The sequence below is a fragment of the Monodon monoceros genome, unplaced genomic scaffold (assembly GCF_005190385.1).
Source record: "Monodon monoceros isolate NGI ecotype Baffin Bay Population unplaced genomic scaffold, NGI_Narwhal_1 Super_Scaffold_21, whole genome shotgun sequence".
NCBI lineage: Eukaryota > Metazoa > Chordata > Mammalia > Artiodactyla > Monodontidae > Monodon > Monodon monoceros.
In genome coordinates this window covers 1,470,923-1,615,101 of record NW_021703778.1, presented here as the reverse complement: position 1 = coordinate 1,615,101, position 144,179 = coordinate 1,470,923, and positions in this window count along the sequence as shown.

Below are 144,179 nucleotides of genomic sequence, written 5' to 3'. Positions count from 1 at the left end.
AAGAAAAGAGCCTGCAATAGAAAGCATCTTTTGTCAGACCTATAAAGACAGTAAGAAATGCCCCAGCTTGGAAACACACATCACTTGTTTTATGGGAAGAAACTGTGAGATGCCTATCTTTATTTTCAAAGAAGTAAATATTTTAAAAAAATATACTGCTTGTGTATATTCCTCTGTCCCAGCTGGAAACGGTAGTTGCAAAACAGCCCGTGAGCAGCAAAAGGGGAATTGGGAGGAAATTTTTTCAAAAACCACATCTGTCTGCTGCTGCACCGTGCATTGCCGGGCTTTTTCCTTTCCAGTAGGACGAAATGAGAAGAAAAGATGCACTTGAGGGATTGAAGGTGGAGGTGTGTCATTCTTTGAAGCCTGGGGATGAGAAGTCATGGCTCCAAAGGCTGTCACCCTTTCCCTCGTCATCTCCCTCCGTCCCCGGGAGCGCCATCCCTCAGGTTCTCTGAGACCCCCAGACAGCCTCCCCATTCACACACACATCACCTCACCACTTCCAGTGAGAGTCTTCTTTGATTGTTTCCTCAATATCATTCAAGAGGAAAAGCTCTCCTGGGGTCCCGGGGGCTTCTCTGCCATCTCTAAGTGACCATACTGAGGAGAAGCTCAGCGACCCAGACAGGAACTGCTACCTTTCCTTCTCACCCATCCCTTGCTTCCAGGGTTGTCAGAGAAGGTGGGCTGGGGGCAGATGGGGCAGTGGGGCTGTTGGCCAGGGACACAGCCTCTCAAGGCTCATGGTGGAACGGTGCTGTGCTCTCCTGGTGGGGCTGGGGCCCCTCAGAGCTGTCCAACCCACCCTCCCAGCAGCACCTGCTGGGCATGCTTGTCAGGTTAGTGCCCTGGGAACAGAGCTCCCCCAGATGCCTGTGCCCAGAGGCCAGGCATGGTTCCCACTCTCTCCAGACCACTTGACCCTCACCAGCTGGGTATTTTCTGCCACTCCTGTGGCCAGTTTGTCAGCTTGTGTGAAGTCTGGGAGATTGCTTCTCAGACATCGGGTTCCAGGTCTAGCCTTCCAGCACGAAGGACTGTGGCTGGTGTAGGGTGGGTCCACAGGCTCTCCACCTGCCCCTCCCAAGGTCAGAGTCCAAGTCCTATTCCAAACAGATGGACACTGCATGCGGGCCCTTCATGCAGTCCCTTCCAGGCTCCAACACCCTTACATATGCTTATCCTCATGGCCTCTTGGTCAATGCAAGCACTCAGAATGAGGTGCAAATACATAAGCACACCTTGGTGCTATGGTCCCAAACACAGGTTGCAGAGAGGAATGTGCCAATTCTTCACGAGAGTGGGAGGTAAGGCAGAAATGTGGCGGAGTCGGTGTTAGGGTTCTTAATCGGACGTGTGTGTAAACTGAGGTATAAAGTGATTCAGTGACCCCTAAGTGTCAATTGATTAGAAGTGGAACCAAAGTTAGAACTCAGGGCTCAACTTTCATTCCTGATGCTTCCTGCTATGTTGCAATTTCTGCCTTCCTGGGTTAAGTAAATTTTTTACGTATATATTATGGCGAGAAGGAATAGAACTCTCTTTGCACCAGGAGTTCTGGAGCCCATGAAAATTTTCTGAGTTTGGTATGTGTACACAGACGTGAAGTTTTCTTGTGAGAGGATCTATAGCTTTCATGAGGTTCTCAAAGGGGTCAGTCTGACCAACAAAGTTAAGAACCCTGATGTGTACTCTTGCAATGGGACTTAGGTCAAGTTTAGGGTGACCTTTTTATAGATTGTAAATTGAGAGGGGCGAATCTTCCTGGTTGTCAACAGCCAAGACCTGGAGAAGACAGATGCGGGGGAGAAATAACCATCTCATTCCTCAGAGTCAGCTGCTTCACTTGGCAGTTGATGGAAGCAGTTAGAGCAGCTAGTTTCCAAAGAAGGTAAGGTGGTGAGACAGGCTGGGACCTGGGACCTGGGACCTGGGACCCTTTGATGCAGAGCTTGCACCTGGACACACGTCTCCTCAAGCAACAAAATACAAAGAAACTATAAGGGACTAAAAGCAACTGTGTGCATGCACAGTTGGGTCACATTCTGGACAAGAAGGTACAAAAAGACCAAAAACCCAACTGCTGCTTCTGAAGAGCAGGGAGCAAAAACAGGGTACCAGGAGCCAAAGCAGGGTACTGCCCATGCCCTATACACACACCACCACCAAAGGGGTGGGCAAGGCACCTAAGCCACGCCTCCAGCCCGACCCCTGGACCTGCCCCTGCCCTCTCCCCATATAAGGAAGCAGCTCACCCCCCTCGGGGAGCGAGCAAGGGAACCTGTTACTTGTTCTCTCTCGCCACTGCTGCAGCAGAGGTCCCAATAAAGCCTTGCCTGAGTTTCTTGTCTGGCCTCTTATCAATTTCTATTGACTGGGGGAGGCCAAGAAACCTGGTCGGGAACAGTGATACCCAGACTCAAAGCCCCACAAGTGCAGTCTCACAGAAGCTTAGAACCTTGGATCGAGGAGCATCCTTGAAGATCATCTAACCTGGACGTCCATGAAGGTAGCTACACACTAGAATCACCTGGGGAACTTTGACTGCATGCCGTGTCTGAAAGCAACCCTGGAGACTTCTATTGTAATTTTTCTAGAGTGGGACAGGTCAGGGAAGTGACAGGCATCAAGAACTTTTAAAGGTGATTCTCATGGACAACCAAGTTTGAGTCACGGTGTCAGAATTCAACCCAACAATTTTTGCTGCAAATTAAACCAAGCCAAAGAGAAGTAGCCCAAGGTCATAGAGCTACAGCAGAGCCAGGATTCGAACCCAGGAACAGGCTTGCCTCTCTCTTTGTTTAGAGGAGAAATATACTTTTCTAGATCTAATACCTCTGAGGATGCCTTGCTAGCCTGAAACCTAAGTGGTGCAGAGCTAATAATAACAGTTTTAGCACTTATGCCATTCTGGGAAGGGAAATTTGTGAGGGGCTAATTTTTATGAATGTGAAATGACAGAAGTTAAGAGGTACAGATATTTCAGTGTGAGCCTTCTCACCCTTTGTTCTGGGTCAGAACTGAAAACTCGCAGAGAACCCCCTTGCCTCCCTGCTTCTTGGAGTCCCACCTTGCCCACGGAATAGTGGGGCTCAATCTCCTGCCTCAAAGCTTGAAAGACCCAGATTCCAGTGTGAATTTGGGTTCTCCCTGTTCCCTTTCTCTGGGCCTGTGTGCCCTCTCCCATCTGCCTGTCCTAACAGGGAAGGAGAGAAAGCCAGAGGCTAGAGGCACTTCAGGACACTGTGTAAAAGAGAAGATGGAAATAGGATCTCTAGGGAAAATCACAGCTGGCCAAAGTACTGGAACACCAGCCCCAGGCTCAAGCATTGAATTGCTCTACGTTCTTATGGCTACGAGTGCGGAATCAGGGAGGAGATGTAGGGCAATGGGGCTAATCCTCAGGGGCTGAAGGAAACTTCTTACCTCTTTACTCTCCTCCATGTGATTTTGCCATCAGGACTCATTCAGCAAACATCCCTGGAAACGAAGATAAAGATGTGTAATGACACCTAACACATTTGCATTGAGCTCTGCAGTTGACAAAGCCCTTTCCACGTTTTCATTTTTATTTCATCCCCACATATACCCTGAGGCCCACATTGGCATACCTTTCAATGGGCAGGTTCAGGACACCCGTGGACACCAGAGGACAAGCAGAGAACTGGAACCCAGAACCAGTGCTTCGGACTCCAGACCCAGGGCAACTTTCACCTGAATATGACCTTGCCTTTGAAATCCAGTCTCCACCTTAGTCTGTTCAAGTCCAGTTGGATGGTACCTCTCAGTGCGGGGACAGTGGCGGGATGATGTATGGGAGGGAGATCTTAGGAGACCTGGCATCCAAATGGAGGCTGAGAGTCAGGCTATGGCATTTTTTCTTGCCTTTAAGAAAGTGTGACAAAGACAGATCTCATTTCAAGCGTCTGGTGTTTGATCTTTGATCCCTCAGTCAAACACTCTGGTTTTTCTTACAAGAGGACTTGTCATTGTGGAATCAATTTGAAACTCTACAGTTATATTCATTAGTTTGCAGCTTTTAGACCAACGTAAAAACACATTTTCACTGAAAGAAATGAAATAAAATTCTGTACCAGGATGTGATCAGGGGAACTTCCCAGGGCTTATATCAGCTGAATAAGAATGATAATTGCTTCTAATATCCAGTTCCTCTTCTCTTTTCTTTCTCTTTGGGACGGGATGCATGAAAACATTACATAATAGGTGAATGGCACACCCATTAAGGAATAGCCTTGTGTAGAGTCATTTTCTAAAGGTTGCTGTTTGCCTGGTCTTCCCCCTGGGGCACCAGAAGAGTGACAACAAATGTTGGGTGGGTTTACATGCTCCTTAGGATGCCCCAGCCCAAAAATGTTCTTTTGACTTGGGACTTTAGGAAAAATATTAAAAGATTCATTGAGCAGAGTTGCATGTACTCTTTGAAATAAATTGTACAGTGTACTAAACATATAAGATGCCACGGCAGGAGCTAAATCAGTTCTGGTAGAAACTACCAAGTCCCACTTTCCCTGTATTAGTGAATTCCTTCCGGGGATTACTTCCAGTGGCTCCTGTCTTGACCGGGTCCAAACACCCTTCCCTCATCTCCCTTGATCCCCAGCCCTCAACAGCCTCTGCTTCTTACCCTCCTACACGCCGGTGCCTGACTTACTCATCTCAGGCTTCTGAGTCTCATGGTCTGCAGAAGCATTCTGCCCAATGACACGCATCAACTCTTTTATCGCTGACGTTCTTCTGATTCTAATTGTATGATACAAATCTCTGCAAATGCTGGCAATTCTGAGGGTAAATTGTACCTACTTATGCCATTGGTCAGATGCTTGTGAAGGCTCTCTGTAAAAACTCCTGAAGGTGAATGGATAAAGAAGATGTGGCACATATATACAATGGAATATTACTCAGCCATAAAAAGAAACGAAATTGAGTTATTTGTAGTGAGGTGGATGGACCTAGAGTCTTTCATACAGAGTGAAGTAAGTCAGAAAGAGAAAAACAAATACCGTATGCTAACACATATATATGGAATCCAAAAAAAAAAAAAGTGGTACTGATGAACTTAGTTGCAGGGCAGGAATAAAGACGTAGATGTAGAGAACGGACTTGAGGACACGGGGAGGGGGGGAAGGGTAAGCTGGGACGAAGTGAGAGAGAGGCATGGACATATATACACTACCAAACGTAAAATAGATAGCCAGTGGGAAGCAGCTGCATAGCACAGGGAGATCATCTCAGTGCTTTGTGACCACCTAGAGGGGTGGGATAGGGAAGGTGGGAGGGAGACGCAAGAGGGAGGAGATATGGGGATATATGTATACGTATAGCTGATTCACTTTGTTATACAGCAGAAACTAACACGCCATTGTGAAGCAATTATACTCCAATAAAGATGTTAAATACAAAAACAAAAAACTCCTGGAGACATTGCAATGTCTCCTGCATCTCACTGAGCTCTTCAAATTTAAGCATGGGAAGGAATGTCTTCCTGTTGACTGTTGCCTGGAAGGACACACACATATTATGCAGAAATCATTCTCTTGGGAATTCCCTGGTGGTCTAGTGGTTAGGACTCCGTGCTTTCACTGCCAGGGCCCAGGTTTGATCCCTGGTCAGGGAATTAAGATCCTGTAAGTTGCAAGCCATGGCAAAAAAAAAAAAAAAAAAAAGAAGAAGAAGAAAAACTCATTCTCTTTATCCACCATCGTTCACACTGTCCCACTGTTGGGGCTCTCCTTTGATTACCGTGGATGCTGTTGAATCTGCCTGTGCTCGACTGAAGGCTCCATCGCTGGCATTATTCTGGCTCCTTTCTATTCACTTGTGAGCTAGTTTTTAGTTATTCTTATTTAGTTTGTATATATTAATTCTTTAATCTTATATTTAATAATTAAATATGAAATTATATAAACATTTACTTTACCTTTAAATCCCAGATTTTTGCCAGATACCCTTTACCTCATTTTAGAATAGAGAGTGGAGTAGGTTCTGTGATCTGTCACCCTGACCCTCCCCTCAGCTGCTGGGAGGGGCTGCCTCTGGCTCACAACCAGGTTCCTCGCAGGGAGTTACCCTCAGAATTAAAGGGCCGTGTTTTCCAAGGCATCTCCCCTTCTCCCCTTAGAGATGCCCAGTGGCAAAGGCAGTGAGGAAAGTGGGGAGGGGATTATAGAAGCTGCCCTTTTTGCCTGGCTTGTGACAACTCTGAAGGATGACCCCAGCTCTAGGGCTTCCTGTCTCTGTCACGACTGCAGTGGGGCCCCACGTCTCCCTTTGCCAAACTCTGCTTCCCTCAGTCTCTTACAGGTGTTGTTCCCTGATGCACTCCTTCAGGTAAACCATCTGCAGACATACCTCTGCTTCAGAAGCTGCTTCCAGGAAACCCAACATGTGACATAGCAGAAGTGCATCTTTCACTTGTGTGGCGCATTTATGTAATTATATCTCAACCTATTTATATGTCTCTACTTTGATTTAGCTTTTAGGCCACAAACCCACTTAAGTTATTTGATCGTGTCCCAGTTGGAGGTAAGGCCTCTCCGTTTTCAAACTGAGGCCTTTGGATTCCAAGTCAGAAACTCTTCCTTTGACTTCACAGATTGGCATATCCCAGAAGCAGAATGAGATGTAGAAAAGGAAATGCTCGTGGGTCACATTAATGTCCAACCACACGATGAGTAACACAGCCCAGCTGTCCAGGAGGCTGCCTTTCCTCTCAGCCTTGTTCCGAAACTCAGGACCCCAATCACCAAAGGGTCTAAGGGCTTGTGGGTGAAACATCTGTGCCTCTGTATCCTTGGACCTCAAAGGTGCTCCTAGAAAGGAGCTTTCTCTCTCTGTGACGGGATTTTGAATATTTTTCTATCTGGGTGACGTGAGCTAAGGTTTTGATCTCTACTACCCTTCTTAGAGAGCAGCTCCTTTTATAGGCTTAGTTGCTAAAGAAAAGAGCAGAGATACCTTTTTTAAATGTCAGGACAGAGGAGTCAAGGAGAGGGTACCTCGATTCATGTGTTCTCCGAGCCTGTTCACATTCCACAGTTTATGTGCTGAGACCAGGACATGTTCTGTGAAGAAAGTTATACTTGACTAAATTGTCCTCCTGACGTAAACCTATAATTTAAAAATTATATATATTTAGAGAACAAGTAAAAACAGGAAACACATTCCCAAAGAGGATAAAGATATTTATGTATTAAAATACCTACTACTACCATAGTAGACCTGGGTCCCTGCATTTAAATAGAAAAACTCTGAAACGTACGGAAGGAAAGAGCAAAGAAGTCAGCCTACACCCATGCTTCCGGAGGGGCCGTGGACTCTCCCTGGTGGACACATCTTTCTTCCTTGCTGTCCTCCTTGGGAGAGACCCTGGTGCCCATTTCCCCCCAATCCGGGGCTGTTGCAGGAGCAGAAACTGAGCTGAGGCAGAGCATGACAGAAAAGAAAGTATGTTTTCATGAAAAAAACAGGTTAAGGGACAGGAAAAATTAAACTAAAACTCAAAGAAAGCCGGAGCAGAAGGAAGGAACCCAAAGTTGGGCAAATGTGAACAAGATTATGCCCCTAGAAGCCCTTCAACCAAGGATCTTAAGTTGGTTGTTCCTAACCGGTTCTAGGTGTCAATTAAGCCCCTCTGAGAGAGGCATCTGTGTATAAATCATCTGTTGCACATATGCCACGTTAATCAAAGCTGTTTTGATGCAAGGAAGGGTAAGAAATGACTTCTGCTCTTAGAGACGAGTTGTCTAGTTGGGGGAACTAGAAGGACACATATAGAAGTCAAGGAAGAAGCCTAGACTTCAGTAACATCACTGCTTAGTGGCAGATTGAGCCCAGAGAGATCTTTGTCTTCATCCCATCGCACAGGAGCCACAGGAAAGAGTATTAAAAAGGACTGGTACCTTGTGTTTACCCCAAAAGAGTGTTGAGAACTTTATACAAGTCTCCCCTAAAAGTGGTTAAAGGCAGATCCCTTTCCCATTCTAGATCCTTTCCCAAAGTTTCAGCTGATGGAAGCGTGGCTAGGGATGTGGGGGTTGCATGTGCTCCTGCTCCACCCCTGCTTTCACACAGAGCTGGCCGTCTGTCCCTGGGTGATGCTTACATACCCACAGAGCAGACGACTTCTCTGTCAAAGGGTGCTCTGTGCCACCTGAATTGCTAACTCCTTTATCTTTGATATTTTCAAAGAACCCACACACACAAAGTGCCTTATAAATAACTGGTACACAGGAAATATTTCCTAATGAGTGAATGAATTTTTAAATGTGGTTTTGAATGCCTGAATCAAAGCTGTGCTACTTAAGGGAAAGGGTGAATTTTGAGAGACTCCCCCGATCTAGATGCATGCTTCCCTGTGATCCCACAGATCTATGGAAGCCAGCCTCCTTGTCTCTTACAGTCACGCCCTTGTATAACCCCTTCCCCTGCAGTGCGGCTGGACCCAGAAATTTGCTTCTAATGAATAGAACATGGCTAAAGTGATAAGATGTCACTTCTGAGATTGGGTTGTAAAGAGACAGCAGCTTCTGTCTCACAAGCCTGCTCTGAGGCTGTCATTTGCTCACCCAGATAAAAGCCAGCTACCACCCTGTGAGCTGCCCTATGCAGAGGCTCACGTGGCAGGGAACTGGGGGTGGCCCCACTGGGAAACAGCCAGCAAAGAACTAAGGGCCTCAGTCCAACAGCCTAGGAAGAACTGAATCAGGCCAACAACCACAGGAGTGAGCTCAGAAGTGGATTATCTCTCAGTTGAGCCTTTGGATAAAACAGCAGCCCCAGCCAAATCTTTATTGCAGTCTTTTGAGAGACTCTGAGGCAGAGGCACCCAAGCAAGCCATGTCTGGATTTCATAGAAATGGAGCCGCAGAAACAGTGGTGCAATAAATGCTTGTTTTAAGTCTCTAAGTTTGGGGGCAATTTGTTACACAGCAATAGATAACTACTACAAAGTCCATTATAAAAGTAAAAGATATTAAGCCGTTTTATAGCTGTTAAAACCAAGGTGTCAAAAGACTAGATGTGTTTTCCATGGCCACCCAAGGAAGCAGTAATAAAATAAGAAATGCAGTTTAGGTACCAGTTAAATCCAAGGCTTATTTTCCCTTAGGAAAAAAAAAAGACAATGACAATATTTTAAGAGAAATAATACTAGTGGAATCCATGAGGTTCATAGTCATGTGTCGCCTTTCTTACCTTCCTTGATTTCCATTTTTAATCTCTTTATGGAGTAACCATTTAAGCATTCAGTGCTGGGCCTTCTCTCATAGAATATTATTCCTTTAACAAGAGAGCTTTGTCTTTTCCAAAAGAAAGAGATTCTAGGTATTCAGCGTGCATTCTAACAAAATGAGATGTTGAAACACTGGAGAAAAAGGAACTTTCAAATAAGCACAAAACTATCAAGCGGCCCTCTCTCTACCTATCATGCTGGGAGCTGTCATAAATGTCTCATTCTTGAGAATTTTGTCCCCAAATTAACAATGCCTAAAGAAGTGCCTCTTAATTATACTTTCTTCTTATTTAACCAAGTGGCAGGAGAAACTACTATCAATGCAAGAGAAGTGTTTTCCCTTCTAGTGAAGTGTTTAGCCAGGATCCCCAGCCTTCTTCCCACAGGGAAGCAATACAGCTTTGAGTTATCACTCTTGTGATTACAGCACCTGGATATAAGAAAGCTTCACATCGACCAGGCCAATTTAAAGAATGTATTGAGGAAACCTAACATGCACTTAAAAAAAGGCATCTCACACTGTAAAATTCTAAACCTCTAGTCTATACGGATTAGGTGTTCCTTTATGACAATTCCTACGTATACCAAAAAGAAAAGCACTAGATTCTAATCGTAGTGGGGTCCTCATATTTGGTGATCGGCATTGGCAAGTTGACCTTGGACAATCTCCAAAACGTGGTGGTTCTACAACAAAGATGATTATACAAAAGTTTCATTGCTGAGGGGTCAGTAAGACAGGAACCAGTAAGTCTGGCATTGGAAGGAAAAGAACTTCATTTCTGGGGAGAAAGTGCCAACTCTAGGACAACACTGCCACTAATCTATTGCCCAAGGCCAGTGTGGTATTTGCAGCCCCTCAGTAGGCTCAGAGTTCTGGCCTAGAACCATGACAACCACTATATCGACAATGACACAGACACCATAAGCAAGATTCTTCAGATTAATAATCTCATTTATTCATCACAACAACCCTGCTATGTAAGTATTACTTTCTCCATTGTGGAGGTGGGAATTGGAGATGAGAAGCTGAGGCACTTGACTAAGACCATCTACCTAGTGAAGGGCTGAGGCAGGATTCAAACCTGGGACACTTTGACCCTAAAGTCTGGGTGCTCCTGACTATGCTACCTCGATTCTAAACCCCTGAATTCAGAGAGGATGAGCCTCAGGTCTTTAAGTCCAGAGCTTTGACCCAGGTTGGTGAAATACAACTGCCCTTGATAGAGTATACACCCAGCTGCAGTGTTGTCCCATGTGTAGAGAGGAATGTCTTTCTGGGGAGAATCACTACGAAAGTAAGCAGCAGAGGTGAAGTCTCCAAACAATGAAGACTTCCAGGAAGATCAAAGAGTTATTCTTGGGGATGTTGTCTCACAAGTATTTTTAAGAGAGAAGTCCAGCCCAATTTTCAGTATTCCCCTAAAGAACTCACACAAAGGTTTAGAATAACATAAAGGCCTTAAATTCATCCATTGTCTGTTCATTATTATTAAGAATGATGAACATTTTAATATTTTCTATCCTAATTGAAGAATAATGTGGCTTTCCCCCCCACATTGGGGGCACTTATTGTGATGTACCATAAGTGGTATCATAAAATCTGGTATTTTACATATCATTTTCCTAGTAAACAAAATAATCTGTCTTGCAACCCCAATCAATTATTAAGATATTCTTTTAGGGCAAATGCTAATGCTCCTTTGATATTTAGAGTCAAAGAAGAAAAAAAAAGTAATGTATGCTTGAACTAGTTTCCATTTTCTGCAGTGATTCTTGCTCCATTTGGTCATGCCTCCCAAGTGCTGTGTTCCCATTGGACAGAAAGTCAATCTACCTCCAGGTATTTACTTAATGCCTATTAAAAATCACATTATGCACATTATACCCTGTTAGTCTGTCCCATTTATAGTGAATTTCTCATATTTCCTGCCCTTCTCCTGGCGATTTTTTCTTTATAGCTTCTATTTTTTCCTCCATTAATCCTTCAAAACCCCTGGGAGGTAAGACTGTGCATATAATTTCCTCTGTATTCTAAAATACTGTTTAGAGTTTTGCTTTGAAATTGCTTTTAGGGCTGGATGTTTGGCTTTCTTAAGTGAACCTGTAATAAACACTGTTGAATTCTCTCCAAATTACCTCGCAGAATTACCTGCTTATCTGGAAGAACCATCGGTGTAATTCTAAGGGATTTTGCTTTTATTCAGTGGCTCTGGGTCTCTGAACTTCCCTGCCTCGGTGTTTCAGTCTTTTCACAGGAAGAACTCTGCTAAGAACAAGCACTTGGACTCATAAATGCAGAAGAGGGTGTTTTTGTTTCCACTTTGGTACTTGTGATTCTAGCTCCAAAGGAAGCAAGATTTCCAAGATTAGGACAGTTTAGTCTGGAAAGGAGACTAGTTAAAGGGGGTGTGATTAAAACCTGCTCAGGGAGTTGAGAATGCTTGTGAAAACTAAATGATCCGGTTTTTTTCAACCTTTCACAAACCTCAGCAAGAAAATGCTCCATGAACTAGAGGAATCATAGACTTAAGTCCAATGATAAATTCCTTACACAACTTTTAGATGTAGGTAACAACATGATCGCTATTTTGCAGAGACGGAAACTGAGATGCAGAAAAACTCTGACCTGCTTAGTTATAGCCACAGAGTAAGCAGTGGAGTAGGGATTGTGCACCTGCTTGCCCAGCCTTGTAATTATCGAGTTATATTTCTATGATGTGATCGTTGCCCTTGAAGCTACCATAAGGGAATAACTGCACCAAAAGAATTTAGGAATCCTTCCTGTTGATCCACACATTCACCTGGTTAGGCAGAGTCGAGGTGCTGCCCAGGCAAGAACTTGGCAGTGCACTCCGTCGGTCAGTACCATTTTCCTAGAGGTGGATTAGGGCAGGGAAGTAGGAGCACAAGCAAACGGGGTTCAAGTCTTGCCTCTTCTAGCTGCAGGGCCCTGGGGATATTATATAGTCTCTCTAAACCTCAGTTTCTTTACGTGTTAAATAAAGATAATAATAGTAACTATCTCAGACGATTCAACAGGGGATTAACCAAAGGATGACTACAGTGTTCTCAGATATTAGTTATTATCATTGCTTTCTCGGAGAGGGGATAAGAAAGAAGGGTGATGCTGGCAGAAGGTAGGGGAGACATTGTACTCATTCTTGTGAATAAGGAATAGGTGGGGAGAGGGCAAGGATTTTCACAGGTCCTTCCACATGATGGGTTGTCAAATAGTAGTGACCAAAGTCCTCATGCCACCTTTACAAGTTTTGCCTTAGATTGCTGGACAGTGGTTTAGATAAAAAGAAAAGATACATCAGATCTTCAAGTAGTGAATGCAAAATTAAGGTCAGGTGGTCAGAAAGGGATCGTCAGCCCAGGGCTCAGATTTCCACGGAGGCAGATGTAGCAAAGAGGCAGATGTAGCAAAGAGGCAGATGTAGTCAAGAACACAGATGAGAATAATATCTCATCACATCCGTGCAAGGAAAGCTCATTTCGGTTTCCTAAGTCAAGGTTCAGAGCACCAGTGGCCAGACCCAGAGGAAATAGAGATATTACAACGTGGAGCAGACTCACAGATCCTTGGGCATCCTTTGCATTCCTCGACCTATGTTTCTTTGTCTGTGCATGAGGATCAGATAGTATTGACTGCATAAGGGCCAGGGAATGTTATGCACAGTGTCTTGCTCATAGAAGGCACTCAAAAGATATGTCATGTGATGAAGACAGGGAAGGTGATAATGGTGGAATGTCAGAGCTGCTTTGGTCACCATTATATGCCACTGCCTGGCACAATCTAGGCACTCAATGAATATTTTTTGAACCAATGACTGACCTTTAAAGAAGTGGAAGAATGATTAAGATGGATATCTGGGGAGCCATGCAGGGGAAGAGGTATCACAAGGGGGACCCGTAAACTATGGAGGGTGACCTGTGGGAGAGGAAGGGGGTCAGCCAGCCTCATACCCTTCTCCCCAAATTCACCTTGACATGCCATTTGCAATCGCTGAGACTTGGCCCTTTGGAAAATACCAGAACCTCTTCTTTCCAATGGACTCTCTCTCTCAGAAACTGCTAGACCCTAGATCTAGGGACCACAAAATAACCATTCAAGTCAAGATCAGTGGACACCCACCTTTCTGCTTCTCCCCAGAGATCGGCAGTGGGTCACTTGCTGGCCTTTTGGAATTTGATTGCCTGTCTGGAGATCAGCTCACTCTGAATAAAATGGCATTTGCCACAGCGAACAACCGTCTAGATTGACCCCAGAGCGTGGGTCGAGTAATGAACTGTATGAGCCAAAACCATTACAAACTGTTACAAATGTGTATATTTTCCCAGTGAGAATAAGCTTTCCACTGATGAGTTTCTTCTTTAAAAAACAGTTTTGAGCTATCTTTTAAAATCAGGTGAAAATTTTAAATGCAAGTTATGTTTTGTATCTTTTATGTCGTTTGTTAAGAAACAAATCAGGGGGTATTTAAATTAAACTTTTAATTTGGAGATAGTTGTAGATTCACATGCAGTTGTAAGGAATAACGTGAAGACGCCCCGAGTACCCTTCTTCAGTTCGTCTGTCTAGTAACATCCTGCAAAACTGCAGCACAATGTCCCAACAGGGATATTGACGTTGATACAGTCAAGTATAGAACATCCCTGTCACTGAGTAGAGCCCTGGATCCCTGTGTTGACCTTTTATAGCCACACACCCTCCCCTCCCACCCACCCCTCCTTAATGCCTGGCAACTACCAATCTCATCTCCATTTCTATCATTTTGTCATTTCATGGATATTCTATAAATGGAACCTCCTTAATGCCTGGCAACTACCAATCTCATCTCCATTTCTATCATTTTGTCATTTCATGGATATTCTATAAATGGAACCATACTGAATGTAACCTTTTTGGGTTACCTTGTTTTCACTCAGCCTAGTTCTCTGCAGATTCATCCAGTTGTTATGTGTGTCAATAGTCCATACCTTTGTATTACTGACTAGTAATCTGTGGTTTGTTTAATTATTCACCCGTTGAAAGACAACTGGGTCCTTTCTCGTCTTTGGTCATTATGTATAAAGCTGCTATGAGTACTCACGTACAGGTTTTTATGTGCACATACGTCTTCACTTCTCTGGACTGTTACTTGAGTTGAAAAATAAACTTCTTCTCAAAGCCATTGAATATTTGGGTCTATTTGTTATAGCATATCTCTATATTCTGCCTACTTATCCCAAATAACACAAATGTCTCTTTTGTATTGACCACTGCCATGGTGATGATCATAACTATAAGTTCTAGAATGCTCACTGTGATGCAGGTACTGTATGTAACTACACTATAATGGTTAATAATGGTAATTGACGTTCACTGAGTACCGACAATGTACTAGGCACTGCTCTAAGTGCTACATACACTAATTCATATAATCCACAAAATCACCCTATAAGGCAGGTACTATTTCTCCCCCATTTTACAGATGAGAACACGGAGGCACAGTGACTTAACAATATGCCTGAGGACACATCCAGGAAGAGCTAAAATTGGTCTTAAAACTGGGGTAGTCTGGTACCAGAGCCTACCTTTTTAACCACTATGTTGTGTTGCCTCTCTGTTCTGTGTGGGATCTTCACAAGTCTCTATCAGATAGATTTTGGGGTTTCCAAGGAAACCACCAATAACCTGCATCCTGCATTCTACCAGAGTTTGTATATTTGTATAAAATAAAATAATAGTTTAAATAAGGAGTCTAAAATGCTTTTATTATTGATATCACTAAATTAGAGAAGGCCATTTTCTGTGATAGCCAACAGGTCTACTCACTGGACTCTAGAAATAGGCAGAATTATCCTCCCAATAAAGCAATGTTAAACTCATGTAGGGGGTCTTATCTCAGGAAGACCAAGACCTGAAGGAGCAAATGGAAACTCATGCTTTCTATGGACAGGCTTCTTCCCCAGAGGAAGGAAACTGAGCTATGTGTGCCCAGGCTTTTACCCCAAATTTGTCATGTAAGGTATTCCGTCTTTCCAGAAAGTAAAGGTCCAGAGAGAGGCTTGGAATTACACTAATTGAACACCCTTTCCAGGAAGCAAGTTCCTTTTCCTAATAAAAATGGAGATTTTTTAATTTTAAAATTAAGGACTAGGTTAGAATACTCCCATTTTACAGGAGTTAGATATGAGCAGAAATTATGTGGAAGAAAACTGGGGGTCAGGGAAGTTTAAAGATGTGTCTAAGATTGAAAAGTGAGTTTCCAGTGGAATCAGGGCTTACCTCCATGCTGTCACTCATCCCTATTAATTCTGAGTACTGACGGCTTTGCTCTCAGACAAAGGAAGAGCATTACACGTCGACAAATTGGCTACACACATAAGTAAATCTCAGAAAAGCTTTCAATAATAAAGCAAGGCAGCGATCAGATAAAATAATTCTTGGTTTTACCAGCAAGAACCTATTGTATAGCACAGGGAACTATACTCAATATTTTGTAATAACCTATAAGGGAAAATAATCTTTAAAAGTACATATATATGTGTTATGTATGTATGTATATGTGTATATGTATAAATGAATCGCTTTGCTGCACACCTGAAACTAATACTACATTGTAAATCAACTATACTTCAATTAAAAAAATAATTTTTGGTTTTGCTAAGTTAAACCATCATTGAAACAGACAAAAATATATCTATAGAAGATGTTATTTCCAAAACTTGCATTCATTATTATTAAAATGGAAATGTAGGTGACTCATCTTTAATCTTTCATGTCGGATAAGTGATGAAATTATGTCTATTCCTCTAAGATGCTAGTTAGATGAATCTGCAGCAAGTCTATTGATCAGCCCCATTCTTCTAACTGGGACACCTAATGTCACCTACTGGAACTACAGTCATCACTCCTAAGAGGAAAGTATGTCCTTTTGGATATATCTTATAACTTTAAATGTATGTCAGACATCAGAATGAACATCTAGAAAATATGATCCCCTCAGATTACTCCAACCTAGGATCTGAAAAATATCTGTAAGAGATGTTGCTGTGGGAACAGCAGTGTTAAAATTACTTCATCAGTAATGTCCAGGGCAGAGTAGGCGAGGTGGAGCTGGGGCCAAGAGACATGGGGAATAAGAGAGTCTCTGTACACCTCAGACTCTTCTTACATTGACCACTTCTGCTGAGATAACTGTCATTTCCTTTTGACATAGTTATGACCTGGATGTGTGTGAAGAGAATGTCCAGTCTCAGAGGAAGAAGGGAGAAGACTTCACAATGTCATTAAAAAGACCAAAGCTGGATATACACTTATTCTATTCTTGACTGTGTGCGTTCTGACTTTAATTATATTTTTGTTTAAATCGAAGTATAGTTGACTTACAATACTGTTATATTAGTTTCAGGTGTACAACACAGTGATTTGAACTTTTATAGATTACACATCATGTGATTATGTCTTCATGACATGTATCTTTACATGGATCAATCATTGCAGAACCAACTGCTTTAGACAAAGTGGACATAAGGTGGCCAGTTGAGGTTTATTCTTGCCTAAAGCAGACAAGTCAGTCAAACTGACTCAAATAGCAGCTGCAAGAGGAAATCCACTAGATTTCAAGAATTAGTGCACAGACTACCAGGCCATACTTTTGGTAAAGGGTATCTGGGAAAGGAAGGAGGTTGGGAATGAGGAATGAAAGAAAGAAAGAAGATGAGAAGGAAAGATACAAAAGAAAGAGGAAGGGAGGGAAACACAGAGGGGGGAAGGGAAGGGAGAAAAGGATAGAGAGGGAGGATGGGAGGAAGGAAGGAGAAAAGAAAAGGAAAGGAAGGAAGAAAGAAAACCATAGCTAATTACTGACATAGTTGAGTTCAGACCTACCATCTTGGTATTTGTTTTCTATTTATCCCAAGTGTTTCTTTTTCATTCCTCCAGCCCTACTTTTCTGTTTTCCTTGGATGAATAGTTTTCAGTATTCTATTTTAGCTCCTCTGCTGACTTTCAAACTATACCTCTTTGTGGTTGCTCTACAAATTACAATATGTATATTTAAGTTCACTATTTTTACATAATATTGTAGTGTTTCATAGACAGTATAGGAACCTTACAGGAACATAATTTAATCTCTTCCCAACCTATTCTCTTGTTGTCTTATATAGGCAGACCTCGGAGATATTGTGGGTTTTGTTCCAGACCACTGAAACAGAGTGAATATCACAATAAAGCAAGTCATACCAAATTTTTGGTTTCCCAGCGCATTGAAAACTTATGTTTAGGCTGTAACATAGTCTGTTAAGTACACTAATGTTATGTCTTTAAAAAACCAATGTTTATAGCTTAATTAAAAGATACTTTATTGCTAAAAAATGCTATCATCTGAGCCTTTGGAGAGTTGTAATCTTTTTGCAACAGTAACTTCAAAGATCACTGATCACAGATCACAATAAAAATAAAATAATTTAAAAGTTTGAAATATTGCAAGAATGACCAAAATGTGACAGAGGGACATGAAGTGAGCCAAGACTATTAGAAAAATGGTGCCGATAAGCTTGCTCAGCACAGGGTCGCCACAGACCTTCACTTTCTGGCAATATCTGCAAAGTGCAATAAAGAAAAGTGCAATAAAACAAAGTATGTGCCTGCATTATATTTTTATACATGTTATAAATAGAAAATAAATTACACACAGACGTACGTGTGCATCTGTGCCCCCCCCCCCACATGAACGTACTCAGTCTTTAATACTTACCATTTCTGTGGCCTCAATTCTTTCCACGAGATCCAGGATTTCATATGGTGTCTTTTTCCTTCAGCCTGAAGAACTTTGCTAGCATTTCTTGTACTGTGGGTCTGTTAAAGGTGAATTCTCTCAGCTTTTCTGGTGTGAAATCCTCTTTATCTGATCTTCCTTTCTTTGAATTAAAGATACTTTCAAACATTTAGAGAAGAGCAAACACCTATCCTTCTCAAACTCTTCCAAAATATAGCAGAGAGAGAAACACTTCCAAACTCATTCTACAAGGCCACCATCACCCTGATACCAAAACCAGACAAAGATGTCACAAAAAAAGAAAACTACTGGCCAATATCACTGATGAACATATATACAAAAATCCCCAACAAAATACTAGCAAACAGAATCCAACAGTACATTAAAATGATCATACACCATGATCAAGTGGGGTTTATCCCAGGAATGCAAGGATTCTTCAATATATGCAAATTAATCAATGTGATACACCATATTAACAAATTGAAGGATAAAAACCATATGATAATCTCAAAAGGTGCAGAAAAAGCTTTTGACAAAATTCAATACCCATTTATGATAAAAATCCTCCAGAAAGTAGGCATAGAGGGAAGTTATCTCAACATAATAAAGGCCATATATGACAAACCCACAGCCAACATCATTCTCAATGGTGAAAAACTGAAACCATTTCCTCTAAGATCAGGAACAAGACAAGGTTGCCCACTCTCACCACTATTATTCAACATAGTTTTGGAAGTTTTAGCCACAGCAATCAGAGAAGAAAAAGAAATAAAAAGGATCCAAATCGGAAAAGAAGAAGTAAAACTGTCACTCTTTGCAGATGACATGATTCTACACATAGAGAATGCTAAAGATGCTACCAGAAAGCTACTAGAGCTAATCACTGAATTTGGTAAAGTAGCAGGACACAAAATTAATGTACAGAAATCTCTTGCTTTCCTATACACTAATGATAAAAAATCTGAAAGAGAAAATAAGGAAACACTCCCATTTACCACTGCAACACAAAGAATAAAATACCTAGGAATAAACCTACGTAAGGAGACAAAAGACCTGTATGCAGAAAACTGTAAGACACTGATGAAAGAAATTAAAGATGATACAGAGGGAGAGATATACCATGTTCTTGGATTAGAAGAATCAACATTGTGAAAATGACTATATCACCCAAAGCAATCTACAGATTCAGTGCAATCCCTATCAAACTACCAATGTCATTTTTCACAGAACTAGAACAAAAAATTTCACAATTTGTATGGAAACACAAAAGACCCCGAATAGCCAAAGCAATCTTGAGAAAGAAAAACAGAGCTGGAGGAATCAGGCTCCCTGACTTCAGACAATACTACAAAGCTACAGTAATCAAGACAGTATGGTACTGGCACAAAAACAGAAATCTAGATCAATGGAACAGGATAGAAAGACCAGAGATAAACTCACGCACATACGGTCACCTTATCTTTGATAAAGGAGGCAAGAACATACAATGGAGAAAAGACAGCCTCTTCAATAAGTGGTGCTGGGAAAATGGAGAACTACGTGTAAAAGACTGAAATTAGACCATTTTCTAACACCATACAGAAAAATAAACTCAAAATGCATTAAAGACGTAAATGTAAGGCCAGACACTATAAAACGCTTAGAGGAAAACATAGGCAAAACACTCTATGACATAAATCACAGCAAGATCCTTTTTGACCGACCTCCTAGAGAAATGGAAACAAAAACAAAAATAAACTAACGGGACCTAATGAAACTTAAAAGCTTTTGCACAGCAAAGGAAACCATGAAAAATGTGAAAAGACAACCCTCAAAATGGGAGAAAATATTTGCAAATGAAGCAACTGACAAAGGATTAATTTCCAAAATATACAAGCAGCTCATGCAGCTCAATATCAAAAAAACAAACAAACAGCCCAATCCAAAAATGGGCAGAAGACCTAAATAGACATTTCTCCAAAGAAGATATACAGACTGCCAACAAAGACATGAAAGGATGCTCAATATCACTAATCATTAGAGAAATGCAAATCAAAACTACAATGAGGCATCACCTCACACGTCAGAATGGCCATCATCAAAAAATCTACAAACAAGAAATGCTGGAGAGGGTGTGGAGAAAAGGGAACCCTCTTGCACTGTTGGTGGGAATGTAAAATGATACAGCCACTATGGAGAACATTATGGATGTTCCTTAAAAAACTAAAATTAGAACTCCCATAAGACCCAGCAATCCCACTACTGGGCATATACCCTGAGAAAACCATAATTCAAAAAGAGTCATGTACCGCAATGTTCATTGCAGCACTATTTACAATAGCCAGGACATGGAAGCAACCTAAGTATACATCGACAGATGAATGGATAAAGAAGATCTGGCACATATATACAATGGAATATTACTCAGCCATAAAAAGAAACGAAATTGAGTTATTTGTAGTGAGGTGGATGGACCTAGAGTCTGTCATACAGAGTGAAGTAAGTCAGAAAGGGAAAAACAAATACCATATGCTAACACATATATATGGAATCTAAAAAAAAAAAAAAAAGGTCATGAAGAACCTAGGGGCAGGACAGGAATAAAGACTCAGACATAGAGAATGGACTTGAGGACACGGGGAGGGGGAATGGTAAGCTGGGACGAAGTGAGAGAGTGGCATGGACATATATACACTACTAAATGTAAAATAGATAGCTAGTGGGAAGCAGCCACATAGCACAGGGAGATCAGCTCGGTGCTTTGTGACTACCTAGAGGGGTGGGATAGGGAGAGTGGGAGGGAGATACAAGAGGGAGGAGATATGGGGATATATGTATACATACAGCTGATTCACTTTGTTATACAGCAGAAACTAACACAACATTGTAAAGCAATTATATTCCAATAAAGATGTTAGAAAAAAAAACCACAAGGCAATTAAAAAAAATCATTGTTTCCCATATTTTGTCCACTTGTTTTTTTGTTGTTTCATGCAGAATGGTAACTCTAATCATAGGTACTCCACTTTGGTCAGAAGTGGAATCTCATTAGCATTTATTTTTCTTACTTTTCATTGCACTCATCCCCCCGCTGAAATTCTTGTCTCTTTCTCCATGTTGTTTTCCTCTTCCACTATATCCTTTAGTATACTCATCACTGTTATTTCAAAATTCTGATTTGTACCATCTCCAGGTGTGCTTCTTTCATCCATTCCCTCTGTTGACCATGAGTCACCTGGGGTTTTTTTGTTTGTTTTTAACATCTTCAAATGTCTCATAATTTTTATTGTATAATGAATATTTTACAGAAAAGAGCACTAGAGAGACAAGTAGATGATACTTCTAGGAAATGTCATGCCCCTTCCCCTGTTCGTCTTCAAAATTGGAGGGCTGAGTCCATCTGATATGCAGTCAGCCTGGATCTGAGCTTTGCTGCAGTTTTAATTTGATTCAGTTTCCCACTGGCTTCAGGTGTTTGGTCAGTTCTCTGCCTTCAGCAGGTCTTAGAATCTGAGCATCTGAGAGGGTCCAGGTATTTCTCTATGCTTTACCGAAAGCTGCCAGTTTTCCAAACCATGGGTTATCTCACTTTGCCTTACAGCCTCACTGCCAGGCTCACTGGCGAACTGTCCATTCCTCTGATGTCTGAGGGCCTGGAGTTCCTGCCCTCCTGCTAACTGCCTCGGGTGGTGTTCTGTCACCCTTCCCCACTTTAGAGGGCAGCTGCCTTGCACTTGGGCGAGATCCCTCTTACCTCCTGGGAGACCTCTCTCAGCTCTCTGGTCCCAGCCTTTGACATATTGTCCATGAACTTGGTGAAGACCTGTATTAAGAAGTGTGATAGGTGGGTATAGATTGACTCTGTGACTGGAGCTCCTTGGCATTCTAATTTTTCACGTTGTGTCACACAGTCATTATAATTTTCTCACAAGTTTGGTGGGTTTCTCCCTACCATCTACGGTAGATCTCTCCTCTTCCTGTTGATTCATCTTGCTTTGGTTTTGGGGGCAAGAGTGACAGTCTTTTTACTTCCTATACCATAACCAGAAACAGAGGTCCCATAAATCTTTCTCTTAACACTGTGCTTTATAGAAAATGAAAAGTGCCTCTTTCTCACAGACGTTTAGTTTTCCTGTCATAGATGAGATTCCATCTCTCCTTGAGTTTGCCTGCCTTCCCTGAAGGTTGGGAGGGTGGAGTGACAGAGAACTGGGGATTTCTACACTTGGAAGGAAACGTAGGGGTTCCCTTGTTCCGTTTCCTGGCTGACACTGCTTTCTTGGGGACTCTCCCACCAAGCTGGTTGTGTGTCTCTGTGTGTTTTCAGTGCCTATGTGTTAATGTGTGGTAGTCTCTGACTGCCGTTGGCCCAACAAACCGCACTGCACGGTGGCTCATTTTTTTTCCTCTCTGAATTTTGACCATGAACCCAAAACGGCTTCCCGAAGATTTTCCATGTGCCCGACCAGCTTTGTCGGGTGTGGCTCACACGAGGGGTTGGAACTAATGGTGCTCCAGAACTAATCGATCCATATGAGCCCAGTATCTCTGGTCTTATGTGATTACTAAGTTGCTTAACTGGGGTTTGGGTTCTTTTGTTTGTTATGTTTTGGTTTTTGAACACTAATATCTATTCACTTTTGTTTTGTTTTGTTTTTTACTTGGTGGCCTGCTGTGACAATAAAAGTTTAGAGGAAGCCCAGCTCATGGTAACAGACAAACACTCTTTAATAATGACTTTTTATAGATTTAAAAACAGGACCTATAAATCCTAAGCAATTTGTCATTTTCTTGGCCGAGTGGAAGTGTGTTGTGGTTAATGTAGTTATACAGAATCATGTTGGCTCTTTCCTCACAGAGGCAGTGAGTACTAATAGGAAACTTGTGAGATCACTCATTTTTAAAGAACAAATTAGCACTTCCTGTGACCGCTGTGTAATTTGTCCCATGATAAGACAGTGATGATATTTCATCGCATAGCAAGAGCCTCTCCTCTGATCTTAGCAGATCTGTATCCTATCATCCATTTGGAGCTCTTTCTCAAAGCAATTTAAAAGAAAACAATTTACTAAAAGTTGGGATTACCTGGAAGCAGTAACAAAGCTACTACCATCTATTAAGCACCTATCATGTGTCAGGCACAGCACTAGGTCTTCTGCATGCAAATCCTCTTTTCAATCTCACTGCATCCTTGGCTATTAGCTTCCAAATTGCTAACCAATTTAACTGGTGAGGAAGCTGAGAACATCCTAAGGTGACAGAGCTGGTGAGGGAGGGTTCAGAGCCAGGTCTGCCTAAGCCCAGAGCCTGTGCTCTCCCTGAGACATGCTCCTTCCTACCCTGGGCACAGACGTTCCCATCCACGTTCCCTTCTCCTCTGCACGCTTCCTTCTTTAATCAAGCGAGATCTCTCTCCCATCCTGGTGAATCAAAATCCAGGTCCACTCCTGCCCAGGACAGACCAGTGGCTCTCCATCACCTTCTCCTCTCCTCCTATAGTCTCAGCGGTCCACTTCCCTACAGCCCTGCCCCATCCAGGGGTATTCCAGCAAACACAGGCCCAACAGGGAATGGAGAAAGTGCAGGTCCAGTTCTGTGATGAGAGGTGAATTCTCTACCAGTAGAGTCACTGCCACATAGACAAAGGATGTCAGGAACAGAAATCACAACAGGGACTGCCTCTGAGATGAGGGAGGGGGCTGGGAAGGATGCTTCTGCTCCGAATCTTGTTCCAGGTATTGTGTACATGGGTATATACATTTGTGAAAACTATAGAACTCTACACTTAAGATGTATCTATTTTATGGATAAAATTATAGCTCAATAAAAATTTTGAAATGGCATTTTTCTTTTAAAGAATGCAGGGGGTATGGTGTGCAGAGGTTACCTTTTAAATGGCATGGCTTTTGCCTTCCATGGTCCTCACCCCTGCACCCGCATGCTCCAGTTATGCCCTTGAAGTAGCTAGTTGACCAGGGGGCTTGGCAAGTTTTGGCTGGTGAAGGGGATCCGACTATACCAGCCCAACATACGTCACTATGGGATAAGCTGAAGTTGAGCTGAAGGCAACTGAGAAGAAGCAGACACAGGAAAAGCTCTCTGCCTTTCCACTATCCGCCTAAAACAGGGCATAAATGTCCCCCGTGAAGGTGTCCCTCACCTTCGTACCAGGGAGGGAAATAATGGTTTTCACTGGAGACGGATGTGGCACTGAGATGAGTTTTACAGACAAAACCTCACTATCTCACCCATGTCTTCCGTTAGCTTCCTCCACAGGTTTACCTTCACACAGTTTTCTCTAGAAGCCCAACCCCCATTTCCTTTGTCTTGTCACTTCTCCACAATTTATTGCCCCTTGTTAAAATGGTATATAAGCCCTTCAAGTTTAATCACTTCTTTGGGACTTCATTTCTTTTCTGTGAAGTTCTCTGTGCATGGAAACGTTAAAATATTAACATCAAAAAAGCGTGTATGCCTTTTCTCTTATGAATCTGTCTTTCGTCAGTTTAATTTGCAGGGTCCAGCTGAGGAACCTGAGAGGGTAGAGAGAAGTGTTTCCTCCCTACAGAAGCTGAGATTCAAGGACACCAGGTGAAGAAGGATCTGTGTGCCACAGCACTGAGGACCTAAACGGAGAGAGAGGCACAGTGCAGAGTCATGAACGTGGCAACAGACCAGGTCACCCTATTACAGAACAAAACTCGGGTCTGCTCGTCCACGCGCAGTAAAACCCATCTACGGACACCTGGTTGTGTTGAAGGGAAGTGCAGGGTTTATTGCAGGACACCAAGCAAAGAGCCCAGGGTAGCTAGTGCTCAGAACACCTGAATTCCCCAATGGGTTTCATGAAAGCATTTTTAAAGGCCAGGTGAGGCGGGGGCCTCCCAGGATAGATGATGAGCTCAGGCACAATTCTCTGGTTGATGGTGAGGTAACAGGGTGGTGTCACAGGGGTCAGCATCAGTGCTCAGGCTTCAGTAGGTCTGGGGGCTATGTGCACATGGTCATGAATTCGTTCATTTCTTCCATTTGTTGGTGGTTTTAGCATCTGTAAAACAACTCAGGAAATGTGCATCAGATACTATTATCTGGGTACTTCAGAGCGGAGCTCCAGCAGAGGGCGTGGGGGAGGGGTCTGTCCCAGGAAGGCCCCCTAGGGTCCTGCTCGGTTACAACCCTCTGTAAAAGGGGATCTGTTCCTAATTCTAATTCAAGAGCGAACAGACCAGCCGTGCTTATGTTCTGAAAAACTGTCACAGTCAGAGGCAAGGGCTGCGGACGGGCAGCTTTCCCCAGATCTGGCCACTGGTCTTCAGTGGAGGAAGTGAGCCCTGCGCTGCTCCTGTCTCCTTCCTTCCTCGTGAGGTGCTGGGTCTCCAAACTCCAAGGCTCCTGGCCCCTGGAAACAGTAGGTCAGTAGCATCCGGAGACTCTGGACAAATCCAAGCCCTGAACCCTGGCAAGGGTGGCCCCAGGCCAACCAGGGCCTCGGCTTCTAAAGAACTGATGGGCATCACGGTGCAACAGCAAGGCCAGCCCTGTCTGGAGCAGCAAAAGTCCTGGCGCCACCCTCCCTCTGCCCTGTCCCCCCTCCCTCCCTTCCCTTCTCCCATCTGGCTTTGCCTTTGAACTCAGTACAGAAAGCTCAGTCCCATCATAAACCTGTTTACACTCTAAAGACAAGAATACAGACAACAGTCATTAGAGGTGAACGCTCATTCAATGGCCTCACCTGACTCCCCAGCAGAACTGGGCAGGGCTGTGGGGATGAGTCAACCAGCCTGAGCAGGAGAGGTTTGCTTCAGACTGTCCAGCACGTGGCCCTGCTCCTCCCAAGGTCTTTTCTTCGTAGAAAATACCTCGGTGGCGACCACTTCAACAGAGCTATGAAATCTCCGCTTTGAACAACAATATCCAAGGACTCTCCAAAGCTCTCGCCCCTGTTTCAGGTGCTTGGTGAACCCAGGCTTCTTCTCCTTCCCTCTCTGATTCCAAGAACGAACTCTGATATCAGGCACGTACACCTCAGTGAGAATTTTCTCCTAACAATTTACTCAAGGCCTAGTGTGTGACAGCCACTCTGGAGGATCACTCCCAGTATAGCACCGAGGAGAAAGGCCGTACACACCAAAGCCACTGCAAACTGTCTCGCTGCGAAAGAGCTACAGAATTTATGTTCTGGAAAGTGCAAAGCATCGATTTCACTTACACACTAGGCCGGGTGTAATTGGTTTCTGCCTGCAGACACACCACTAACGTGTTCTAACAGGAAGGCTGCAGCCGTGTTTGAGTCCTTTGTACACAATAACCTGTTATTTTGTGATTGGTGTAATATTCTCCTAGGGCTCTGTGAGATTTTATGCTTAAACTGGAAAGAAATATTGAAAGCAAGGGTTTTTTTTCTTTCTTCTGTTTTTTTAAATAACCAAGTACAACACTACCAGCAATGATCCCAACCCGAGTCGCTTTCAGTTACCAGGAAAGAGATTTAAGTCGTCGGTACCAACTTTGCAGCTCTTTCCTCTGCAGCGTGAACCATGACCAAGGTCAAGCACACAGGCGGCATCTTTCATTACCGGGGGGCAAGCCTCCAGTCCAGCCATCAGAGGAGGGCCTTCTGGTCTCCCGCAAGCCATTATGTACTTAGGATTATCATTAATTTTCTCTCCCAGAACTGCTTCCGATGAATGCGAGGGCTGTGGGCTAAAGCCGGCTATGCATCCGCTGATAAAAGTTCTACGTTCAATTTTCTAAAAATGCCCTTAGAGAATCCCCAATTTCCTGCCGCTTCCTAAGAAGAAACTGAATTTGTGCTGCCTCCAAAAGGGGAGAACTGAGTCCTCTTACTGTAAAAGCTTCCTGAAGTTTGGAAGGAGACGCCGCTGGGACGTTTTGGAGACTGCTGGCTGTGGGGATAGAGGCGTTATTATTTATTCAGACTTAAGGGCCATACAAGCCAATGCCTGTGGCTTCTGTTTCTCCATCCCATTTTCTACCAGCGCAGCCTTGGCCTGCCTCCTGGGAATCCCACACAAGCTTCTAACAGTCCTGCTGAGTTTGGTGCATTAGGCCCACCTTCAGTTTTTTGTGATGGATCCGCAGTGCCCAAGGCTTCCCCGACTCAGCCCGTTCTCTCGGCCGCATCCTCCAGTGTCACAACTGATGCAGGACATCTGCTCCCTTAGATGCCTTGGCTTCGAAGCTAGTGCATTAAAGCGAGAACACACCCAGTGGTGAGGGAACCTTGTATCAGATGAGCGAGGGAAGGACACAGAGTTTCCAAGCAAAAGTGGCTTGGAGTACACAGCACGTTCACACGTAGAGCTCTGGAGCACCATCTCTTATTCAGCCATAGGGATTTGGGGGCGTTTGCTGTCAAGCTTTACATTGTTAATTAAGTTATCGTCATGAACTAGAAGGGCCTGTAGATGTGTCCGGGTGTGAAAACCGTGCCTTCCGGGTGGGGCCCTTGTGAAGGCACCCTAGGGCTTCAAGGACGTGACTCCCTGTATCCGGGCCCCTGGTGTGTCACAACCCGGCACCACGGTCTGGCCCACTCCTGCCAGTATCCAGAGTTTGTTGTGGTGTCTCAGCCTCTGCCATTAACGTTTGTCACAAGAGCCGCGCATCTCCTCCTGCAGTGCTAATGAACGCTAAGCACCGTGGGCCGGTAGTGCCCGGCATCTACCAGCTCTATGCCTGCGGGTAGCCCTGCAGGTGACCCACGGAGCTAAGTGGAAGAGCTCTGTCCACAGACAAGAAAGTTCCTGAATTTCCCCACGTTCTGCTATAGTTCAAATGCATTCGTCACACAACAGACGTAGCAAAGTCCTGTTTCACTTTGTTTCATCATCAGATGAATAGTTCCCGCTTGGGCACCAGAGTGTAACAGCTAGATGTCAGCTCGATAGTTTGGAGGTAAGCGACGGACGTCGGCTCCAGAGGTGAACTCTGCCCTCAGGCCTCGGGGTCCTCAGCAGTGTTCCCAGCCCCAGCTCTGAGAAAGGAGCTGCCGAGGAGCTAAAAGACGAGCAGCCCTGGGCTTGGGCAGAAGGGAGGTTTTTCTTCAAGACAGCTGGAAGTTAGTTATAAAGTCTCTACTAGGTGACAGGAAACAGAGGAGCCATTCACACTCTGAGCTCAAAAGCTCCCGGACCTTGGTAAAGCATTCTCTGAGTTGGAAGTTTGCGTGATTACATAGAGTCTTCTGGAGAGTTTTGGGGTTTTTTGGAAGAACCTTGGGGATGTAGGAATCAAGAGCGGCCACCTAATCCCTACTTCCCCCGGAGCATCTCCTGCCTGATTTCTCTTATAGATGGTGGCTGAAGAGGATTTGTTTTGTATAAAGATTTTTACTGCTTATAAAACACCACCTTAGAACCGCTTGAAAACTTCTGAATTAGACATTCTCAAAGGCCTTATCCCACTCTATCCTTCTAAAATTTAGGGACCCTAGATCTGTATTAGAGTATAAACCCCATAGCTCGAATTCTCCCTGAGGGACGGGTGAACCCATCCTGTGGTCGTGGCCTGCGCTGGCAGGGGCCCTGAGGAATGAGCCATCAAGCCAGCCACGTGTAGGAGCAGATAATAGTAGAGTTTAAAAGAGACCACGGTATTACTAAAGGAGTGAGGAGTTTCATTAAATCCCAGTGCCCTGCAGAAACTTTAATTCAAAGACGCAAAAAGATGAAGCGCTTTTGAAAGTACAGATGCGTCTTTTCAGAACGCCGGCCCCTAAGCTCGGTTACAGTAATTGTCTGGATATTCCAGTGGGTTTGGGACACTCAGCAGGAAATCTGTCGTGGTGCATGTTGGATAACAATCCTTGCTCTGCGTTCTCTGACAAGTTCAGATAATCTCTTACTCGCTCTTTTCATAACTAACATACCAGCCCTTTAAACTCCTCTCCCCCTACTAACAGGAACAAATCAATAGCTAGTCCATAACCACAGAACGTTAGCTCCTAACGGAGAGTTGGACATTGCAGTAGTAGTTACAATACAGACAGCCAGTCCATTTTATTTAGAAGATTAGTCAGTTTTAGGCAGGTCTTTTTCATATATGACATCAAACAGCTGATTCATTGGCTTGAAAAATTTTTTCAGTCAATTCCTTTGAAGTTAGGTAGACTCTTCCTATGTGTGGAAATAGCTACCAGAAATGCTGTGTCATTGAGGCATTGTGTTTTTGGTACTGGGTACCACATACAAAACTTTCAGACACAGTAGGAAATCTGATATGCTCTTTCAAAAAGGGACCTTTTTTTTTTTGTGGTACGCGGGCTTCTCACTGTTGTGGCCTCTCCCGTTGCGGAGCACAGGCTCCGGACGCACAGGCTTAGCGGCCATGGCTCAGGGGCCCAGCCACTCCGTGGCATGTGGGATCTTCCCGGACCGGGGCACGAACCCGTGTCCCCTGCATCGGCAGGCGGACTCCCAACCACTGCGCCACCAGGGAAACCCCAAAAAGGGACCTTTTTGAATCAAGCCTTTTATCTGCGTTTTGATGCGATTTAGTTATTTCTTCTGTACTATTGTCGATCCACTTATAAATGCTTTGTGAGATAACGAATACTTTTCTTTATTATAATTGTACTCAAAGTCAAGACTCAGGGCCAGAACCATGTGACATGAAGCTTGCTTTAAGACAGCCATCTTGCTGCCGTGGGGAAAAGCCTGAGTCAGATGAGATAGGTTCTGGCTCTGGATACGGCTGTGTTATCCTCAGAGAGAATTGCTCAACCTCTCCTGATTGAAAGCCTTGTTTAAGTGTAGTGAAGAGCACAAGCGTGGAATCAAACAAACCTGGGTTTTTATCCCTTAAAAGCTGAGTGACCTTGGGCGAGTTACTCAACCTCTCTGAGCCTCAGTTTTACACCCATACCCTGGGTGTGATGATTATACCTATCTCAAGAGGGAGTTGGGAAGCTTAAAGCAGATACAGTAAGTGTTCAGTCAATGTTCATTATTCTTATTATGGACCTTGATTCTCTACATAGTGATGGTTTTGCATAAGACTACCTCCAAGATTCTTTTCAATTTTAAAATTCTATGCTCTACAGGCTTGCCCAATCCAGGCTTCTTCCTCCAGAGTTTAACACATATAGCCAGTCCCAGGTGCCCTGTGGAGGATGGCCCTTATCTGTGTCTTGTTGCTGTGGTGACCAGGTCCTCATAAACCTGCCTTTGGGCATTCAGAATAGGTTGGCCCAAGAGACGGGCAGGGAGGCTGCAGACTGGATTGGAGAGTCTTCAGTGAGACACCGAAGGTGCCGAGTTGTAGGACTGGGCCATAGACCACAAATCAGTCAGGAGAGACTCAGCCCCAAATCCTGGCTAGTCAGGCAAGGAGGACACAGGGTCAGGGAGGCACAAGAAGTGGGGATTAACGTCAGGCACTCAGTCAAGGGTTCTGAGCTGGAGAGAAGCACGTGTAGGTGAGGATTGTGCAAGGAGGGGGTCGGGTACCTGCCACTCAAAGTGTGCGACCCAAGGACCAGCAGCAGTGGCATGACCCCAGACTTGGTTGGAAACTGAGACTCTCAGGCCCTGCCCAGGTCTACGGAACCTGTGCATCTTAACAGTACTACAAGCTGGAGGGTGGATGGATGAAGGGCAGCCTGGCTTTCCTCACTTCCTTTGAGGTAGAGGCACTTATATCGAGACTTTCTTTTTTTTAAGGCAAGTGGGAAACGTTTTCTAAAGAATGGGAAGCACTCAGCTGAGAAACTTAAATAGGAAAACCTGATCTGAGTTTTATTTTCCCAAAACACAAAATGTAAAAGTTGTCTTCTGAACATGTTTTTCCTATGCAGTGCCGTAAACCGCCACCCACTAGTGGCTATTGGAGAAAACAGCCACTAGCGAGTTGTCTGCGATCTGAAGCACTCCCGTCACCTGTCAAAGCAGTGGAGGCGCCCTGCAGAGAAAACCCAGATGGGAGTCTGTACAGTGATCCCATGACTGAGTCTCTGCTTTCTTACTAGTATATCAAAAGTCAGATTCTCCTCATGGGAAAACCATGAGAGGTTGGCAGGCTTTGATGCCAGGGAACCCTGATGGGGTCCATCGGGGGCTGGTCCCAGGCTAACCGGTGAGCCGTGCGGGTTCACCTTCTCATCTTGCCATCTCTCATCTCTTTTGCTCATGACACTCTCACTTGTTTTACGGCTAAGGAGGCTCAGGTTAGGTAGTTTGCCCAACACAGCAATGCCTGTGGCTCCCAGAACGAGAATCTGAATGGGGTCCTCTGTTTCCGAATGAATGGCCTTGGGGCTTGCCTCCCTGCTGTGTTGCATCTTACATCATGGGCCCATCAGGGGTTACGTGAGGTGGCTGTCCTCAAAAAGAGAAAAGCTCTTATCCTGATGGTTTTTCCAGTTTTAATAGAGTGGACATTTGTTGCAGCCCAGTTCAGCCTGATCCTGTAACCCACATGCAGAGACATGAAATAACCAAACCACAAAGCCCCAGAAAAGTCTTCCTCTGCTTCAGCTCAGAGACAGGGCGTTCCTTTGAGGTAGTGATGCCTCTATTAAAACAGAACATCCGTCAAACAGGAAATATTTTCTGGGTTATGGGAAAGCACTCAGACAAAACACTGAAAACCGTCAAGATCTAAAAAGACCCTCCCATCCAAAGAGCCCAGGGAGAGTTCATTTTCTTTCCGGGGGCATCAGTAATAAGAAGCACATCCTCCGGAAGGGTCTGCGTTGTATGCATTTGTGCTGCATCAATCTGGGGCATAGAGTCTCAGGATAAAGGACATTTTTAAGGGTTTGTTCTTCATCGCTAGCATCAGCCAGGAGCTCTTCAGAAATGCACAGTCTCAGGCCCCAGCCCTGGCCTCCTGAATCAGAATCTGCCTTTTAGCAAGCTCTTCAGGCCACTTGTATACACCTTCAAGTCCGAGAAGTTCTGTTGGAAGGTACTATTCACCGGGAGCACCTAAGGCTGTTTGACCTGCGTGAGGCTTTGGGATCATTCTCCCGGCCTCTGAGAAGCAGTATCCTTTGTGCTCTACTACCTGGATGGGGACTCTTCCTACTAAGAGGGTGAGCCTTCAGTGCAGGAGTAAAGAAAATAACCTGACAACTGTGTTCACTGTGTCGCATCTGATGCCAATTTTCGAAGACCCCAAACACAATCAGATGCCCTTACAAACGAAAATTACATTGACATTTGAATCTCTGATGGGCATAGGGGACTGACCTTGTAGGAGATCAAAGTCCCTTTAGGACCATCAGCTTTCTTCGTGGAGAGGATGTGAGACACGCCAACTAGTGGACCGTCCCTGCTGCTCGAACTGGGGGCTGGGGGCTGCTTGGTGCAGTGCTGGGAGGGCGTGGAGATGAGGGTGAGGGTCATACCTGGACAGTAAAAAGCTACAGCAAAGAAGGAGGGCATCCTTTACCCTGAAAGGGCTAGTTTCTCTGGTTAGGGGAGTCTGGATTCAGGGCACTAGGAGTTTAACATAACGAGGGCCAAGCCTCCGAGTGGGAATGTCTTTACAATTTAATTCTCCCTGCAGGCTGGGGCTGGGAATGGGACAGCCAAGGAGGGGGACTTTCCACCTTCCAAACCCTCTTAGTCTGGTCGGAATTCGGCCGAGAACCCTTGCTGTGGCCCCTTCTGCTGTTTTCCTCCCATTCCTCTGGACTTAAGAGGTTTGGAGACGCCTAGACTTTCCCAGCCTGCCCTGGCCCAGAACCCTGAGTGCAGCTTCCTTCTGCCCCGTGACCTGTGTTTGTACAGAAAGAATGTAAAACTGTAGATCCCGTGTTCAAATGACTCAGGATCGGCCCCTGCCTCTGCCTGTCAGCTGGGAAAGGACCCACCCTTTCTGTGCCTGGATTTTCCCAACTGTGAATGGAGCTGATCAGCCTGTGACTTTGAGAGGTGGCCCCAGAGAATCATTCTGAGGATGAATGAATTAATATATGTGTTAACAAGTGTTAACGTGTTGTTGGGTGGCACGTGCTCAGGACGCATGGTAACGCATAGTTACCGTTTTAGGACATCAGATTTGGAACCTACACCCAGGCGCTTTCTCCCCCTTAGGGGAAAAGGAAAAGTAGACTCCCACTAGCCACTAAGAAATTGGGGTCGCCGCCCTCTCTGCCTGGGTTTCAGGGCTCTAAGTGGCCCAAGAAGAGGTCGAGGCACTCTGGGTGAGGAGAGGCTGCAGCTGGGGGGCAACGCAGATGCTCTGAGTGTGTACCAGCACAGCTTGACCATCCCATGCCAGAAGTACGGGACTGCACCGTTGCCCTATTCATAAGCAATCAGAAAGTTCTCTGGGGAGCAGGCCATAGGTTTGTTTAGGTGGCTCCTGCTTGGCTGGGAAAGCTGTTTTTTGTAGCCACTGGGCTTAGTCCTCTGCAGCCTGGCAAAGTGGAGTTCAGCCCGAGGGCGAGCTGTGTTGAAGTTGGCCACAGGACATAATGTGAGATAACCCCAGGGCTTCCCTTGGAATTTGCTGCCGTCCTGCTCTCCAAACCTCAGCCGATGGATACACTGGCTTCCTTCAGGGCAGGAGGTCGGGGATTTCTGATGACACTTCCTGAGTCTACACAGAAGGGGGTGTCTGCTATTTTCTGGCTCACGCTAAGCCGCTTCTCTTGGCACCATCAGCAGACAGGAGACACGTTACCCCTTAGCAGGCTGCTTTTGTCTGTGTCGGGCTTGTTTCTTCAGTGAGACTACTGTTAGTATTTCTATTGCAAACCCAGAAAAACAAGGAAACCCAGAATTGTCTGTCTCAGCCAGCCCACGGAACTTCGCGTAATCATAGACAATAGTTACGAGAATCAGGCGGAATGCCGTCACTTAGAACCCAAGCCCAAACCGAAACAAAATCCCACGTTTATTTTCAGAATGGATTCTGACAAGGTAATACAGTAGTGAAGTCCTTTTACAATAGGAACAAAGGTCAGCAGATACTATTTTTTGATGCTTAGAAGAGAAAATTAAGGAAGGTCTAGCTTATACTTGAGGCCCTCACAAAAATAGCAGATAAGAAAGTGAAGTCTTGATGGGACATCCGAGCTGAATAATTCTGCTCCAGCAGACAATTCCGCAGTCAGCTCAACACAATGATTTCAGTGAAGGTTTGAAATAGGTGTGGAAGCCTGAGATGCCGAAAGTTTCTGGAGGGACCGAGGTAAGGAAAGAAAGAGGGGAAAGTCTTGCATAAGAATGAGGGAGGGAAAGACAATATAAAAATACATAGAAAAATTGTGTTAGACTATCATATCTTACCCCGGGTGTGTGTGTGTGTGTGTGTGTGTGTGTGTGTGTGTTTCTGCTTTTGTCATAACCAAGTTGGGAAAACCTTAAATGTCCTTGAATAATAAAATATGGGGGGAGGTCAATTCACAGGGAGTCTGAACTGATCCCGGTTAGGATCGCCAAAGGTCAAATAGAGATTCACTGAAATCCAATGCATCGACAAACTGCACTTTCTCATCCTACAAAAAAAAAAAAAAAAGAATTAGAAGCCAGATTTGAGGTTGTCTTCAACCTAGACAGTCAAGGCAGGATTCTAGGAAAACTCTTAAAGAAGAGGGTGACGAAGAGGAATCAGGTACAGTTCACGAAGGATGGGTCAAGTCCAACCACTTTAACTTCCACTTTGGTCAAGCTTATTAGACAGACGGTCAGGGGAGGAGGGAAGGGGTGAACACAGGGAACCTGACCTTCCCCAAGGCATGTGACAATGCGTACGTTTCCTGCTGTTCTCAGACTTGTGGACTGAAAGCTGTAAGGATCCGAAGAATCCTCATTCATGTCCTCTTGCACAGTAATTTCTTTAGAGGGATATTCTTAGTTCTCAGCCTGATCCTATTTAGCTCTGTTCCCAGTGATCTGAGTGAACATGTAGAAGGCATCTCATCACATTCGTAGGTAACGTGAAGCTTGGAAGGATGGGAAGGGTGCAGAAAGACAGACACAGAGTACACATCGTTGTTGGTTGTTTGTCCCCCTTTTTAAAAAATCCAACAGTTTCTTTAATAGTTCTAATCAAGGAGCAAGAGGCTTTCATGAAGAGTTACTTTCATATCTTATAATTTCATGGATAAATCTGCCTTAAAGCTGAGATTGCTCTGTTCTTCACTCACCTATATTTAGTCATTGATACCGAGGGGATGCTATAGTCTATATGAAATTTGACTATGAATATGCATATGAAAGCTCTTGCAAAACCTATATTTTAACTCTAGCCAAAGAAGCAAGATGAACTGGGTTAAGCTCTAGTTAGACAATATACTTTCAAGTTGTGTAAAACACATGAGTTCCAATTCCCTATTATTTTCGACCGAATGATTTAAAACTCTTTTAGATTAGTTGCTTGCATAACTGCCTACTAAAGAAAGAAAAATGTCTTCCATGTCTTAAGGAAACATTTTATGAGAAAGAACATGTTGTGATCTTTAAAGTGACTCCATTACTGCCTGAAATAATGGCTTAATGTTAATTAGGACACACTTAAAAGTATCGTTTTACTGTGTTCTCCAAATGCCATCTCTTCATCACTTTTGATTACCAAAGGTGTATTTTGCAGTCAAAGCACTCAGGCGAGCACAGCAGAGACCGTGATGCTTAGAGTCAGAGATTCCAAAGACCCGAGACCCACCTCCACCTCCATCACCCTACGGCTGGATGTGGCTGCAGCCTGGAGTTTCAGCTCCACTGCAAGTACCTACCCTCCCACCCCTATCCTTGGGTCTTCTTTGTCACATACTTATACTTTACATTTTCATTCTACCACTGATACATTTTCATAAGCCATATTTAATTTTTTCAAGGATTGGCTAAAAATAAAATAAATGACTGATAATATGTTTTGGGAAAAAAAGACCTCTCTGCCCAAACCTGAAATCTCTGAATGCATAGGGATGCAACTGAATATTTATACAAGTTCTGAAAATTATATAAAGCTGTTTCCTATGAAATGGTGCAGAAACCACTGTGTGAGATGGTACATAGTACCCCTGGGAAGAAAAACACGAGCTAAGCAACCCAACCCACCTAGCAGAATGCTAGGTGTAACCCAGCCCTTTCTCTGCTCGTGGACGTGACCCTGCATACAGAAAGCAGACATTCCACGCTGCCCCTGTGGATGTCTACAGGGACAGGTCCCTGCACACGTGAGGTTGATGGTGGACCAGCCTTGCCTACGACTGGTTAGATAAACCTCTCAGGTTTTGGGGTTCAGTACTAGGAACCCAGTTGTATACAGGTAAGAGCCACATTCTCCAATATGATATTTATCAGTAATAAAGATAATATTTTGGTCTTTCTGCTTCATTCTTGACTCCAGAATTCAACCATTTATTCAGGCCACATCATACCCATCAGAAACAGCTTTAAGGAATCCTCAACCACATTTATCATAAAACAGGATGGAATCAAAATACAATTCCCATTGAACCACCAGTCTCCATATAAAATTCTAATTTAAAAGTTCGTCTCGCAATTTGGTGTCAGGAAAATCTGTCTCATCCTAAGGAGCTGGTATCCTTTTTCCCTTCCAATAAAGAGAGTTATGAAACTCTGGAGTCTGGGATGCCAGCAAGTCCACAATCTAACTTGAAGCTCAATCACAATAACCCGATGGACCACCTCATTTAGAGGATTGGAATCTGCTCTTACCTTGACGTTGTTTTCCAGCTTCTCTGCAGTCATGTAGCTTTTTCTTTTTTGTTGTCAGCCACAGCCACCCCAAGTCCTATTTGGAAAAGGATAGGTAAGCCCACATTTTAAAGACATGAGATAATGTGAGTTGGCAACCAAAGAAAACAAGGGAGGTTTACTGAGTGATACCTAAGAGCTGTGCTAATGACTTTATACCCGTTACCTCATTTAATCCTCATGATAACACAGTGAGTTTAGTACCATTATTACTACTCCCGATGAAGGGAAGAAAAACCTGAGGTGTGGATGGGTCTGTTTGTCCAACCTGCCATTGCTCCATGGGACAGAATGAGGGCTGGAACGCATTCGACTCCAGAGTCTGAGCTCAGAACTGCTATTTCACACCATCGTGAGCTTGAAAGAAGATTCAGCTTTAATAAAACGTATTTTATTTTATGTATTTATTTTTCCAAGAATTAAAAAAAGAAGATTATTGAGGAGTTTTGAACAAAAGAGATTCAGCTTGCTATTGGATAAAAACTTAGATTTTTAAAATAATGATACTTATTTTAATAATGTCTAATTGTATCAAAAGCCACCATTATCTAATTCATTGTCTTGTGCTCACATCACCTTTATGACTTAAGGCAGATTAAGTTTGGGGCAGACACTTGGAAGATGAAAGCACAAAGTGTTAAGTTATTTAACTAGACTTTGTAATTTTTTAATTGTCAAAATAGCCTCTGAGAAAACGACACTCCCAAATTAGCAGAAGCTAAAATTCCATTTGCTACGAATGGAGCAAAAGATTAGAAAACAGACCCATCTCATGGGCTCCATCAAAGCAGAACTTGTGAGCTCTGGAGGTGTGAAGGGTCAGCCCGAGCTCTACATATTCTGCTACCCGGGACTGGGCATTACATTTGACATGCTAGGTCCTGCTTAGGTGTGGGAGACAGAGCAGCAGACGAGACAGAGACCCTGCCCCTGTATTCAAGTCGGGGGATGGGACGGTGGAGAGGAAGGTAACGGAGAAAGCGCAGAGCATAGGAGCTTCTAGCACATCAAATTCTGTTTATCCCTGGGCATCTGTGAACATACCCATCAAAGACCATTTGTAAATGTGTTGACCATGCTTATGGAGGCCAGGTGCCCACAGGTCCTGCTGCCCAAGCACCACTTCACGCTCATCCCTGTGAGCATACACACAGGCTACAAGCTCCGGAAACCCAGGACCGCAACGTTAAAAGCCATCGGTTCCCAGTAAAACCACACATCCTCAAAATCAGTGGAATGTGATGTTCAACCCAAACCATAAAGCTTGTGTTTATTAGCATTGTGTGCCTCTCTTTATAATAAAAGGAATTGCATTTTTGTCAGGCATTCCTCTTAGGTCTAACGACGAAGAGGATGTTTTGTGATTAACGTCACAGGGGGAAAAGGGCAGAAGAGACTAGTACAGAAAGAAGTGGCAGATTTAGCATTTGTTAGTACTTGATAAATGAATGCAAACTAGACCTGGTAATTCACTGTTCTTCCCAGCTCCTCTTTGTCTGGCTAGACAGGGCGTGGACGGGCAGAGGGACATGCAGTCAGATGAAATTCGTTTGGGGCACATAAAACAGCCACTGTCTCCTGGGGACAAGCTTTCCACCATTTTCCTAACAGGAAGGTCACAATAACAGCATGGCAGGCGGTGAAGTTCTTGTTATGCTGTTGATTTAGTATGATCAGAAAATGTAGTTGTGTTTGAAAATTACTTTGTTCAAGGATATATTGTACCACACGGGGAATATAGCCAATATTTTACAATAACTATGAATGGAGTATAACTTTAAAAATATTAGAAACAGTTTTTCACAGATGAATTCCATTTATATACTAATAGATTTGAATTTTTTTTTTTTTTTTTTTTGCATTACTCGGGCCTCTCACTGTTGTGGCCTCTCCCGTTGCGGAGCACAGGCTCCGGACGCACAGGCTCAGCGGCCATGGCTCATGGGCCCAGCCTCTCGCGGCACGTGGGATCTTCCCGGACCGGGGCACAAACCCGTGTCCCCTGCATCGGCAGGCAGACTCTCAACCACTGCACCACCAGGGAAGCCCAGATTTGATTTTTTAAGTAAATAAAAATCAGTTACATTAGAATATGGGTTTGCTTTTTAGGACCTAAAGGTACAAGTTTTGTCTAAAGCAATTGTTGAATATATTTAAAAAATACATATGTTTCTGGTTTTTCTTTTAACTCCTCTTCCTTATTCAGATTGGAATAAAGTGATATGTGTGGGTGAGAAAAAAAAGAAAATTACTTTGTTTACATATTTAAATATTCTTTACCATAGATCAGATGTTCTTAGTTTTTAAATATATATATTAGTATATATTTAGGCTCTGTAAAGGAAACTCAAACCTTGGACAAGTTACCTCTGAATTAATAAGCTTGCCATCAATTGAGAGAGGGCTGTTGGGAGTGGAAGCTGTGCATTTCAGTGGTTGTTTTAATTTGGTCTTTTGTGTCTCTTTTTATTTCACTCATATATTTATTGCCAGCACCCGTAGCCCCTGCCATCTGGGAGGCCCTGCTCCTTAATTTCCAGTTTGGATGGCAGTAAAAGATGACAGCTTTGGTGGAAAGCACTAATCGTAAAAGATAAGGCACTTGGGAAATTTCTCCCTTTCCCACTGCCGGCTGCGTCCCAGGGCAGGCAGATCCCTTCAGGGATTTCAAGGGTTGGAGGTTGTGTTCCCAGATAAGACCCAGCCATCAGCTCTAAGCAGTTACAGGAATGAGTGGAATTTAACCATTTTATTTATTACTGGGGGATTTCAAATAACTTTGCTCCAGGTTTACTAAATTTCCAAAATGTTCTCTAGGTCAGACCGAATGGGGACGTTTTATCTCAGGATTTCTGATTGGTTACCAATTCCACAAATTCCTATGTGACCTTCCTTAATTTTTCCCAGGCTCTTTGTTATAAAGAATGATTCACTGACTGCATATCTTTTTAAAGGGAGTGTTGGGCTACAGCATTAAACTCTAATCACAATTCATAAAGTCTTTAAAAAGCTATTATTGCTGCAAAATTACAAGGAGTTGAAGAACCCCACCAGTACAAGCCACTGATTGAAGAATGTGATTCGAGGTGGACAAACAGCTTTCACTTAACTGCTTCTGCAGATTCTTTTCCTCTTTCCCAGGCCTTTACCCATAATTGAAGCACAAATGTTTATTTTTAAAGCTTTAGAGCGATTTGGTTGGCTTTTTTAGACTGTATTTTTGCAGCCCTTTGGAATCTGTCATATCAGATATTAGAATACTAATGTCATTACCAGAAAGTCCGACTTGATGCTGTTTTATGCCTCCAGAGCCAGCGAGAACAAGTCTCTCTCTCTCTCTCTCTCTTTTTTTTTAAATTGAAGTATAGTTGCTTACAATGTTGTGTTAATTTATAGCACAAGCATCTCTTGATAAAGAGGCTTAAAGAAGCCCTATGCTAGTTTTTCAGACCCAGAACCACATGCATCTAGAGAAGTGTCTGCACAGGGTCCTAGTCTGAGGCGGGGAACCCTTCTGCTGTCACTTGGGATCAACTAGGAACAAAAACTGTGATTAGATAGGATGTTTTCTGCTCTCCATGCCCAGGGAACAAACTCAGTAGAGAATCAAATCAGAAGGTAGATTTTCATCAAGAAGTCAAATCCCAAATGGCCTTTCTACTTTTCTCAATTTGGTTTTTATTTTTTATACAGCAGGTTCTTCTTAATTATCTATTTTATACATATTAGTGTATACACATCAATCCCAATCTCCCAACTCATCCCACCACCACCCCACCACCCCCTGAGCCCTGCTTTCCCCCCTTGGTGTCCATACGTTTGTTCTCTACATCTGTGTCTCTATTTCTGCCCTGCAAACTGGTTCACCTGTACCATTTTTCTAGGTTCCACATACATGCGTTAATATACGATATTTGCTTTTCTCTTTCTGACTTACTTCACTCTGTATGACAGTCTCTAGGTCCATCCATGTCTCTACAAATGACCCAATTTCATTCCTTTTCATGGCTGAGTAATACTCCATTGTATATATGTACCACATCTTCTTTATCCATTCGTCTGTTGATGGGCATTTAGGTTGCTTCCATGTCCTGGCTATTGTAAATAGTGCTGCAGTAAACATTGGGGTGCAGGTGTCTTTTTGAATTATGGTTTTCTCTGGGTATATGCCCAGTAGTGGGATTGCTGGGTCGTATGGTAGTTCTATTTTTAGTTTTTTAAGGAACCTCTATACTGTTCTCCATAGTGGCTGTATCAGTTTACATTCCCACCCACAGTGCAAGAGGGCCCCCCCTTTTCTCCACATCCTCTTTAATTTGGTGTTCTTATGCACAAGTACACAGGGAACGCGTGGAGACCATTCTCCCAAGTGACTAATGATTCGTGATTGACCTGAGGATTTTCATCTAAAAGAACCCATCCATTCCCAAGGAATTAGAATTGTGTGTTTTTTTTTGAAAGAATAACTTCTATTTCCCCTTCTCCCAGAAAATATTTTAGGCAGGTTTCAATAAAATGTGCATTCACAATGAGGTGGTTAAAATAGAAAATCAGAACGTATATAAATGGAGAGATTTAAAATAGTTAATGTAACTGAACATTAAGTTTAGTTCTGGGCTTGCTGGCCGTTTATGGAAAGAGGAAACACCATGGATTACGTTGTTTTCAGATTCTGATGAAAGGGAGAATGTCACTGTTTCAGAAGATACTTGCTTTTCCCGTTACTAAATTTTAAGAGGGCTGTATCCAATGGGCCCTTATATGCTTTACAGAAAAGGCCAAAAAAAAAAAAAAAGCCTTTTTTCAACCCCAAACAACATTTGGGAGTGCAATACTGAAAATACACCCAAAGAAAGTAAAACACCGCCAGTGGTCTGTGTGTTCTTAAAATCATCTCAAGGCACCAGGCAGCATATTTTCTAGATTTAGATTTCCTACAAGATATAACATCCCTAATATCACTTTCTAAATGTATATGTGTTGGTTTTCATTTGCTATGAATAAAAGATGACAAAAATAATGGCATTCTTTCTGAATTAGTATATTTTAGAAACTCTTAGAAGACTAAGAATTCTAGGATAAAGGTATACAAATGTAATTATGACAGAATATCATAAAACAGGAGTCTCCCAGATGTTCGCTGAATATGGGAATAAGTTGTCTCTTGTATTATTATAGCTTGTCACTGGAACTATTTTTTGTTTGGTCTCCTTTGCTCTCAGGAATGTAATGAAAATCATTATCTGGGATTTGTTGACATAAGAAAGGGAAGTGCTAAATTTACGAGTGAGCAGAGGACTGTGGTGACCTCAGCAGGACTCCATGACATAGGAGAACCATCATTCCTGTTCATTCAGGGATGCACGCTATCTAGGGATCAAGATTGCTTCCAGTGGGGCTCAAGTCCTGGGGGCAAAAATGACTGGGCCCTCCAAAGTTAACTAAATTGGCACTGTGGGAAAACTTCTTTTCCACATACCAGTCCACACTGTGGACTTTGTGTAGACCGAGGTCTGTTATTAAGGGAGCTATAGACGGGGCGTGATTTTCCCGCCACAGTTTCCATGATCCCCCATCTTGTGTAGCAAAGTCCCTCGTAAAAGTGAGCACAGCAGCACTGCAGCAGGACTGAGCTCTAAGGAATACCCAGATTCGAGCTCTTAAAAAGGGGGCTGTGTTGGCTTTTAATTGGGTATATATTTCATTGATCCTGGTGTTTTCCTCCTTGGATGGTTCTATCTGCATTCAGAGCTGCCTTATTTTCATATTTCTTTGTCTAAATATTTCTTTGTCTGTTCCAAGAACAGTCATCCTTCTGGTTCTTTAGGTAATCTCTAGCTGCCTTATGACTTCCTGGCATTCAGAGCACTTTGCAAATTATTGAAAGCTTTATTAAAATATTTATTCTTCCAAGTTTCTATTAAATAAACCTAAAAACTATCCAACCAATACTAATTTCTGTAGACTTTGCTAGCTTTTCTTCCACCTCATCCTATAGCCATTCATTATTCTTCCCTGGTCTCCCTTGGCTGTGCTTGGTGTGCTCTACTGCAGTCTCATGTTTTCCCTTGTTGAATTTCACTCATTACTTTGCTAGCTTAGCTGTCAAACTATGAAACTAAGTACTGAGAATTTTTCTATCATTCAACATCATGGCTCCTCATTCATTAGTGTTCATTTATTCACTCTTCATGTACTTAATAAATATCTACTATGTGCAGAGAATATTTATTTGCTAAATGAATTTTAGATTTTAAAAATATTCATTTGACCTGAAACTAGACCCAAAGCATACCCATCACATGAGCACCATTGCCCTGGTGCCTTCATTGTGGCATCCATGCCTTAGCTCCAGTTTGCCAAAGCAGCAGGAGAGAGAAAGGATCAGGCTAGAGAGACTCAGATTGGCTTGTGTTTAATTGCAGTGCAGTAAGGAGAGGGGAAAACCCTGGTTTTTATAGAAGATAACAGTAGAATTATTAGGAAGAGAAGTGTCATGGTGACCTCTCTGGACGTGAAGGGAGACACCACCAGGTCAGGACACAGCTGCAGTGGCCAAGGGCAAAACAGAGGGGGGACCTAATTGCTATGCATAAAACCAGTTGTTGGGATATTCGTTTCCAGCAGCAGCCAGTGGGGGAGTGAGGTGAGTTTGGAGGACCATGGTGGGAGCCTGTAGTTCCTGGTGACAGCCAATTCCCAGGGACAGAAATGGTCTGGGAATTTTTAAAAACAGTATTGTCTAGTATTCACTGAAAAGCCCTTTCTCTGCCAAGTAGGATGTGAGCTCCCTGCTGCCCTCAAACTTTCAGAATAACTCAGGCACAGCCACAACCTCCTGCTATTAACAGGAGGTGGATGGACCCAGTGGAAGGTGGCTGGGATTCACATTTAGGGTGGGGTAGGATGAAAAGATGTGACCAGTAACCGGAGAGAAGCTCTGCCTGACCAAGAACACGGTGGAGACAGGAAATTAGAACAATGGAGAGATGTAGATCTTTGGATTCCTCTCCCACATGGAGTGTGAGGTAGGCTGGAGTTGTTTGCCTTTAAATCTTAAAAGAAGAATGACCCTGAAGGTTTGAAGAATTCTGAGGCACCAAGGATGTCGATATTTAGAAACCACTTTGGGTCTTTTCGAGTCTTGGCCTCCTCACCTGTAAAGTGGGCATAATGCATTAAGGTAAGTAAGAGGATTAAATGAACCATTATGGGAAAACATAACTGCTTTGGGCGTGGAGGGATACCAAAAAATATTCCTTTACTCCTTCCTGAAGATACATTCTAAGATCTTCATATGCAGGTATAAGTCCAAATAATCATTGGCTAATATTAATAATTATTGACAAGTTTGGATAAAGTCTGGGGGTGGGGGGGAACACTTCACTGTGTATCCTGTCATGTTGACATCAGAGATTCAACCACCATGAATGTATTTAGACAATTTTGAAATTAACTGTGGTGGATTAAAAATGGCCCCAAATTCTTTGGTACCCCTTCCATCAAGAAGTGGGCTCACTGTTCCCTCCCTTTGAATCAGGGTGAGCTCTGTGGCTGCTTTGACCAACAAAATATGGTAGAATATGTTAGAAATACAATAGGTACCCAGCCTCTGAGTGCAGGCCTTGAGAGACTGGCAGCTCTCACTTTCTATCTCTTGGAGCCCTTGGTCTTGATGCTCTGAGCTGCCATATTGTGGGGAAGCCCAAGCTTGCTATTTGGAGAACGTGTGTGTTTGTGTGTGTGTGTGTGTGTGTGTGTGTGAGAGAGAGAGAGAGAGAGAGAGTGCTTATTCAGCCTTTTGCTGTTTCACTTCTCCAACCATTCAGGTATTCCCAGCTGAGGTCCCAGACATCATGGAGCAGAAGCAAGCCAGCTGTGCTCTGCCTAAATTTCTGACCCACAGAATCATGATGATAATAATAACAGTTATTTTTAAGCCACTACACTTTAGGGTAATTTGCTGTGGAGCAATAGATCACCAAAGCATCAATGTTTCAAGTTTAATTCCTAACACTGTTTGTAGTTAGATTCAGGATTAGGTGATTCCTAAGTCTAATTGTAATATGTATTTCAATTTTTAGAAATTCACATAACATAACTCAATTTCAAGAATTTCAGGCAGCAATTCAGTTGAGGGAACATGAGTGAACTCTGGAAGCAGATCCACTTCCTGTTAGACTCCAGCTCAGCTAATTAATGATGTAAACTTGGACCCTGTGTAAAGTACCTGATATGGACCAGGTATTTCCCAGATGCCAATACCCATCCCCCTGCACCCCTGTTTTCTTCCCCTTCATAGGTCATTAGTGTTTTAGAGGCGGGAGATATGGATTCCTGTGGATTTTGGAGTCGAAGAGACATGGAATTCAAATCTATGCATTTTGTATGTGACCTCAGAAAAATCACTTAAAATCTGAGTCTCAATTTTCTCAATAGGAAAACTGAGACTATTCAATGAAATAATTTCTGTCAAGGGACCAGCACAGTTCCGGGCTCAATAAGTGCTCAATAAATAGAAGTTATGGTTGTCATCATTATTATATTATAATTCATGTCAAGCACAAATGTTAATAAGATTATGAGGTCAATCTTATGTTTAATCATGCTTTGTGGGAGCAAAAAAGGATATTTCAATCATTTCATATCTTTTCTACTTCTCTTCCTCCTGAAATAAAAAAGGGATTAGTGTATGTTCCAGTAGATTCGGTTAGATGGAAACTATTATCTCTTAGGAAGCAAAGTTCTACAATGTCTATAATATAAACATGGCTATGGGATTTATCTCCTGTGAGTCAATTGCTTAAAACAAACAAAAAAAAACGCATGTCCACTTTTATGAGCACTTTTATTCCTATTTTTATCTGATGTAACCACACTGTCTGTTCTCATCGCAACGTCTTAGCTCAATCGTGCAAACATGCTGTATTTGTTTGTTAATTGGGGTAATCCAGGGACTTTTAGGACACATATCTCTACAGAGAGCTACATTTCCTGAATTGGATGACTGAGTACAGACCAGGTAGGATTCCAGAATCTTTTGGGGGGTGGGTCAGAGCACCCACTTACTATCAGCCCTTTTGAATAGAGCCAACTGCTATGGGTTTTCTGTTTAATTAATTTATTTATTTTTGGCTGCGTTGGGTCTTCCTTGCTGCATGCGGGCTTTCTCTAGCTGCGGCGAGAGGGGGCTACTCTTCTTTGCGGTGAGCGGGCTTCTCATTGCGGTGGCTTCTCTTGTTGTGGAGCACGGGCTCTAGGCGCAGGGGCTTCAGTAGTTGTGGCTCATGGGCTCAGTAGTTGTGGTTCACAGGCTCTAGAGCGCAGGCTCAGTAGTTGTGGCATGCGGGCTTCAGTAGTTGTGGCGTATGGGCTTTTAGTTGCTCTGCGACATGTGGGATCCTCCCAGACCAGGGCTCGAACCTGTGTGCCCTGCCTTGGCGGGCAGACTCCCAACCACTGTGCCACCAGGGAAGCCCCAACTCCTATGTTTTTGAAAAGTTTTAGAAACTTTGTCATTGGCACAAATAATTCATTGAATAGAAAAATCTTCCTCCTTCTGCGTTTTCTAGATTTAATGTTGGTGCTGAACCAGGGCGCAGTTAAATCCCTTTGGGAAGAGTGTGGGGTCTATAAGAGACATCTTTTCCCCCATTTAATTCAAGGATTGACTGGATCCTTGCCTATTTCCTCACTTACCATTCCAAATGCATCCTTCTTAAAGCTGTGGGCATGTTGGAAAACAACAACCTCTTCCAGCGAAATTGGGGAACTTTCCTTTAGTCAAGATATGCACGTCCCTGGGATCCTTTGCTAGAGATTTCAAATAAGTTCCACAAAAGCTCTGCACGCACAAGCCAAAGGACAGCCTTGGAAAGTGGAACATGTAGAGGGAATGGCTCAGAGTGGGTCAGTTTCTTATAAATATTGGTCCTCTTCTCTACCTTCTACGAGCACCACCTCATACATCTTTTATCTCGTTTGGAATTCAGAGCAACAGGATGAGGACACTGGAGAAAGAAATCTGTGCCTGTGTCCCAGCTCTAGGAACACCATTAAGTACCAATTCTCCCATTGGAGAATAAGGATATTATAAAGGTGGAATAGAAGAATGCATGTCAAGTTCTTAGCACAATATCTGGCACATAGTAAGCACTCAATAAACATTAGCTAGAAGTTACAAGTTAAATATTATGACCTCCACTTGAAAAATGAGGAAATAGGTATTCCGAGGGTTCCAGTAACTCACCCAGCAACTCATCCAGGTCAGGCATCTAGCTGTGAATGGGGTGAGAGGGACAGAACTTTGATTCAAATCCAAGTCTTTATGGCTCCAAAACCCTATACTGAATCCAGGCTGTGTTTGGGGATCTGTTACTTCCTGACATAACAACAAAACCAAGCTGTCCCTCTATCTACCAGCTGGAGAGAAAAGGACTTCCTACAGTACGGCAAGAACCTGAGAATCAATATTTGTCTTTGCTTTATTTTTTTTTCACTCCCTTTCCTAAGTTGACTTGCTGGAAACTTCATTATTACTTCACTGCTTACTGATGGAATCCCAATTTGCCAGCTCAGAGGGAGAATGCTTCACCCTATGGTATGGGATAGTACCTTTCTTTCCTGCCTTTTTGGGAAACTTAACAAGACTATTAAGAAAAAAGTAAGCAAACATAAGACAGAAGTAGTCAGACTTCACATCAACCCATGTTGACTTTTGTGAGTCTAATTTACAGGAGTCCTTGATTGGATAAAGACAAAAAGCAAAAAGCTCACTCTGAATTTCCATCAAATTCCTTTTGAAAACAACAAGGGGATGGGCTTAAATATACATGAGTCAGAAACATCCGGATTACATTTCCAGGGAATTATCCAGGGATTTAAAAATTTAGAGGAAGAGGGGTTTGGAAACCAGCATTCTGGGGTTCTAAAAAGCTTTCCAACCAATTAGACCACGGGCCTTGCTTTGCCCTGAGACAGTCCATTAAACAGTGCCACCTAGACCCACGTCATGGGGTCATCATGGTTTAAAGTCACAACTGACTTTAAACCATGGGGGCTTCGTCCCTACTCTAGGTCAGCATGAGGAGATGGGAAGAGGATCGGGTTGGAGCTGCATTCCTCCCCTTTCTCAGGGAGGCAGCCCAGAGTCTCATTAGACTGGAGTGCAGGACCACCAGTTCCCTGAAGGCATCTTTTGTTGATCTTGCTGTTTAAAGCCAAAATTATCTCTGAACAAAACTTTTTCTATTTTTAGGTCCATTGTTGATTGTGAAACTGTAGTCTCCAGACAGTGCTCATTTCATAAACATACCAGGGACTAATGGACTGGAGTCCTGGCCGAGGGCAGCTGATGGTGACCTCAAAGGGATCTTGAAGCCCTAGACGTCTAAGGGGTTGGGGTCTGTGGGGGGACAGGGGGTGGGGTAGAACTAACCTGGGAACCTGTGGGCTCTTGGGTGTCCCTGTCCTTCATGTTCAGCCCTTCAGGAAAATGATGGGCTGCTGTCATGACGAGCCCTGAGCGCCTTCCCGATCTGGATAGAGAAAGCCAATCATCGGGCTCCGGGTCACAGTCCTCCTGTGCGCCCCCCCTCGTCCACACCCCCGGCTCCAGGTCGTCACTGCCCTTCCTGCCTCCGGACATCCTGGTAGAGGCCTAAGCCGCCAGGCCAGCCACCCTGGTCTCACTGGCGCAGGGAGAGGGACGGCGAGATGATACTTGAACTGAAAGAGAACGTGACAGACACAGTCAGTCCTCTGCAACTCTCTAATTCGTGTCTCTCTTAAAATTGTCTCTAATCCTCAGCTTCATTTATTCCATCCTGGCCCGGCCCGTTTGTTTCCATGATTCAGAAGAAGCGGCAAAGAGCCTGTGTGCCATCCAAGCACAGGCCGGGCTGCAGTGGCTCTGGGAGGGTCCCCAGTTCGCCCCCTGCTCTGTGGAGGCCCTGGCCCTGGGCCCAAGCCAGTCGTGGCCACTTTGTCCCCTTGCGAGTTCAGACTTTGCTGTAATTTGCGGGCAAAGCTCCGGCCTCCTGTCCACATCCTGAAGCTCACACTTGATCTCGCCCAAGTCCGTATGCCAGGGTAAGGGATCTGAGACCACAGAAAGACCCCAACCTGGAATACTCAGCCATCACCCAGGCACCTCCAACACCACGTGCAAGAGAAGAAGCGGAAACGCCCACTGATCCTGAAAACCTCTGTTTAGCCACCACCCCACGCGGCAGGAACAGGCTGTGCAGACGAGCGGGATCGTGTGTCGAGAACACAGCACCTTAACTATATATAAAGTAGAAAACCAACAGGGCCTGCTGTGTAGCACAGGGAACTCTGCTCAATATTCTGTAATAACCTATAAGGGGAAAGATATTTTCACGTTGCTGTACCCCTGCAACTAACACAACATTGTAAATTAACTGTACTTCAATTAAAAAGAAAAAAAGAACACAGTACTTTATGGAGGAAAATTCCAACCTGCTTCTGGATTCCCTGTTATACTCCCACAGCCAGTTGCCTTTTGAGATGAAACATGGAAGGTTTAAGGCAAATCTGCGAGTTGGAGCATGACTAAAACTTCGAATGAAACCTGAGACTCCAACTGTAATTATTAGGAGGATGCGTCACTTTTATATTCTATTCAACACAGTGCTTAAACCCAATTACCACAAACCGGCTTGCAATGCTTTCCTTCCAAGCTATTTCCACACGCTAACAATGGGCCGTCTTGTAAACCCATCAGAAGGAACTGTCTTGTGGCCTTCCTGCTGCTGCCTGAGCCTGGGTCCCAATCCCTGCAACCTGCTCAGACACCTGGGTGTCCCAGACCTGCTTGGTTACCTGGGTGTGTCCAATACTCTTTTCTAGAGCTCAACACCAGTAAAACCAGGAAGATGATGTCTTACAAAATCTGCTGATTACTTTCAAAAAGACCACGGTTCCTTGTGCACCTGGCCTGGAATAGTACTACTTAATAAGTGAACTCAGGCAGGGAAGGAGAAATAAAACAGCACCCACACACACATCCTGCCCCCTGTAACTAGTGTCTCCCTTCCTTCTTCTCTTACACGGCGGGGGAAGGGTGGTGACGGATGCAAGATTTGCTGAGGGCTGGGCAGTCGCGTTCTTAGCTACGTTTCTTTTTAGGGTAAGGAGTAGGCAAGGAATATCTGACTACAGCAGATAACGCTAAAAGGGACATCAGCTTTCCCATCTTCCCTCTACCGCATTTTGCTGCTGGTGATAAATAAGGCAGAGCAATCCTTTCTGTACACGCATCCCTACTGTGGAGCAATTGGTTGTAAAGTCAGGATGGAGACAGTATGCATTTTTTTTTCCTTTTAAAGAGATTTTGAACAACAATGAGATTAGAGGTATACTGAACGATTTCATATGATGAGCCTGATTAGTACCCCAAGAACATCCCAGTTTGGAGCGGGAGCAGGTCCTGCTTTTGCAGGGGCCCACGCTGGAGCTCTCCCTTGAGCAGGAGAGGTAATTTACTCAAATGGCCCCTAGTGGCCTGAAGGCGTTACTGCAGCGTCGTTAAAATTCACATGTATATTCATTATTGGTCTCTGAAGACGGTAGATTCTCCTTATGTGTTTAAGGATAATGAACCTGTTACATCACAAATAAAACAAATGTACCTGGAATTAGTGCTCTGCATTGGTTTAGCTGGATCACTAGGAGGAGCCCTTGCTTTTTAATAATAGTTACAAAGTCATCGGTTACTGAGCTCCAGGATACCTTTTAGGTTAAAAAAAAATGTAAAGATTGATTTTGAACAGACAATTATCAAAATAAGAAATTTAAATTCTTGCTTGTTCCAGAAAGATTTTTGGTCCATTATAGAAATAAGTGAATTACAGAAAGATGTATGAAGGAGATGTAGGGGGAAAAGGATATAAATTGGAGCTCTGAACGAGGTTAATAATTCTCTCTCTATATATATCTGTCTCTCTTTCTCTCTTTCTCTCTCTCCTTCCAAAGGGTAGTAGATAATATTCCCTCCTGTTTTAAAATTTTCCCTCTGGGCTTATACTTTTACTAACCCAGTGCATTTTTTGAGTGTCAAGAGATTTCTCTCAGAAATAGGGCACACAATTATGAATTATTTTCCACTACCCATTTATAATACTTACTGTATTAAATGCATATCAGTGATCTTAAGTTTCATAGTGTCCACAAAACTTTATGGTGTAACAAATTAAAAAATAAACAAGGTATAACAATAAAACCCAATATATCCCTAGTTTCTACTTTATATTACAAACACTTTAAGAGCTCCTAAGCTTATACTTAGTTGAAGTCAGGCTAAAGAGGAAATAAACACACTTTTTCACCTCTTCTTTCCAGAGATTCATGCAATGACCAAGTGTACTAGCCCATGTTTTTCTTTATTCAGAACTCACATACAGCAATACTCCAATGCAAAAGAACAAGACAGGAGAAATGAAAGTGAAATTACAGGGCTTAAGACTATGAGCCCAAATTCATAGGTTTGCCGCAATTTTCCTTTTAGACGGGCAAGGGCACCCCTACCAACTCTTTACTCTGACTGAGCCCAGGTTCTTTCCTTCAGGGTTATGTGCGGGCTTTCTGACTCCCGTGATTTTTGTTCTCTTAAAAACTTTGGTCATTCACAATGACTAGGAGGCTGGTTGGCTTTTCTGTGTCTAAAACAATTGTAAACTGTAAAACTGCCACTTCTGTCATTTTCCATGACGTTACAGAGCCCCATCAGCTTGCTCACTTCAGCACGCAGTGGTCAGGCAAAGGGGTGTTTTGTCATTTCTCTGTTTTCTCTTCCCATCTCCTCTCTTCCATATTTTCATAATGAGACACACAGCACATCAGATGTGAGCCCAACAGCAGGCTGAGTTTAGGACAAGCCCTGGGGGCAGCAAAGAGTCTGAGGTGGGTTCTCAGTGGCCAGGAGTCTTCAGGGAGAGGCAGGGCCACCAAGTCTCAAAGCATTTGGGAAGAGCTAGCTTTCTTTTATTAACTTGCTGTGAAGAAGTAATGGTTTTTGAAAGAAATACGTTTTTTAAAAGTCAACGTAATGAGCTTTAACTGCTCTTACTTCCCTGAACAGAATGACAAGCTTGTGGAAAAAAAAAAAAAAAAAAAAACTAACATGCAAAGCTAAGTCATATGACATACATAGAAACATTTGTTCCAGTATCTAAAAATGGTACCTCTCGGTTAGAATTCAAACCCTTGTGTCTCTCTAAGTTCATCTGAAAGGCAGACAAAATCAATTAGTAAGCCTTTCACCCTCTGGCAAAAAAGGAATTTCTACAAGAATGCCGTCCAGAAGTGCTCTGTTGCTGGACTCTTGGCTGTTTGGCTGATGTGAAGGCAGAGACACAAGTTTGGGGCGTCCCCAGGGGCCGGGAGCTGGCTCCATCCTGTCTCCCCTCCACCTTTGTCGGCTCAGCTCTCCGCCCCCAGGGGGAGGACCACGGGCACGTCCCGATCTGGGGTCAGCTGTCAGGAGACAGATCTGTTTAATATTTAGCTTTGAAGGGAACTGGCTGAATCAAAGATGAAAAGGATCAGCTCCAAGTGATGAGGAAAAACAAAAACAAGTCTCGATTGTTTCAATATTTCCAGAGAAAAATCAAAGGATAAAGTCAATGCAGGTAAGAGGGAAGGAGTGAGAGAAAGAAAGAGATGGAGGGATGGGGGAGGGAGGGAGAAAGAGAAATAGAGGGAGGGTGGAAGGAGAGAGAGGAAGAAAGGGAGAGAGAAAGACAGAGATCTCCAGAAGTCCCCAGTACTCCCCACGTCCATCTGCAAGCTTGGTTTGGTTTGGTGCATACCGTCGATAAATACAAGTAACACTCCACTCTCAATGACAGTTCTAGAACAGAGCTTCCCAACTTTAATGTGAATACTAGCCACCTGGGAATCTTGTGTAAAATGCAGATTCTAATTCAGTAGGTTGGTGGTGGAACCTGTAATTCTGCATTTCTACCAAGATGCAGGTACTACTGATACTCTCTTCCCTGGGGAACAGAGTCTAGAGCACGTTGGCTTTCTTGAACAGGGAAGACATTCAGCAACCACAATTTGCAGAATACTGCCTGTTTTAAAACCATCCCTATAGACAGGTGAAGAAATAGACTATAAATCTGCATATAGGGGAATAATGAGAAAGAAAATGTTAAAAAAAATATATCCACAATTTTTTTAAAAAAATGGAAGTTTCGTGGAAGGAAAAGGAACAAATTCAGCATGATTTTGACTCACCCCAAATACCTATTTTTCAGCTTAGGTCAATTTTTGTGATGAAACGAATTGAAGTAGGTACGGATTCTGCTGGGATGTTGTTCCAGTGCTTGCCAGCCTCCACGATGACGAGAGCAAAACACGAGCATTTTAAATGAAGTGGGTTGACTTTTCACGATAAGTAGTAATACTGATGAATTTTCAAGGGGGAAGAAAATATGGATATCAGGGAAAAAAACAGACATGATCACATAGATTGTTCCAATGTATAGCCATGTATAGTTTTCAAAGGAAAACGAGAAATTTAAGCCTCTATTTTTCTTCTTGAAATGTACACAAGGAAAGCTGCTGGAAATTTCAAAATCACTCCAGTCATTCTTGGCTAAAGTGCCATGAAATTGTGAATTCTGGGCTCTGAGACTTTCAGAAATAACTGTACTCCCTCACCCCACCCCTTTCCTTCTTTTTTTAAAAAATTTATTTTTTGAAGTCTAGTTGATTTACAATGTTGTGTTAATTTCTGCTGTACAGCAAAGTGATTCAGATATATAGATAGATAGATACAGATACAGATATTCTTTTTCGTGTTCTTTCCATTGTGGTTTATCACAGGATACTGAATATAGTTCCCTGTGCTCTACAGTAGGACCTTGTTGTTTACCCATCCTATAGGCATTACTTTGCATTTCCACCTCTTTCTTTCTTAGCCCAGACATCCCATAATTCTGTGAGGGCCAGGAGGCCATTTTGGCTAACTGTGGAAGCTTCTAGATCATGATGCCCCACTGGATTTCCTTCTACTCTGATATATTCCTTAGACACACAATCCTTAGAAAACTGAAAGCCGATCAGGATCCTGAGATCACCTAGCCTAACCTCTTCCTTTAATTTACTAGTTAAAAATTAGATAGCACTTGACTACATGCTTGATGTGAAACACAACTTCTTTATTTTATATTTGCAGTATTTTGCCCTGTCTTGTAATTATGCATGTTCTGGCATTTTCCCCAGGAAAACGACAGCTCTGCAGGGACAGAGCGCAGCCGTCCTTCTCCGCAGGCCACGTGGCGACCAGCTCCGAGCCACGCACGCGGCGACCCCTGGACAGAGCCACTGACACGACGTGAACGCGATGCTCTCATCCTTCGCAGCCCACCTCCAGCACCGCGATGCGGACAAAGCACTGAGCGAAGGCATGAGGGGAGCACAAAGGACGGAACTTCTCACCCAAGGTGACTGTGGAGAGCAGGCTTGAACGTGGCCCCGGTGCGGGCCACCCCCCTCGTGCCAGGGTGACTCAGTCGGGGAAACGGGATAACGCGGCAGCACCGGCTGCCAAGTCACACATCCAAGACGAAGTTATAAAAAATGCTTCTTCAGCTCCCGCCTAAGGTTCTCTCCTGCTCCGGCTCTTACTCTCTCCTTCATGGGCCACTTGCTCTGCGGGAAGCAGGCTGCCATGCAGTGAGGCGCCCTGTCGAGAGGCCCCTCTGCTGAGGGATGGAAGCTTGGGGCTCACAGCCAGGGAGGGTCTGAGGTTCCTGCTTGTAGCCATGAGGGTGATCTTGGAAGATGCTCCCCTGTCACGTCTTCAGATGAGACTCTAACCCAGCCAACAGCTTGACTGCACCCTGCTGCAGGATCTTGCCTCACTGCCACCCAACGAAGCCCATGCCTAATTCCTGGCCCACAGAAACTGCAGCATAAGAGGTGCTTGTAGTTTCAAGCTGCTAACTTTAGGGACAATTTTCTATGCAGCAGCCAGGGTAACAGATACCATGTCTGCAGGTATTTTGAGGTGTACAGGGAGGAGCCAGGTTACTAGGCAACCTGTGCTCGTTCCAGAGATGCCTGGTGGGTGATGGGGGCTTACCTGGCTGGGACCCTGGGCAGGGGTCACCTGTCCTCCAAGGTCCTTCTTGCCCAGCCGCTGGCACCTCGTCCCTACAACATCTTGGTGCCCCGGGAGATGCTATCACATTTGAGCTGCAGTGTCATATATTCTGACTCTCAGTTCTGTTATTTCCAACAGGTCATCTGCCTGGTAAAGAACCACATCCTAGAAAGAACAGAGTTGAAATGTGTATCATAGGGGATAGCTTTATTTATCTTCCAAATGTTTATTTGCAAGCTACTAGGTCTTTGGCGACAACGAAGGCAATTGGCTAAGGTCATTCAGCTAAGGGAAAGAGAGATTTGAAACAGAACTGGGTATCTAGACTCTAAGGTCTGACTTGGAAATGGTAAGAATAAATGATTCATGGCAAGAATAAATAACGCATTTAAATTAAATAAGTATTAATTGAAATTAGTCAAGCTGAAATGATAGGTAGAATTAAAACTGGTAAAATTTATTTTACATTTTAAAAAAGTTATCATTTGGGTGATTACTAATTTAAATTGCTGCCCGTCAGATACGTGAAATTTGGGGCAATTTTCCCATATATCTAAGGAACTCTGGATTGCCTGTTAATGTCTTATTTGGTCATCCCATCCACTTTTACCTATTTCTTCAAACAAGCACTCATATAACACTTATTATAGCCAGGCTATTTTCTTTCTTTTTTAAAAAAATTAATTTATTTATTTACTTTTGTTTATTTATTTTTGTCTGTGTTGGGTCTTTGTTACTGTGCGCAGGCTTTCTCTAGTTGCGACAAGCGGGGGCTACTCTTCGTTGTGGTACACGGGCTTCTCATTGCGGTGGTCTCTCTTGTTGCGGAGCACAGGCTCTTGTCGCACAGGCTTCAGTGTTTGTGGCTCGCGGGCTCTAGAGTGCAGGCTCAGGAGTTGTGGCGCACGGGCTTAGTTGCTCCGTGGCATGTGGGATCTTCCCGGACCAGGGATTGAACCCGTGTCCCCTGCATTGGCAGCATTCTTAACCACTGCATCACCAGGGAAGTCCCTATAGTCAGGCTATTTTCTAAGTGCTTTACATATAATACCTTATTTAATTCTTATCGAAACTCTATGAAGTGGATACAATTAGTGTTCTCATTTTGTATACAGAGAAACCGAGTCACAAAGAGGTTAATTAACTCATCTCCTTACCAGTGATCTATTGCTACACAACAAACCTCCCTGATATAGTGACAAAGCAACCATGATGATTAATTTTTCTCACTCCTCTACAATTTTGTCAAGGATCCGCAGGAATGACTTAACCCTGCTCTATGTGGTATCAAGTGGGGCAGTTCAGCTGGGGGCTGGGGATCCACTTTCATGATGGCTCCCATGGCAGGAAGTCGGTCACCTGGGAGGTCAGCCAGGGGCTCTGGCCCCCTCTTTGTCAGCTGGTCCGTGGCTGCTTGGGCTTCCTCACAGCATGACAGCGGGCTCCTAGAGTGAGCGTCAGCAGAGGACCAGGCAGCGACACCTGGCACCTTATGACTTTGTCTCAGGAGTCACGACGCATTCCTTCAGCTACATTGGTCTGACCGAAGCCGTCACAAAGACCCATCCAGATTCAAGAGGGGAGAAATTGCTTCCGTCTCTTGATGGGGGGAAAATCAAGATTTTAAAAGATTCTAGAATAGCATGTGCGATGGGCAATGTTGTGGCTGCCTTTGGAAAATATGATCTGATACACATGCTAATTGAGCTACATAGAATGTATTCAGTCCCAAGCAAAGCTAGCCTCAGAGTCCATGCTCTTTCCACCAGAATACTGTCTTCTTCCTCTGATGCTTCTCCTGTGAAAAGAAGAGCGACATTTATTATCTCTTTTATCCACAGTGGAAGGCCTTTCTGTGTAGGATTACAGAGATTTTGATCTCTGACAGAAGTCATTTGAGTTTTTCTTATTCAATTCTAAAAATGAAGCAAATAACAATTTTCAAAGTGCTTTTGAAAATATAAACTGTGTAGGCATTCTCCCTCTATAGCATTCATCCCCATCACCCAAGGAGCCTGTGGAAAATGTAGGTTGCTGATTCCCCTGCAGAGATTCTAGTTTGTAAGATTTGGGTGAAGGGCTCAGAAATCTTGATTTTTCTTCAGCACCTTGAGTTATTACAATGCAGAGGCTAACTACCACACTTTGAGAAATGACTTAGACATTTTCCATTCTGTTTGGCTGGCCAGGACCTTTAAATACTCCTCCTGTGTTTGGGAATTCCCTGTCTTATGCGTCAGTGCCTCCAGACCAGCGCCTCCAGCCTTCCGTGCAAGCAGAAGCATGCTTTCTCAGCCTCACTGGCAGCCAGGGCGCAGGGGACGGTTGCAGACTTCAACCAACCAGACACAGCCACGTAAGACTGTATCAGAAGGCAATGCGCCCCAGGACTAAGTGGAAGCAGACACCTCAGGCTTCTGGAGACGGCAGAGACAGCCTTTCCAGGAGAAAAGGCCCAAACTCAGTGTCAGAAAGACAATTTTCAGTGTCTATGACCTGCAGTCTTTTCATTTTTTTTTTCAAAATGGTATTTTATTGTTGTAAAAACACTTAACATGAGATCTACCCTCTTACCAATTTTTTAAGTGTACAGCACATAGGCACAATGTTGCACAGAGATAGCTGGAGCTTATTCACCTTGCTTCACTGAAACTTTATGGCCATTCATTAGTGGGGCCATTGCATTTTTCACTGGACTGGTTCTAGCATGTGATTTGGGCACTATTCCTGGAAGCATTGCTTCCAAGACTGTTCCTCTGGTCCTTCCAGAGAATCTGTGAACTGTTAAACATTTTTCACTGAACTCTGTGTCTATTTAAGCATGCTGAGGAGGGTTTCTATTGTTTGCAACTGGAGAAGCCTGACTGACAACGGTTGGTATAAAGCATTTCATGCTTTGAAGTCCTTGTTATTATCATTATTCCTAAGAGACAGCAAAGTCTATGCTTAATTGACATCATGCTTCTGCTTTGGTCTTGGTTTATGCTGGTTGCTCTATATGTATAGGTAAATGTATAAGTATGTTTAGCTGCATTGATGGCAGTGCCCTCGCTGATTTTTTTAGGCGTAAATTTCTAGAATATAGGGCTCTCATCTCTTTGGCTGGTTTTGCAAAACCCTAACCACTCCACCATATATAAATAACTCATTTATTATAAAACGAGCCTCACCGATTCAAAAGGGTCTCAAGGTACCCAGATAAATGTTTGATTAACAATAAACATTACTAGATATAACAAACTGCACAATAATAAAAATAACTGAGATAGTACAGCAGAGTTCGTTCTAATGAAATTTGCCTTGTAATGAAATTCGAAGCACAATTTGAGCCAGTCCTTATATAGTGGCAAAGAAAGGCAGAGGCAGAGAAATGCAGCAAACTAAAACGGAAGGGAGAGTATTTGTTTACAATTAACGAGATTAATCACAGGTCACTCCAGGGAAGGGTCCCTCAGAGTCTGTCTGTGTTTAGACAGAGGCTCGTGCTAGAGTGTGTGAAGCATAGGCAGCCTTCAGAGCCTCGGTACAGCAGACTGATGCTCCAATGTTGCTAGTTTGGGGTATAGAGGCAGGAATTGTTGTCTGATGGTATATTACAGGAAAGTGGAATGAGCTTTTGAACAAGCCAAGGTAAGGCAGTTCCTCAAATAGTAAAATATAGATAAGTTGAAAACGGGAATAATATAAGTTTTTGCTTTTTAAGGTGACTATCTTTTCTATGATTTCTCTGACGGTTCATTTTCTGTTGCTATTAATGTACCCATATTTCTTACATAGATGTAATGTGCCCACATAAAATAATGTAAACACTTGGGGCATAAAGCAGAGCTCATTATCCTAAAATGCCAATAATTCACAGTGACAGAATAACAAAATACAGCCACGCCAGCGCAGACCGCAAAGATGGTGTGCTAGTTGTTAAAATGCTGTCTGTCAAGTGTAAACCCATCCTTTTATATTTGGCTCTGTGATGCTGGGGCAGGGTCTATGTGAGGCTCCACCAGCAGGGGGCAGGAGAGAGGGTGTGAGCTCCCTGAGGGAGAAGAGACTGGCTCCTCCTGCTTGAGCGTCTCCCTGGGCAGAGGCACCTATTCCAGTAGCAGCCAATGACTTCAGCTGGCAGCTTTTCCAGCACTCCTAGAACCAGCCTTACTGTGCCCACAGTGGCACCTGGGCAGCTGAAGCTCCCCTCAAAGTTCCTGAGGCAGGTGCACCAGCAGGGTCCCTTCCCAGAGCTCCCAGTTTGGCCTTCCTCCAAGCTTCCATGCTTCAGTAATTTAGTAATTTCATCCTTTTCTCTCTGATCCTCCAGCTGTATCTAAGGGTAGTAGCTGCAACAAAGCCATTGGTGCCTTAGGGCTCTTTTTCTGCCTTTAGAATTCCCAATATCTGGCATACACTTTCCAGTGCTAACTTCTCTCTTCTACAAAAGTCAGGGTGGGTCCTACCACCTGAGTGGACCTTGATGACAGATGGGATTCAGGGTTCCTCCCTCCTCAGATATGTGAACATTGAAATCTGTTACTGGTCTGAATCTCAGGAAACATTTTCCTAACAAACATACTGGAATTAGACTAAGGCAGACATGTTTGATATATCTAGTCAGTTTAAATTATCACCAGTTTAAAGAAATCTGTTCTCAATGTATTATGATTTTCTGTTTGGGAAGTCCTGAGCCAAGAAATCATAAAATTTTGGACACTTAAAGATCATTTAATTGAATTTTCTGATATAGAGGAAGAATGGACTCCAGAAAGCTGAGGTTATTCACCAAAATTCATTATTAGCAGTAAAGACTGGACTTGTGTACAGATCTTTCAGCCATACCACTTACAGAACCCCAGAAAAATATCTCAGTGGAAGAAATGACAATGATAGTACCCTCAGGACAATTTGAACAAATTCTCTTGCTAAAGACCACCAGAAAATCTGAAAAACTAGTTTTAAAAATCCTTGAAGGTATCAAAAAGCTAATCTATATAAGGTTTCATCAAGCCAAATCAGGAACAAGACAGAAGCCTCATGAGGCTCTGAAGACTGAAATAGCTGTGCAAGGCTTACCAAGTGTGAAAGTCTCTCTCCAAAATGCTTAAATCTTTGGTTGAGACTCAGAAGAAATGAACAGCAGGAGAAAGATAATTTAGTCCTCAAATGGATTGCAGTTCAGCTTCAGATCATCTGAGTAGCAAGGAAACTCCTAGTCCCTGAAATTGGATTAAGATGATTCAAGAGTATTAACGTACCCAGGTGCCTGGAAGAACAAAAAAAGAAAAGAAAAACTCTGGAAGAAAAATTCTCATATAATTTCCACAGTTTTTCAAATACAGTGTCCAGGACAAAAATAAAAGATGTCCAGGCAAAAATGAGACAAGATGACATAATTGAAAACCACAAAAAAACAATGGAATACAGACATAAATGCAGAGGGACTCCAGATAGTGTAATTACCAGACAGTCTTTAAAATAACCATACTTACTATGTTCAGGGAGGGGGGTGGGGAGAAAGATTGAAAACTTTGAAAGAGGATTATAAAATATGAAAAATGACAAGATTTGAAAAGGAACCAAACAGAAATTCTAGAACTGAAAAATTTTCAACCAAAATTATGAGCTCAACAAAGGGATATAAGAGCAGTTTAGACACAGTTGAAGAAAATATCAGTGAAGTGGAAGATAAATCCAAAGAAAATATATAGAATGAAGAGCAGAGAATCAAATGGATAGAATATACAGAAGTGAGAATTAGAAAGAGAATAATCCCAAGTAGAAAGTGAAGATGCAGGAAGAAAGGAAAAACAATAAGCATGGTAAACATGGGGGTAAATCTAAAGGAAAATTGTACAAAACAATACTGTTAATGCTTTGTACTCTTTAAAATATGTATGAAATTACTATTATCACTTCCTCCCCCATGAAGATGACAAAGAAGAAGAAAGCAGAGAATGAGTAGGAAGAGGAGGAGGAGAGAGGAGGAGGAGGGAGAGGTACTCACTCAGCCCAGGGTGAGGCTGGCTCCTCTGTCTCGGTGTTCCCACAAAATACTCTGGCCTCAAAGAAATAGGTGAGGTCTGTAGACTGAGGGCCACTGCTGAAAAATTTGTACTTTTGTTGGGTGTTTTAAAAAAACAGAGTGAAGTAAGTCAGAAAGAGAAAAATAAATACCATATGCTATCACATATATATGGAATCTAAAAAAAAAAAACCAGGTTCTGAAGAACCTAGGGGCAGGACAGGAATAAAGACGCAGACATAGAGAATGGACTTGTGGACACGGGGAGGGGGAAGGGTAAGCTGGGACGAAGTGAGAGAGTGGCATGGACATATATACACTACGAAATGTAAAATAGATAGCTAGTGGGAAGCAGCCGCATAGCACAGGGAGATCAGCTCGGTGCTTTGTGACCACCTAGAGGGGTGCGATAGGGAGTGTGGGAAGGAGACGCAAGAGGGAAGGGATATGGGGGATATCTGTATGCATATAGCTGAATCACTTTGTTACAAAGCAGAAATTAACACACCATTGTAAAGCAATTATACTCCAATAAAGATGTTAAGAAAAAAAAGAAAAGAAAAAAATGCATTTCATGATGAATGAATGTTTGGAAAGCTCTTCCTCAGAGAGCTGTGTGGCCGAGTCCTCCCCTCAATTAGGTCTTGAAATGTCATCTTCTCTGTGATGCTTGTCCCAACAATCCTGTTTAAAATTGTAAGCCCTCCCCTGGCCTAGAACTCTCTATACCTCACTCTGTTTGAGTTTCTCTATACCTCACTGTATGTTCCACAAAATATCGTAGTTGGTTATTTTTTTATTCCCATCTCTTGCCCCCACGAGGGAAGGATTTTTGTTCTGTTTACTGTTATCCTCATAGCATAAAACAGTGCCTAGAACTTCCTGGACATTCAGTAACTACTTGTTGAATGAATGATTTTATACCATTCAGAAATTAACCCAGTTTAATGCTCATTAATACACACATGTACATACATATTTTGAAGTATAAGGTTTTTTACACCCTAGCATAATATGTACTTTCTGCATAGAGATGTGTTTCAGTCTCTGAGAACCCTGTAACACTGAGGGTCACACTTGTAGCCATGGAAGCTCATCCAGGGCATCTTACCTTCTTAGAGCAAGTCAGCCCCTCTCACTCTGGCCCTGACCTCTCACGGAGGGGGGAGGTATATTCTCCCTCTCTTCCTCTTCCATCTACAACCTGTTTTTCTTCCCTGACACATGACATCCTTAATCCCTTTCCCCCCTGACAAATGCACTGATTTGGATGTTACAGGGAGACCCAGGGGAGTCAGGGAGGGGTGTGGCCAGCTCTCAGTCTGGGAGGTGTGACCATAGCTGAGCCTGAAGGCAGCCCAGGGATGCAGGAAGGGCTGAGATGGTGTCAGAAACTCCGCCTGAGACTGGACTTTGGGCCAGATGCCCTCCATGTTAATGTGATCACAGTTGGAGCAGAGACTTGGAGGATGTGATTCTGTATTCAGAGATCTGCCTTGTTTATAAGGCAGTTCACAGCTTGACAAAATCCATCCTCCCCCTAGAGAGGAGTGTTGGATTTGAATAACCAAGTTTGGCAGCATGAGCCTCCCAGAGTGAGAAATGTCTGAAACCCAAACAGATGACGGCAACAAAACACGCATCTCTCTTTTGGGAAAGAACCAGAGAGCAGAAGGACAATTTTAAAACTGGTCAGCTATCTGCTGGGTCCCATTTTGAGCCAATGAATACATCAGCCTTCAGGTGTCACCCTACCTGGCCTTTCAAAACCCTACAGAGCAGAAACAAGAATAAGCCTCCCCTGCCCTGCAATGCACCCTCCAGTGTCACATGTAGGTCCTGAGGGGGCAACACTCTTCTCCCACTTAAATACCCCTCCCCACTAACCCTAGAAAAAGGACATCAAATCCACATGTGGCAAATGTGTTTCCTCACACAGCTGTTAGTGCTCCGTGTACCTGGGCGCCCATCGCTGGAGCATCCCTGCAGGCAGCTGAAACAGCGTGCACTTTGTCTGGGGTTTACAGCTCAGTGAGCAGAAGTGACTCACTGACATAAGAAAGTGCCACAAATCCAACAGGGGTACAGTCCGTACGGATATTTTGGCCCCTCCATGTGCTTCAGCAAACGCTCTCGATGGCCGTTATCTTCCTCTGTTCACCCTCGTCATCTCAACAACCTCACAATGGAAACTGCATACACCTCAGATCCAAACAGAGTTTAATAAGCCCGCCCTCCTCTGCGAGACCCTAGGAAAGTGTCTACACTGGGACAGAAAGACCTGTCCGTTACGCTCAGTGATAGGAGAAGGAGAAAAAAAAATACTAAGCCATTTTGTTTATCATCTCCTTTTTCCTCCTGTTTCTCCAGGTACCCCCAGGGGTGGGGGGAGCAATCGCAGCTGAAGTCTGGTTTCAGAGCTCCTTAAGCGAGGCTCCGTTTCCTCCTGGGGACCCCTCCTGAGTGCCCTGCCCCATGGCAGCCAAACACGGAGGGGCTGGGACATCTCTCATCTGGGCCACATGGCTGCCATGGCCAAAGATTTACTCTGAGTCAGACCTTCACATTGCTGTGCTCTCTCCCTACTGCTGTCCGTTATGGCTCTCTCTTTCCAGGCACAGAGGAGAGAGAGAAAAGAACTACTTTAGAAATATTGCAAAATATAATTTAACTTCATACTCAACATTTTTCCCCCTGCCCCTCTTTCTTTTCCACTATTTCCCTCTCTCCTTCCATGGATTTGTTCTGACATGGGTCTGCATCCCCCAATGACAGCGAATGTCCTATCTCTTGGCTGTGTCCATATTTGATGATGTAATTCTGAACCCTCAGCTCCCCAGTATCATTTGCATTCACATCCCTCCTTATGATTTCATGATTCTGGACACTTTGCCTATCTCCTCTTCTAAGCTGCAAGGTCCCTGAAGGTAGGGATAGGATTTTATTCATTGTAGTTGTTGTTTACTGATATTTAAATTGAAAAAAAAATATATATATATATATTTTTTTTTTTTTTTTTTTTTTTGCGGTACGTGGGCCTCTCACTGTTGTGGCCTCTCCCGTTGTGGAGTGCAGGCTCTGGATGCGCAGGCTCAGTGGCCATGGCTCATGGGCCCAGCCGCTCCGCGACATGTGGGATCTTCCCAGACCGGGGCACGAACCCGTGTCCCCTGCATCGGCAGGCAGACTCTCAACCACTGCGCCACCAGGGAAGCCCTTAAAAAATATTTTAAAGTTTGGTGAGGAACAAGTCTTTTTATTACCTCCTTTTTACTGAAGTATAGTTAATGTACAATATTATATGTTACAAGTGTAAAATATAGTGATTCACAATTTTTAAAGGTTATTCTCCATCTATAGTTATTATAAAATATTGGCTATATTCCCTGTGTCATATAGTATATCCTTGTAGCTTATTTTATACATAATATAATGGTGTACCTCTTACTCCTCTACCCCTCCCCCCTTCCCTCTCCCCACTGGTAACCACTAGCTTGTTCTCTATATCTATGAGGTTGTTTCTTTTTTGTTATATTCACGTGTTTGTTGTCTTTTTAGATTCCACATATCGATATAAGTGATGTCATACAGTATTTGTCTTTATCTGTCAGACTTAGTTCACTCAGCGTAATGCCTTCCAAGTCCATCCATGTTGCTGCAAATGGCAAAGTTTCATTCTTTTTTGCGGGGAGGCAGGCTGCATAGTATTCGTATACATATATAACACTTCTTTATCCATTCATCTGTGATGGACACTTAGGTAACTTCCATACCTTGGCTACTGTAAATAATGCTGCTATGAACATTCGGGTGCATATATCGTTTAGAATTAGTGTTTTTGCTTTTTTTGGATATATGCCCAGGAGTGGAATTGCTGGGTCATATGGTAGTTCTATTTTCAGTTTTTTTAGAAACCTCCATACTGTTTTCCACAGTGGCTGCATCAATTTACATCCCCACTAACAGTGTATGAGGTTTCCAACATTTATTATTCCCTTGGGTAGACTTCCGATTGATATCCAGACCATTGTTTTTCTGTCATGCAAGGCAGGGTAAGGATCAAGAATCCCTCTCCTTTTCCCATCAGAGAGAAGAAATCTGATCCAAGATACAGGGGAGAATAAAAAAGGAAAGAGAAAAGAATGGGAAACAGGAATAAAGGGGGAATGGAGGCAAATTCTTTGTTCAAGCATTTAAGCACCTACTATGTGGAAGGACTTCTCTGGGGAAAGAGAAATGAAGAAATCTTGGCATCAAAGAAAGCCAAGGAAAGGAAGGACTGTTAATTATGTCGAATGCCAATGAGAAGACAAGTCAGATAAAAACTGAAGTGGTCATTGGATTTGATGGTGAGATAGTCATTGCTATTCTTGGGAAAAGCTTTGATGGAATGGGGGATGCAGAAAGAAAACTGTGGTAGAACGAGGAGCAAGTGGAAGGTGGGGAAATGGAGACATTCAGTTCAGACAACTCTTGAAGGATCTTGACTGAGAAGAAAATCAGAGTCAAAAGGCTGGAGGGAAACATGGGGTCAAGGAATGGGTTTGTTTGCTACTCAGGTTTTCAGATGGGAGACTCCTGAACATGTACAAACACAGGTAAGAAAGAGCCATTTGATGGGAAGTGCTGCAGATGCAGGAGGAGAGATGAGTTGAGGCTTCTAAGGAGCGGGAAGGGGTTGGAGTCTTGAGCAGCTGGGGTGGGGTTGGCCATGGGCAAGAGGGAGGACGTATGTCCTCTTGGGACTTGAGAGAGGGAACAAGGATGCGCAGAGTATGGGGAACTTTACAGGGGTGAGAGATGCAGTGGTTTAGAATTTGGGGGAGTTTCTGCCCAATGGCTTTTGTTTTCACTGTAATGAGGAAACAAGGTCATAAGTCAAGAGTGATGAGAGAGGTGATGAATAGGGACCTTAAGAAGAGAGAAGAGGTTTTAAAAGTGGAGAATGTGAGAGAGTCAATTGGAGGAAGAGAGAAGGATTTGGGAGATGGTGAAAAGAGAGTTCTGTGGCTTTCCCCAGCAGCGTCCAACAGCCCAGGGGCGGGATTTACCTAACGGGGGAGAATGGGATTTGAGAAGGTGGGTGTATTGATTCAGGGCTGGCATCTGACTGAGTGAATCTGACCCAAGTACAAGCACATTAACACTGATGTTTTGCAAAAGAACAACAGGCACAAGTAGAGAGGGCAAGGAGGAGAAAGCCAAAGGGAGGGAAAGACCTGTCCACAGACCTGTAGCATCGTTCCACGAGAGCCTGGTCCCACACTGCCTCCCCAGAGGTAGGAAGTTTTCTGGAAAATCTAAGAAGCAATCAGGACAGCTGCTTAGGTCTCCTACCCATCTCTTCCCATCATCCCAGGAAACAACCCACCAGGTCACAGCACTGGAGCGTGGGACTCCCTGCTAATTAACAGTCTCGGTCACAAACACCATGAGGCAGAGCTTACATACTCTTTGAGCCCCTTCAGCGCCAGGCTCAGACCCTAAATAAAACAATTTCACTCCAGGGCTAAACTCACCACAGCACCAATGAACCACAGAGTGACTGGTTGCTGAAACATTTTTCCATCAAAAGCACATTTGCCACTTAAACTCTTCAACCTCACCGAGGCTTAATCTTTTCCTTTCTCAAAAGTGTTGAAAATCTGTTCTTAACTTAGAAGAAAACTGCCATTACAATCTTTAAGACTTCCTCTATTTTGGCAAGGCAGAGGGAATTAGTACAAGCTGAAAGAAAAGCAAGGACGAGAGAGAGAGGCAGGAAGAGCTATTTGTGGCCAAGCAGGTAGCACATAAAGATTGTCCCAGACTTTGATAATTTAGTGCTTCTGTGATGTGTGAATGAGGCCCTACAGGCCGGGGACTGCACTTCTGCTTTGGTTTTTGATCTCTGTCAGTAATGAGATGCCAGCAGCCCTACTTCAAAGCCTTAACTGATACAGATAATCTCCTGAAAGGCCCCCAGAATCTCAAGTGATCTCTCGGACCAAAGTATGCAGGATTACATAGACACCAGAATAGATGATGCAAGAGGTATTTCTTGTTTGATATTTGCTCTTTGATTTCTTTTAAATGTCCTCATTTTCAGTTTCCAAAGGGGCAGTCTGTAGCTTCCACGGCATTAAAACCAAACATTATTGTTGTCAGATTACAGCAAGGACCCCGGGACAACCATACATTTTATCTTTCCTTTTTTTTATCCCGACTGTCTGTAAAAACACTGCCAGTCCGGATTCAGTGACGAATGTGGTGTAGGGTAACAGGATCCAGCCTGCTGTGGAGACTGGGTTGTCCTGACAAATCCATAGCTGCTCAGAGATTACACTCGGATTCTTTTGAGGTTTAATCTCCTCTCTGTGCATTCAAAAGGCCACAGGCTATGAGAAACATGCTATAAAACAGCATGAACATTAGTTTCTTATATCCAATTATGCTTTGAGTTGAAAGCATATAATTTTCAAGACATGTTGTACCAGGAAACATATCTGGAGTATTTTATACTAGACAACATCACACTCTGGAAGCAAAACAGCAGGGCAAGGTCATTCCTCATGACCTGGTCTTTTGTTATCCCCAAGCATGAAAAAAGAGTAATACTTCAGTGCTTCAAGAAAGCATATAAGATCCAAAGGTTAAAGGCAGTCATGGATGAATCTGCTTAAAAATTACTTGACACCCTCTTAATAGACGTACAATGTACTCTAAAGGATTTGTCACAGTTAGAATACCAAGAAAACCAAGTACTATGTTACAGTCTCTTCTGAAGATGCAGTGTGTGTCCATATCTGTCAGGACAGACACCCCAGCTGTGTTCCCAGACCGGCTCAGGGCTGGCAATATGCTGGTTGACCAGTTAACTGAGTGACTGGGACAGCAGAGGATTGAAATGCTGCCAGGTAACAAAGAAGCACCCAGGTTCCCCGGGTGTAAGTCCTTGCTTTACCCAGAAGATGGAAGCTGCAGTCTCAGCCACAGTGTCCAGTATTCACAGGAGTTTGGTGACTTGGCATTGCCAGTGTGGCAGAGATGACTAACACTCAGCCCATCCTCTCTCTGGGCTCACAGCTAGACTGCACTGCCCCACCTCTTTGCATCTAGGCATCCACACGGCTTGTTCTCGCCAATGGAAAGTGAGCAGAAGTGATGCGGGTCTTTTCTGGCCCGAGGCAGCTTAAACGCAGGTGCGTCTCCTCCGCTGTCTGTCTTTCTCCTCCAAAACTGAACACCAAGGAAGATGAGGTCCTGAAAGAGGAAGAGCTGTACAAGAAGAAGACTGGCGATGTGGAGAACACCACTGATTTGCCCTGGACTGTGTTCTGAGCAAGAAATAAGCATTTGCTACATTAAGCCATTGAGACGGGAGGGCTGTTTGTTACAGCAGTTCGTTTACTCTGATTAACGCAGAGACTGAGAGTCAGAGCTGTCATCTGAACTCAGCTCTGTTTAAATCTAGGATCTGCTGGATTTTCTATAAGACGTAATATCTCAAAAATACAGAATTTCCATCAGCCATAACTCCGTGTGGCCTCCCTTGTGCTCTCGTCTGAGCTGGAAGCCTTTGCTTTGCTCCTGGTGTCCCTCATATACACATTTTCTCTAGCATCTACCACACAGTAAGTGAAGAATGGAAAAACAATAGAGGTAAGCGTAGCAATCAGTCACTCATTTATTGTGTATTTATTCAAACTAAACTAAAGGGAGTCTTCTCATTCCTTGAATGTTCTACCTAACAAGGTGACACAAACAAAACAAAGTCAACCAAAAGAAGACAAAAGCAAAAGAAAGAAAGAAAAGGAAATGCTTTGTGCTCTATTTCGTCGTACTGAGAGTGTTGCTAGCACGCATTGGTCTACAGGTGTGGTTCAGTGAAGTGGAGTTCAACGTTTCCTGGGAGCTCAGGGTATTCACAAGCCCAGCTCTGTTCCAGCTGTGGACCTGGGTCACCTGGCAGTGATGCGAAATGTACAGCTAGGTGCCAGGGCCCCACCTGGTTTAGAACCTCTCAAGAATGAGTTATCTGTGTTTGTACCCAGGTGACGCTGCAGCACAGTCCAGGCTATAAATGTGGAAGGAAGAGGGAACGTGCTCTGCTTTGACTCAAGAGCAGAACCTGAGGGACTGGTCACAGCCATGGAGAGTGTGTCCTCTTCCCCAGCAGCTGGCCTTGGAGAAAACACGGGCCTCTGGGAGTCCCACCTCCTTCTCTAGCATGGAGAGCTAAACACTGGTCCACAACATGCCTTTCCCATCCTGGGAGACAACCTGCTCACTGTGGCCTCGTCCACAGTGTCCTTGAGCCACGGATGAAATGGCCCACGTGCCGGGTACACTGCCAACAGCAGTGGGACTTCTGTGGTCGGCACAACACAGCTTGAATAGAAAACCAGCTCGGGACATGGCTGGGCAGAGTACAGAAGAAACTTGTTCTTTCTGTTGGACAAAATACAAGGCAGCAAAGGTCTCTGTTAGCGTTTAACTGCAGAGGACTTGAGGCTTTGATTTTAAATTGAGAAGAGAACAAGACCTTTAAAAAGCTTGGGATTGATCGATCAACTGCCTTGTGCTGTTCTAACAGAAATATCAGAAGGGAGAAATGGTCTTCAAAAAGTGTTCTCTCTCTGTCACTTCTCTTGTCCCTTCCTACCCCAGTGAACAAGCCAGTTGATATTCACCCTGTCCTGAGGACTGACAAGGGATCTGCCACTGGGTTGGGTGATGGTAAGATGCAGGATGGGCTCCCAGAAACGACTCTCCCCTGCATCTGTTGGGTAGAGGTGGTGGACCTGGGCACCCTCAGCGCCTTTTCATTCCTCGGGCTCTGTGACTTGTGAGAGGTGCATATACTTCCAAGCAGACTTCTTTTACCTGGCACACCCTCTGTCTTCCCATTTCAACCCCACTTCCCACTATTCGTGGGATTGTTCTAAAGATGAATGAATTAACACATGTAAAGTGCTTTGAACAGTAAGTGCTATTTGTCTAAGCGTTTGCTGTGAACGTGATTACTGGGTTTTTTCTGAATGGAGTGAACGTTCTTGGTAGCTAGTCCTGGAACTATTAGTGGGTTACATTTAATTTTGAAACACTCATGGTTGTGCTTGTGAAGGGGCACTTTCCGGGAAGGCTTGGGAAGGCGGGAAAGACCTTCTCATCCCTCCCACACCCCTTCCTTCTTCTTCTCAGGCTTTCTTCTCTATCCCCGCTCCCACTGCCCCTAGACAACTCGCCCCGGGCACCAAAACGTCTTCTTCTAGTTCCACCTCAACAGCACCCACCTGCTCCCACACAGCCAACTTTAACCTGTTCCTACAACCAACGTGAATAAACCTGCACTCAAGGTTTGCACGGTTTATGGATCGAGTGTGAACCCTTTCAAGGTGTGGCTGGGGTTCCAGTGTTGCGACATGTGTGCAGTGGAACCACTACTCGGCTTGTCATCAAACCTCACTTTTTCATCTCAGAAAAAAGTCACTGACTGCCTGGTATGTGTCTGCGTTGTCAGGCACTGAGGATGTGGTGATACTCAAGACAGAGAAAATCAAGCTTCCTGGAATTTGCATTCTGTAGGTGAGACAGACAATAAACAAATAAATAATTTGAGCTGGTCATTTAGGGTTCTACATGCTGCTCTTGACACAGTCCTGTTCTCTTTCCTCTCAGGCTAGATGAGCTGGTCCTGAGTTGCTGTGGATAATTCATTTGAGAACAGGTTGTGCGTCCAGACGTGGGGAGAAAGAGAGCTGCCTTCTGATGGGTTGTGAACAGGCTGCCTTATTCTTATTTCCTTTGACTTTGACCTTGCCTGCCATCGGTCCTGTGTGAAGCTCCAAGCATGCCAGATTCCATGCTGCCCAACCATGCTGCAGCCTATAAAATATTCACACAGACATTTCAAATAAATTCATTATTTGCTTTAGATTCTATAAAATATTTTCATGTCGTGCTAAATATACACAATATTTGTATTGCACAAGTCAGGAATTTTGTTTTAAATGTTCCTCAAATCATGAGGAAGGTATCGTGTCAAGGGAGAGTCGAGGGTGAGCACCTCGGGGGACAGAAGCAAGATCTCTACATCCCAGAAAGGTGCTGCTTAGGAAGAAGCAGGACACTGGAGGCGTCTGATAGACAGTCATTGCGCCCCTGGTGTCCTCCATAGTTTTTCCTCTTGCTATGGACTGAACAGTGTCGCCCACTAAAATTCGTGGGTTGAAGCCCTAACCCCCATGCCTCGGAACGTGACTGTGTTTGAAAATGGGGCCTTTAAAGAGGCAATTAAGTTATAGTGAGGCCACTAAGGTTGACCCTAATCCAGTCTGAATGATGTTTCCATGAAGAAGAGATTAGGACAAACAGAGACACACCAGGGGTGCATGCACATGGAAGAAATACCATGTGAGGACTCAGCCAGAAGGAGGCCACCTGCAAGCCAAAGGGAGAGGCCTCCGAAGAAACTGAACCTGCTGACACCTTGATCTTGGACTTCCAGCCTCCAGAACAGTGAGAAAATTAATTTCTGTGGTTTAAGTCTGTGCTATGTTGTTATGGCTGCCCTAACAGACTAATACATATACTTTTTTTTACTTCTTGATGCAAAACAAGCCTCTGTGTATTCAAACTGACAGAAACTCTCGCACACTTCCGAGGTCAGAGTTGCCTGTCAACTGGGATCATTGACTCAAACATGCAGCAGGACAAGGAGCTCACTTAGTGCTTTCATGGTCTACAGAATATGCTATGGAAACTCTTGGCAGTTCTGCCCAGGTGTCCAGCCACATCCCTGTGCTGCCCCTCCCCTCTATGGGCCCCCTACTTCCATCATCCAGCTCACCCAACAGGTGAAGTCTCACATGGTGAACCTGACTGCTCTGAAATGCACCTCTTTGAACAGCACTATGACACTGGGCTGTGTATCGCTGCAAAAAATGCCTCGCAAACCATCTGGCACCTCCTTTTCTTCCTCCTCCCAACTCCAGGACCTGATAGGCCACACTCTTTCCAAGCCTGTGTTCATCCCTGCCCTTCTCTCCATCTTTCCCATCACCAGTCTAAGTTTCTCTATGGAATATAAATACTGTATATTGGTTGTCCTACTACCTTGTGGAAAGACTCTCCTAGAAATCAAACTGCTGTAACAGTGGCTGAACATTTGCATCTTCTCCACATTGAAAAAACTAGGTGGGAAGCTTGGGGGGTTGGCAACTTCTTTCTTCCCGCAGACCTCAGGCATCCTCACACAAACCATTCGCGGTGGCACTGCTGAATGGCGCTTGCCTTACCCGTGTCAGCCAGAACACCAGACTGGGCACCCCCCCACACCTCTCCTCACCACATCCCTCTACCTCCTTTCCCTGAGCCCCGCCCGCCGGGTAACACGGTCCCTTCAGTCGCTGTGACATAACCAGCTACTGACTCTCCCTGCTCAGGTGTCAAGTTGAGATGTTATTACATCTCTCAGGGAATTGAGCTTTGGATGGAAAACTCTGAAAGACCAAAGCACTGAAGACCAAACCAGGCTCAAGAGAACAAGTGTTTGACTGCCAGAGCTGAACAGACAATGGGAGGACATATCTGGGGGCAGCTGTCCCACCGGGAACTCTGTACCTGCTGGGAGGGGGTATCCCTGTCCTGTGAAGGCCTTGGTCAGTGCATCGATGGGAAAGCAGACCTTGATTCCCCCCTGGCCCTGGGCCTCTGCCAGGCCTTCTGATTTGCTGAAGAATGAATGACACCATTAGCGAGTGACAGAGGCTGTCTGCCTTCAGCGTGTGGGCAGGAGGGGCCGGTGTCTGGGCTTTTAGATCGGGGCTGGGATTGCAGAGAGGCAAGAATAAAAGAAGCAGATCCTGTCAAAATAGTTTATTGGCTTGATTCACTAAGTTCGGCAGCTGCCACAAAAACAACAGATTCCTAGAGAAAGACCAGCCAGACAGCAAGCTCTTTCAAGGAGGCCTGATGGAGAGCAGAGATAAGGCTTTGCTTTTGAAGTATCATGCTTGCCTGGACTGGGATTCCATTTACAAACAGACCCGTGTGTGTGTGTGTGTGTGTGTGTGTGTGTGTGTGTGTGTGTGTGTGTGTTGGGAAGGATACAGGGGTGTGACAATACCAGGGACACTAGTGTACAATGTCACGGTGGGTGTGTATTCCCCTTTTCCAAAAGTAACACCACCAGAAACTTGGCTAGGGATTGGGATTAAACAGTCTTTCTGTGTCAGCCTCATCCATGCTCAGCACTTGAACTCCAGAGATGAAGATCTGGAGCACACAGCACGAAGCTTCTGGAAACTACTCAGCCCTCCCCCTCCCCAGCGGCTCCCGCCCCAGCCTGGGGTCATCGGGCTACAGCATTCCGATTGCAGGGTTAAAAGGGTTTAAACATCGACCAAGGGGACGCCAAGTAAATTAACTCTTCTTTGAGCCATTCCACTTTTGAACTCTTGTCGAGTACACACATATCCTGGTGGGGTGAAGTTTGAAATGATTTTTGTTGGTACGGGGGGTGAACATTTTTTATTTGAATTATTTTTCATATTAATGTGTATGAGGGGGAAAGAGCACATCAGAGGAGCGGGATTTTACAGGTAGCAGGCTAAAGAATTTTTTTTTTCAATGCAGGATAATTTAAAGAAAGACTTGAAGCTCTTCAGTCCATGGGATACAAAAATATGTCAAAGATCATGAGGGTGGTACCCACGAACTGCTCTTGGGAAGCCCTGTTTGAAGACATCTGAGCAGGACCCGTCAGAGTCAGCTAAACCAGGGTCCCCAGACTTTCCTGGTAAGAGACATTTGCTATCCACAAAGCCCAGGCTCTAGCCCTGACCCACCCAACCCAAATCCCCAGGAGCAGGACCAGGGAGCTGAACAATGGACAACAATCTCAGGTGACTTACAACACGTGGAGTTGAGGTTGCTGAGGTTGGATCCAGCTCCCACATCTTCAGAGCAGATCCAGACGCTTGCTCACTGGGGGGTAGCAGCAATGGTCTGAGTCAGGTGTCTGACCCAGGGCCAGTTCCTGCGTCTCCTGACTCCCGATCCGATGTCTTTCCTTTGTGCCATTTGAGGGGGAACTCCTGCCCCCAGCCCTCACCCCCTAGAAGGCTAGGGTGGGAAAAGGAGGGGAAGGGCTTGACCGAATGCAAAGGCCACAGTATCCGAGATGGGGGGGCGTATTTGCCCCCCCATCTGAGAAGCAGGGACCACAGGAGGAATGAACCAGGGATGGCATGAAGGCCAGAAAGCATGGGTCCACGGCAGTGAATGGGCAAGCCTCTGTTCTCTGCCCTTGACCGTGGTGGGGGGAGGTTGTGGGTGTTCTGAGGGTCCTGCCTGTCACTGACTAGCTGGAGTGACTTCTAAAGCAGGAGAGCAAGGCCTCAGAGAGACAACCTCTGCTCTGACAATAGGACCAGGTAACGGATGCAATTAATCTATCAACAACTTTTAATTAAATCCCTACTATGTCCAGCGCAGTGTTAGTGATGCAGGGTGAAAAGCAAGGGACATGGTCCTTTCCTCAAAGGACTCACTGTCTATTTGGGTGCATAATAATAAATACGACACACAGCAGTTACTTCTGACCTTGGTGCCTCCTTCCTGTGCTGATTGTAAAGCAAGATAAGCACAGGCGGGTGTCTGGGACAGGGGCTGAGTAAGATTTCAATAAGGGAGGGAGTACTATGCCATCTTTGGGGGTAACTGAGAGCAGCCCGACCACACAAGGCTGTTTTCTGGCCTTGCCCTCCTTCCCACCTGCTAACATACACACAGAAAGTTGAGTCAAAGTAAATATGTCATGGCAGGTGGAAAAAGTGATAAGAAAGGCAGTATGATTGTGTATGCTGCAGTGGGGATTTGGGGGCCAAGTGAAGGAGGAGTGTGTGTGTGTGTGTGTGTGTGAATCTTTCTTTATAAGATGTCAGTTTTTTCTAAGTTTCTCCATCGAGAGAGCCACCATCACGTGGGAGCAGATCTTCTCTGTCCAGGGAAGAAAAAACCAAGTGCCATGATGTAGGGAGCATAGGTCTCCATCTTCCCAAGAGACGGTGGTCACTGGTACAGTTTCATGTCATAGGGAAAGCTGCCCCTCCCAGGAAGCTGGGAAAGGGATGGGGATTTTAGCAAAATCACTTTCAATAGAATATCTAGGGAAACTCAGAGTCTATCAAGAGTTTTGGTTCAGAAATAGAGAAGAAAGATAAGGGAGACACAGAATTGAGGAAAGTTTCTTGTTGTCTAATTTGGGTAAGACTGGACCAAGTTGTATGCTCAGAGGCAGTAGGGTGCAAGAGAGATGAATGAGGAGATATTCATTGAAGCAAAGCTTTGAAACGTGGGAGGGGATGGGATAGACAACATGGACTGGTGCAGTGGGGTGACGAGGAGAGGGGGACAGAGGACCTTGGTGAGAAGCCAGCCGCCACCACCATCATGGTCAGTAACAACACTCATCACTCATTATCTCACATTCATTGTTTTTTGGTCATTCTGCTAAGTTCTTTGCCTTCATTAGTTACATTCCATCCTCAGTAATTCTATGAAGTAAATAATATTGTTCCCCCTATCTTCAGATGAAGGAACAAGTACCTCGGGAGGATCAGATAACTTGTTTCAAGTCACACAGCTGCAAGCACTGTTATCTAGTTTCAGATTGACGGTGTCTGATGGCAGAGCCCCATAAGGGATGGACGGTGGGTGGGATAGGTAGGAAGCTGCATGAATTTCTGTAGCAACAAAGGTGTGAGAGATTGGCTATCTTGATGGGATCCAAGAAGAAAGAATGTGAAGGTCAGGAAATGAGCAGCCTAGAAGCATGAAGGTATTGGTCAGATGGGTACAGGAAGACTGGAGTACAAGGTTTCAGTGACAGAACAGTCCCAGGTGACAAGAATGTCCAGCATGGCCATGGGTGGTGTCAGCTGACTTGGAGGGAAGACGCAGCCGTTGAAGTAGGAGAGGTCAAAGATTTGTGAGCTGAGGCATGGAGCCTCTGCAGACCTGCTTTATCTTTCTCCTCTGAGTATTGGATCCTACTGGCCAAATTAATATAAAAGTCCCTGGGGTACTTGGGGTACAAAAGAAGACAATGCATGTGAGGTGCCAAAGAGTTGGATGGATAGAGAAAACAACTAAGTCCAAAGATTACAGCTGCATGGGGTTAAGAAGATGGCATGGGGGGGGGGTGACAAGAGTTTCATAGGAATGATCATTTTCACATGAGAGTGGATGACAGATGTTCAGAGGCAGATCTGGAGGGACAAAAAGAAACCTCCTGGCCTCTGGGCTCCCAGGACGATGCATGCCTTCCCCACAGTGGTTTGCTGGGCAAGTGGATCCTTAGAAAAGAGCAGAGCTTTCTGAAATACAAGCAGAGCAGTAGAACACTTTTCATTTTTGTTTAATAAAAGAAGAAAGACAATGGTCCATTCGCCTGCCCTAGATGACGACGCCATGATCAATATGAAATGCATAATTCCTGCTCTCGTGGATTTATTTCTATTTAAGGAATATCTTATTATCATTTATAATTTCTGATCTCATGCAGTCTAGGGAAAGCATTCATCAAGCCAAAAAATGACCAAAGTAGATATTTAATTAGAGTTGTCAAAAATGGTATGAAAAAACCCTAGTGTGCAGTATGGCTTTATATATAAAACATGAGAACCTGACTTGACCTAACAGGTCATGGGAAGCTTCCCAGTGGTCAGGATCCTCCAACTGAGAGTAGCAGGAGGAGTTACACTAGGGACAGAAGAGCATTCCAGGCACAACAGGTATCTGGGAGGAGACTAAGGTTCATAGTTTGTCTACCATGGAGCTTAGATTTACAGAAAAGAGTGATACAGGGAGTGGGTGTGCAAGGAGGTTGAGGCATGGGAGAGGAAGGACAGAAGACTGTGAATATGGTGGAGAAAACCATACCTTGAAAGGATGCCTGCACCCCAACGTTCATTGCAGTGCTCTTCACAGTAGCCAGGACATGGAAGCAACCTGAATGTCCATTGACAGATGAATGGATAAAGAAGATGTGGTACATATATACAATGAAATATTACTCAGTCATAAACAATAATGAAATAATGCCATTTACAGCAACATGGATGGACCTAGAGATTATCATACGAAGTGAAGTAAGTCAGACAGAGAATGACATACTATATGATATCACTCATATGTGGAGTCTAATTAAAACTGATATAAATTAACTCATTTACAAAACAGAAACAGACTCACAGATTTCAAAAACAAACTTATGGTTACCAAAGGTGAAACGTGGTGGGGAGGGATGAATTAGGAGTGAGATTAACATACACACATTACTATATATAAAATAGATAACTAATAAGGACCTGGTGTATAGCACAGGAAACTATACTCAGTATTCTGTAATAACCTATATGGGAAAAGAATCTGAAAAAGAATGAATATATGTATATATATAACTGAGTCACTTTGCTGTACACCTGCAAACATTGTAAATCAACTGTACTCCAATAAAATCAAAAAATTAAGATAGTAGATGTAAAAAAAAGATAAAATACAGAGATGAGATGAGACAATTGAAGGAGCTTATGTTCCACCTGGGCAAACATGGAAGAAGGGTGAGGCTCCAAGGACGTAGCTGGTCTCACGGTTCCAGGAAAGACCCAGGGGTCCACCACAACTGCCAGTGCTCCAGGAGATGTCCTGTAACACCAGCACCAAGCAGATCCCAAATGGGAAAGTGAAGTTTAAAGTTCACCCTGGGACAGGCCAGGTGGCTGCGCCTTAGGAGCACATCACACTCATAAAGGTCTCTTTCAGTTTTCCATGGAATTCATGCCCCTCATTCTGATATTTGAGTGAAAAAACGTCTGTTTCTGCTGCCTGAAGTCAAACTTTCACTGCTTCTCTCTTGCCTGGGCTCCTCTTCTTACAAGTACAAAAACATTTACTGTTTTCAACTTATGATTGACAGTCTGGATTGCTAGATGGGGAGAGAGAAAACTGATCTACATAAAGTCAGACCTGCATTATTGATACCTTTCAAGATTATTTTCAAAATACTTTTTCACTAGTCCATTTAGATTGGCATAATAAAGTTTCTGCCAATAAAAATGGCACTGCAAAATTGGCTTGCTGTAGAGGACCCAGCCAGAATCTCATAGCCATACCCCAAAACAGACTGAGAAGGCAAAGAAACCTATTCCTAGAGGGACATGTTCCATAAACAGACATAGCCAATTTGAATCAAATTTTCTTTGTGGAGCTTAAACATCCATGGGTTGAGTTTATGAGCACTGAATAGGGTTTTTGAAGCCACATAAAGATGATTCTAGAATTGCGGGGAATAACTTGGAAGCCAATTTCTTGTCTAGAATGTGATTTCAAAGAGGAAAGGAGACACAGGGATCATACTTTGGTTCCCAAAAAAAGTCTAAACAGAAGAGTCTTATACTTATTAACCTGAAATCCAGGAGGATTTTAAAGACCCAGAGAATCAGAAGACACAATAAAAGAAGCCTGCATCTTCCTAGATGAATACATTTGAAAGGAGTTCCATTACTTCCTAATTTTTTTAAGGTAAAGTTAAAAAAAGTCTGTTAACTGACTTGATCTTTCTTAAGTTCCCCCAATATACCAGCAGCTATAATAACAAATATTCTGTCTTTAGATTTTAACAAATATCTCCTTTATTTGGTCTTCATAAAACCTGCATGAGATAGTTAAATATTTTACATTTTTGGAGACAGTAAACAAGATAAGCATGGCATTATAAATACACAAAATAGACATTATGTTAGATGGAGCTAGTATTAAATAAAAAGTAAAACATGGAAAGGAATAGGAAGTGTTGGGAGAGGGTGTTTTGATTTTGGACAGGTGTTCTCACTAAGGACAACCTCACTGAGAAGGTGTCATTCATGTAATCGAGGGTGAGGGAGAGACCTATGCTACCTAGGGAAGAGCACTCGGAGCAGAAGAGCAAGTGGAAAGGCCCTGAGGTGACAATATGTCTGCAGTGTTCACCAACAAAGGAGAAGCCAAGAAAGCAAGAGGAAAAACAAGAGAATTGTGTTACGGAAGCCAAGTGGAAAAAACCCACAGTGATGTATGGAGGGGGGAGACATCAGCTGTGCCTGTGATATTGTGGATTGAGGATGACTGAAAATGGCCATTGGACTTGGCAATGTGGAGGCCATGGAGGACGGGAGGACAGAACAGATTTGGTGGAGTTACCGAACTCAGGTTCAGCTGCTCGTCACTCAAGAATCCAATACTGAGAAACAAGTGCTGCGTAGAAGGAACAATAGCTTTATTGAGGAAGCCAGCAATCCTAGGGAGAAGGTGGACTCACGTCCCAAAGAACCAACTCCCCATTGACAATCAGGGGACAAGAGCTTTTAAAGGGAAGTTTCAGGAGTGTGTAGGTGGAGGGAGGGGTTTACATGCAGAGCAGCAGAGTCATCTTGAAACTGGTCACCAGTGGTCTGATCAGCATCATCTTAATTTAAGTACAGTCAGTCTTTAGTTCCAGGGTTTATTTGTTCCCATTTTCTTGAGGCCAGTTCTCAGAATTGTGGCAGCTTATGTCATGACTACAGTCAGGTCATCATGTGGTTAACATCTTCCACCTGGTGGGGGTTTCAGTATCTGCAAAACAGCTCAAAGGACATGGCTCAGAATAGTATGTATAGCCCTCGAGGAGGAACTAAATGTCCGTGACTTTGTTTAATGACTAAACTATTATGATTTTGTCTTGACTGCTTTTCTTTGCCTGTTTTTTCTCATTTCTCTGATTAAATTTATTCTTTGGCTAAAGTATTCTACAGACAAGAGGCAGGTGGAGGACGTGAGGGGAAGGTCTGTCCTGGGAAAGCCCATAGGGTCTTGCTCTGTTACCATAGGACAAAAAAGTGGGTGCAGTGATTTGAGAGGAGGGGGGAAGAAACCAGAGACAATATAATAAATGACTCCAAGGATTTTTGCTGCAAAGGAAAGGAGAGAAACGAGACAGTAGCTAGAAGGGGAAAGAAGGTCAAGAAGTTGAGAAATATCATTTTTTCTTCCAGTTTTATTGAGATATAATTGACATACAGCACTGTATAAGTTTAAGGTATAATGATTTGATTTATATACATTATGAAGTGATTATCACGATAAGTTTAGTGAACATCTATCATCTCCTAAAGATACAAAATTAAAGAAAAAAATTGTTACTTGTGACGAGAACTCTTAGGGTTGACTCTCTTAACAGCTTTCATACGTAACACAGAGCAGTGTTAATTATATTCATCATGCTGTCCATCACATGTCTAGTACTTGTTTATCTTATAACTGGAAGTTTGTACCTTTTGACCCCCTTCATCTGATTCCCATGCCCCAGCTCTAGGAACCACAAATCTGATGTCTTTTTCTATGACTTTGTTTGTTTGTTTTTAAAGTATAACTGACCTACAACATTATGTTAGTTTTTGATACATGGCATAGTGATTGGATATTTCTATGCAGAGGAATATCATTGTATTTGTATATTGACTGGGACAACCCAATAAGGAGGGAGAACAGATGATGCAGAAGGAAACTGCAGGAGTGTCCTCGAGTCCTGGGAGGTGAAGGTTGGCCTCACCAGGAGCAAAAGCAGTGCATCCACAGAATCAGAAAAGAAGGCGCATGGACACAGGTCCTCAAGGGTGGAGTTCTAGGACGTTGTTTTCTGTTTGCTTCTATTTTCTCAGTCCTATTTCCATAGGACTTCAGCTGAAAGTGAGAATGGGGGAGGAGGCATGGGAAGTTTGAGGAGGGAGAAGAAATCATTTAGGGATCTAGGGCACAGGGGTTGGCAAACTACCAGCCACCCCACTGCTTTCCCGATTCGACTGCAGGGTTGAGTGGTTGTTATATAGACGTGATGGCCCACAAAGCTGAAAAGATTTACTATCTGTAGCTTAACAGAAAAGATCAGCCATCCCTGATTTGGGAGAATGGGAGACAGGATGGACTTGGAAAATGTATTCAATTACCTGGCAGCACCAAGAGCCTCCACCAGGTTAGTGATCATGAATTTCAGTGAGAGAGGTCACTGTGTCTGTGACTGTCCCAGCAATCACGGAAATAGTGGGGACAGGGACAAAGTAGAAGAGCTGCATTTAATTTGGGTGTGGCTTAGCCAGGGGAGAGGGGAACAGTGACAGCCAAGCACAGGACTGGATGGCTTCTGAAAGGGAGTGCTTATAAGGACTGGCCATGGAATTTAAGTCAGGGGGAAAGGATGTGAAGATAAGAGGGTGATAATGTTACTGACCAGGGTTCTTGGGCTCCTTAATCAATAGAAATTGATAAGATGCCAGACAAGAAATGCAGGCAAGGCTTTATTGGGGCCCTGCTGCAGCAGGGGGAGCAAAAACAAGTAACAGGTGTCCTTGCTCACTCCTGTTACTTGAGCGGGGGGGGGGGAGCTGCTTCCTTATATGGGGTGTGTCCAGGGGTTGGGTTGGAGGCATGGCTTAGGTGGTCTGCCCACCCCTTTGGTGGTGTTGAGTGCAGGGGGCAGGCACAATAACCTGCTTTTGCTCCCAGCTTTTCAGAAGTTGGCAGTTGGGTTTTTGGACTTTTTGTACCTTGCTCTCCAGAATGTGCCCCAACTGTGCATGCACACAGTTATTTCTAGTCCCTTATAGTTTCTTTGTATCTTGTTGCTGGAGGAGACGTTTGTCCAGGTGCAAGCACTGCAGCAAAGGGTCCCAGGTCCCAGGTCCCAGCCTGTCTCAATAAGAGATGTCAAAATGTGATGGGGTCAGTGAATTAAAGCTCTTGTTGGAGCTGAAAAATTGTTGGAGTTAGGAAACTACTGACCTGGAAAAATAGGAGATGGTGGATGGAAAGAGGGAGGCTTGCTGATAACAGGAGGGTTGCAGTGATTGCCTGTGACATGGTCTGGGAGTCAAGGACAGGGGGGAAGTGTTAGAGAAGGGGTGAAATGGAGAACCAAGCCCTAGTGATGGAAGGAATCACCAGGGCAAATGTTCAGAAACATTGTGGAAAACTTGGGAATAAGGCAAATAGGGTGACGTGCCTCTTCAATGTCACAGTGGAACATGTCTTACAAGCCTACCTGTAAATCACTGGATTACCTAGCAGAATGAACCTGTGTTTGACTTTGTTATTTATTACTGGATTAGAACCCAGACACTGTAAAGTTACACATTAACTTGTACATCTCTGTGCAGGGGATAACCCTATAGATTATTAGTGTTATGGCCCTGTGGGACACTAACCAGTTTTGTATCTACCCTAGCAATCCTATTCTCACTTTTTTTCAGAATGTTTAGAAATGATCAGACCCTCAGAATGCTCATGGAATCAGCTTTATTGTTGTATTGGTTTCTTCATCAGCAACTTAATAAATTTTTTAGGTGTTCATTCAGTATTTTTAGGAGAGCAGTGTTTTTCATTTTTCAAGAAATTATAATTGGAAGGTATTAAAATCGTCAACAATTTTAATGGGAGTCATGATGGAGAGAGTAACTGTGCTTGGAGAGGGGGGTCTTTAAAGAGGTGATCAAGTTGAAATGAGGTCATCAGGGTGGGTCCTAACCCAACACGACTGGAGTTCTTACAAGAAGAGGAAATTTAGACACAGACACATACGTGGGGAGGACACAGGGAGAACATGGCCATCTACAAGCCAAGAAGGGAGACCACAGAGGAAACCCACCCTGCTAACACCTTGATCTCAAATTCTACCCTCCAGATCCGTGAGGAACTAAATTTCTCTTGCTTAAGCCACTCATCCTTTGGTACTTTGTTATGGCAGCCCCAGCAAACTCATTGCAGCCACCTCCTCATTCCTTCCTCGGTCAGGACAATCACTGTGGGGACTCGGTGAGGGGGTTTCTATTCATGGTGTAAGTATTTTATTGAACGAGCTAAACTTCATAGGAGCAAAAGGAAAAAAAAAGTCTTCTTTCCCACCTTCTCCATTCAAGTCATCCTGAGGATTTGTTCTTAAATGTCCCTACACAGAATCTCAAGCAGACCTCATAGCTTTTTTTGGGGGTGGGGGGTGGGTGGGGCGGGTACGCGGGCCTCTCACTGTTGTGGCCTCTCCCGTTGCGGAGCACAGGCTCACGGGCCCAGCCGCTCCGCGGCATGTGGGATCTTCCCGGACCGGGGCACGAACCCGCGTCCCCTGCATCGGCAGGCGGACTCTCAACCACTGCGCCACCAGGGAAGCCCCTCAAAGCTTTTCCAAGCCCTTTCAGTCCCATGAAGAATCTCATTTCAGCAATTAAAACAGCCCGAGTTGTGTAATCGTCAAAACTTCAAACTTCACTGAAAGGTAAAGTGTTTCCCCTCGTAAAGCCGGCAGTGAGGGAGGCGGGGGCCGTGTGCTTTCTTTGCGCCTCCGCTGTTGACCTTTCATTCCTCCTCCTCCTTCTCTCAAGCCCTGGTTCTGACCCGTTCCACTGGCTGGGTCGGTAGTGAAGGACGTGTTTTCGGGCCATCTCATGTGCAGCTGTGTCCTGGCACTGGGGCCCCCAGCTAGCAGGTGTGTGTGGTCCCCCTTTTCCTGGCTGGGGGCCCCAACCTACGAAGCTTCATGCAGGCCACCTGCTGGGCTCCTGGACCCCACTCCTCTCTGGAGTCCCCTCACCCCTCCAGAAGAATTCCCTCCGAAGACAGATCCCTTTCAAGGTGTCTCCATGCCATCTCCTTCCCATGGAACCAGTGGACACATGGGGAAAACACAGGTGTTTTTGTCATGCTCTTGATGGAAATAAACACATCCCAGTGAAACAATCTCTCCAGTGTGGTTGGGCTTAGACTATGGCCCCTCATGAGTGACTAATGGAGAGAGTCAAATACCCCCGAGCCCCGGGGACCCTGGGTACCGCTTCAAGGTCTCCTCCTGAAGCCCCCCTCTGTCACTTGCCTTGACTAGAGGGGATGTACTCCTTCCCGTCCCCACGTTGGGGACCTGCCTTGGCACCAGCATGCTTCTCTGTAAAGCTCTCCCTCTCTCATCTCTGTAGTTCCTTGTCTTTCCTAAGCTGGTGTGTGCTTTTTCCTCATGAAGCTTACAGCCTCTTAGGATGTGGGGATGCTTGGCATCAACTCCACGGTCAAGGGCCTCTGTGGCAGTAGAGTCCAGTTTGCATGTCCTTTCACTGCAAGCCTGTGCTATGGGGCTGAGTGTAAATGTCCAACCCATTGGTCCAGTCTGGATCATGGCTCCTCACTGCTGGCTGGCAGCGCCATCAGCTTGGATAAAATGTTTGTAACTAGCGTTTCTCCACATTCCGAGACTGTGGATCCACGTGGACGAATATCACCTGTAATAACCCACGTCTCGTGGACTCATGTCTCCACCTGAGAACCTTCTCCATCTGAAGAGTCCCCCCAAATATTTGAGAGCCTCTAGGAGCTTCCTTTGGGGGAAGAAAAGCTCCTGTGGGCACCCCTGCTGCCCTGCAGTTGGCATTTACCCTATGGGGTATTTTACACCCAGCACCCACATCTGCTAACACAGACAGGGTTACTAGGAGGTACAAATGCCTCTCTCCCCTTTGGGACGTCACACTCTATCCTGTGAATCCAAGCAGTGTGGCTTGTGCCCAATGTCTTAGTGAAATTTTTGCATGTATATCCCCCCTCACACACTTGTCATAGAACTCCGTCACGAGTTGGAAACCTCCCTCAACCTGAGGATGGCAAAGCTTGGTGGGACACTGACCTTTCCTCACCACTCTCCACTCAGGCTCCTGGTCACCCTGGATCAACCTGGCCCAGTCACTGCAGGGAATGGTCCCGGAGGGAGCGGGGGCTGGAGCAGAAAACATCCAAGGGACCCACGGGACCAGCAGGGGAACCCCGTGTGCACCCACAGGGCTCTGTCCTGCTGGCGTGCACCTGACCCACCCTCATCTTAGCTCTGACCTGGGACAGTCCTTTGGAGGTGCTGCAGGAACCATCCTGCCGTGATGAGCTCAGAGAGATGGGAGCTGCAGCCCAGCAGCTGGGGTGGGGAGGCGGGTGGCCAGGCGACGCTGCGGACCCCGCCCTGGACTCTGAATCCAGCCATGTGCTGGGCGGCCAGCGTGACTCTCTGCAAACATCCAATCTCAGCGTCCTGCCACCCTGAACCTGTCACAGCATGCAGGCACAAAGGAAACCACATGAAAAGAAACTCCCTTTACCCAGCCTGGGCTGGGCTGACTTGTTTGTTTGTTTTGTGTGTTGTTTTCTGTTCATACTTTTCAGGATCAAAGCTCTTGGCTGGATTTTTTTTGCTGCACTGGTGAGAAATGTAGTCTCCAAGCAAAGGTCATTGGAGCAGACTCTTGGATTTAGTGAGGGGAAGGCTATAATCTTTCTTCCTGGCAGCCCTGGGCCACTGGAGAAAATTACGAAAGAGACCTTGTGCCCCCCTGGTGCACAGGCAGACAGCAAGGAGATAGAATGAATAGAGAGTGGGGCTGTTCCAGCTTCGAGTCAGAGCTGCTTTGCCCAAATGAGGGCAAAACAACTTTCAGGGCCAAGCAGAATCATCAGGGCAAAGAATTAGTGGGGCTAGAATTTTTAATCGTATTCATAGAACACTTTCTTGTATCCGAATGCTAAACATTGCCCTTATGTGAAAGTTTTACATAGAAACGTGCTTCAGCAAATTGAACAGGGCCACGCTGCAGTCTCATGTGGCCTTAAGCAGGGAGGGACCCGGCCCCTGCGGTGGGGATCCTGGCCCGGGCACCATCTACATTCCCAGGCCCCTGGGCTGGTCTGGGCACAGCTGGAATGGGCTGGGCCGGGCAGGGCTGGCCTGGGACTTGAGTAGAAGCTCCCTGATAAGGAGTCGGGGCCCAGGCAGCGGACTGAAAACATATTGCCTGGACAGCCACGGCCAGGGGCCAGGAGCAGCTGACGCTACCTGGCCTGCAACCTCCTGCCGTGGACACTGGTGTGGGCACAGGTGGAGACAGACAGCCTGGGAAACTGCAGTCGTGGCGCATCTGTGCATCTTGGGCTGGCGCCAGGCACCCGGACCTCTGAGATTCAGTGGCGGCAGCTCCCAGCGTGAGAAGACAATTCCTAGGCTCCGCTCCTACCTGATTTACGAGCGAGAAGCAGATCTGGAGCCCTCAGGATGGTTGAAACTGTTTTCACAATTGCTCCCCAGTCCCCAGCATCCATACAGGCCGGGAAGATTCTTGTGCCAGCAGCTGGGAAGGACTTTCAAGGCTGGCAGCCATCACTGGCGGCCTCTCCTGGGTGCCAAGGAGAAGAAAATTGCCCTCTTTCCTGATAGAACACTGCTTTTCTCCCATTACCAGTTCAGTGTTGACACTAGGTTCCCGATGAAATCCAGGCTGTGGATGATGAAATCCAGGCCGTGGGGACTTCACGCCCTCACGGCAGTGGCTCCGCTGATGCTATATGTTGGGCTGGAAAGAGCAGAAGCCTGGAAGCCGGGATCCCCAGGCCTTAGTCTTGGCCACAAAGCCAGCACTCAGCCCCCCAGAGCCTTGGGTGTGTCCCTTCACCTTGCCAGGCCTGGGGGGTGACCCTGAGTCCTGAGGAGCTAGAGGATGGGCTGTGGGCTCCATGTCACTTGCAGTTTCATGTCCGGTAATGGGGGTGAAAGGAGGGGCTCAGGCTGACAGCCCAGGTGTCTGGGCTCACACCCTTTACCCCCAGGAACACTGGGCCTACCTGACCCGAGAACCCGGTGTGGGTAGTTTGCTTGCTTTTGCCAAGATTTGGGACTCAGATGAGATGTCACGTATGAAGGTTCTCCAACGCCAAAGGGGAATCCTCCTGAGATGGTTGTTATTGGTAATGGTAATATTCACCGTGGACCATGGGTCTCAGGAAGACAGGGCTCCTGTGTATGCCTAGGAGTTCCCCATCTTCACAGCTTGCCGTGCCCACTGTGGGAGCGGGTGGCCACAGCTCCCCCTCTCCCACCCAGGGTGCTGGGACATACTCAACAAGAAGGGTGATTCAAAACAGCCCTGCATCTTGACTCTTGAAGGAAAGTGATTTTTATCCCCTTTTGCTCTCTCAGTGATGCCGAGCATCTGGACGGAGGGCATTTATATAATCCAATCAGTCTTATTTGACAGATACAAAAACAAACACCCTGAGATTTGTGCGAGGTCACGGGCCAAGTTTTGGGGAACCCCCGGCCTGAGGACAACTGCCTGTCTTCTGGTTCACAGTTCTTTCTCCTCCCCACCGCCACACCCTTCGGCACCAGAGGCTTTGCCGACAGAACCTCAGCTATGCAGACTTCCCCAAACACTCAGAAGATGGAAGAGATTTTTCACTTTTTTTTTTACTCACATCTTACATGTTGGGAAGCCACAGACAGAGAGCAAGTATCACGAAATGCTCAGTTTCTCTTCTCAAACAAACATATATATTTGTGCACGTATGATGGGAAATTTCCTTTTCAGTTCAGAATTGAAGCATCTCCTGGACTATATTAATGATAGGTCTTAGATCCTGATATACTGCTCTTATTTTCACAGACCTCTTTCTCCCCTAATTAGAGAAAAAGTCAAGGAGTTAAAAAAAAAAAAAAAAACAAAGGGAGTTGCTTAGTGATCAAGAATGAATAAAGTTTAAGGGGAAAAGTAGGAAAGAATGTGTACTTTGGGGGTGTTGATGTCACCACCTACAGATATACAAGGTGCCCCCCATAGCAGCAGGGTGGTGACGCGGTGACTGTTCACCAATATCACACGATGGTGGCTACAGGCCTGGGCAGGTCAGGCCCCCAGGGCTGCAGCTCTTCCCTGAACCTCTCCCAGATGCCAGGAGCAGAAGTGATCCTGCGATTCTCTCTACACACCATTTTTTTTGTGGGGGTGGACAATGGACCATTCATGCATAGGTGATCATGCCTGTAGCTTATTTCCAGAGCATTAGGTAGAGGAAAAAAGAAATGAATTTTATGCAGAAATTGCTCTTAATATATCCAGAGTCTGGTCTAATAGATGCAATTGGATGTGCCTCATTGTCTTGCTCATCTGCAGGTAAAATTCCTCACTGTCTCCCAAGCAGGACGGACAGAGGGATGCGAGAGCGTATCTTACCCTGTATGAAGACATGCGCTCCTAGAGCGTCTATTCAGCCTGCCACAACTCAATCCCATTTTCCTGAATGGCTTGTTTAACTTTCACAGGGTATCAGATGAACTGTGGTGTAAATAATATTTGAACAAGAGGGAGATTATTGAGCTGCTAGCTAAAAAGGCACTTTACAGATACCCCACTACCCTGTTTAAATATCCCAAGCGTTAGTGCGCTTGGAAACCTCTTCATATTAAGTAATCATTTTGAAACAACACACATTGTTCAGCGGGAGGCACCCGATTCCAGCTCCACATTTAGCACTTAAAAGAGTTTAGAGACTCCAGACGTCCTTATCAACTCTCAGACAGGGGCACTAAACGTCAGGTGGGTTGCTCCTGCCTGGAAACCACAGGCTAGAGCTCAGATGAACACAGGCTCCAGTTAAGTGCTTAAAGTATTAAGAGAATCTAAAAACAAAGTGAACACCATTAGCCAAATTGGGGTTGGCTTTTGATGATCTATGACTGGTATTTGTGGTTGGTCTTTGTCAAAAGTTTTTTAAAAGCGAAGGGGTTGGGGGTGGAAATGATATGCTTAGAACTCTTCTTCAGGATACAACAGAATAAGAAGGGTCCGTTAAGGAGTCTGGACCAATGAGCATTTCTAAACATCTGATTTTCACCCTCAAACACAATTAGCTATGAGAGGTCACCAGAAGGAAAAAAAAAAAAAAAAGAAAGCCAGCTCTAATGTGAAGAAATTGCTGGCATGTATTCAGTAGACAATCGGAAAATGCAAGTCAAAAAAGGTGAGAAAATGGCTTTTTTCACATTTAAAACTGTAGAAGCCAACCTTTGATCTCCTGTAAGGATGGTGGATGGAAATTTAATTATTTTTGTCTTCACTTAACTTAGAAAATTATTTAGATGGAAAAAAAATAATCCTCCACTGGGTTTTTCAAAGTACTTTTGCTCCTACTGTCTTAATTTGAGCCTCATAAAAGCGCCATGTAGTAGGTAAAACTGTGTCCATTTTACAGATTGGAAAATAAAGAGAAACTAGCTCTGCAACGCTCTGAGTGCTCAATTTCAAACTTATTTTGGGGGTGGCACCAGTAAGAAGTAGCCCTAGAAAGAAAACACAGGCCATCCAGATCCTAGTAGAACTTCAAAAATTCAAATCCAAGCCAGAACAATCATCAGAGACATTCTATGGAGATACTCTATTCCTTGGTAATCATATGGATCCCCCCACTCTCTCTAACACCCAGGAAAGAAGGTCACTCTTGATGCCTTTGTCCCAATCTCAAATCAAAGGTCTGGAATCAGAGAACCTTCACTTAATCCCAAGAGACATTTAGTAGATGGCACTGATCTTCAGTTTTTCCCTTGAGAAAACTTCTATGCATGATGGTGAAGATTAATTATGATATGGGTACACAATGCCTGGCACACACTATGGGCTTGATAAAAAATTGCTTTTCCTCAGTCGCATGTTGGGAATTGCTTGGTTGCCCCTGGGTCATGTGTATTCTAGGAGAGAGACCCTAGAAGGTAAGGCATGGTTTTCTTGTGCTCTGAACTGCTATTGTTAACAGAAACTCCACCCTTCTTTTTTTAATTGAAGTGTAGTTGATTTATAATGTGTTCGTTTCTGGTGTACAGCAAAGTGATTCTGTTATACACACACACACACACATATATATATGTATATATCTGTCTTTTTTTTCAGATTCTTTTCCATTATAGGTTATTACAAGGTATTGAATATAGTTCCCTATGCTATACAATAAATCCTTGTTGTTTATCTTTTTTTACATATGGTAGTGTACATCTGTTAATCCCATACTCCTAATTTATCCCTCCCCCCAGCTCCTTTCCCCTTTGACAACCATAAATTTGTTTTCTATGTCTGTGAGTTTGTTTCTGTTTTGTAAATAAGTTCAACTGTACTATTTTTTAGATTCTACATATAAGTCATAACATACAGTATTTGTCTTTCTCTGTATGACTTATTTCACTAAGCAAAATAACATCCAGGCCCATTCATGTTATTGCAAATGGCAGAATTTCATTCTTTTTCATGGCTGAGTAATATTCCATTGTATATATGTACCACATCTTCTTTATCCATTCATCTGTCGATGGGCATTTAGGTTGCTTCCACGTCTTGCCTATTGTAAATAGTGCTGCAGTGAACATTGGGGTGTATGTATCTTTTCAAATTAGAGCAACAGAAACCCCATCTCTTATTTGGAGGAGCAGTCATGCTGCACCCCCCTTTCTTATTGGCCCCCAATGTGTGCAGGCCCCTTGTAGCGTGGGTTCAGTCAACATCTTCCACATACTCCCGTGATCTCTCCGCAATGCTGTACTTCCATCGCAAGGGATACTATGAAGATTTCCCTTCCAAGTCTAGCCCTATATTCCAAATAATCAAATTTAAATAAATGTGTTATACTTAAGTTTACCCTTCATTGCTGAGTTGATCTAGTCTTCAATGTAGAAGTTAGTTTAATATCTTTTCATTTTCAGTTTTCAAGACATGCTATGATAAAGTCTTGCCCCAAAGATTCAGTCCGATTTTGACCACTAACTCAACAAATATTTATCAAGCACCTACAATGTATGCGGCAGCAATTCTGCTTGGTTCTGGGAAGAAAACCGAACAAGACTGTCTGCAGTTCCTGTTTTCAGAGGGCTTCCTTGCATTCTAGAGTGAGAAACAATTAAGAGACAAATAAAATAAATGCAGGCTCTGATCTGCCGCGAAGAAAAAAATATAGAACTGAGAGAGGACTAGTTAAGATTCCACAAGCAGGAGATGTATGCGGAGGGGGGAGCATTCAAGCTGAAATCTACAAAAGACTCAGCAAAACTCCCCTTTTCAACCAAGCCCGAGCCCGATGCATATCTCAAACAGTTGGCTTCCGAGAGAGTCCCCTTAATCCAGCGAGCATTTGGCTATGTTTTCAACTTTTTACACTCACACCCACAGAACTTTTAAATACACACTATTTCTCTGTGAAGTCGTGAAATGGTGTTTCTCTGAGATGACATTTTATAACGCAAGACAAATGTCAGTTAGGACCCGGGACCGTTGAACCTCAGGTCTTTCCAAAAAGCCATTTCTGGAAAACATAAATCATCCCATGAGCTTTCATGATGGATGTTAACATGGCAAAGGTCCATCCTTTACCTCACGCTCAATAATTCTCAGCAGCGTCTTCACCGCCCATACATTTCTGTCACTCTGGGTAGGTTTTAGGGACTCTGGAAAATGCCCTAAATCATGGAGACGCTCCTTCCGCGCTTAGAAGTGATTTGTCAAGGGTTTTCCGCCAGCGGAGGGGCCATGGGAGCAGGCGTCGCCCAGCTTCCCGTGGCTCTGAGAAGGAAGCCAGAACGGAGCCCTCCAGGAGCTGTTTTCCTGAATGGGACTCCATCTGATAGACCAGCTGAGTTAGGGAGGGGCGTCCTCACATTACAGATAAGACCACAGAGCCGAATCCAACAAGCAGGGGTTTCCACCCAGAGCTGTGCTGTGAGATGGGCAGATATTTGTCTATGAAGGCGGGGAGTGAAGGAAAGCGCCAATAAAAATTACATTATTAGGGAGTCTTCTTGTCTTCTTTTGTTGCTATTAGTCCATTTATTCCATGGAAATTGTTACCTTTGGGGCGATTATGCACACACCCCGACATAATGATGATCACACCTACACATGAAATATTATCCCTTTGAAAAGGCCAGCCCAATCTGTGGAAGGTCCTTGTGTACGAAGAAACCGATATCTTTGGGAATTTTTAAATTATTTGACTTTTCCACGGGGAAAAGAGAAGCTTGTCTTCTGAGCTTTGACGCTGCAGGAAAGGAAAAGACACAGCTAATTTTGTTGCCTTATTAGATTATCTGGGGATTGTTTATTTTCCATTGCTTCTCTGACAAGTCAAAAAGGATCTAGAATCCTGGTTCACATTGAGTGTGTCCGTCTTCAATTCCTAAACTCTCCATAGTCTGTGAAAGGCTTCTTTGCAGAATAGAGCATGGGAAGCGGTCGGCAGATTTTGCCCTAAATGGACTTTCGACATTCCGAACAAGGACTGTGATCTTTCCCAGGACTGTTCTTGGTCTTCAGTGCTCGTGACATCACCAAAGGCCTGGGCATGTGACTTGGTCCTCAGCTCCCAGGCCCCGAAAGGATACCCATTCCTGTTCTTAGAACGCACATAGGGTCAAGTTTTCATGGGCTTGTTCTGGTGCTGTATCTAAGCCTGGAATCAAGTTTGACATTCAAAACAAAGTTGAAGTCACCATAACCCCCTATGGGATGACTGAGGCCATTAAAAGCTGCACCAGGATTTCTGTCGCCACAAAGGGTAGACGGGTTCTTTAGGTCTCTTTTTTTCAGACAACACGCTGGTAGCGTGGTAATTGGAACATGGTTTATTTGGCCAGAGGTGGTGAAGGACTGAGTCATCCCTTCAGCAAAAAAAGCCCTGAGGAAAGGCTGGTTCAAGGAACCTGACACTTGATGGCCTTTCAACTCTGGGTCACGTCTGCTTAGACCTTGAGGCAAATTCCCTGTGGGGACACGTATAGATTGCATACAGTGATGTCAAATCGCCATGGGGTTACATGGTAGCAGGGATTTAATCAAAACTGGGATTACCCCTTAAGGAATCGGAAAGAGCCTGAGGTTTGGAAGCTGAGGAATTTGTTTCTCTTTTTCTCTGATTCTTAGCAGCCTCATCTGTGAGTTCTAGATGATAAAAACATCTAGAGGGTTGGAATCATTAGATCAGATCTTTCCTATTATTAGTTCCCTCCCTCCCTCCCTCCCTCCCTTCCTTCCTTCCTCGCTCCCTCTCTTCCTTCCTTCCTTCCTTCCACTCCCACCTCCATTTGGAGAGCAGTATTTTGGAAGGAGATTTTTAAAAATCATCTTCTAAGGCTAGAAAACGGATGAATTCTTTAGAAAATGTTATTAAATAGCACCTCTGTATTAAATACATACATATATTTATATGTATAGCATGTATTAATAACCTAGCTTACAGTTTCTCATTTACCCTTTCCAGTTTTTCTGCCATATGGATATTATAATCATCACATTTTACAGATGAGAAAACTGAGGTTCAAACAAGTTCATCCACTTGCCAGGAGTCTTACCTTGGATCACTGCTGGATCTGGGATTTGAAGCCAGATTAATCTCATTTCCAAATTTATATCCTCTCTATAGGCCCAAATTCCAACTGGTAACAGCAGACTGTGTATTCTAATCAAAATCTAAAAGAGAAGCAAAGTCAGATGGCGTAGATCAATGGTTGCCAAACATAACTGTGTCTAAGAGAAACGTAGGATGCTAACTAAATGGAGAGTCCCAGGACTCAGCCCTGGAGGTTCTGACTGAGCATTTTTAGGACAGGGTCTGGGGATCTGCATGTTAACAAACACCCTAGAGGTTTCCAGTGGTCCAAGGTTCACAACTAGGGAAACATGACTGGAGACTCTATTTGTTGACTCTATTTGTCTCCCCTCATCCTCTGTGACACAAAACCAAGACCCACCCAGAGCGTCAGCTTTCTCTCTGGGAACGGTGCTGAGCTGAGGAAAGACAGGAGCCCCAGTGCTGAGTTCTCTAAACGTCTGAGCGCTCGCATGTCACAGGTGCCACTGAAAGCCACGGGCCATCTCTGCCCACCGCAGCCATCGTGCTCAGGGAGTGATAACTACACAGAGCTGTAGGTAACTACCCACCATCAATGTCAGTAACTAAGTGATGAGCTGAAGAAAATAACTAGATTCAGTCTTTCTTGAACTTTATAGATGTTTGGCCTTTTCTTTTTTTTCTAGAGAATGTTGGGAAGAATGTTGAGTCACTCACTTGAACTCCCAAAGCTCTGATCATGAACAAGGCTCCCGTCCATTCCAGAAAATCTGGAACTTTGCTGACTTCACCTCTGAATCCAAGATATCAGGGGACTTGCCTGCAGAGGGCATTTGCTGACTTACCTGCACTCACCTGACAGCACAGACCATTCTCTCAGAAAGATTCTGTTCTAAATCTCAGGCATTTCCTGGAGGAGGACCCAACGGCAGGTTCTGGGGACAGTGGTCCTCAAACTTTGGCTGCGTCAGCATCCCTTGGGAGCTCATGCAAACAGAAGCTGCTGGCCTCATCCCCACAGAGTCATAATCAGCAGGTCTGGGGTGGGGGCCAGGAATCTGCACTTCTCACAAGCTCCCAGATTAAGTGGATGCTACTGGTTGGGGAACGACACTCTGAGACACATTGCCTTAGGCATTAATTCTGTACCAACGTCAAGACTTTAAAACTTTCACAGCTGTGAGGAAATATAAGTTCTTTGCCTAAGTTCCACCCTGGGGAGAAAAGGCTTACCCAGTTCACTTCTGTTAACCATGTTTCTATAAAAGTTGTCAAACAATCCTTGGTAACGTTTCTAACAACGCTTGGATAAGAATGGTTTTAGACAAGAAAAGTGTGAATAAATGCAGGGACCTAAGCTCCTCATGGGTCTTGTTCATGTCATGTGTTGCCTGTCACTACAGAGGTTCCAAAGACACACCAGGGATTTGTCTTCATTCTGTACCTGGTTGGCAGGACAACCATTAAAGAACTGCATCTTTGGGACTTCCCTGGCAGTCCAGTGGTTGGGGCTTGATGCTTCCACTGCAGGGGGCACTGGTTTGATTCCTGGTCTGTGAACTAATCCCTCAGACCAAAAAAAAAAGAAGAATTGCATCTTTTTTTCAAAATGAAGTATAGTTGTTTTATAATGTTGTGTTAGTTTCTGGTGTACAGAAAGTGTGGAACAGATGCCCTCAGGCGACCTACATACAGAGGCGGGGCCACATCCAAAGCTGAACCCCAGGAGCTGTGCAAACAAAGAACAGAAAGGGAAATCTCTCTGTGCAGCCTCAGGAGCAGCGGATTAAATCTCCACAGTCAACTTGATGTACCTGCATCTGTGGAATACCTGAATAGACAACGAATCATCCCAGAATTGAAGCAGTGGACTTTGGGAGCAACTGTAGACTTGGGGTTTGCTTTCTGCATCTAAATTGTTTCTGGTTTTATGTTTATCTTAGTTTGATACTTAGAGCTTATTATCACTGGTAGGTTTGTTTATTGATTTGGTTGCTCTCTTCCTTTTTTTATATATATATACAGATATATATGTATTTTTCCTTCTTCTCTTTTTGTGAGTGTGTACGTGTATGCTTCTTTGTGTGATTTTGTCTGTATAGCTTTGCTTTTACCATTTGTCCTAGGCTTCTGTCTGTCCGTTTTGGGTTTTTTTTTTTTGTTTGTTTGTTTTTAGTATAGTTTTTAGTGCTTGTAATCATTGGTGGATTTGTTTTTTGGTTTGGTTGCTCTCTTCTTTCTTTCTTTCTTTTTTCTTTTTTCAAATTACTTTCTAACTTTTTATATTTTTAATAATTTTTTTTTATTTTAATAACTTTTATTTTTTCCTTCTCTCTCTCTTTCTTTCTTTCTTTCTTTCTCCCTTTTCTTCTAAGCCATGTGGCTGACAGGGTCTTGGTGATTCGGCCGGGTGTCAGGCCTGTGCCTCTGATGTATGAGAGCCGAATTCAGGATGTTAGTCCACCAGAGACATCCTGACTCCACGTAATATCAACTGGTGAAAGCTCTCCCAGAGATCTCCATCTCAACGTTAAGACCCAGATGCACTCAACGACCAGCAAGCTTCAGTGCTGGACACCCTATGCCAAACAACTAGCAAGACAGGAACACAACCCCATCCATTAGCAGAGAGGCTGCCTAAAATCATACTGAGTTCACAGACACCCCAAAAACACACCACCAGATGTGGACCTGCCCACCAGAAAGACAATATCAGCCTCATCCTGCAGAACACAGGCACCAGTCCCCTCTACCAGGAAGCCTACACAGCACTGAACCAACCTTACGCACTGGGGGCAGACACCAAAAACAATGGGAACTACGAACCTGCAGCCTGTGAAAAGGAGACCCCAAACACAGTAAGTTAAGCAAAATGGGGAGACAAGAAATATGAAGCAGATGAAGGACCAAGGTAAAAAACCACCAGACCAAACAAATGAAGAGGGAATAGGCAGTCTACCTGAAAAAGAATTCAGAGTAATGATAGTAAATACGATCCAAAATCTTGGAAATAGAATGGAGAAAGTACAAGAAACATTTAAACAAGGACCTAGGAGAACAAAAGAGCAAACAATGATGAATAACACAATAAATGAGATTAAAAATCCTCTAGAAGGAATCAATAGCAGAATAACTGAGGCAGAAGAATGGATAAGTGACCTGGAAGATAAAATAGTGGAAATAACTACCACAGAGCAGAATAAAGAAAAGAGAATGAAAAGAATTGCGGACAGTCTCAGAGACCTCTGGGACAACATTAAACGCACCAACATTCAAAGTATAGGGGTCCCAGAAGAAGAAGAGAAAAAGAAAGGGACTGAGAAAATATTTGAAGAGATTATAGTTGAAAACTTCCCTAAAATGGGAAAGGAAACAGTCAATCAAGTCCAGGAAGCACAGAGAGGATACATATGGATACATACATATCCATACAGGATAAATCCAAGGAGAAACATGCCAAGACACATATTACTCAAACTACCAAAAATTAAATACTAAGAAAAAATATTAAAAGCAGCAAAGGAAAAACAACAAATAACATACAAGGGAATCCCCATAACGTAAAACAGCTGATCTTTCAGTAGAAACTCTGCAAGCCAGAAGGGAGTGGCAGGACATATTTAAAGTGATGAAGGAGAAAAGCCTACAACCAAGATTACTCTACCCAGCAAGGATCTCATTCAGATTTGATGGAGAAATTAAAACTTTTACAGACAAGCAAAAGCTAAGAGAATTCAGCACCACCAAACCAGCTTTACAACAAATGCTAAAGGAACTTCTCTAGACAGGAAACACAAGAGAAGGAAAAGACCTACAATAACACCCTAAAACAATGAAGAAAATGGTAATAGGAATATACATACTGATAACTACCTTAAATGTAAATGTATTAAATGCTCCAACCATTTAAAAGACATAGACTGGCTGAATGGATACAAAAACAAGATCCATATATATGCTGTCTACAAGAGACCCACTTCAAACCTAAGGACACATACAGACTGAAAGTGAGGGGATAGAAAAAGATATTCCATGCAAATGGAAAGCAAAAGAAAGCTGGAGTAGCAATTCTCATATCAGACAAAATAGATTTTAAAATAAAAACTGTTACAAGAGACAAAGAAGGACACTACATAATGATCAAGGGATCAATCCAAGAAGAAGATATAACAATTGTAAATATTTATGCACCTAACACAGGAGCATCTCAATACATAAGGCAAATGCTAACAGCAATAAAAGGGGAAATCAATAGTAACACAATCATAGTAGGGGACTTTAACACCCCACTTTCACCAATGGACAGATCATCCAAAATGAAAATAAATAAGGAAACACAAGCTTTAAATGATACATTAAACAAGATGGACTTTTAGACATTCCATCCAAAAACAACAGAATACACTTTCTTCTCAAGTGCTCATGGAACATTCTCCAGGATAGATCATATCTTGGGTCACAAGTCAAGCCTTGGTAAATTTAGGAAAATTGAAATCATATCGAGTATCTTTTCCGACCACAACGCTATGAGACTAGATATCAGTTACAGGAAAAAAAAATGTAATAAATGCAAACGCGTGGAGACTAAACAATACACTACTTAATAACCAAGAAGTCACTGAAGAAATCAAAGAGGAAATCAAAAAATACCTAGAAACACATGACAATGAAAACACAACAACCCCAATTCTATGGGATGCAGCAAAAGCAGTTCTAATAGTGAAGCTGATAGCAATACAATCCTACCTAAAGAAACAAGAAACATCTCAAACAACCTAACCTTACACCTAAAGCAATTAGAGAAAGAACAAAACAACCCCAAAGTTAACAGAAAGAAAGAAACAATAAAGATCAGATCAAAAATAAATGAAAAAGAAATGAAGGAAACAATAACAAAGATCAATAAAACTGAAAGCTGGTTCTTTGAGAAGATAAACAAAATTGATAAACCATTAGCCAGACTCATCAAGAAAAAAAGGGGAGAAGACTCAAATCAATAAAATTAGAAATGAAAACGGAGAAGTAACAACTGACACTGCAGAAATACAAAAGATCATGAGAGATTACTACAAGCAACTATATGCCAATAAAATGGACAACCTGGAAGAAATGGACAAATTCTTAGAAAAGCACAACATTCCAAGACTGAACCAGGAAGAAATAAAAAATATAAACACACCAATCAAAAGCACTGAAATTGGGCTTCCCTGGTGGTGCAGTGGTTGAGAGTCCGCCTGCCGATGCAGGGGACACGGGTTTGTGCCCCAGTCTGGGAAGATCCCACATGCCGTGAAGCGGCTAGGCCCGTGAGCCATGGTCACTGAGCCTGGGTGTCCGGAGCCTGTGCTCCACAACAGGAGACGCCACAACAGTGAGAGGCCCACGTACCACAAAAAAAAAAAAAGTACTGAAATTGAGACTGTGATTAAAAATTTTCCAACAAACAAAAGCTCAGGACCAGATGGCTTCACAGGCGAATTCTATCAAACATTTAGAGACGAAATACCACCTATCCTTCTCAAGCTCTTCCAAAATATAGCAGAGGGAGGAACACTCCCAAACTCATTCTATGAGGCCATCATCACCCTCATACCAAAACCAGACAAAGATACTACAAAAAAAGAAAATTACAGACCAATATCACTGATGAATATAGATGCAAAAATCCTCAACAAAATACTAGCAAACAGAATCCAACAAAACATTAAAAGGATCATACACCATGATCAAGTGGGATTTATCCCAGGGATGCAAGGATTCTTCAATATTTGCAACTCAATCAATGTGATAAACCATATTAAAAAATTGAAGGAGAAAAATCATATGATCATCTCAATAGATGCAGGAAAAGCCTTTGAAAAAATTCAACACTCATTTATGATAAAAACCCTCCAGAAAGTAGGCATAGAGGGAACTTACCTCAACATTAAAAAGGCCATATATGACAAACCCACAGCCAACATCGTTCTCAATGGTGAAAAACTGAAACCATTTCCTCTAAGATCAGGAGCAAGAAAAGCTTGTCCAGTCTCACTGCTATTATTCAACACAGTTTTGGAAGTTTTAGCCACAGCAATAAGAGAAGAAAAAGAAATAAAAGGAATCCAAATTGGAAAAGAAGAAGTAAAGCTGTCACTATTTGCAGATGACATGATAATATACATAGAGGATCCTAAAGATGCTACCAGAAAACTACTAGAACTAATCAATGAATTTGGTAAAGTAGCAGCATACAAAATTAATGCACAGAAATCTCTTGCTTTCCTATACACTAACGATGAAAAATCTGAAAGAGAAATTAAGGAAACACTCTCATTTACCATTGCAACAAAAAGAATAAAATATCTAGGAATAAGCCTACCTAAGGAGACAAAAGACCTGTATGCAGAAAACTATAAGACACTGATGAAAGAAATTAAAGATGACACAAACAGAGGGAGAGACACACCATGGTCTTGGATTGGAAGAATCAACGTTGTGAAAATGACTATATTACCCAAAGCAATCTACAGATTTAATGCAATCCCTATCAAACTACCAATGGCATTTTTCACAGAACTAGAACAAAAAATTTCACAATCTGTATGGAAATACAAAAGACCCCGAATAACCAAAGCAATCTTGAGAAAGAAAAATGGAGATGGAGGAATCAGGCTCCTGGACTTTAGACTATACTACAAAGCTACAGTAATTAAGATAGTATGGTACTGGCACAAAAACAGAAATATAGATTGATGGAACAGGATAGAAAGCCCAGAGATAAACCCATGCACATATGGTAACCTTATTTTTTATGAAGGAGGCAAGAGGATACAATGGAGAAAAGACAACCTCTTCAATAAGTGGGAAAACTGGACAGCTACATGTAAAAGAATGAAATTAGAACACTCCCTAACACCATACACAAAAATAAACTCAAAATGGATTAAAGACCTAAATGTAAGGCCAGACCCTATAGAACCCTTAGAGGAAAACATAGGCAGAACACTCTATTCCATAAATCACAGCAAGATCCTTTTTGAATCACCTTCTAGAGAAATGGAAATAAAAACAAAAATAAACAAATGGGACCTAATGAAACTTAAAAGCTTTTGCACAGCAAAGGAAAACATAGACAAGACAGAAAGACAACCCTCAGAATGGGAGAAAATATTTGCAAATGAAGCAACTGACAAAAGATTAATCTCCAAAATATAGTAACAGCTCATTCAGCTCAATATCCAAAAAACAAAAAACCCAATCCAAAAATGGGCAGAAGACCTAAATAGACATTTCTCCAAAGAAGATATACAGATTGCCAACAAACACATGAAAGGATGCTTAACATCACTAATTATTAGAGAAATGCAAATCAAAAGTACAATGAGGTATCACCTCATACCAGTCAGAATGGCCATCATCAAAATATCTACAAACAATAAATGCTGGAGGGCTCCCTTGTTGCACAGTGGTTAAAAATCGCCTGCCAACACAGGGGACACAGGTTTGAGAACTGGTCCAGGAAGATCCCACATGCCGCGGAGCAACTAAGCCCATGCACCACAACTACTGAGCCCGTGCTCTAGAGCCCGTGAGCCACAACTACTGAACCCGTGTGCCACAACTATTGAGCTCACACGCGTAGAGCCCGTGCTCCGCAACAAGAGAAGCCACTGCAATTAGAAGCCTGCACACCGCAATGAAGAGTAGCCTCCACTCACTGCAACTAGAGAAAGCCCACACGCAGCAACAAAGACCCCACTCAGCGAAAAATAAATGAACAAATAAATAAATAAATTTAAATAAATAAATAAATGCTGGAGAGGGTGTGGAGAAAAGGGAACCCTCACACTGTTGGTGGGAATGTAAACTAACTGACACAGCCACTATGGAGAACAGTATGGATGTTCCTTAAGAAACTAAAAATAGAACTACCATGTGACCCAGCAATCCCACTACTGGGCATATACCCTGGGAAAACCAAAATTCAAAAAGAATCATGTACCACAATATTCATTGCAGCTCTATTTACAATAGCAAGGACATGGAAGCAACCTAAGTGTCCATCGACAGATGAATGGATAAAGAAGATGTGGCACATATATACAATGGAATATTACTCAGCCATAAAAAGAAATGAAATTGAGTTATTTGTAATGAGGTAGATGGACCTAGAGTCTGTCATACAGAGTGAAGTAAGTCAGAAAGAGAGAAACAAATACCGTATGCTAAAACATATATATGGAATCTAAAAAATAAAATGGTTCTGAAGAACTTAGGAGCAGGACAGGAATAAAGATGCAGACGTAGAGAATGGACTTGAGGACATGGGGAGGGGAAGGGTAAGCTGGGACGAAGTGAGAGAGTGGCATGGACATATATACACTACCAAATGTAATATAGATAGCTAGTGGGAAGCAGCTGCATAGAACAGGGAGATCAGCTTGGTGCTTTGTGACCACCCAGAGGGGTGGGATAAGGAGGGTGGGAGGTAGACGCAAGAGGGAGGGGATATGGGGATGTATGTATATGTATAGCTGATTCACTTTATTATAAAGCAGGAACTAACACACAACTGTAATGCTATTATACTTTACTATAATAAAGACGTTAAAAAAAATCCTTAAAACAATATTAAAAAAAAAGAAACAAGTGCATATGCATGTGTTTGTTCCTATAGTTTAACAGTTAGGATCTTTGTTTGCAAGTGACAAAAACCATTCTCACCCACTGAAATTGGATTTGTTTTAAATGGGAGGGTTTAAGTTTATTATCTTGTGTTACTTTATAACTCAGAAGTATTCTGGCTTCAGGAGCAGCTTGCTCCAGAGCTCAAGTGAAGTCATCAGCTTGATGTTTCTCTCTCTTCATTTCCTGGCCCTACTTCACTAGTGGAAGTGGCAAGTAATCCTCTGAGTGTAATAGTTGAGATCAGATGCCCACCTCTTAACTAATCACTGTGGTCAATGGAGCCAAGACCACATGGGCTGAGAGTAAGCAGAGGTGAATTCCAAAGTGAAAACTAGAGCCTTCACTGGAAGATGAGAAATGGAGAGGAAAATGCAAGGGATAGCTACCATAAAGGGATAAGAATGGATGATGAGATGGGGGCAGCTCAGCAGGGACTGGACTTGAGGAACCCAAAATACCCTGGACTGGCAGGCTTCCATTCCTCCAGTATTATTGTGGACCGAAAGTTTCAGCCTTTGGTAAATGTGAGTTATTTTTGTCTTAAGATTTCATTGCTGTATAGAAGTAAGTGGGTAAGATGTGAAGGTCACATTTCATGGCATTACCTTTATAGAGTTAGGATCAGCTAAGCAGATTTCCTCTTGCCTTTCCTATTTTATGCAGTGACATAACTTTCTTTGTTTCCTTAATATTTTCTCAAGGAAGATCGAATTTGTATTAGACTTCCTTGGTTACAGCTCCGGTCATGAGATCCTACCACTTACTTAGCCTGTGACCTTAATTAAGTCATTTAAACTTTCTGGACTACAGATTGCTTTCCTGTAAAACGAAGAAGTTGGTTAAGTGATCTGAAAGTCTCCTGCTAAGAAAATAAATGTAGTGGGAATCCCAGCTTCAGGCTAAATTGCGTTCCCTCTTGGGATTCAGATGTGACTACCCATGTCTGGGAAACTAGGAAAACCAGCCCTAGAGAAGAGGGAGCCAGATAGGAGCAACCAGAGTCATGGTCTCTATCACCTGGACTTCCTCTCAGACCCCAGCATCCAGTGATGCACCTAAGAATCCTTAGTAAACAGAGAGAGCTGTAAACAAAAGAGATGTCTCACTAAGTTGCTATAAAAGCGTATCACTCAGAATGAGGAGGGAGCCTTTCCTCTTTCCCACTATGATACAGCATGCTGCTTGGCACACTGAGGGCTCCAACTAAACGTACCAACGGACACACAGAAATCCCTCTCATTGAAAACTTGCAAGCAGCCTCGGCCTACAAACTTTTCAAAAAATCTTCAGATATGAACGTCTAGTTAAATATAATGGATTGAAAAATACACATTTAACGCTGCTTCTTCCCAAAACACCACTAAAATAACAGAAAGGAATTTTCTAAAAGACCCACAGGGAAAAGAAGAATGGAAAAAAAGATGATAGCAGCTGGATTTTGCAAGCCGGAAAGTAAAAAAATGACGGGTAACCGACTTAGAGGATCAAAGAACACTGAGCCCTGAGCTCCTTCAGAGCAAAGACAAAAAAACCCATATTTACACTAAGAAGGCCTCAGCCACTCAGATACATGATGGCAGCAGGTACCCCTGGAAGTGGGATAAAGGTGGGACTGAATGCTTTTTGCTTAGCAGTTGCTTCCGTCCCATGAATACACCATAATTTATTTAATATTATTTATTCAATATTTTAACATTATATAGTTAGGGATTCCTTTTTTTTTTTTTTTTGAGGTTACAAATAACACTGCATGCGACATCCTGGCACATAAAAATTCTGCATGATTCCCTAATTATTTCCTTAGGATAAAACACTGGAAGTGTTCTTACTTCAAAGACTATAAGTATGTTTAACGCTTTGATAGGTCCCATTAAATGCCCTAGAGAATGTCTGCACACATGTAGACTCCTGGCTGTAGTGTGTGCATCCCCACCTCTTCACACTGATGCCAGCACCAGGGGTCATAATCTTTTCCAGACTTTGACACCATGATACATAAAAATGGTACCACTCTTTAATTTGTATTCCACTGATTGATAATGAGGTTCAAAGCATTAAATATATGTTTATTGGGTTTCTGTAATTTTTTGAGAATTGCTGTGCAAACCCTTAGCCCATCTGTTCCTTGGGTTGTTTATCTTACCCTTGCTATTTTGTGTTAACTCTTCATGTTAAAAAAAAATACCTTTTGTGTCTATGTAAAAAGATATTATTTTCCCCATTTACAACTTGTCTCTAAAGTTCCTTCTAACTCTAAGAATTTTCGTGATTTACATACCTCTTTTCCTCAACGTGGTAAAATTCATTCTCATTTTGTTTGGGTGGAAATAGCAACACTGAGCATGAGAAGAAGCGTTTTGTCAATGAGAAGGCAGCCTGGGCTTCTGGAATCTGCAGTAGAGACGTGGGACACAGATTTAAAAGGGAGAGATAAATGTATACTTGGTCCATCTCTGTGGGAGACAGAAAAGATACCAGAACATGTAGAATCGTGGAAAGTCGAGAGGGGAATAGAGAGAGAGAGATAAAAAGGTGTCAGACAGCCGTGAACAACCTTGCAAAAAGCTTTATAATTACCTGGCAAGAAAACTGGGGCAATGAGCTAAAATACAGGGTCTTAAGGAAAAAAAATTAGACAGGATAGTTTTCTTAACTTTAAAAAACTGACTGATATAAAAGCAGTTTCTTCAAAAGATTCTTTAAAGGGGATCTTCCTACCTCTGGGTACACCCCTGCACTGCTTGGTCAGTTTATAAATTTATGCACGTAACCCAATAGCAGAAACAGATAGAAGGCCCTCTGCACATCTCATCTAATGTGAAGTAGCTGATCCAGAAAATTCATTAGGGTCAACCCATTTCAGCAACACTGAAGGAATTGTTTTATTTTGTTATGTTTTTTTAAACTGAAGATTTTGCAAAGAAAACCCAAAAAGTAGCTTAGAAGAACTGAACCATATACAGAACGAACTATGTACCATTTACTAAGTAACCACAGATAATATAAAGGTGTAGCTAGACCATGCTCATTAACTATTAACTCTGCAGAAGGGGTAGGGAAAGGCCTGACCATGTTCCTTTCTTATGTGAGCATCACAGTGTTCCCACCCATGTGTCCGCCTTTGTGTCTGTCCCTCCACTGATATGAATCCCTATCTTAATATCCCTTCCTTTAATCACAGATGATTTGTTAATTGTATAGAGTTCTTAGTTCCCAGGACTAGAATTAAGTCTTAAAATCTAACATATGTTCAGTATCTATCGATCTGGCTAATTTTCTTTCCATTTGCCACTAACAAGCTAAAATTCTGGAGATTTCCTTTATTCTAAAGCAAATGTATTCTGCCTCCTTTTAAAAAAACAGCCTTTTCTGTACTAAATAATGGGAAGCGTTTTTAAATCTTCCTGATTTTTGGAGGGAAAACATCACATTTCAGTCTAATCCTGTCCCCATTAATTGTGCAAAAGCTATGTGGTTGGTTGTTCCCCAAGCCCTACTAGGAAGAGCCTTCTCCCCTCACCGCTGGGGCAAGGGGGAGCAAAGGCTGTTTGCTTGCTGTTCACTGGGTTTTATGTATCGCTCTAAATGACAAGTAAGCTTTGGTCTATTGCAGATTCCTAACTTGCCAAGGTGATAAATTAGAGCACAAAATTCATTATAAGACTGAAATCCTTCAGAAAAAAGATCATTTAGACGTGAGTGAACCTCTGATCACTCTTGTTTCTATGCATTCTATGCTTTCTTATTCCTTTAGGTGGTATAATACAGAGGGTGACACTCTGTGACACTGGGACAAAATCTATCAGATGTTTTCCATACTCACACAAAAGGAGAGAATGAGAGTTAAGGACAAGTGATACCAAAGACCGGTGGAGTCTGGACAAAGTGATGAGCTGAAGGAGGACAGATCAGGAATAGTGTTCACTGTCACAGAGCCCTTCCAGAGGGATGGGTTGTTGTATTGCACAGTACTTTCTGGACCTAATCAGATTCTGAATCATGTTCTCATAGGCTAAGTTCAGACTACAGGAAAGAGTGAGAGACGCGTTTTATAAAATAAATCAATGGAAAAAGCAGATTCACTTCACCACAATTCAGTGAATGTGGGGGACATATTTGCTCATAAAGTATGAGCACATCGTGACTTGGACTCCAAGTGAAATCAGATCTTAATCCAGAGGTGCAGGGTTATAGAAAATCCAAGGTAGGGCAGATTTTAATCCACTCGTAACTTCTTTTATGATCCACTTGGATTTATTGTTGACTTTGGCATTGAGGTCTGTACTTTTGGCTCCCTTCCCACCAGGCAGCCTATGAGTTCTGTCTTGCTAACAGAACCTTTATTTTGCTCACCCTCTTGTAAAAGTGGTCGAATCCTTCAGGGAGGCTGGAAACTTCCTCAGCCCCTGGGAGTGAAGTTGACTGATCTCAGTGAATCAAGTAGTTCTCAACCTTCTTAACATTGAAGTCCTTCCAAACAGTGAGGCCTGAGGGGATGTCTGCTGAGGGGCATCTGGGAATAGACTTCAGCAAGACCCTGTTGGGGTGTTTGTGATTCCCAAACGAGGGGGCCTTGGCAATATAGAAGCTCCATTTTTTGCTTAAATTTGTTATGTTTTGAAAGTAACATAAATTTCAATACACTTTAGAAGGCTTCCTGTTGCATATGTCAGATGTTTTACAACGTATTAATTTTCTCACGTTTGCCTGACTGACCACGTCATCAGTAAAGTATAATAATATCCACAATCTTCATTCTCTCAAACAGTCTCAGGCTTTGGATAAATTCATCAAGGGTGTTTCTTGCTCATTCTCAGCTTCTCTGAACTGTATTTTGACAGAGGTATTAATTATCTTTTCATTAGAGGCTGAACAAAGTTTAATAATCTTTCCCCAGGTGGTAGGTATCTCCTACACTTGTGAAGATGCAATTTACATCCTGCTTCAGGAGTAGTCAAATTATCAGACTTAAATCTGGCCTGCCAAAAGACCTTTAAAGCTGTCTTCCAGTAGACGGTAAGCTCTGTGAGGGTAGCTACTGAGACTATTTTGTTCACTGTTGCGTAGGCAGAACCTACTACAGGGCCTGACCCCAGGGAAGATATTCATAAATATTTATTAAAATCAAAACAGGAATGAAACCTCTATGGTACATTAAAATCACTGGTCAGGTCAACCCATTTGTTTCATCTTAAGTTGAACCCTATGAAATTGCAGGTTTTGTAAGACCAAAGATTTGAACATTGGCAATTTCATATGGTTCAACCTAATAAGAAATAGAGGCCCAGAAAGTTTGTTATAAGTTTACAAAGATATTACATTATTATTGACCATATTCTCCATGCTGTTCAAATCTTTGTATGGTGGCAGATGGTAGCTAGACTTATCATGGTGATCGTTTTATAATGTGTAGAAATATGGAATCGCTATGTCCTGTACCAGAAGCTAACATAGTGCTGCAGGTCAATTATACTTAAAAAAAAACAAACCAACAAACAAGCCAAACAACCTCATAAGAAAAGAGATCAGATTTGTGGTTCCCAAAGGCTGGGGGAGGGGGAGTTAGATAAAAGTGGTCAAAAGGTACAAATTTCCAGTTTAAGATAAGTACTAGGGATGTAACGTACAACATGACTAATCTAATTAACACTGCTGAATGTTATATATGACGGTTGTTAAAAGAGCAAATCTTGCCTTCTCATTATAAGGAAAAAATAATTTTTTTCCTTTTCTTTTATTTTGTATCTATAGGAGATAATGGATGTTCACTAAACTTACTGTGGTCATCTCACGATGTATGAAATCAAATTATGCTGTACACCATAAGCTTATACAGGGCTTTATGTCAGTTATATCTCAGTAAAACTGGAAGGAAAAATAGTTTATACGTTTACAAAGCTGAAATTGGGATCCATGCTCTTTCCACGTGGCCTATTTATCAAGAAGGAAGTGGTTGAACCCTGCTGTTGCTATGACAGCATATGGCTGACCATCTACATGCTATTTATAGTGCGCATCCAAGATGGCGCTCCAAGAAGGCAACAGTCCAACACCCTAAGGAACAGGCTACATGACTTTCAGGGAGAGACCAACACGTTGCTTTTTCTCAGCCTGGCTGGATGACAAATGCGGTGCCCCACTGAGTGTGGACATAACACTGGCAGAGCCAGCATTGTAAGTGCTGCCCAGGATTACAGAGACCTTAGAGGTCCCCTGTCCTTCCTGCACCTTCATCTTGAAGATGAGGATCTTGAACTTGGAGAGATGAAGCAGTTTGCTCAAGGGCACACAGCTACCTCAAGGTCACATGGCTTGTTTACCCAGGAGTAGCAACTCCAGGCAATGGCCCATTTGACTGAGGAACTCAGATTGTTCAAAAATCGTCCAGGGTATGGGTTTCACACCCTCATGGGCCTGTTTCAGAAACAGCCTGCCTGTGGTTACTTTCTCGTGACCTGGATGCTCTCCGTCAGACCCTTCTACAGCCCCAGCCAACTGCGTTTAGGGAGGGAAGCCTGGTTCTGATTTTCTGAGCAGTTCTTCTGTTGGCTTGTCCTGTACCTCAAGCTTCATGCATCTCCTATGGGTCTTCCAGTTCCTGTGTGTCAGGTCTGGGCTGCCCTGCTCACTCTGCTATCTGACATGTGTCCACAGGTTTTTTCCCACCTGCCTGGCTTCTGTCCATCTTCTTTTCCTGAGTCATGTTCTTTGTCTTTGCCCCAGTTCTGAGTCAGTATCTTCCTCTAAAACTTCTATGTACTGAACCCGGCAAGTTCTGCTTCCGGTCTCCTGTCCCTATGTCCACGGCAACCTATACTCCCGTGAAGCAACAGCTTCACCTCTCACAAGAATGCCTTTTTTAGAATTTATCTTGATTTCTGCTTGTTGGTTGTAAGCTCAGCCCCACATAGACACACAGTGAAACATGGGGGTGTCTGGTGATTACTAACAATGCCTTATGTTACACTCTCTGATTTATGAAGTACTTATCACATATATACACAAACATTCAGTGCATCCTGGAATCCTAGAGTCAGAAGGATGTTCCTTAATGCTGGAGTGCAGAGGGGTAGATCATTTGGAAAAAAATCCAATTTATCAACGCCATCTTAAAATCTGAGTCAGTAGCTCTACAGGCTACAAGAATCAGTTTTCCTCACACTCCAAGTGGTTCTGATGAATGGCCAGGTTTAGAAACCACAGAGGCAGTATTCCTTTATCTCTGAGGAATGGTTAGCTGGCTTCCAAGGAAGCATCTCCTTGCTTGCGGGAAGTAAGAAAACCTCCCGTTTTGAAAGGCCATGGCCGTTCTGAGTTGAGTCTCTCTCATTGTTCAGCTGGTTGTCCCGGTCTGAACCAAAGCCAAATTTGGGCTATCAGACTATACATAGAATCCAAGTAAATATAAGATTAAACAGTAGGACGTTCCAGTGCTCTTGTTGGTCCCTTGGAAAGATCTCAACAAATGTCAGTGATCCTCTTCTCCTGGAGAAAATTTATATTTCTATCATTTGGGAAATTCTAATATTATAACTGATCAAAGGACAATGAGCCCATAACTTTATTATTTGTTTCCAGCAGGAGATCTCGTGTTGGTTAGAAATGGGAACTGAGGACATGTTTTCAAGACTCATCGTTTTTGATCCTTCTTCGCTTTTTGCCTCAAGACTCAGGGCTTGGGAGATGTCAGTTGCTTCATTCACAAAATGGAGGGATCACTGTTTTCACCAAAGCCAAAACTTTCACTAAACTTTCACCAGAGTTGACTTCATTGGAAAGAAATTCTCAACCGGGGGTGTTTTGATCGCATTCCGAAGCCATCCTATTAGAATGCCCTCAGCAGGGCAGGTGAGCGACATCTAACTTTGAGATCACTGTGGGGCAGGAAGTTCATGCAGACCTGCTTGCTCATATACAAGCAGCCTTTTCATAGCAAAAGGCATTGAGACAAGGCCAACCATTTTCAGGCACCGTGGGGCTTCTAACACCTTTATTTATACAGACAAAGAGGGAAAGAATTGGAAAATACACAGGCAAATGAAGTGACTGATGTGGAACCAACTTCTGTTTCTTCTATTACAGCTTCAGTGGAAAGGTTGTCCGTGAGATTATACTCTTGAAGAACAGCTGCTGAAGCAAAGCTTCCATATTACAGAGTGTGGCAATTTGTAGTGACAACACCAATTATTCTCCAGGTGCCAACTATTTCTCTATCTGCAGACTCCACTAACCCTTTGCACCCCCCAGGACACTCCTTCCCTGCAATGCAAGAAGCACTGTTGCCATCTTTAGTGTTGCTCAACCTTGGATGACTCGGAAATGACCTCTGGATCTTTAAAGTGTAGACCCTGACGTCCCACCTGGAACCTCGTAGGGGCCCTGCAGGGGGGATGGACTTACCAAAGCAACCAGGGGATTTTTAGTGAACTCCTAACATTGCAAAGCACTGCTAAAATCCAGCATTTCCAAGATGTGTCTAAATATGGGAATCACCTAGGGTGCTGGTTAAAAACTTAAATTCCCATGCCCTACCCTTGAACTACTCCAGCAGAATTTTTAGGAGGTAGACATTCTGGTCTGCAGAACAGAGGAACCAGCATCACCTGGGAGTTTGTGAGTCACGCCAGCTCTGACAGTGTTAGTCTACATTTTAATCCCCAGGGATTCCTTGCATGGTGATGCTTGGGAAGCATTGCAGGGAACCAGTATCTCTACTGTGAGGGTTGCAACCCTGGCTGCATGTTAGAATCGCTTGCTCATTTGTATGTTTGCTTTTTGCTTGTTTGATTAAAATACATCTGCCCAGGTCAGAGGTACTGCCTGGACGCAGTCTTCTATCATTGTTATGGTTGTATTTAAAGTTGTACTAACATGCAGTCAGAGCTGGGCAGGTGCTCATCAGGGGCAGCTGAGTAAGAATACAACTCCCGCTAGCTACACATAGGGCACTTGAGTCCACAGATGTGAACAGGTGGGTCTGTGACTCCCTCTGCCCCCTCTGCCTTCACACTCCATCCACTGCTCACCTGTTTCGTGTGCGTCCATCCTGTAGCAGACAGACATAGGCACCAGGGTACATAGATGCAGAAGGTACGCGACTCGGAATTTAGCAAGGAGCTATGAGTGCACACAACTGGCGTATAAGAGAGAATGTGACAAGTGCCAAAAGTGTTTTGTGCGAGTTCAGATTTATACACACACACGCACACACGCATTTTTGTTTCTACAGAGGGAAGAAATAAAATTCAGGGAGGATCTTGTTTAATCACAGATCAAAGGCTATATAGGATCTGGACAGGTGGAGATGGGGAAAATTTTGCTCAGCACATCAGCTAAGCATGAAAAGAGTGAAAGCTGGTAACAGCCAAGTATTCTTCAGCCCCAAAGTCTTCTGTGAGTTTTTCTTTACACATACACACACACACATACACATACATACACACATGCACATATTTTATATTTTTATTTATATATTATATGTTTTATATATATATAATAATGTTTTTATAACATATAAATATACACAATAAATATTTATATACATAAATTTTTATATAATATAATTATATATGAAATAAGTATATTTTAATACAAATTATATAGAATTTATATATAAACAATATAATTGTATGTAATTAAATTACAAATATATTTATATATTTATAGATAATATATAAATGTACATATTAAAGAAGGTTAAATGTGAAAAAGAACAATAGACAAGGCAGTTTTCTGGTCTCTCCAGGACAGTTAGAGATGGCATGCTCTCAGGCTTCCCTTTCTGAGCCTCTCTGCCTCCTGTCCCAGTGAAACTTGAATAAGGTGGAATTGTCATCTTCCACCTTCATGACTCCAGTGGTGACCTGGCAGGTAGAAGCTACACCAGACAAACCTGTTCCCATGCAGTGATTTCTCGAGAGGAGAGCGGGATCTATGTGAAACCAATTGTGTTCACTGAAGCCACCAGGGTTGGGCTGGGCAGGAAAGACTCACCTTGTCAGGTGCCCCTAGAGAGAAGGCACGATGGAAAACAGGGCCAGGGAGGCCTCGTGTCCCCAAGGGGGAGGAAAGATGTTTAGGGAGCCAAGAAATCTCTTGATCCCCCAGAGCCCAGGGCAGCTCCAGACGTGGGTAAAACCAACAAGAAAGAGGCTTTTCACTGACACAGAAGTCAGGACAGTTCAGAGCCCTCCAGCAGCAATTTCTGAAGCGGTCTGGCCCAAGGCCCCTATGTTTCCTGCACCTGTTAGAATCAGGAAGGGCAAGGAGTTTCAAAAGCAAGAGAAGAAGTTTTAAGTAGGTCACTCCATGTACCAGACCTTGAGTAACCCTGGCTGCCAGCTGATGCCAGAGCCCACATCACTCTGCATTTGATCTGAATCAGGTCACCTTTCTGTCCTGTCAATGGACCGACGGCAGAGACCCATCCTCAAACACAGACAGGAAGAGGCTTCGTCCAAAGGCTCCGCTCGGCCATCTACACTCGCCAACAAAGGGGCTCACAAATGGCTCAGGGGCCAGGTTTCCAATACGACTTCCAGTAACTGTAGACATGCTCTTTGAATACTTCAGCTGAGAGTATAAATACACCTCAGGCCTGTTTCCTAAGTCGCATTTCCCTGTATCCTCTCACAGCAGGAGTGCTGTGCCACCTTCCATTAACCAGTTATAAGGTAGGATGCATGGGACGGGATGGGATGGGGGTACTTGGTAGCTTGCTTTCCTGAGAAGAAAGACACACACCTCTTCCCATCACAGTTAGCACCCCTCCTATTTAATTCTTCCTTTTATCTCACTCACTACGTTTACTATAATTCAACCTTCAGATTTATTTAACTCGTTAGATTTCAATCTATGCAGCCATCCCACAGTGGAGTCTGAGAACTCCTTCCTAAACTCCTGGTACCGTTACCCTCCAGGGGGCGTTTGAGGGAAAGTGAGCAAAGGCAAAGCCATGGTAGTGGGGAGTTACAGGTAGAGACCGGGGTGGACTTGAAGTGGGGAAAAACACCTTCCAGCACCCAGAGTCATCATCTGGCTCTGTTTTATTGGACTTATTAACGCTGAACATCAGACATAATGACATTCAAATGTTTGTTCAAAAATATGTCCAAAAGCAAAAAAAACATGAGCTTGGGATCGTTTGCCAGTTTGGACACTGCATGCCTGGTTGCCCTTACGTTACAAAATAGAAACTTGACCATTATTCGAAGTTAAAGAGCTTTGGGGGACTTCTGGGTAAAAAATACCTTTATATTATCCAGAAAGTATGTATTTCATTCTTACTATTAAACCATCTTCCTCTTTCCCCTGTGTTACATCATTAACCCTCACGGGTGATATAACAGATGTAATTATTTTGCAAGGAACCAACACGCTTGCTTTGGAAGTACCCAGAGGACAGACAGGTCGTGAGCCCGACATATACCAGGTGTTCAAGTGTGAGTGGGAAGGAATGAAAACATTCACTTGCATCGTAATTGGAACTTGTAAATTACCCGTGAGAACAAAATGCTCTTGATGCTAAGGGTCCCGTTACATGAACATTTATTTCCTGTACATTAAAGGTGCTGCCACTTTAAAATATTATTTGTTTTCAGTGCTTAAAAAAATCACAGTATTTGCCAGTAAGTGGTGGCTGCGAGGGCACAAACTCGCCTTTCAACAAAAAATTCTTACCTTGTCCATTTTCTAAACACATAGGAGCCTTGGTTATTTGTTTTGGAGGATGTTTCAAATGCAGTTGAAGCGAAGCCAAGGAATGACAGAGCAGAGGGAGGCAGAGGCGGGGGAGCCAATGGGAGCAAATCAGCTCAGTTAAGACGGGAGACGTGCCTGACACCGCTCAGGCTTCAGGGACATTCTCTCATTATCTCTCACGATTTCTCCCCTCCAGCTTATCAGCCACCCTCCAGCTGTCTTTCCTTATTTGTTCATTTCCCACCCATCACTTCAGCTCCCAAGCGTCCTGAAAGAAGAGGGCCAGACCCCAAGTGGACGTCCCTGGTTGTATTAACCAGAGTCCAGCCACCCACCCATTCTCCTGGAGTCAGAATGTCTCAAGGTCCCAGCAAGAGATATGCCAAGGAAACGATCCTACTGAAAACATCACAGCCTCCGTGAGGCCGCTCACTAGCTACCCCATCTCAGACTCCAGCATCCCTGACCCTCCTCTATGTCAGATCCTTCTTTCCTGCTTTATTTTTTGGTCCTTAGCCCATATCACTGTGTAACCTACCAGTGATGTTCATACTCGTCTTGTTTACTGTTTGGTCTCCGCCACTAGAGGAGAAGCACCATGAGAGCAGGGATTCTTTGGTCTTTTTATTCACTTCAGTATCCCCAGCACTTTGTCCGTTAATAAATATTTGTTGCGCGAATAAATCAATAGATAACTTGGTCATTTTTAACAGATTTGATCCCCTGAAAGAATGCTTTTAGGTGAAGGGATGAGCCACTTCTTTGGGACCACTTGGAGCCGGACCACCCTACAAGACCCCCATCTCAAATCAAACAATGTTTTACATTGAACTGAGGCTGGTCTTCTAGGAAAACTCATTTCTAAGTCTCAAGGACCAAGCCACATAGCAGAAGAGGAAGGGGTCTTTCTCTGATGTACCCTAAGCAAATCAGGCAAGTAGTCTGGCCGAAGGAGGACAGAAAGAATTGTTAATTTGTGTTTTAAGATATCTTAACCATTTCAGATTAATAAGAAAATGAAGAAATAGCGTTCGCCGATCCAGGAAACTGTGATAAACATTGACAAAACATTATAAAGCTTCCCAATATTGTTTGCTTACTTAAAACTTATTTTTTTATTACCCGTAAAAGCAAAAGCTATTAGACAAAATTTGCGCTGAGTGTACAAAACCTAGGAAATACAGGAAGGTGTGAAGAAAGAAGAAAAAATCGCTTATAGTACTGAATTTAAAAAAGGAAAAACTGTTAAAATGCTGATGTATTAACATCTAGTCAAGGATGTATGCAGTCTAATGTGTTATAGCAAATACTTCTTTTTATTTTTCATTTGTTATCATATACCATGAAAATTTAGTTGTTACCATTTTTGATGATGAAATTGGGCAAGAGTAAAACATGTAAGTGCCAGAAGGAGTGTTCATTGGTCCAGACTTTCTGTTCGGTAAGCCTTAAACCTTGACTTAATAATTTAACTTCCAGGATTTATTTTAAGAAATAATCAGACAGGTAGACAAATACATACATACATACATACAAATAAAGATGCTCATTGAAGCTTTATTTATAATGGTGAATTGGGAATAAACTAAAACAAATTATGGTGCTTCCATACAGTGTCATACTATTAAAAATAATGTTATAGATTGCTGTTTACACTGTTACCTGCTCTTCTCTCCCTCCTGCCTCCTGATCTCCCCACCTGCTCCACCGTTTTCGTATAGCGCTAATCCCCAGACATACTCTCTAACTTACTTATTGATTATGTTCATTGTGTACTGTCTGTGTCCACCTGCTAGAATGTAAGCTCAGAAAGGATGGTGATAAATGTCATTCTTTTTTGATGAATCTCAAATGCCGAGAAAAGTTCATGGCAGGTAGTAGGCACTCAACAAATATTTCTCGTAGGATAGCACCCTGGAACTGGAATTTCTAGGTAAAGATGTATAAACATGTTCAAAACTTTTAGGATGTCCTATAAAATTGATTCTATTAAAAACATATATCTCTATCTTTCTATATATATGTATTCACACTTTAAAAAGTGACTCTTTAAACACAGAAACATACTCAGAGAGACAGAATGTCTATCATCAATAATGTTCTCCTTTACAGGATTTCCACTAAAGTGTCATGTGTCTGTTCTGTTGGAACTTACAAAGAAAATGTTTTCTTTCCATGATCTCCTCTTCAACTGTAATAGCTTAAGACTGTTTTTTTAAAAGCTTCTAGGATTTTTCTTCACGATAAATAGTTCTACAACATATCATAAAAGTCACAATAAAAAGTTATTTTGAGACTGACTTCTCTGCTGTCATTTTATGTCTATTTTATTTTAAGGAATCGTGACACAGAAGCCTTGCACTCTACAAGCCAAAGAAAACCTGCAGCAAGACTGGTTTGCAGAGGATAACATTTGTGTATTTGTCATAATATGCCACGTGACCCCTTATCTTTCATGATAAAATGTCCTGTTTTATGCAAAACTGAGACAGTCCCCCACCCAGTGGAGGGGGCTCTCTCCTGGGACACGAGTGACAGGCCAGGAATAAGCATCATAATGAGACAACCTATAGGCCAGAGTTAGGAGGCCAGGTCAAAAGGCCAAGGTTCAGTGACCACAATTCTTTTCTTTTTTTTTTAAACAAAATAAGCATTTTATTTGTTCAAATATTTCACCCATTTTTTAATTGGTTGTTTCTTATTTTTTAACATCTTTATTGGAGTATAATTGCTTTACAGTGTTGTGTTAGTTTCTGCTGTATAAAAAAGTGAATCAGCTATACGTATACATATGTCCCCATATTTCCTCCCTCTTGCGTCTCCCTCCCACCCTCCCTATCCCACCCCTCTAGGTGGTCACGAAGTACCGAGCTGATCTCCCCGTGCTATGTGGCTGCTTCCCACTAGCTATCTATTTTACATTTCGTAGTGTATATATGTCCATGCCACTCTCTCACTTCGTCCCAGCTTACCCTTCCCCCTCCCTGTGTCCTCAAGTCCATTCTCTACATCTGCATCTTTATTCCTGTCCTTCCCCTAAGTTATTCAGAACATTTTTTTTTTTTTAGATTCCATATATATGTGTTAGCATATGGTATTTATTTTTCTCTTTCTGACTTACTTCACTCTGTTTGACAGGCTCTAGGTCCATCCACCTCACTGCAAATAACTCAATTTCGTTTCTTTTTATGGCTGAGTAATATTCCATTGTATATATGTGCCACGTTTTCTTTATCCATTCATCGGTCAATGGACACTTAGGTTGTTTCCATGTCCTGGCTATTGTAAATAGAGCTGCAGTGAACATTGTGGTCCATGACTCTTTTTGAATTATGGTTTTCTCAGGGTATATGCCCAGGAGTGAGATTGCTGGGAGTGACCACAATTCTTGTAGAGCTAAGACTGGAGAAGGCCAAAGGTTCAGGAGCTATGGAGGGAGAAGCAGGCCAGTCATCTAGAGAGATCCAACATAAGGAGCATGCAGAGCCCTGATCCCACCACTGCTCCAGGACAGGTTCTGAGCTAGGGCCCCTCCTCCCCTAAAGCTAGGGGCTCCCTGAGCTTGAACCTTTACGTGCAGAGTCCCATCAGCAGTACTGAGCACCTTCCCCATCACTCAGATGCAAGGTTTTGAGACTGCAATAGTTACCCCAGGTGCTAGGGTCTTCTATAGTCCTCTTGAAATTGGTTCCTGGGGCCCCTCAATTAGGGTCCATGACAAGAAGAAACAATAATATAGTTAATATTTATTGAGTTTCTTTAAATTTAATTTTTATTTTATGTTGGAGTACAGTTGATTTACAATGTTGGGCTGGTTTCAGGTGTACAACAAAGTGATTCAGTTATACATATGCATGTATCCATTCTTTTCAGATGTTTTTCCTACATAGGCTATTACAGAATAGTGAGCAGAGTTCCTGTGCTAGACAGTAGGTCCTTGTTGGTTATCTATTTTGTATTAAGATATAAGTGTTTTGTATTAAGATAAAATAGGTCTTGTACCAAGGGCTTTACAAACACAACCTCATTTAATGATTAACAAGAGTCCTATGGGACAGCCATTATGATTTCTCCCTATTTATAGGTGAGGAAAGTGAAACACATAAAGCTTAATTAATTTATCCGAAGTAACACAGCTACTAAATGGTGGCGCGAGACTTTGAAGGATTTGGACTATTCAGTGAAGCCAAGCTACTGTGGGAAACCCAAAGCTGATGATCAGAATTCACTCCTCATTCAAAAAGGCTAGGAAAAATCGTCCAAGGTCTACCATAGTATGAGGAAGCAATTTACATTTTGTATACTTGCCTTTAAATCTCCGTCTTTCCATTTTTTCAAACAGTCCTGAAATTTCAATGAAACTAAGAAACGTTTAAAGTATAAACTGGCCCCTATCTTTGGGACTCTGTTATAGGCAAACTGGTTTCACCATTGTCAGTTGTTAAGTCCGTTATCTTTTATGTCCTAAAAAGAAAAGATTGTTTTTCAAATGTAACTTGGCTTCTCACATTCTGCTTAGCCAAAATGTAATGTTATTCTACTAGTTGTTAGCGAACTGAAAGGGTTCTAAAAAAAAAAAAAAAGAAAGAACCAAAATCCGCATACATACGCTGATAGGGTTTGAGATCAAGTAAAGCTCTCAGCATCATTCACGGTGTTGCCTGATAGCAGGGATTTTGCTTTCCCCACACGGAGCCCCATCAGAGAAACACGACCACACAGATAAGCCGTCCCGTGCCCTGCTGACTCTGAAGTCGATGAAACTCTCTGGCAACGGTGGGAAAGGAAAAACCCGACCTAGATTATCATGAAATTGTTCTTGCCGCTGCTCACACGCCCTTCGGAGCCAACTGATGCGGCTAACAAAGAGGGCTTGTTCAACCGGGACCCATGCCATCAGTCTGGTTTTAGAGCAATTTTTCGCAGTAGGTTGGCCATGGCGGGTGGGGAGGGACTTGGAGGGAACCTTATAAGGGGCGAAAGGATGAAGATGTATATGCGGCTCGCAGCCACCCATCACGCTCTGGAAGGTTCAAACACTTTCGACACGATTTGAGACTTAATTGTCTCATAATATACTTAGTTATTTTGGGTTTACCACAGTGCATGTTGCTGTAACACTGAGGCCCTCTGACAATGGACAATTTCAAGGCCACGTCTAAGAACATGGTTTTGTTCTTGCTGAAAAAAAAATCCCAGCCTGAGCCCAAGTGACCATTCTTTTCTATCACCTGGTATCTTCTTATTTACCCTCATAGCAACAGATCTTCCCCCTATGTTGCTTAAAAAAAAAAGGTGGGGCTGGTCTCTCTAGCTCGTTCTGCTTTTTCAGTCCTCTTAGAAGCTCCCATAGTCAGTTATATTTGAATACACAATCCTAGAAGCTGTCTGAGGACCGCTCTGTTAGAAGAACATATATTCAAACGTTTCTGCAAAGCCCACCATTTTGCTATCACTGTTTTGCTATCATTCCCTCTTCCCACTCACTTCCTTGTCCAACCAAGTAGCTCCCAGAAAAATCTGCTCCAGCAGTCTCAGCTCTTTCCTGTTCCAATCACCGATCTGCTCGTTCACAAGCCTACACTCCACTCACCCTGGAGAAACAGTCTGGCAGAGATCCCCAGATGCTAACGTGACCACATGCCCTTGTTTGCCTGAGAACACGTGTTGTTCTTCTGTCATTATTAATAGCACCTCTGGTCACTCTCAAATGTATCCTAGTTAGAAGATAAATCATGTGGTCTCCTTACCAATGATCTCCTATCTGCAAATCCATCAGACTCTCTTCCATCTTCATATAGCGTGGCCACTCTGTGGGACCTGGGAGTGTAATGTCTCCCACGATAGTGAGACTCTTCTCCTTGGCTTACACGATGACATTCTCTCCCATATCTCTGTTCCATCCAAGCTGTCTTTTTAAGCTTTCTTCCTTTCCACGCCTCTTAAATGTTGGCGCACCTCAGGTTTCATGTTAGAGCCTTTTGCCTTTTGTCTCATTATAGGGTCACCTTGGTCAATCATCTATGTCCACGTCCCTGGTCAAAATTTATAATCTGATGACCCAGTAAGTCTCTCTCTCTGTTTCTCTCTATCTCCCTAGCCAAGACTAGTCTCCTAGGCGCCAATCCCACATCTTTTTCACTTGAACGTTCCACGGGCATCACAAGACCAGGGTATCCAAAACTGAGCTCTTTACTTTCCCCCTCAAGGATGCTCTTCCCTCCCTCACAAATCACCATGAACCGTACACGTCCTACATCCACATCTTAGAAAGGACTTCATTGTTTCCAGCCAAGGGCAGCCTGATCAGCCATATGCCAGCCAACTCTCAGATCTATGGGGATAAATGCTGTTTTAAGCCACTGAGTCTGGAGTGATGTTTTTTGTAGCAAAAGTGAAGCAGTGAGATAGAAACTGGTTCTGGAAAAGAAGAGCTCCTGTAAGAAAAACTCATTATGAGTTCTGTTGGCTTTAAAAGGGCTGGGTAGCGGGAGGTAAAGAAATGTTGTAGGAAGCTGAAACAATGGTGACCACTTACAGGTGGTGGTAAAGGTTTTGGAAGATAAACAAGGTACTTAATGAACTTCTGGACTTGGGCAAGATCGTTGTTTGAAGTGTTGAAGGCAGAGATGAATATGAATAAATATCCACAAGAAAGAATGACCGGCATGGATCAAAAAAGCCCAAGATATATTGAAATGTATAGAGACTTCTGGGCTCCTAGCTTTCTACAGGAAAGGTACTGGTCTTTGAAAGCTGTTGAGCTGCCAAAATAAGTATGTTTCCAATGTCCTCTTCAGAAATGGTCAAGAAAATCCTAGAATGGGGAACCAAGATCCATGAAGAATAGAGAACTAAGAAGCTATTCTCCGGGAAAAAAGCCCAGGTCTAATCAGGGAATATTCCCTACTAAGGACAGGAGGACCTGACAACATTTGCCAGGTGAGACTTCAAGATTGCTATAGGCCAGTGCTATGTGTCTCTGTTTCTTCCTTTTTCCTAATGGGAGTGTTTGTTGTGATTAACCTGTCCCCTCCTCACCTTTACCTGTTGGGCAGGTGTGGGGCAGATAACTTGTCTGTTCTCTGAATTAAGAAGCTTTACGTCTGGACCTGATATAGGTAATGAAATCTTGGACTTTGAGCCTGACACTGTGATTTGATAAGATTTGGGGTACTGGGATGCTAGTCAATGACTTTTGCATATGGGATGGATGTGAATAATTGTGGCCAGATGACAGACCACAGTTGAGCTACTGCCTCCAATTCTTCACACCTCCTGCATCCACACCATTGCCACGTCCTCATGGTGGGAGGACTTCATTTCCTGCCCCATGACTTTGGACCTGGTCATGTGATGCGTTGGCCAATGGAAAAGGGTGGAGTAGACAGTGTGCCCACCCTGAGCCTAATCACAAGAGGCCCTGTGTGCTGCTTCTTGCTGGATGTCCATCTAGCTTTTGCTAAATTGAGCAGAATGAGGGACAAGTAAGGCAGCTATTTCATCCAAACTGCAGACTTTCAGTGCGAAGCAGAGCCTCCAGCTAAGCCCGGACTGGATAAGCCAAGCCACAACCCACCTTTGGACCCATGAGAATAAATAACAGTTGTTTTCAGACACTGAGTTTTGAGGTGGTTTCTTATACAGCATAATCATGGCAATAGCTACTTTGTTCACACTGCCATCCATTCAGTGCCTCCCAACCCAACTCCCCCACTTCCTTACTTTAAAAACCACTTACTATTGATCCTACAGCCCATTCTCTCTATACCCACCATGCTCGTCTGTACAATTTCACCTGGTTCATACCAAGTTCCTCTTCTCATACTCCTTTCATTCTTCTTCCTCTTGGCCACAGAGCAATTTATTACCATGCAAAACTAACACCATCCCTCAGCTGAAAACCCTTTGGATTCTTCCCATTACATAGTAAGAGTCTTGGGAGCTCATGGGCCTAATTTGGCTCACAGAAATTTTTTCTGTTTGCTGCAGACCATGCTTTTAAAATATGTTAATGTGAAGATGAGCACAGGGTCTGTAGTTTGTCACAATACCCTCTATTCCCTATTGTTTTTTGCTTGGCCCACTTCATCCATTTATGTGACAATCCTTGTCTCTATGGATACTTACCTAAGCATACGAGTGTACTAGGACAGTCACAACAAAGTACCGCAAGCGAAGTGGCTTTACAACAGTAGAAGCTCATCCCCTCCCAGTTCTGAGGGCTCTATGTCCAAAATCATGTCTTCAGCAGGGCCATGGTCCCTCTGAGACCCTCAGGGGAATCCTTCCTTGCCTCTTCCTAGTTTCTGGTGGTAACTACAAATCCTAAGCATTCCTTGGCTTGCAGCTGCATCACTCAAGTCTTTGCCTTTGTCTTTACATGGTGTTTCCTCTTCTTATGAGACACCAGTCACGTTGAACTAGGGCCCAGCCTAATGACCTCATGTTAACTTGATTACATCTGCTAAGGCTTTATTTCCCAATAGGGTCACATCCACAGGCACTGAGAGCTAGAACTTCAACGTATCTTTTTGGGAGACATTTCACTCATACTAGTAATCAGTTTATAGGATGAAGTACAAAGTCCTTAGTGTGACATACACAGACCTTTCTGGTCTGTTCTCCAGCTGCATCTGTAACCTGAGCTCTATAACAGAACCCTTCCTCTTGGTGGCCCTGAATGGACTAAGTCATCCCACACCTCAGTGCCTTGGCTTGTGCTCCTCTTTTTGCTTTGAAAGCCTTTTCTTCCTCCCCCAGTCTACGGGTGGATTTTTATCCCACCTTTAAGACTTATTCAAATCTTATGTATCAGGCAAACAATTAGACTTCACCCATTCTTTTGGAGAATTAATTGCTAGTTCTGCTTATATTCTTACTCCAGAAGAGATCTCAAAGTGCTAAAGTTCCAGGGACTACTCAGAATCTTTTCTGTGTCAGTTGTCCTTATAGTTCTTTCCTGGGACATAGAGTTGGACCAAGGCAAGTTCCACCAGATTTCTTTTGAAGAAAATTTGTCATAAACGTGCCAGTTTTTGACTTATGCTACTGGTCATCTGGTCAACCACATTGCAGAGTTCTTAGTCCTCTAGTATATACTACGGGTATTCTTATTTATTAGAAAATATACTCTCTATCTTCCAAGGAGAGTAATCTAACTAAAGAAATTAGACTCATGTAAACCAACTGAAGTGCTCTTTTATAAACAGAGGTGTCATCAACCCTAATCTCCCCAGGATCTGCCAATGAATCCAGGAACCATTTCCATTACAATATTTAAGAAAGACGAGATACTAGTCAAAATTGTCTGTTTACCCCGTGTCAGGATTTCAAAACTTCTATCAGGTCCCTGTGCCAATCTACTTCTGTCAGAGTATTTAATAAATTCCTGCTTGTGCTGAATGTCTAAATCAGCTTAAAAAATAATTCCAGCTGGAAAAATTCTCAGAACCACACTTCCACTAACTGTGTAGACATAGCCTACCTTCTTCTCAAAATGGGAAAGAGTGAAAGCGAGCTTAACGAATGCGCTCTTTACAAAGATGAGGGTAGGGTAGGGTTAAGAGAAACCAACAACAAGAAATGTGAAGCACAGGGGTAGCCACTCTCACCCCTAGACAAAAGAGACAGGAGAAGAGGCAATTCCCAGAGCTGGAGCTACAGCAGACAGCTCCCCAGCAGGAGCTGTGGCCTTGAGCACAGGGACAGGAAAATCCAGCCCTGGCCCCCGCGAGGCCCCAGTAGAGACTAGAGACAGATAACAGAAACCCTGACCTCTCTTTCCCCCCAGCTTCTGATCCCCTCTGGTGCCTTCCAGGGGTTGAATCTAACCAAAAGCCAGAGGGCAAAGGAGCCTGTGATACAATCTTTAAACGTCAGCCTCTGGGGACAGAAAGTAGGGTGGAAAAAGTCAGAACAGATCTGATGTGCCTACAGAGAAATCCAGTACACAGACTTTAATCCAAAAGGGTTGCTTCTCATTAGACTGTCAGGCTAAACTGTGCTGTCCCTGCTGGAAAGAGGAAATGAACTAGGTTACAGATTTATAGATTGTGAGAGCTGAAGGAATGCTGAAGGGTCATCTAACCCAGGCCTCTCACCTTACAGATTGATGAAATGGAGGCCCTCAGAGATTAAATGACATGCTTAAGGTCACCTTTGAGTTAATAACTGAACTAAGCCTAAAACCCAAGTTCTTGTCTCTCTGTTCAACACTGCTTGCCCTATCCATGTAGCTCAAATTCTTTCTAACCCTGTGAGTTTCTAGTAATCAGTTTCATCCGGAAACACCCAGCAAAACACAAAGTTTTAGGAATTTTGAAAGAGAAATTCTCAAAGGACTTCAAAAGAAAAGCCACAGTGCTCTAAAGACTCACATTTTTCCTACCTTTGGCCAAATGACTTAGAAAAATACCTGGTCTTTTATTTTTCATAATTAAAATGTGAAGTTAATGAATCAGCTTATAAATAAATCCTTGCCCCAAGTACCTGGAAAAGGCACAAGCTTTGGGCTCTTTGTTGGTGTTTTTTGTTTTGTTTTCCACTCCTCCCCTTAATTAGGTACAAGATAATAGCTAGAGCCATGTATTACCTAACTACAAAATTAAAATGAAATTCTGGGAATCATGGTACATAACCTCTTGCTTACAAGTTTCAGCTTACACTGATGGGAAAATGATTCAGGGTATTGTATGCAGGCATCTGACTTTCTGGAACATCGTACCATTTCCTTGATCTGGCCAGATCCTCATTGGTCTATATTCAAATACAGTCTAAAATCAGCCCTAAATCTAGATAAGTCATTGGCTTCAAAGATTACTCTCCCTTTCCGCATAGCTAGGAAGGGAAATAAAATGCATTTATTCATTTAGCAAATATGAATTTAGACCTTACCATGGGCAGAGCTTCATGCTAAGTGCTAGGGGTCTGGTGAAGCATAAGACACAGCCTCTGTCCTAAAGGGACTTCAAGTCCAGAAGGGGAAACAGACCACTAAACCACATCACTAAAGCTGGATGAACAAATTTAATGAGAACACATGTAAGGAGAGAGAGAAATTAAACAAGAACTTGGTTTCAGTTGAAATTACTGTTTATTTTCCCAAAGTATAAGAAATTTCAAGAGTTAAATCTTGAAATGTTAACCTGAAGTTAAGCTATATTCTCGAGGCTTCTGGCATCACACAGCGGTTTAGAAAGAGTGACCTCTGGAACTGCACTGCCTGGGCCTAGATTCCAGCTTGACCTTGCAGAAAGCAGTTAACCATTCTGTGCCTCAATTTTCTCTTCTACGAAGTGAGAATAATAATAATTTTAAAAAGTGCTTGAAATACCATATGATCTCACTTATATGTGGAATGTGAAGCCAACAACAACAAAAAACAAGCTCATAGACACAGAGAACAGATTGGTGGTTGCCAGAGATGGGGGATGGGAGTGGGCAAAATGGGTGACGGTGGTCGAACGGCACAAATTTCCAATTATAAAATAAATAAGTCATAGGGATGTAATATACAGTGTGGTGACTATAGTCAATAATATGGAATTGCATATTTGAAAGTTGCTGAGAGAGTAGATCTTAAAAGTTCTCATCACAAGAAAAAAATTTGTAACTATGTGTGGTGACAGATGTTAACTAGACTTGCTGTGGTGATCATTTCACAATGTATACAAATGTCAAATCATTATGTTGTAAACCTGAAACTAATATAAGGTTATATGTCAATTGTACCTCAATAAAGAATAATAAAAGTGCTTGGCATATTTAGATAAAAGTAGAAAAGTTGTTCAGTTATCAAACAGTGGTTGGTTTGGTTTGTGCAGACAAAACGTTCAGACAGTTGGCCGAAACGTTTAGATCCCCCCCAAAGGTTGGCATTGCATGCTTGGCCTCAATCTGATTGTACAGTCAAGGATCACTTTGAAAATCTGAGAGGCTAAAGATTCTCTTTCCCAAACTACATATTTCTGGAGGTTCCTAACCCCTAAAACCAGAATAAGGCCCCTGTGTTAAGGTGGCTTTTCCTTGTCACTATGACACCCAAGATAGTCTTCTGGATCATTTGTTTGGTTTGGTTGTCTGAGTAGCTGTACTTATTACTTGTTCTACCTGATATTATAATTCTCTAGCTATCACTGAACAAAATGTCATGATGTCACAACTTAAAAATACAAAGGGGTAGTACTATGGCACATTGGTAAAGGTAGAGAAGTACTTGAAATGTTATCCATACAGAAACTTCCAAAAATTAGACCACAGAAGAAATTATGGAATACTTTATTCTCATAATTTGAATATGCCTCAATTATCAAAGAAATTCAGGTGCAACTTCCCAAATATTATTTCTCTTAAATTGAATTCATTTACAAAGGTTTTGATTTTTTAGTGGTTACTCAAATTACATACAGTTGAGTGTTTAATATTTGATCACTTCAAGATGGTGGTAAGTTTTTATATCAGTTTGACAGCTTAAAAACAACCTAGAGTCACCAGAGAAATCTATGAAGTCATTTCTTAGTACATAAAGTATAGCAGCAATGTCCTGTGCTATATGACATTCCTGAATAATAACTCTCTAATCTACCGTACTCAAACTCTTCACAGTTTAATAAGATACAGATGGTATTGACTCCTGGACAAATAATACTAAATCGTAACTGTGATAAAAGGAGTTTAAAAAAAACACTTTTATAACATATCTTGAATAAATTAATCCAAGCATTGTCCACATTATGTATTTTTATACAGCTTATCTTCTTTTTCTGAGGTCTTAAATGAAAAGTATTACTCAGATCATAGATCATAGAACAATTCCTTTGGAGTTTCAACATATATACATGCACTTCTGTAAAGTATAGATCTCACTCACAAATACACATCAAACCACGTATTTGGGGACATGACTTTTTATTCACTCAGTATGAAAATTACTGATGGAATGCACATTTTAAGAGAGTGGCCTGAGCTTGCTTTCCTTTTATTAATATTAGAGACACACTGAAATCTATTTTAAAGTGTGTAAAACAAATGCCCTTTGAAAACACTTACTGAGTATCAGTGTGTTTCAGGATGCACGATCACCTACAAAATCCGCAAATCACATTTGAGTGTCTCTCATAAAACAGCACTTTGCTCTATCCTTCTTTTTCCCAACTCTTCTTCAGTAAGTCATCCCTCAGTATCTGTGGGGCAATGGTTCCAGGACCCCGCACGGATACCAAGCTCTGCAGATGCGCAAGTCTATTCAACAAAATCATGTACAGTCTATCCGCGGTTGGTTGAATCCACAGATTTGGAACCTGTGGATGCAGAGGCCCCACTGCAGTGCCAAGTCTTATTAATTGGGTTGATTCCTGCTGCGCAGGACAGAGGGAGATGGGAGTTCACGTTCAACAGCTGGGCCTCGTCTAGCATTTGCCTTTGAAGACCAGGGCGACTTGAGTTGAATACAAATACAGATCCAAGGCCCTCAAATTTTGGTCTTCCCAAAATTATTTTTAATGGGTTTATTCTTTTGTCAAAAGAAGCCACCACTCATTATCTGAAACAAAGACCTGCATTTATCACTTGCTGTGAGGGAGACCTGTACTTAGAAGTGATGGTGCAACTGAACAAAGCAAACATGATCTTATCTAGCGTTTGGGGAAATATGGGGCTCAGGGGTTGGGAGACTTTCAGAAATTAAAGTTTGGGACTTGGTTGATCTTTAACTGGGAAAGCCTTTTTGATGGTGGGAGGCTCCTCTGATTAGCTGACTTTGAGATGTATGAGTACTGAATTGAAGTTGTCACTGTTTGATTGGGAAGAGTTTAAGATCAATTTTGGAGGTTACTAATTCACAGCTTGGGTCTGTGGCCAAAGAACAGTCTTTTCCTTTCTTGAATTTGGAGATGTAAATTCTTTATTCTCTCTACATAGGTTTCACTTAAGATGTTACATGGTATTTTTAAAATGTCCCTTTTTAACACTAAATTTTTAAAAACGTTTCTATGCTTTTAACATATAAACACAACAAAAGTCAAGAAAGAAAAATAGAGGACATGGAGTTATGAATCCCTGAGCGCCTATCACCCAGTTTCAACACATTTCTATATTCAGTCCTACTTGCTTCATTTCCCCTCCAGCTTCTTTGTTGCATATTATAAATTAAATCCCAAGCATTATATCATCTCCATTAATATTTCTATATATACCTCTAATAGATGAAGAACTTTAAAAATATAATTTTAACACCATTGTCATACTCCGCAAAATTTACAGTAGTTCCTTAATAATCAGCCATGTTCAAATTTTCCTGGTTGTTTGAAATGTCTTTTTACAGTTGGTTTGTTCAAATCAGAATTCAAATAAGAATGCATATTGTACTTGATTGTTATGGCTCTTAAGATGTTTAAAATCTATAATAGTTTCCCTTTTATTTCATGCCATATTTTGTTAAAGAAATTGGATCACTTTTCCAACAGGATATTCTCTTGGTATTGTTTACCATGTTCTTCTACCCTCCATGATTTTGCAAACTGGTAGTTAGATTTAAGGACCTGACTGTATTTGGGGTGAATATTTTAGATAAGAATCCTCCATAGGTGGTGCTGGGTACTTCTTAATGCATCACACCAGAATACACACAATACCTGGTTTTCCCAATTGTAGTGGTGCTAAGATACATCAGTGGGTTCGAGTGTCAGCCAATCCGTCTATTGTAAATGTATCTATTGATATTTCACCTAATGGTTCTAGCTGCCATTGCTGATTGTGAATTAGATGCATTATTTCATTTACAGTTGCAATTTTTCTAGTTCTATCCATGATCTATTAGTGATTTTTCTAATTATATCAGTCCTTCTGCATTTATTCATAGTAATTCTTCTGTAAAGAAGAAAATTCTTTCATCAACTATTTAGTTGCTTTGAAAGATAATCCTTACAGGAAGGACAAGATAAATACTTAATTTTTTTCTTATATGAATTTTCAGAATAATGAGTTGATGTCCTAATACTGACCAATGAGTTTTCTTCTTAGTGTATCATCAGGACACATGGATTTTTAGTTTTATCTTTTTTCTTTTTTTTTTGCGGTACGCGGGCCTCTCACCGCTGTGGCCTTTCCCGTTGCGGAACACAAGCTCCGGACGCGCAGGCTCAGCGGCCATGGCTCACGGGCCCAGCCGCTCCGCGGCATGTGGGATCTTCCCGGACCGGGGCACAAACCCGTGTCCCCTGCATCGGCAGGCGGACTCTCAACCACCGCGCCACCAGGGAAGCCCTACACCACTTTCTTTTTTACTCACCCTGTCCCAGGGGACTGAGCTGCTGTTGTTCATCATTCTGGATGAGAAAAGATGGAAATCAGCTCCTCGGAGGCCACTCTGACTTGCCCCTTTGCTTCCGTCCCTCCTTCAACTCTGTCCTTGTTCCCTGAGCAGTGCTGGCTACAAGTCGATGCCCTCCCTTTTCCTTTGTCCCTAGCTGTCCCAGAGCGCCAGGATCTGCAGGTTATTCGACACTTGGTATGAGGTGAGAAAGAGACCAGCCCCACAGAGGGCACTCTAAGAGGCCAGGAGGGCAGGTGGCCACGTGCACACCCTGATCTCACTAGCCTCCCATGGGGGAAAGCGTGGGTCAAGGTGATCTTCTTGGCTCTGGGTTAAGCCAGTTTGGGGGAGGGAGTGACAGTGGTAAAATACAACTGCTCTTCTTACCCACGTAAATGTGACTGCTCTCAGTGTGCTCCTCTGAGGCGCTTCTACTTTTTGGCTGGATTCTGAACTTCCCATCAAGTATTTTGGTACCAACATCTTGGTATATCAGCGTTTCTACAGAGGAAGGAGAGCTAGGCTTTCTGCTCCATCACCTTGAAGACATCTCTCTGAGTTTTATTTTAGTTTGGTTTTTAATTGAGATTGTTTGCTTAAATTTCATTAATTTTTTTAAAATGATGTAAAATATATACATGGTTCCAGAATCAAAGCACTGAGTTCTAGCTGCACCCCTTCTTCTTTCATTGCCATTAGCTTCCTATTCCATAGGAAACACTTCAAGAATGTTTCGCTTTATGTTTGGAATTAGAGGCAAATATATATTTGTATTCATATCTACCTCCTTATCTATCCCCAAAGTGGCATCTTGTACACAGTCATGTGCATCTTGTGTGTTTTCCACTTAGCAGATCACTCTATGGCAACATACAGAGGCCTTCCTGTCCCTTTAAGAGCTACTCGGTGCTCCATTGTAAGGCTGTGCCATTGTTTATTCAAGTTTCCTATTGATGGACATTGGACATTTGCTGTCACTGGACATTACAAATTGTGTTGCAATGAATGTAAACGTCATTCCATACATTTCCAGTGAATCTTTGGGACATATTTCTAAAAATGGGCTTTTAGGTTGGAGAGTAAGTGCATAATTTTTATTATATTGCTAATTTCTCTCCATTAAGATTGAATGATTTGCTTTCCCAGGAGCAATTATGAAGTGACTCTTTCCCCAGTCTTACCAATAGAATATGTTCCCAGAATATGTTCTGCCCATCTGATAGATGAAAGTGTTAGTCCTGTGTAGCTTTAATTTGCATTTCTCTTATTATGATCAAGGCTGGGCACCTTCTCTACTTTTAAGAGAAATCTGCATGTCTTTTTCAGTGAACTATTTGTTTATATCTTGTATCACTTTTCTATTGTGTTATTGGTGTTCTTATTAATTTTTAGAAGCTCTTCATATCAGAAATATTAGCTCTCTGCTGTAATATAAGTTGCAAGTATTTTTCCTGGTTGGTCTTTTGTCTTGTTACTTTACTATATTTTTGTTTTTGTTATTGTTGCTATTTTGTTTATTTGCTTCTTGCTGCACAGTTGTTGTTTTTTAACTTTAATGTGGTCAAACTTATTCACCTTCTTTCTTGTTGCTGCTTGATCTTGAGTATAGGTAGGAAGTTTTCTTACTCAAGAATTATAAATTAATTCACCCATATTTGTTCTAGTATTCAAATTGTTTCATTTTTTGCATTTAGGTCTTGATCCATTTAGAATTTATCTTAGTGTGAGGAAAGTTCTAAATTTTATATTTTTTCCATTTGATTATCCAGTTATGTATGTATGTATTGAAAAGTCCTTCTTTCCCTCCACTATTGAGATGAGTCGTATCTCTTTATCATATACTAAATTTCCATATATTCTTGTACCTACTTCTGGATTTCCTATCTGATTACATCAGTCTGTGTCTTCACACATCAATACCAACTGTTATAGAGGCTTTAAAATATTTCAGTATCTTGTAGGACTAGTCCCCACACCCCTCCTCTTCTTTGTCTGATTTGTTAATCCTTCTAAGTGGGCTTTAAAATAAATTTATTTGGCTCCAGAAAGAAAAACAATAGTAATTTTTTTGGATGACTTTAAATATGTAAAGTAACATTGGGAGAATAGACATCTGCTAGCTCTTGCCATATAGGAACATGGTGTCTCTTATGATTTATGGAAGTTTATGTGTGGTTTTCAAGAATGTTCTATCATTTTCCTCATATAATTTGCACATTTCTTATTCAGTTTAAGCCTAGGTATTTTGTATTTTGCTACTACGTTGTTACTTTAACATGGTTTCTCTTCTATTAGTTTTTCTAACTTGTTAGTGTGCTTGTGAATTTTATATCCTGTCTCTGTACTAAAATTTTTAGAGTAGATGTTTCCATTGGTTCTTTTAAGTTGTCCAGATATATAAGCATACTGTCTGCAAAGAGGGATAGTTTTGCCTCTTCCTTTCCAATTCTTATCCCCCTAATTACTTGCTCTTGTCCAATTGCATTGGCTACTATCTCCAGTACAGGGTTCAATAGTAATGGTGAGTAATGACTATTCTTGTCTAGTTTCTGACTTAGTGGAAAGCTTCTAGTGTTGTCCCACTAAGTAAGATGAAGGGTTTGGGCTGAGGTATATATATTTTATCATGTCATGTTAAGAAAGATTTCTCAATTCCTATGTTTTATCATGATTGTTGATAAATTTTGTCAAATGTGTTTTTTGACCATTACTGGAAATTATCATATGACTTTTATTCTTAGCTATGTCCATATGATGAATTGTATTAATTCAGAGCAAGAATTTTAAGTCCTCTAGAAAGAGCCACCTCTGAATATAAATCCCCTGTCTTCAACTGGCAGAAAGAGAAACTAAGAGTGAGGAGACATTTTTGAGCTGTTCAGTATCAATAATCATGCTGAGTCTTCACTGACTTTCTGGCTTATTTCCTAGATATGTAAGCAAAGAGAGAGCTCCCTGGCTACACGTAACTGCATTTTTACGACTCTTTGTAAAACACCATATCCCTCACCACTGCCCCCACTCTCCCTCTGGAACATGCACAATCAGATTCAACTTTTGAAAAGCAAGGGCTTAAAATCCTCATGTCTTAGGAGGCCTGTAGCAAGTTAAAACGTTCCTCAGCCAGCACCACAGTGCCAGAATTAAGCACTGTTTCTTCTTGGGTAGCACAGACCCAGAATACACAAGCATATCCAAATTAAATGCAGACATGTTTCAGCTTGGGAGCTCAATCCAATTCCAGAAGTGGGAGATCAACTTTATTAACCAAGCCACCCACTATCCCAGGAAGATGGAGGGAATTAAAACCAGATTTTCCTGGTGCTGTAAATTTGATTTCTGTCAGCCATGGCAATTATACTCTGAAAAATTGAACTTATTATTATTATTTTCTCAATTCCTAACATCACAGTCAAGGAAGACTGAGTCCAACAAGGTGTTCCAAGTCCTCTTTCAGGTGAGAAAATGAAATAAACGGCTGACTGTTTTGATGTCTGAGATTCCATTTCTTCATTATTTCAGGGGAAAGCCTCTGAAAATTCTAAAAGGGGAAGGTGTTACCATGTCGAGACTCCATCCCAATCACTTAGCCTCTCAGAAAAGACATTCAGGGCAGGTCCTATTGGCGGTAAGTTTCTGCCTTAAATCCTCATCAAGATAGGAATGGAGATTAAATGGTCAGATACGTGCTAAAGATCTCTCTCATTTATATCATGAAGTTAACGAAGATGACTCTTGTGAAATGAGCAATCAGCTTTATAAACACTTTCCCATCACACACACACCACTCCGAGGCATGGATGAGAGGAAGTGATGTCAGGCTGAAGCCAACCCTGAAATTCTCCCCATATCTCTTCTTAAAATAATGTTCTTCCTTTTAACTGACTCTCTTTGTATCTGAGGCTTGGGAGGATTCCCAAATATATTTTAGTTCAATCATTCTCATACCCCAAATTACAATCCTTTGAAGTGAGACTAGGGAAGAGAAGGTAAAGTTATTCAAGTCTCGTGTGCTACCATGTCTCTAAGAAGATTCACAGGGCCAGAAACCTTCCCTCCATCAGCGTCCCCAGGTCTGCCACCCCACCTTCCCCATCCCCTTCCCCATCAGCACCACCCCACCTCCTGCATCCTGCCCTGTGCTTTCCCCTGCACCTGCCTCCAGAGGCAGATGACGTGACTTGGGCTCTAGGATGGAGTGGAATGATGGTCCAGAGGTCCAAATTGTCAGAAGTGGCCAAAACAATCACTGTTGGGTGTATCGCTATGGCATGATTGTCATGTCAAGAGACACAGAGGTTTTTTTCAGGATAAACTTTTAAAAAATTACCAGACTCCAGGCCCTGTACACTGGATTTGCTTTTGCTGTCTATTTACATCTCACGTAACAGATCCTTTGAGTTGCCATTTGAGCCCACTTCCTCTTGCTGTGTCTTCTTTGGTGGAGATGGAGCCCATATGGTGACCTGCACTCTTTACAGAGATCTCTGTACTAGAGATCCTTTTCTCTGAATACAAACAGACTGTTTGTACCAAGCCTTCCAGCCTACAAATACTCTCTAGTGATAGCAATGAACGTGGCTTCTCCACATCATTTTAGGCATGTTTTGCTATTCTGACTTTGGTCATGGGATCTTTCACTGGGATGGGGACCACACCCTTCACTGGGATGGGGACCACGGAGATTGCAAGAGAAATGTAAGTAACGGAAAGATGGCCTCACCACTCCTTAATAAGTGATCAAGCAGATATGTGTCATGGCAGAACACTTTATGGTGCTGTGGTGATTTTACAGAAGTGAGGTCACATTGAGACTGTGACCCGTGGACAACCTAGATAGCTTCCTAGCACCACACAAGCATGGAGACGCATCCGAATCTATTGGAACTCCGCGCCTCCCTCCCCTGCTCTGTCACCGCCCCTCACCCCCACCCATCTGTCCCTTATTAGTCGTCAAGTAGCCCGCGGACTGGGGTCAGGACCAGGCAGGACTATGCCTGTTCCCTAGGGAAACAGATTCTGGATGAAGTGCCAAACTTCAATCCGTTCTCTGAGGAATCCCATCGGAATAATCTTACCTTCGGGTATGCTTCCATCTCTAGGATTAAGATAATCCCTGATTTGAAACTTCTCCACAAATGAAAAGCCCATTTTAAACACAGAACAGATGGGAAGTTTCTCAAAGTCTGGTCAGCTAGAATTTCAGGTTCACTCATGGCTTATAAACTCCATCCTCGGAAGGATCACCCAGTGGGCTGATGGAGTAGGGAACGTCTCTGTTTCTGTTCCCTTCTCCTGGCCTTTGTCCCATTTTATTGTGTTGTCCTCATTCCCAATGACAAGGTCCAGCATGAAGAGTGTGGTTCCTGAGCACGGAAGGAACCAGGCCCTTGACAGCGAGAGCAGCAGCCATAGGCCTGCAGCCCAGAGGGGAAGCAGCAGAACGGGCTTGTGGAATCTCCTGAGGATTTTATTCCAATGGAGCTGGGCTTCTGGCTGTGCCCGTTTAAAGCCTGGATTTGAGGGCAGTGGCTCTGTAGTGACTGGGCTGAAAGAAGAAATTCTCTGTGTCTCCACATCTGGAGAGGCAACCCTCTGCCACTCACCTCACTAACTCTGCAGCTCTCTGTAACTTAATTGCTGTGTGTCTCAGTTTTTTCATCTATAAAGTGGGGATAATAATAATAGTATTCACTAACGCTATGGAGATAAATATTAGGAGACAATACATACAGAGCACTTAGGACAGTGCCTGGAACAGAGTACGTACTAAATAAATCAATATCTCCAACTTGGACCACAGAGGAAGAGCAGCTCTCTGTGCAGAAGATATTTTTTTGGACGCATTTCATTTCTCAAAATTATTTTTTTTCAGAAAAGTGGAATAACACTGATACCAAATCATTAGAATATATCATAGAAGAGGAGAGAAAGAGGGAAATGTTGAATAAAAGAAATGTAGGAAAATTGCAAAGGCAACATAGCACTCCCTTACCATAAAAATGTGGGACAGTAAAGCGGTTGAGGTTGAGAAAGTGGAAACTGGCAGAATGCAGCCTGAAGGGTGCCTGCCCTGGGAGTGTCATCTAATATTCGATTTTGTTCACCGCTGTCCCCCCAAGCGGTTTAAGCACTGCCTGATATATGGTGAGCAACAAACATGCTTTGACGTGTGACGATTTTCCCTTCCTGCCCCTATCGGGATCAGTTTCCATTTCAAAAATGAGTGGTGAGCTGCACAGTGGGTGAGACTGGAAGGCGGAGAAACGTCCCTTCCTGTCCCCAAACTCCAGCCCTCAGGCAAAACCACCAGTATCTCCCTCCTGGACTCTGTGGGGCCTCCTGACTGCTCTCTGCGTCCATTCTCCTTCCTTCCTGTACATCCTCTACAGGACAGTCCAGTCATCTGTTAAAAACCCACATCTGACCACGTCCCATCATTCCCAAAACCCTTAGAGACTCCCTAGTGTCATTAGCATAAAACCGCAAATCTGAAATACTCCATAAGGCCCCTGGCTCTCAGCCCTGGTCACCAGCTCCTGTGCCCCTGGCTCTCAGGGCCTATTGGGGCCGAGCTCCATCTAACTCCTGCCTCCCCCCTCTGCCCTCTGCCCACACCTTTCTCTCCCTCTGCCCAGTAAACTCCTATCGACTTCAATGTCTCTTTTACTGGGAAGCCGACCTTCCTAATTAGAGTGCCTGTTTCCTGTTCTCACTGGCCTTGTACATTTCCATGATCACAGTCTAAGTAACAATGCTTCTAGGGAGGCTCCCCTCCTGGAGTGAGTAAGCTCCCTGCGGGCAGGGGCCATGTCCACCTAGTGTCACACCATGGCTTCAGCACTTAGCCCAGAGCCAGGCATATGCTCCAAATAGGAGTCAGTCACTATTTGCTGAATGAACAATGAATTAATAAACAAAAGTGTGTGCCTGGCAACCCAAAAGGCTTCTGCTGAGAAAGTTCAGACAGGGAAAATCCAGTGTCTTTAGAGCTAATTCACTCAATCAACTAATTAACTCAACCATCTGGTAGACATAAATAGGAATATGGCATTTACCCATGCACTCATCTATCTGCAGAGCGACTTCCCCAACTGGCAGTGCTGTGTGGGTTCACAACAGGGAACTGACATGGATGAGTCAGCAAACCAGGCAGCCGTTCATGCATTCACCAGAGCATCTTGTTTGCAGATGCTTGAAAAGCACAAGGAGATTTTCACTCAGTAATTATTTTTGTCTGCATAAAATGCATATCCGTGAAAGGAAACTGATATCAAGATTCCATGGGCTTCAAAGCCGGTTTGTAGGTGAAGGGTATGGGTTGGTTAGAAATTCGGGGTTACTTATGCTAACAATGGAGATGAAGTCTCCGAGGCCGCAGTAAAGAATCTTTCAGGCTGACCATGCTGGCTGTCTGGAACTGGCTGTGAAGTGTTTGCATGTGTGAACCCAGGGACACGTTTGTGGAAATGGCCTGGCCTCCTCTCATGCTGGGGGCAAGGCCACTAAGAAAAGACTGCACAGACATCTCCGGTCAGGGCTGGAGGGAACCCAGCGTCCCCTACTCCCTAAACCCTAGAGATCCATCCCTGTGGTAACTAGTGTTGACTTTTCATCTGGGAGATGACAACAAATATTCACATCAGACTCAGCTTCTGTGGCTCTGCTTCCTGGTTCTGCCTGGCCTGAGAGGGTGCGTCCTGCAGCCCCCATTTCCATATGTGACAATGAAGGGAATGTGCAGGTGACACGATCCCCAACTGTGATTCTTCAGTTTGGGCCAAATAGGCTCACTGAGCGTGGAGCCCTTTGAGAGTTGGTTTCTGGAGCCTCGGGTGACACGTCCATGAGCCAGTGGGCTCTGGAAAGGCACAGCTGCGAAGCTATTGTCATTCACTTCTGCGGGTCCCTCCCTCTCTCTCCACGCTGCCACCCTGGTGCTTTCAGTCCACGTTTACTCCCGCCAAGGAGTTTTTAAACTGTTCCTGCAAGACTCCCGTAAGAATACATCCCCCCATTCCCCGGAGCTGAACAGAAAACATTATTTCCAGGGACAAGGACATATTCATGTATAGAAGATGCTCCTTTACACCAAGTTGGAACACCAAGAAACTTCAAACAAACAGATGGATTTTTTTTCCAAGCTCTACTTTTATAAAAACAAAAGAGAAATGATAAGTGAACAACGTGCTCTGCAGGATGAATTCTACACAACAACTCTGGGATCTGACACTGAAATAGACTTAATAGCAGATTTCACAGTTTCTGGCACTTTCTTTGTCTACATCGTGAAGTTCCTAAGGGCGCCCTTGGGCACCCTGGAAATTCCTGGGCCTTCTGAATCATCAGACAAGGAAAAAAATCATTTCCAGTGGTAGTTATGAAGTATTTCATTTACTTGAAATTTCTTGGAATTGGGAAATACTCTTTGGTATGGATAGGAATTCCCAGTTAGGTCAAATATTTGGATATTTGACTAACCAGAACATTCCATCGCTGGACCATTTTAGAGAAACAGACATTTGTCCATCCGTAGAGCGCACAGCACGCACAGAGCAAAAATGGAGTGAAATTATTGATTTACTTGAGACAGAAGAGTCATATCCCCAAGTATGATGTACAGCAAATCAATCTGTAATTTTACCCATCAAATACCTTTAAGTTAGCAGAAGGAGAAGAGCTTAGTTCTTACATTTCTTCAATAAAATCGCCCTTGATGTTCTGGAATGAGGTTTCTACAAATCTAATAGATTGCTCCTGAAAAAGCCAATTAAAAATGATGGCTTGTTCTATAACCTACTGCACTCTCTGGCAGGGAATGTGATGATAATCAGTAGAGCAAAGGTCAATAAGAATGATTGGCATCTGTTCTCAGAGCGTCTATGAGAAAGTTTTCAAAACCAGATAAGAATTTAATACAGGAATTTTTCGTCGGCCTAATCAAATTTAGATGCCCCGATGCTGCCTGGAATGTACGCTGTAGATTGTAATCTGCAGGTGGCTATAAATGAGTCATGTGTCTTGGAAAGGCATTCCTGAAATAGGAAAACTTTTCTTTTTTCTGGAAGGTTCAAAGGTTCTTATCAGAGGCCTGCTTCTTGACAGAAATCATTGCATTTATCCTCACGATCTCTGGGTCAGCTCAACGAAGCATTTCTTCTGTTCCACGTGGCATTGATGGGGGACAGTGGGTGGATTTTGGTGGCAGCAGGGCTGAACTGGAGGGTCCAAGATGGCTTCACGCACATGCCTGACATTTTGGTGGAAAATTCAGGAAGGCTGGCTCAGCTGGGCTCAGCCTCCCCTCTCCGGCTGGAGTCCAAGCCTCCCCATCTAGTCTCTCTTGCAGTACTTGGGCTTCTGATGTGACAGCTCAGGGCTGCAGGAAGCAGAGTGGAAGTTGCCAGGCCTTCAAGACCTGGACCTGAAAACTGGTGCCCCTGTGCTCTATTTGTCAGAGCCCGCTCGGGTTCAAGGGGAAGAAACACAGGCTCCACCTTTCATTAGAGATGTTGAGGAATATTCTGTCATCTTTAACGTGCCCCAAAGTGATTGGATGAAAAACACCCGGAATTAGAGTCTGAGAATCTCTTCCGGCAGCTGATGAACAATAACCAAAGGGCCTCATAACAGTCAAGTCCTCGTGTAAATAAAACTTTTATTCCACTTCCCTTGCAACCTGATTATGCAAAACAGTTCTTTTATTTGGCAGGAGAAATTGCACAGAGATTAAGCCCCAAAATGCAAGCTGTGAAAAAGAACCCCACATCTGACGTTCTCAGATTCTTTGCCATTTGAAAAAAAGAACTTAATAGATATGTCTCTCATCTTTGAATATCACTTCCTTAATTATGTTTAAAATGCTCAGAAAGTTCACTGGAGAAAAATGCTCTTTCTATACGCATGCGTGTTGGGTCCAAGCTGAAACCATCGTTTCTTCACCTCCTGGGGTGACTGCCCCTCAGCCGGGCCCAGTTTTCCACTCTGGGTACAAAGGAAAAGGAAGTAGCCCATAGTTTGTAGCCACCGCTCCCACCCCTGGTTGGAAGCCCCTCCATGTTTTAGTGTTGCATCCACTACGTTGCCAGCAGGAGCTGGACCTCAGGGCCCAGCAGAGTCATGAATTAATAATATTGTGAAAGTATTCTTCTCCTATGGTAACTCCCTAATGGCTTTAAGTGTTTTTAGATCATTAAACTCTTGACAAAAAAATTGGGGTGGGGTGGGAGAGGAGAAAGAAAGGGGGAGGGATAGATTAGGAGTTTGAGATTGACATCTATACACTGCTGTGTTTTAAATAGATAACCAACAAGGACCTACTGTAAAAATAAATAAATACATTCTTTAAAGAAAGGAACAAAGAAAGTAACCTTTTGTCAAAATTGTTAAGAAACATCATCGTTTTGTTTTTTTTAAAAAAACTTCCTTTTCTCTTTTTTAATTTTTAAAATTGAAGTATAGTTGATTTTACAATGTTGTGTTAATTTATGCTATACTGCAAAGTGATTCAGCTATACATACATATATTCTTTTTCATGTTCTTTTCCATGATGGTTTATCACAGGGTATTGAATACAGTTCCCTGTGCTCTACAGTAGGACCTAGTTGTCTATCCATTCTCTATATACTAGTTTGCATCTACTAATCCCACACTCCCACTCCATCCCTCCCCCCACCCCCCCACCCCCTTGGCAGCCACAAGTCTGTTCTCTATGTCTGTGAGTCTGTTTCTGTTTCATAGACAAATTCCTTTGTGTCATATTTTAGATTCCACATATAAGTGGTGTCATATGGTATTTGTCTTTCTCTGTCTGACTTACTTCACTTAGCATGATAATCTCTAGGTCCATCCATGTTGCTGCAACTGGCATTATTTCAGTTTCATTTTGTTTTAGTTTTTTTTATGGCTGAGTAGAATTCCATTGAGAAATATCATCATTTGAAAATAAATCAGGATAAATCAGCTCTGAAACGAGACTGTAAAGTCAGAAAGTGAAAATTATATTACTCGGCTTACAAAAATCTGATGAACACCCAACCTTCCAGGAACACATCTACTGCACAAGCAAGGCCCTCTTTGTGGCATGAGCTCACAGGTGACATGAATGCTGGGCTGTATCAATGCCTGCCCAGCACCTAGCAGGCAAGGAACCCCAGATCTAAGTCAGACTCACCCCACTCTCCTGGCGGTAGCAGTGGCATTCCTAATTCACGACATCCCCCTCTCCCTCTGTCCTTCTGTGTGGACAGCTCAATGGACCAAGGGAAAGCTCAGGCTTGACTTCGAGCTGTGCTTAAAATCCTTGTGGTTAAGAACAACTCAGAGCCGGGAGAGAGCTGTCATGAATCACTTTGAGCTCACTCTCTCCTGTCCTCTCCGTGCTTTACCCTTCCACGTTTTCACAGCCTCATGGTGAACTGTGAACCCCGCATTCCTCTCCTAGGAGGGGCTCAGCCAAGGTTATTGCTTTCCATGCTTTGTTCTAAGCGCGTCACACTACACATCCCGCCTGGTCACCCCCAGCATTGCTGACCGTGTCCTTGGGTTACTTCCGGCCAAGACTTAAAGCTGCCCCCTCATCTGGTTGCTTCCTGCCACTCAGCTGCTGTGTGAAGTCCCTTCCTCAGCCACATTTTGGAAATGTGACAGTCCCCAAAGCTCCATGCTTAGGGTTACAGCTCCATGCAAATTTCCACCTCTTAAAAAATAGGTTTTGATAATAGTTATTATTATAAAGCTCTTAGCTCTGAGTCTGTTTTTCCCTGTTATTAGCAGTGTGTGAACTTTACCCCTGCCATTCCAGTTTTAACGTTGGAATTCCCCAGAGCTCCACGCTAGGGCCACTCCTCCCTCCAGACAATCTCTCCCATGCATCCATCAAGCACAAAGGACCCAAGCGACCCCCAGACTCATCTCAAACCCAAGCTGCTACTCTGAACTTCAGTCCTACGTCTCTAGCTGCCTCCTGGATAAACCTCAAAGATACTTGAAAGTCAATGTGTGTAAAATCAAACTCACATGTCTTCCCCTAAAGCTAGTAGTCGTTCAGTGTCTCCTGTCTCTCTAAATGAAGCCATTCTGCAAACAGAAACTGAAGAGGCATTTGTGAAAGCCCTCTCTCCAGCTCCCAAATCCAAAGCGTCCCTTAGTAGGTCCACTTTCCTCCTAAATGTCCCTCCAGTCTGGCCTCATCTCTACCTTTGCCCTGGTCCCCTTACCGCTCATCTCCCCTCTGTGTACAACCGATGATGTTTTGGAAACTCAGTCTCATCACGTTAACTCCCTTGATTTAACAGTTCTCGTGGATGGACCTAGAGACTGTCATACAGAGTGAAAAGTCAGAAAGAGAAAGACAAATATCTTTGTATATTAACATGTATATTTTTTTGTATATATAACATGTATATTAACACATGTATGTGGAATCTAGAAAAAAGAGAAAATCTAGAAAGAGAAAGACAAATATCTTTGTATATTAACATGTATATTTTTTTGTATATATAACATGTATATTAACACATGTATGTGGAATCTAGAAAAATGGTACAGGGGAACCCGTTTGCAAGGCAGAAATAGAGACACAGAGGTAGAGAACAAATGTATGGACATCAGGGGGGAAAGCTGGTGGGGGGGGGCAGGTGGGATGAACTGGGAGATTGGGATTGACATATATACACTAATATGTATAAAATAGATACCTAATAAGAACCTGCTGTATAAAAATTTAATTTAATTTAATTTAAAAAAAAAAAAGAAAAAAATATTTCTTTAGCTTCTTACAATAAAGCCCTAACCTGGTCTCTAAGATTCTGCATGGTCTATCTCACAACCTGGACAGTCTCATTTTAAGACTGCACTTCCTTAGCAGCCTAAGTGTCCATTGACAGGTGAATGGATAAAGAAGATTTGGTCATACATACAATGGAATGTTACTCAGCCATAAAAAGGAACGAAATGATGCCATTTGCAGCAACACAGTTGGACCTGGAGATGATCATGCTAAGTGAAGTAAGTCAGACAGAGACAAATTCCATATGATATCAATTACATGTGGAATCTGAAAAGAAAATGATACAAATGAGCTCATTTACAAAACAGAAATAGATCCACAGACATAGAAAACAAACTATGGTTACCAAAGGGGAAGGGGGGAGGATAAATTGGGAATTTGGGAGGAACAGATACACATGACTATACATAAAATAGACAACCAGCAAGGACCTACTGTAGAGCACAGGGAACTCTACTCGATAGCTTGTAATAATGTATAATAGAAAATAATCTGAAAATAATAACAATCTGAAAAGAGAATATAGATATACACATACACACACACATATACATGTAACTGAATCACTTTGCTGTACACCTGAAACTAACACAATATTATAAATCAACTATACTTCAATTAAAATTTTAATTAATTTTTTTTTTTAGAGATTGTACTGCCTTGATGCCCACGCTCCAAACACACTAGGCTTTCAGCTCCTGAAACGTTCTGTGCTTGTTCCCGTGATAGGACCTTTGTATAAGGTCCTCTGCTTGAAATATCCTCACCCTTGGTTAATTCCTATTCCTAGAGATCTCAATACATTGGTCACTCCTTCAGGAAGTTTCCCTGACTGTCCAAAGTTTCCTAGTATTAGGGTGGCCTTATGGTTCCTCTTCCAAACCAGGACCCTTTTGAGAGTGAAATTAGGTACTATCATTCATTATGCTGGGATATGGGTATAAACTGGGACTGTGCCTAGCAAACAGAATCATGTGTTCTCCTACCTATAGAGGTGTTGCCCTGCATTTTATCCTTCTTTTTAGTGATTATAATTTAGTAGTTATACATGTGTTTGTGTAATTTGGGGGGGTGAAGTCTGCTCCACAAGAATAGCTGGTAGCCCCATGAAGTTGGGAATTCTGTTTCGTTTTTGGAACTCCATTATACAAGCATACCTCATTTTATCGCACTTCACAGATACAGTGCTTTTTGCAAATTCAAAGCTTGTAACGAGACTCCATTGTCAGATGACAGTTGGCTTTTTTAGCAATAAAGTACTTTTTAATTAAGGTGCATGCATTGCTTTTTAGACATAATGCTATGGCACACCTAATAGACTACAGCATAGTGTAAAGATAATTTTACATGACAGGGAAACCAAAAAAATTTATGTGACTCACTTTACTGTGATGTTTGCTTTATTGCCGTGGTCTGGAACCAGACCTGCAGTATCTCTGAAGTCTGCCTATATTCCCAGATTTAACATAGCACCTGGCATATGGGAGATGCCCAAAAAGTGTTTCATCTTTGAGTGTATGTCTTTTCTACTCTCTGCATCTTTCCATCTTTTTTTTTTTTTTTTGAGGTATGCAGGCCCCTCACTGTTGTGGCCTCTCCCGTTGCGGAGCACAGGCTCCGGACGCGCAGGCTCAGCGGCCACGGCTCCCGGGCCCAGCCGCTCCGCGGCATGTGGGATCTTCACGGACCGGGGCACGAACCCACGTCCCCTACATCAGCAGGTGGACTGTCAACCACTGTGCCACCAGGGAAGCCCTGCATCTTTCCATCTTGACCATTTATTTCCCTCCAATCAGTAAGTGGCCCCAGGTGGAGCAAGTGACATTCACCTATTTTTCTGGGAAGCTCATCTGGCCCCATTTCGTCTTGCATGGGTGTTAAATAGGCCTGAGGGGCTTTGTCCCTGAAACAAACCCTCTCTGATCAATACATGGGCTGGCAGAAAAACTATGCAATAAAAGGAAAGTAAATCTTCAACTTAACAAAAGTCTCTTCCTGTACAGAAAGGTCCCCTTTAGAAAGTACTTTTATGCTGAGGAAGCACTCACCCCACCACTACCTAACACACACACACACACACTCAGAGCTGGGGGAGAAGTAGGAGGAAAGATGGGTAGAGAGCCCAGTCTCCCCAGGTCAGTCCCCTCTGCTCCTCTGAAATTAGTTTGCACTTTCAAATAATAATAGTTAATACTTAAGTCATGTCTTAAGTACCTGTATTTTCTCATATGATTCTCGCAACAGCTATATAATATTATGTAGTGCCAAAAATTAGCCTCATTTTACAGATGGGGGAATAGGTTGAACGTTGTTAAGTAAGTTGTCCAAACTGACACACCTATAAATGGTGGATATAAAAGCCAGCCTCCAAGATGGTCCCAGCAATCCTCGAGTCCCTTGAGTGGCCCCGTCACACACTGGAACCAGTTTTATCCATGTGACCAGCAGAGCATGGCGGGAGTGCAGTGGAGGCAGCCACACGGCAGGAACTGAGGCGTCTCAACAGCACCAGCCTGGGGGGGCACCCCACCCATCCCGGTCAAACCTTCAGATGGCTGCAGCCCTAACCGACACTTGGCTGCAGCCTCACGAGGGACCCCGGTGAAATAACAACGTTTACTGTGAC